The 144,179-nt window shown below is 41.1% G+C and overlaps 5 protein-coding genes and 1 long non-coding RNA gene across 8 annotated transcripts in view; 3 read left to right on the forward strand and 3 right to left on the reverse strand.

The window, feature by feature from the left end:
- The first annotated feature begins 2,606 nt into the window (after nucleotides 1–2,606).
- LOC134209330 (uncharacterized) lies at nucleotides 2,607–23,654 on the forward strand. 3 transcript variants are annotated; one of them, XM_062685332.1, is made up of 4 exons: nucleotides 2,607–3,033; nucleotides 3,097–4,078; nucleotides 22,235–22,554; nucleotides 22,618–23,654. In XM_062685332.1, the coding sequence occupies exons 1-4, from the start codon at nucleotides 2,967–2,969 to the stop codon at nucleotides 23,412–23,414; spliced, it is 2,166 nt and encodes a 721-aa protein (XP_062541316.1). In that variant the 5' UTR covers nucleotides 2,607–2,966; the 3' UTR covers nucleotides 23,415–23,654. The 3 variants fall into 3 exon arrangements, with proteins under 3 accessions (XP_062541316.1, XP_062541303.1, XP_062541309.1); XM_062685319.1 differs by having other exon boundaries at nucleotides 2,608–3,045; XM_062685325.1 differs by having other exon boundaries at nucleotides 2,609–3,045; nucleotides 22,247–22,554.
- An 8,324-nt stretch (nucleotides 23,655–31,978) lies between these two features.
- Nucleotides 31,979–33,004, forward strand: LOC134209348 (uncharacterized). The gene is made up of 3 exons (XR_009978750.1): nucleotides 31,979–32,661; nucleotides 32,728–32,874; nucleotides 32,945–33,004. It is a non-coding gene; the product is annotated as an uncharacterized LOC134209348 (long non-coding RNA).
- Nucleotides 33,005–34,990: 1,986 nt separating this feature from the next.
- LOC134206848 (uncharacterized protein K02A2.6-like) lies at nucleotides 34,991–39,291 on the reverse strand. Its single transcript, XM_062682580.1, has 4 exons — nucleotides 38,752–39,291; nucleotides 36,944–38,417; nucleotides 35,587–36,896; nucleotides 34,991–35,203 (listed from the first exon to the last, which is right to left on the reverse strand). Exons 1-4 carry the CDS (start codon nucleotides 39,289–39,291, stop codon nucleotides 34,991–34,993), a joined length of 3,537 nt encoding a protein of 1,178 aa, XP_062538564.1.
- Nucleotides 35,141–43,138, forward strand: LOC134209354 (uncharacterized). Its single transcript, XM_062685342.1, has 2 exons — nucleotides 35,141–35,169; nucleotides 41,073–43,138. The coding sequence occupies exon 2, from the start codon at nucleotides 41,662–41,664 to the stop codon at nucleotides 42,562–42,564; it is 903 nt and encodes a 300-aa protein (XP_062541326.1). The 5' UTR covers nucleotides 35,141–35,169; nucleotides 41,073–41,661; the 3' UTR covers nucleotides 42,565–43,138.
- A 7,791-nt stretch (nucleotides 43,139–50,929) lies between these two features.
- On the reverse strand, nucleotides 50,930–55,448 carry LOC134205623 (myrosinase 1-like). Its single transcript, XM_062681039.1, has 3 exons — nucleotides 55,054–55,448; nucleotides 53,913–54,997; nucleotides 50,930–51,137 (listed from the first exon to the last, which is right to left on the reverse strand). The coding sequence occupies exons 1-3, from the start codon at nucleotides 55,444–55,446 to the stop codon at nucleotides 51,026–51,028; spliced, it is 1,590 nt and encodes a 529-aa protein (XP_062537023.1). The 5' UTR covers nucleotides 55,447–55,448; the 3' UTR covers nucleotides 50,930–51,025.
- Nucleotides 55,449–87,899: 32,451 nt separating this feature from the next.
- The window catches only part of LOC134206849 (uncharacterized), a 724,314-nt gene continuing 668,034 nt past the window's right edge, over nucleotides 87,900–144,179 (reverse strand). The window contains exons 18-22 of the mRNA XM_062682581.1: nucleotides 131,635–131,784; nucleotides 114,456–114,520; nucleotides 99,992–100,736; nucleotides 99,522–99,923; nucleotides 87,900–89,608 (exon numbers count right to left, since the gene is read on the reverse strand). Of these exons, the coding sequence (XP_062538565.1) occupies nucleotides 89,173–89,608; nucleotides 99,522–99,923; nucleotides 99,992–100,736; nucleotides 114,456–114,520; nucleotides 131,635–131,784 (1,798 nt within the window). The 3' untranslated portion in view covers nucleotides 87,900–89,172. The remainder of the gene's footprint in view (nucleotides 89,609–99,521; nucleotides 99,924–99,991; nucleotides 100,737–114,455; nucleotides 114,521–131,634; nucleotides 131,785–144,179) is intronic.

Raw genomic sequence — 144,179 nt, forward strand, 5'->3', positions numbered from 1 at the left:
AAGTGCTGTGGAAAAAATCCACGTCTGTATTCACGTAAATATGATGGGAAGATTATTTTGGGTGTAGAATGTGTAAACCGAACAGTGCTGAGAAGATTTTTGAATATTTTCTGGTTTTGATGCTTGAATGTTTTCTTGAGCCTGGTAAGCTCAACCCATGATAGCGAACCGAAATCAGTTCTTGTTTTTCGTCGAATGCTAGAATGTGTAAACCGAACAGTGCTGAGAAGATTTTTGAATATTTTCTGGTTTTGATGCTTGAATGTTTTCTTGAGCCTGGTAAGCTCAACCCATGATAGCGAACCGAAATCAGTTCTTGTTTTTCGTCGAATGCTAGAATGTGTAAACAGAACAGTGCTGAGAAGATTTTTGAATATTTTCTGGTTTTAATGCTTGAATGTTTTGTTGAGCCTGGTAAGCTCAACCCATGATAGCGAACCGAAATCAGTTCTTGTTTTTCGTCGAATGCTAGAATGTGTAAACCGAACAGTGCTGATAAGATTTATGAATATTTTCTGGTTTTGAATTTTGATGCTTGAATGTTTTCCTGAGCCTGGTAAGCTCAACCCATGACAGCGAACCGAAATCAGTTATTGTTATTAATCGAAGTTAGACCACAGAGAAACAGACGTCTCACTTAGAACAAAATGGAATTAAAATCATCGTCACGGAAACATTATCGCCCAATGCTAAATGCACTGTGATTGGACAATCGGAAACCAGATGGCGGTAGTGTGCAAACGTCAAACACAAGCTAAATCGATGGAAGCGCCATCGGTGGCCGATTGACCACCTACAAAAAATTGAATCTTCCGTTGAAAAGGTGAACGATGGAACATGTGTTGAGTGAGACGTCTGTTTCTCTGTGGTTAGACTGTGTAAACCGAATAGTGCTGAGAAGATTTTTGAATATTTTCTGATTTTTTTTTTGGAGCTTGATATGCTCAACCCATGACAGCTATTGTTTTTAATCGACAGCTAGAGTGTGTAAAATAAGAAATACGGAAATTTTTTTTAAATATTTTCGGTATTGATGCTTGGATGATTTCGTAACAGTGATAATAAGCCATAAAACGGAATCAGATATTGTTATCCATATACTGAGCTTTTTGAATATTTCTCGGTTTTGAAGATATTACAAGAGTAGAGGAGAAGGAGAATGTAGAGTATAATAATAATGAGGAAACTAACTAAAAATCATTGTGTGTATTATACTTAAAACTAGTCAGTTTTCCGAGAGCGTGTAGGGCTTTTGACAGTTGGATCCTTGTAATCGTCAGTCTGATAAAAGAAGTGAAGAAAAGAGGAATGCATTTTGGCCGCGCTCACCGTATTAATTCCGCTGGAGATTCCGGGATGGAATCTAAAGCGGAATTCACGACAGCAGAGTCATATTTTCTACCCGCGTTCGCGTTTCTCTTATTCAGGCCTCTAGTGCGAACATACACTGAAAAAAAAATCCGTGGTAGAAACTACTATTTCGTAGACTACTCTGTTTTCAAAACAACCATGGAATTTCAGTAAATTTTACCATGGTTTCAGACAAATTCACCACTGTTTCAGTTCAAGTGACAACATTCCGCAAGGGCCTCAGTTGATTTTTACTGCGCGCATGGTAAAATCAAACGGGTTTGTTTTCTGCTGAAAATGGTAGTTTCGACTGCGATATTTTTTTGCGTGTAGTATTAATGAGGCAGGATTAATGCGTCCAATTCGAGAATCTTGGTATCCTGGGTGCTGCGGATGCGGTGCTGCGCTCAAGCGAGTAGAGGGATATTTTGAAATCACTACCATAAACAAAATTGTATTGCAGTTACTTGGCTGTCAAACATTTCCCGATCTTCGAATTTCTCTTTCCATGCTGCATGAGGGCGCACAAATGCTCTAGACTCTAAATAACTTTACGATTGTTTACATACATTCCTGTTCCAATCAGCTGCTAAATATCGTAAAATTTAGAAACGAGTGCTTTTTATTTGCATTCGTACTAATATTCCACTCGAAATATAATGTGAAAATATTGTATTCTTTGTAATACAAAACTCAAACAAAGTTTATTTTTATTTTTTCCCCAAATAATAACAATACTTCTCAATATTAGATCAGAAACGAACATAACCACAATAGGGCACTGCACGGAAACATCTCTTTTTCTTTCGTTCCTTATAAATTTTGACGTTTACTGGCCTTGTTGTTTTCTAATTTCTTTGCAGCGAGGAAGAGACAAAGCAGTCCGTGCAGTGCCCTATCTTCAATGTTTGGCTCCGGCACAATAGAAAAGTTTGGCTTCAGTTTGACAACCAAATCGATTCTATTCGCACCACCCAGTTGGTATCCAGCTTTTTATGCACGGTAATGGCGGCTCCGTGGGCTTAAAAGTGTATTCGTCCCTGTTCTTCTTTGACATCTGGCTTGGGTTTGACATTCCGTTTTCCTCCTGTTCTATAGGTTGAGGGGAGAGGGCAATCGAATTGTCAAACCCAAGCCAGAAGTACAGGGACGGATACACTTTTAAGCCCACAGAGCGCGAAAATCTGGAGACCGGCGGAGTGAAAAACGTATGAAACGTTTGGCCTGACCCCCTCCCTCCCCTACAGCGTTACGTAATTCGTGAACCGCCGAATAAAGCAATGTTCACAAAATGAGTTACGCCCAAATCGTAAATCGGTCTCGAATTTTCAGTGTATTTTTTTTAGTGTGCGTGCTTTTGTAAAGCTTTCGGAGCAATTTTATTCCTACCACTCCCCAAGATCACTGCAGTATCGATGCATGGAAAAAGCTTTTCGTCTTCCGTTCGTTCTGGAACTCCTCCATTTTAATTTCCTCCATCGGTCTACAATCACGCTCTCTTGCGTTAAATTATTCTGCTTCCGGTTAATGTAGTCGTTCCTAGTACTCCTGTTTTTAATAGATGTAAATTAGAGAAAAAGTAGTTAAGTGTTTTCAGAATCTTGTGTAACTCAAAAATGAAAAATCACGAGAATTGTTCGGAGCCATCGGATGATAAGAATGGCGGATTGGTGTTGCTTCCGGGTACTAGTTGGGGTAAGTTGAATTTCGGAATTTGAAATTAATATTAATTCCACCGGTTTTCAGCCAATGAAATGGAGCGCAGCATAACTGAAACCTCGGGTCAAGAAGAAAAACAGAACTCCATTACTTCATGTTTCGGCAGTGCCGTGGAAGATCAGGATGGACATTCCAATGATGGGGACAAGTCAGTGTCAAAATTCTACCGCAGCGATTATCCAGTTACGCAGATAAACGGTTGTCGGCAGTATGGGCCACCGAAAAACTGGGTTGGCCCCACGCCTGGCTTCGGTTGCGAAATATATGTCAGACGAATTCCGCCGGAATTCACAGAGGCCAATTTGGTGCCACTTTTCGAACGATTTGGGAAAATTTATGAAATGCGCCTAATGATGGATTACAGCAACAATAATCGCAGGTATTGTTTTGTGCGTTATACAAACGAGGAGGATGCGAAGGTGGCCATCGAAGTCCTGAATCACCATTTTGTGCAGGAGAATCAAACACTGGAAGCGCAGAAGTCATTCGAAAAGTGTCGATTGTTTGTCGGCAATCTGCCGAAAGAAATTGATCGTAAAACAATTGAAGTTGCTTTCCGGTCGCTTTTCCCGGAAATGACCCGCTTCGTCATGCACAACCGTATCACCGATGGGGAGATGAATCGAGGGTTCGCTTTCATGGATTTTGCAAATCACGCCGCAGCATTGCGCGCTAAAAAGCAAACTACGCCCGGCTGCATGCGCATGTGGGAACGAGATATTAAGATCGTTTGGGCCAACCCACAGCAATCTTTGGACCATTCCAGAGTGGACGATGTGAAAATCATATTTGTCAGGAATATTGATCAGAGGGTGACGACGTCAGACCTGTACAATTTGTTTGTTCGGATGGTACCCCGACAGGATATAATCAACATTACTAGAGTACGTGAGTTTGCGTTTGTCGAATTTGCGCTGCGGCAGCAAGCAGAAATGGTGATGCATGTGGCCCAGGGGTATGTGCTGCATAAGTTCGCGCTGGACATTGAATGGGCCATGCCACCACTAAGGTAAGTTTTTGCTTTCGGTGCAACTTTCTATTGGTCCTTTCGGCTGGTAAACACAAACATGAGCGCAAAATGAACATGAATTGCGTAGTTACACAAACTCCCATATTTATTTTTTTGATGGTTGGTGCTGAAGTTGGTACTTTGGTCGTTCGTGTGTAATATTGTTGGTCAAACCGTTGTATGGTTTGGAAGTCGGGACTTCCGAACCCAACTTTCTTTATCAGTCAAGCAGAACTACCGTGCTGTGCCCTTATTCCAATCAGCGTCTAATTCCAAGACAAAATGATGAATAATAAAGATTTTTTGTCTAAAAACAACAGAAAAATATCCTTGTAATTTTCTATGGTTATGTATGCATGAAATGAAATGAAAACCAGCGTCATTTTTAGCGATTAATAGTGAAAATTTAAACAAAATTTGTTGGTCGTCACTACGAGCGCCATTTTGACTGTTTTCATTAACCCATTTGCTAAGAACGTCTGTCATCATATTTAAGCATTTTTAAGTGGAAATTTGCCCTGGATTTCAAACACAGCAGCATAACAAGACAAAACAGGCAACATTATAGCATATTACCAAATTGTAGCCTGTATTTTCCCGATAGAAAATGCTGAAAAGCGAAAAATATCTTGACCGGAATAAGGGTACATCTAAATCTACTCGTTCCTTATTCCGTTCATTGGGTTTAGAGGATGGATTCCGAAAATTCCGTGTTTGAGAATACAATCTGTGAGCAAGAAAAGGTACATCGTACATGAAGCCATATGAATGGTGAACATTTTAAATTCTATCCCGCAAGCAGGCAGACCGAAAGGAATTCCGTTAAGGTCACTCCTGACGGAATCCAAGTTCAAAAGTGCTCGCGTTTTCGGGGGCACACCACTCGATACGGAAGCAACGCGCAACTGTCATTTTTATTATTTCACGCATGCTGCGACGCAGCAAAGCTAAATCAACAAAAATGACAGTTGTGCACCGCCTCTGAATCGAGTGGTGTGCCCCCGAAAACGCGAGCACTTTTAAACTTGAATTCCGTCAGGAGTGACCTTAAGGACTCTACTCGAGACCTTTTTCAACTCGTGCCGGGAAAATACAGTTTTTTCAGGTAATGATTTAATGATGATTTATAAAGTGAATGCTGGACAATGTTAAGAAAGGGTTTCCGGAGAATACGGACAGTTTTAAACAGCACAATCCGTTCTTGTTTAAAAGCTTTATCCGGAAATTTCTTGGCGAATTTCTATTAAAAAACACTGCCCTCTCTGAGCTGCAAATAAGGTTATGTTTTACCGAAATCCGTTAATTCTTCGTAGAAGTAGGGTTATCCGGTACTTTAAAGTACCGAAACTTTAAAGAATATTCAAATTGAACGAAACAGTGATACAAACAATTCCAAACAAACAGAGACATTGTTTTGGAAGATTCAGATCAGAATTAAAGGCCTAGTATCCAGGCTCTAGTCAAAACGTAACAATCCCGCACTACCAGAGGCGCGGCCACGTCCCGATACGTGGGTAGGACAAAACGTCGAAAATACATTTTCTAGACCCAAATAATATTTGGGAACATTAAAACTTGAATTTACAAACATAAAGAAAAATGAAGGCGAAGCTGTCCATGTTCCAACTATTACTGGAGTATCAAATGTACAAAATACCTTTAGGGAATTTCATGAACTTTCCGCAGATCCTTAGATAAATTATGAGAGTCCCTTTGGATATTAAATGTTTTTAATCAGTACTATTTAAGGGGTTCTCAGAAAACTCAAGAATAATGTTACCCCGAATTTTAGACGTATTTCTTTGTAACTTATAAGATTGCATGCAAACGAAATATATTTGTGATTCCTATAGAATTCAATAAACTTTTAGAAGTTTCCAGAATTGTTTTTCTCATAACACATGTGGCTTGCTACCACATGTCCGAATGTGCTATAATCAGATTATCAACGATTGTTTGATTCACCTGCCTTCGGTCAATGTTTATAAATGAACCGTTTGTTTGAGAAACTGCATATGTAACATTTTTGGCCAAAATGAGATTTTTATATATTCTGAATCCTCGTCCAAAAATACGTATTCTGGCAACAAACACGAAAAAACATTTTTTGTTCAGGAATGTATGAAATTTTTTCGAAAGATTCGGTGCCAATTTGTTCAAAAACAGTTTTTTGTTGTGTTCTAGAAATTGTGTAAAATGGACTTATGCAGTTTCTCAAACAAATGATTCAAATATATTTTGGCTTTAAATCCCACCCAAAAAAACTCAATAGACGGGCCGAAACGTCGGGCAATGCGAAAATAAACCCGTTTGAATACAACAGACTGAAAAAGCCAAAATATATCAATAAACACCCCAGTCGGACTGTAATCAATATTTATAAAATTTCAGAAATTTTCTGTGCCTTCCTGAGCTTGAAGAAATAATAACGCACTTCCAAAAAAAATGAATAATTTTGTGGAAGATTAGAAAATATTTAAAACTTCAAGACTTCTTGGAAAATCTCTATACATAATTAAGCACTTTTTGATGAGGAAGAATTCCTCGTGGATACTGAGGAGTCTTTTCGAAAAATATGGCTTCTTTATAACCCCGGAAACCTCCACGGTTGCCAGTTTCAAATCTCTGATTAACTTTGAAATATTTGAAGGATTTTTTTTTATATCCAGAAATTTAAACAGTATGGATAGTATTAAATCCTTCAGTTGTCCATATGGTATGTTCTTACCATAATCATGGGTAGGATAATGCTTTAACTGTCCTAGCCAGGTATTTTCATGCGTAGGACATGTCCTACCTGTCCCACACACTCCCGGCGCCACTGCGCACTACATACTACCGAAATTTATTATTATGCAATTAATTAACATGTTGATAGTAATTCCCAATATATTATCAATTTCTTATTTGTATAATTTGACAAATTCTTTAGTTTTTTTTCCTAAATAAGGTACCAGTCAAAACGATTAATGCAAGAGATGGCGTTTTTTCAATGGTAGTAAAATCGAAATTTTATCACTATGAGACTACTAATCAGTGCAAACTAAGTGCAGGAGATAATGTTTTCACCTCATACTTCATTCCTTTTCACTACTTTCGTCTAAAACACCACCATTTTCCATTAATTTGCAAAATACTTGATTTGCCCATACATTTTATCGATTTCCAACTACCATTCTTCCATGAGCTCATGGTGTAAATGAATCGCCTGCTTTGAGCGTGCTTACAACGGCACACCTAGTGTGTTAACTTTCTAAAATCAGTATGGCGAAAGGCATCTAAGGTTCGATTTCTCAAAATTAAGCACCTTAATCGAAAAAATATTTGGTAGGCGTAGTAGCGGACACCATCCTTCATAACCGGTACCAAATAGTTTTTCATGAAAAGTTCCTAATTTTGAGAAAACCCGCGTTAGATGTCTTTCGCCATACAAATTTCTGGCGGTTAACTCTTGCTGGCTATTTGCGCATATACGATAGCGCCTGGATGTGGAAGCGGCGGGTAGAAAATCAGCCACTGCCAATAATTCATTGTGAAAATCTCAGAACATAGAGTAGCAGGCTTAACAACACAGATAGAAACGCCGGTATCGCCACTCAGTGACGAGTACCGTAAACATGGTGCACGGAAGGTTGTTGTCTACACTTTTTACGGCTGCTGCACCCTGGAAGTAAATGTCATCGAAGTAAACAGTCGGTCCCTTATTCATGCCACAAATTTTTACGTACTTCTTGTCAACTGCCAGAATTTGCCAAAACTTGACATCTACATTGTGGGAGAAACAAAAACTAATCTTATTGGATTACTCATATGAGCAAAAATTCCTCACTCGTGAGTGAGCAAAACCACGTTTGCTCACTGTGAGTACTCACAGGTCGTGAGTAACTCACGCGTGAGTACTCACGGAAAAAATGAGAAATGAGTGAGAATTTTTACTCATATGAGTGAGTTTCTCAACACTGATCAAAACTACGTTGAGGATAAAGTGTAAAACTCCGATAAGGTATTTTATCTGCCCTTTTCTGTGGTACCTAATGCAACTGGGCAGCTAGCAACAATGTTCATGTTGAATATATCTCGAATGGTACGTGAAACAAACGAAAAAAGTAAACTTGGCTATACTAGGGAAATATCATTCATTGTATTTTAAATTTGGAAGGAAATTACATTTTAAGCTTTTTATTTGCAATATTATAATAAATGAAAAGATGAATTTATGAGAAAAATGATGCCTGGTATTAGCATCTCCAAGAAATTAAATGTTTTTCGGGTGATTGGAATTAGGAACACGAATGAACGGAATTAGGAACAATGCCATTTCAGATGATTGGAATTAGGACCACATAATTGGTCAATTTTGTTTTCACTAGTGGAGCCTAAGTTTATGAATGCATCCCAACATATTTTATTTTCAATTGTATATAGAAAATAACACTATGTAGCGAAATTGCAGCTGCAAAACGGCTATTTTTAGAGCTTTTAGACATAGTGCATTGTCTTAGGTGAACGGAATAAGGGCACAGCACGGTAATTCAGAAATTTCAATTTGAATCTCATCCAAAGATATGTCATCACTGGGAAGACCTTTCAAGACGACTTTTAACAATCGCTCAGTTTTGTCGTCGTATGTGAAGAATTCATGGCGCTTCTCAGTTAAATACTGAAGAAGACGTTTGCGGTCGTCAAAGGATCCCGGCAAAACGCGGCAGTCACCCTTCCTAGCAATCTGAAATGAAACCTTGATCCCCTGAAGGTTACTCAAAATCTCATTCCGGAAGCCAGAAAACTCGGCAACAGATACCACAATTGGCGGAATCCTTTGCTTTTTCGCATGAATCGAATCACCTGGGCTAGAGGTAGATTCGATTTGCTCAATTTCATCATTAATCAAATCGAACTGATTGCTCAGTTCGATTGGAGAAGAATTATTTCCGATATTAGAGTTAGAAGGAATATCTGAAGTTTCCTGCTTCCTTATATTTTTTCCGCGCTTGGGCAGGACGGTCTTGAAACCTTGTTTCTTTGAAGGAAGTGGAGAATTCAGAGACTCCCCCTTCCGCTTGTTTTTATTTATGCTCATTGCTAAGCGTGGAGACGTGACCTTCTAAGAGGTTTTTTCCCAGAACGGTGTCCCTGCAGGATTACCACCGCTTGTCAAAATTTTACTTCCGCAAACGGGCCCAACGTAAAACGAAGGCACGGGTCCTTGCAAAGATCGTAACGGGATCAGTAGGTACAAATAGCGCTGAGAAGCACTGTTGAAATTTAAATAGCTTCGGGTAGTATTAAAAACTTCCTTCCGCAAAGAGAGAAAATAGAACCGCACAGCACGAAAGCACGATGCGCTCTGATTCGAATGGGGAATAATTTTTATTTTCCAAGTACATATAGAGCTGTGGTACGCAAGGCTAAGTAGCAGATGTCCCTTGCCTTTCTCCGGATAATCTATCATCGCATTTTTTTTTGCTCTACTTTTTTTTATTCCAGCATTTTGAAATAAGTTTCCTTCCGCGCGCACAATTACGAACGGGAAGTAGGGTATTCAATAGAGTGGCCCAGCCTAGTATGGGGAGAAAAAAAAGTCGTCGGATTTTACGGCACCCCCAGGATTTTGCCTTTAGGTAAGAAAATCATTTTCTGAAAATTTCAGTCTGATCGGTTATTGCATAAGCTGGCGCAATTGATTTGAAGTTAATATGGGGGTTTCAGCCGAAATATATGAGAATATACACCTCTGTTACTATTTCGTACAGGAAACTGGATGAAAGCACCCGATTGAGCCCAGATTTGCAGGAAATGAAGTTAACGTGCCCATGAACAATTCGACATAAAATTCTACTATTCTAAATAAACTTTAAATCAGTTTTTGGCTGATTTATTGGAGTTGGGTTGAGCACTTTGAAATTCATTAATTGCCATGAAAACATACGCATGCAATCAAAGGTGCCTGCGATGCGTGATTTCGCGCGCACTGAAACATAAGTAACTGCACGCGCGCCACAACACATATCGCAGCTACGTTCGATTACATGCGCTTGTTTTCAAGGTAGGGGAAAGTGGGGCAAGATGGCCACCCTAAGCGACAACCCTTGTAAAATAGTGACACTCTTTCAAAATCTGCTGATTTGTCCATGAAACACCTTCATGATGACCCTTCTTAGACATAAGTATCAATATACACTGACTAATGACGTTTCAGTATCTTATAAATTTGTTTTAAAAAAGATGTTTTTATGATGCATATATTTACCATATGGGGTGATATGACCACCCCCTCGGGGCAAGACGAGCAAGGCCTAAAAATTATATAACAAAAAATGCTAAATTTATTTAGAACAGGGGGCTCTTTTCCTGCACTTCTATGGATTATGTACAAATGATTTTCCGCTTGAAAATGTCAAATTCCATGTTGATTTGTTGACCACTGGCTCTACGACAATATCAAAATTTGCCAAAAGCTGATTTTTACGATTAAAACTATATTCGTTATTCTAAATCATCTCTGATTCAGGCAGAAACTCTTGATCATTTTTAAAATGCATTTGAGGGTTAGGCGACTCTTAATCCTGAAGATGACCTTGTTTCTAATACAGTTGGCAATACCGCCCCAAGCCGACATATATACAAAGATTTATATCCTATCGAGCATTATGATTGTGAATCTTCTCAAATTATTATTATAGATAGGCTATAATTATATAAATGCCTTGGTAAATATCAATTTGTGCTAAAAAATCAGTAATTTAGGCTTCAATCCTTAAATAATGTAACGACAAAATTATAAGAAAAATCGAATTTCAACTAAACCATCTTCAAATCAATATTACAAGAACAAGTGAGGTTGTTAAAGCGCGTTTTTCAGTTGTATAGCCCTTTTACATTATTGTTAATCATTCCTCGTAATAATAATGTGAATATAATGCTCACTTAAGTCACACTTAACGTTGGCCGTCTTACCCCATATGGCGATCTTACCCCACTTTCCCCTAATCAATGAATTTCAAAGTGCTCAACCAAACTCCAAATATATCTGCTAAAAACTAATTTAAAGTTTATTTAATCATAGTAGAATTTTATGTAGAATTGTTCATTGGCATGTTAACTTCATTTCCTGCAAATATGGGCCCAATCGGGCTATTCCATCCAATTCCCTGTACGAAATAGTAACAGAGGTGTATTTTCCCATATATTTCGGCTGAAACCCCCATATTAACTTCAAATTAATGAATCAGATACAGTGGTTGATTTCCTACCCGCCGCTGCCGTACCCAGGCGCTAACGTATATGTAAAAATAGCCGGCAAGAGTTAACCACCTGAAGTTTGTATGGCGAAAGACATCTAACGCGGGGTTTCTCAACAGTAGGAACTTTTCACGAAAAACTATTTGGTACCAGTTGTGTAGGAAGGTATCCGCTACTACGCCTACCAAATATTTTTGCGATTAAGGTGCTTATTTTCGATATATTAAACATTAGATGCCTTTCGCCATACTGATTTTCAAAAGTTAACTCCTAGTGTGTCGCTGTAAGCACGCTCAAAGCAGGCGATTCATTGCGCCAGCTTATGCAATGACCAGGCTGAAATTTTCAGAGAATGATTTTCTTACCCAAAGGCAAAATCCTGCCCCGTAGAATCGGACGACTTTTTGTATCCTGGGCCAGTCTAGTATCCAATCATGATTTGAACTAGTGAAAAGCGTATTATGGTTTGAACCATTTTGAAATCAGTAGAAATTACCATCTCATTGGCAGGAAATGAACCTAAAACAGTATGAATGGCATATTTAGGTATACAGGAAGTGATAAAGTTTATTTAAACATTCGTACATACTGTTTAAGTAATAAAATAAAGCGATTTAAAAACGTCCTGAATTTGCGCTAAATTCCCCCCACCATTGGCATAATTTCAAAAAGCTCGTAAAGGACGCATTTTATGACACAGGATTAAGATCAATTTATCAAAAGAATGCTATTTTTATCTGTAATCGATTGACATCATCATACAATTGAGAAACAGTTTTAAATAGTTAAAATAGTAACATTTATACAAGGTAAAAACTGATCATGGTTTGAACTAAATTCGTACCATGGTTTGAACTTGTAAATGCAGTCATGTTCTGCTGCTGTCCGCTAGGAGCGCTGCATGCGCCTAGCTGGAGCATTTTGTTTACATTTCCAATATGAAAAATCGCAAATTTCATATCGATAATTTAGACGATTTTCACACGTTTCGAGTTACTAATCTAATGCGAGAAGATGAATAGTAAAACAAATTTGCTTTTCTATAGATTTTCTCAGCGTTTCATGCATGTGATTAGTATTATATTTAGGAGCTGCTGGCTGCTGCAGTAGTTCAAACCATGGTACGATTTTAGTTCAAACCATGAACAGTGTAGTTCAAACCATGGTACGAATCAAAGTTATGTAATTACAGTCCCATCCCGATTTTGGCAACATTTTCTCCCGATTTTGGCAACAACCCCGAAATTTTGTTTTATTACTTTTTAGAGCTAAAACCTTTTTATTAATATGAAACAGGATAAACAAAACCAAAAGTGAATGTCATTAAGGTTTATATGCGTATTATGGGCTCTGTACGAATAGTGGGCACTTCACTGAAATAATGAACCACCACTCGTATTACCGCTCATTGCAAACAATTTCCATTGAAATTTTTCTGCTCCTTATATTCACCTTTTCCATGTCCCTTTTCACACTACCCTAATCCAACCAGCCCACCGTAGGATGTCGTATTTTTTGGTATTTTAACTAATTTTGTCGTCGAAAAGCTGACTGTACATAGTACAACACCTATTAAGCGAAGCCGGCTGTTTAAATCATAATGCAACCGATGCTGCATGAGTGATCCAGGAGCAAGCAAGGCCCAGTAGGTTTAGAGTGAAATCAGGAGTGATTCAGTTTCATTCCAAATTTTCGACCACTATTCTAGTTTGAATCTGGAGCAAAATAGTACAAACTCGCTGGTTTCCCCAGCAGTGTTTCATTCATGTTTTTCAATTTTTTTATTAAACAAAATTTTTATGTTGCTGCCAAGAAAGGCGCCGTAACGATTGTATGTCATACCCAGAAACCCATTGCCCAGAAAGTGATTCCCCAGAAATTAATTCCCCTGAATGCACTATTCCCCAGAAAGCCATTCCCCAGAATACCACAATCCCCAGAAAGACATTTCCCAGAATGCCCCCATCCCCCGAAAGACATTCTCCAGCATACCATACCCCAGAATGCACCATTTTCTAGATTTGACTAAATACCACTAAAAAAAGTTCGTATTAATACTAAATATATACTAAATACTCGTTTGACATAATGCCGTTTGGCATAAGTCCGTTTGGTATAAGTGCGTTTGGCATAATGACATTCGGCATAAAGACCATTTGACATAACGATCGTTTGACAAGAAAAATAGTCATAATGATTTTAGGGACATTTAGCATAACGACCATTTGGTATAATGACAATTTGGCATACAAATTGAAAAATTCATAAAAACTCTAGGATTTCTTCCAATCAAATGCGTGCATGCTTCCTCGTTATAAGGAGAAATCGTGAGCTTTAAAAGATGGAATCATCAGGTCATTTATCTTATTCCGTTTGTATGCGTAGAAAAGAAATCATATCAAATCGACTTTTGCGATCTTTAAAAAAATGGATCATCTAGTCTTCTGCCTTCTTTCGGAAAAGGCGTACTTTTGAAGCGGTCATTTACTCTTTTGCCCTTTTCAGGGCAAATGCATGCTTTTAAAGAAGTCATCTACTCTTTTGCCTTTTTTAGGGTAAATGCATACTTTTAAAGAAGGAGTAATCTACTCTTTTGCTTCATCCCGGGCAAATGCGTACTTTTAGAGAAGGAGTCATCTACTATTTGACATATTCCGGGCGAATGTATACTTTTAAAGAAGGAGTTATCTACTCTTTTGCATTATCCCGGGCAAATGCGTACTTTTAAAAAATGAGTCATTTACTCTTTTGCCTATTTCCGGGCAAATGCATACTTTTGAAGAAGTAATTATCTACTCGTTTGCCTTTTTTTCCGGGCAAACGCATACTTTTAAAGAAGGAGTCATCTACTTCTAAGAATGGAAATCATATATTCTTATGACCCATTGCATTTGATACTTTTTTCAACGATTATGCCAAATGTTCATTATGCCAAATGACCTCGAGGTACCCAACAAATTATGTCAAACGGCCTTTAGACATTTAAGTCGTTATGCCAAACGGTTTTATGCCATATGGTCTTCCCCCAATATGAACAATGAACATAATGAATTATCTGCTCCTTCGTATTATATGTGAACCTTAACAAACAAATCAAATGGGCTCCATTTCGGGCAAATGCGTGCTTCAAAAGAATACAGCATATGTCGTTTTGCCTTATTCCGGGCAAATGCGTGCTTCAATATAAGTATTTTTGAATAGAAATATAGTATCTGGTATTTATAATTTATAGAAATGACAGCGAAAGACATAGTTTTTTAGACTGATACTTTTTTCTGGGGAACGGATCATTCTGGGTTTTTGGTTTCTGGGGAATGGGTCATTCTGGGGATTTCTTTTCGGGGAAATAGTACATTCTGGGGAATATCATTCTAGAGAATTGGTCGTTCTGGTAAATGGAATTCTGGGAAATACCATTCTGGGGAACTGATTCTGGGGATTGGTATTCTGGGCATTGACCTATAACCGCCGTAACTGCAAAGTGAATTGATCCGTAGATGAAATGACGCGTTCATACACCAAAACAATTGAAAAATATGTAAATCTCGTGATTTATTCGTGGTTCAAATCTGCAGAAAATAGAACCAAGCGTTATACCAGTTTTATTTTTTTGACAGTTGACTAGTATAAAAAATGAATCTGGAACAGCTGCTGGGAAAATTTATGTTTCAGATTCATATTCAAACTGACAGCCCCGAACGATTTGAATCACTGCTGATTTTACTTTTAATTGCTAGTGATTAGCACATTCGATTTTCTAAATTCGCTATATAGCCATCAAGTAGTTTTGGTCATTATGTGCCTCTTTTCTGATACCAGTCGAGAAACTGTCATTTTATAATTTTTTCCGTCTTTCTGCTGCATCCCCGTATAGATAATAAGCAACAATTTTATTTCAAAGCGTCTTATTGTTTAAAATTGACGCGAATTTGTCTAGCGATTAATATCAGAACACTGTTGGCTTTTCCAGTTTCATGATGTGTCAATTGCATAACGAGCCTTTTGCATGTTTGCCAACAGTTCAACAGTAATGGTAAGAGTGTGGTAACATGTAACCGTAAGGCTCCCGAGAAGGCATTGAACAAATCAGATCATGAGAAAAAATCGTGTTAATCTAAACCATCTTGATGCTTTGCGCGGGCAAGTTATGAGGTTCCTAAGATCTTTGAAATTGGACGTCCGATGATTCACCGTTTAATGATCTTCAACGATCACCTTTGGAAGCCTATTGAGTGAAGCAAATCACTTGGTAACACAACAATAAACGTCGTTACGGTGCGCTGATAGTAGAAGCCATTCAAGCATTCTAAAGATGAAGACCTCTATGAGTCTGGAACTCTAGCACATTGAATGTGAGGCGTTGATACTTTCTCTCGACTATCTTATCACTTTGTAAGAAGAGCGAATAAAGCAGAACGCATGATGTGGTTTGATAGTTTGGTTTCATGGTATTAGAGCAAACGAATGCAAAATCGTAGCTCACATGGATACCTCACCACGGCTTGGCTTGTTAGACGGCGTACATTGTTTATCACATGAACGATCGCCCCTACTCGTTGTTTGGCATCCATCTGAGCGAGGCAGTTCACTCATTGGCTATGGATGCTACGATTGGAATAGATCAATCATAGATCAGAAGTGGAGTACCTCCTGTGAAGTTCACATGAGATCACTGGTGTAATTCTAGCTGCTTCAATAGGCGAGTGATGCGTCACATGTGGTTTTATTAATATTTATTCAGCCTAAGGCCGTAGTGGCCTCTGCGGTGCATAACAGTCGTCTCCGTCCACTGCTGTACGTTACCAGTCACGCAGTCTACGTAAGGGTCCGTAAATCGTCATCCACCTGATCAATCCACCTTGATCGCTCCACACCTCGCCTTATTGTGCCTGTCGGATCGTTGTAGAGAACCATTTTTACTCTAAGTGCGCGTTGGTCCTCCACACGGTCCTCGGTACGGCAGTGAACTCTATTCGATCGGAGTGTTTTTTTTGGAGTCCAAAGTACGTACGCTTTTCTGTCACGTTACGTCTCCGAATTTGTCTGCTGGTATCGTTATCGGAGGTCAAGTGAGCACAAGTACATGAATTCTTAAATCACCTTGGTTTCGTCGCCACTGATACAAGCTCGTGGTGAATGGCGGTTTTCTCTCTTGAGCCTACTTCATCTTCAACGTGTTAATGACCAGTCCAAACTGCTTTGCTACCCTCTTCAGTCTGATGTAGGATTCTTCCATCTTTTCAAAGTTATAATAATGAAAGTAGTGCGTGGAGAACTGGAGTGCGATGACCTGCAGCGAGCACCAGTTTATCCGTAGCTTGACTGCTGTCGAGTGTCATGCCGCAAATGGCCTTTCAGCTTCCAATTGGCTACACTGTCACTCGTAGTTCGAGTTGCACGTTGAAGAAGCATCAAATAATAACGGTTGATCGATGGAAAATAGCTTAATAGGAATTCTTATTTTTTAGTCTATACAGCTTAATTGAGGTAACATAGAAAGGAACAAGACTTTATTGTTCTTGGTTCTTGTATTTGGTTTTTGATTCTTGCCAAAGTTACTTTCGATTTTTTTATTCTTCTCTCTTCTTCTTTCTAGTTTTTCTTTTTTTATTCTTCCTTCTTTCTTCCTATTTCCTTCTCCCTTTTTTCTTCTTCTTTTTTATTCCATTCTTCCTTTCCTTCTTTCTTCTTCAACTCTTCCTAATTCCTTCTTTCTATTTCTTTCTTCCTTCTTCGTTCTACCTTCTTTCTTCTTAGTTCTTCCTCCATAGTTCTTCCTTCCTCAATCCTCCTTTCTTGTTCCTATTCCCTTCTTCCTTCTTCTGCCTTCTTTGTTCTTTGTTCCAACTTCTTCTTTCTTCTTCCTTTATTTATCTTTGTTGTTCTTCTTCCTTCTTTCCTTTTGCTTTCTTATTTCTTCCTTTTCCTTGTTTTTTCTTCTTTTTTCTTTCTTGCATTTCCCTGTTTTTTCTTCCTTTCTGTCTTCTTTCTTCTACCTTCATCCTTGTCCTAGTTTCTTCTTCCTATTTCTTTATTCTTTTTTCTCTATTCTCCCTTTATTCTACCTTCTTTCTTCTTATTTCTTCCTTCTTTCAACCTTTTTTACTGTTCCTAGATTCGTCCTTTCTACTTCTTTCTTTTTTTCTTTCTTCCTTGTCCCTTGTTGAAGAAGATGAAGATTCTTCATTCTTTCGTCTTATTTCCTTTTTTCCTTCATTTACCTTTTTTCCCTTCTTCCTTCTTCTTTCTTTTACTTTCTTCCTTTTATTTTTATCTTCATTCTTGTTCCTTCTTCCTTCTTTCTTCTTCATTCTTCCATTTTTATCCTTCCTTCTTTTGTCTTGCTTCTTCCTATTTTCATCTTGCTTCATCATTATTCCTTCTTCCATCTTTATCTTAATTTTCCCTTCTTCCCTCTTCAATGTTCTTTCTTCAATTTTTCATCTTTTTTTCCTTCACCCTTCTTCCGTCTTCCTCCTTCTTTTTTCTTTCTTCCTTCTTCTCTGTGCAATTTTTATTCTTTATTCTTTATTTATGCTCGATGATCACTTTTTCTCGGATTAAAAATCCCGCTAGATTCGACTACACGCTTTTGAATACCAGCATAGAACGTCTGAGTCATGTCACGTACAAAATGCATATTTCATACGTTGTAGGTAAGGCTTCCAAAACCCTGGGCTTCATCTTTCGGATGGGTAAAGAATTTTCTGACATTTACTATCTAAAGTCGACATTTACTGTCTAAAGTCTTTGTATTGCTCACTGGTGCGGTCGATACTGGAGTATTGCTCCGCCGTTTGGAATCCCAATTATACGAACGGTGCCGAACGAATTGAGTCCGTGCAACGACGCTTCCTACGATTTGCTCTGCGTAGACTACCGTGGAGAGATCCATTACGCCTGCCAAGTTATGAAAGCCGCTGTCGGCTTATCGATCTGGAGCCGCTAAGAGAACGCCGTAACACCACTCGAGCTGTGCTTGTTGCAGACGTTTTGCAAGGCCGAATAGATTGTAGTGATATTTTGGAACAGATTAATATTAATGTACAGCCGAGAACACTTCGCAATAACGCTATGTTAAGAATGCCATTTCGTCGGAATAACTACAGTATGAACGGTAGTATTGAAGGATTACAGCGTATATTCAACAGGGATTCTACAATATTCGACTTCAACCTGCCTCGTCAGACGCTGCGTCGAAGATTCAAAGAATTTTTCACATCGCAATAGATAGCTGTTTTAGTGTTTGTGTCCATTTTTTCTAAGCTTTTGACGATATGTATACTTATTTTTTTTATTACCATCATTAGGACATAAGTAGTCTGTTGATGTAGGCCTTAAATAAATAAATAAATAAACACTGTGATAGTTTATTCTTTATTTCTTATTCCTTATTTCTTATTCCTTATTTCTTATTCTTTATTCTTTAGTTTTTATTCTTGATTTTCTATTTTATTTTTTTTTCATTTTTTATTCTTTATTCATCATTCATTCATTTTTCTTTATTCATCATTCATTTATTTTTCTTTATTCATTATTCATTCATTATTCTTTATTCACTATCCAACCACTCAACATAGTTGTACAACAAATCGTATGGTTGGGAATAATTCCATCCCCTCAATTTCAGCCTTTCGATACATTTCAGCTTTCTGGTACTTTCAGCCTTTTGAGACTTTCAGCCTTTCGGGATTTCAGCCTTTTGAGTTCAGCCTTATGAGCATTCAGCCTTATGTGTTTCAGCCTTTCGTAGGACACCCCGCAGATTCTGCTAATCCGAACCTATGCAAACATTTCTTGAAACAGCCATGTTCAGACAACAAATGTGTGAGGTGGAATTTGATCTGACCAGTCTTCAAAAAATCTCACTCTAGGAGCTGCTGGGATTCAAAAAATGAGATCGAAACAAATCTTATTCCCACAATTGATCCCAATCCTGGCAAGCATTGCTTTTCTATAAATCACAAGGGATGATTGAATCCTGGGATTCAATCCTTGTCCTCTAGCCTTATCTGTGGGAAATCTAGTCTTCCGAGTGATTTGAATGTCATAGTTGTTCACTTGTTCTACCTATGGCCTTGTAAAAAGTAAGTTTGATAGTTTTCTTCCACTTCATCTAACATTCATTAACTTAAAATTTTGTTTTCCCTTTCATAATAAGGACAAGCCGCATCCACGTGCTCCCAAATATTTAAGGTATTAGCCCTGGTCTGATACTTACAGTGTTATAACTCATTTTGTGCTGTACAATTTTTAGACCAAATTCTACGGTTATTGGTTTGAGCCTTATACAGAACAATCACTAATCTCCAGCTAGTCAAAAGCTAGCCATCAAGCGAGTGCGGTTCTCAAAACAGTAATGTCGTGGAACAGTTTGGTTACATTTCCCTGCACCAAAAAACAGCTGGAAGCATCAACAACAAGACCCCATTTTTTAAAATACTCTGAAATCTGTCCCATTGCTATTCCTCATGATTTCATAATATCAAATAAATTAAATTTAATAAAAAATCTAAATATACGAATAAAGCCGAAACGTTTGTTCTATTTCATATATTCTGTGTTCTTTAATAATCAGATTGCCAGTCCTTTGCTGGTTCACTTGAGCGTTTTCTATTATTGAGACAAATGAAAGACTTTCTAGACTTTGTGATACTTCAAGTCGGTTTGGCTTTAACTTGTAACGAGCCAATAGTAGCTCGAATAAATCCATCCAATCAAGATTCAAAATTATATCGTCATCAACAGCGAATCAGTAACATCACCGGCAAAATTAAATTGTAGCCAATCAGATTTGTTTGCTAGGTACAAATCATTCTGGTCCCCGCGCAAAAGTATAAAAGTAGGGACCCAACACCAACACGTGCAAAAGCATCAGTATCGCTATATTCGTTGGACAGTAAAATCAAAAACCAAAAAGCAGAGAGAGATTCCCAATCCTATCCCAACCACTACCAGCGAACCGAGGAGCAAAGCCCCAACGAGGAAGCCCTGTCGTGCCAGACAATCGTACCCACGACTGCGTGACGCACGAGGTACCTGGTTGCCGGTACTCACGCTCAAGAGTACGCGGCCGCATTACGCTATTCCAATCGATTGCCGGTCCTGCCGGTTGGACCGTATCTGTCCCGGCCTTTGTTCAAAGGTGCGCGGGTTATCATCACAGTGGATTTGGCAGCTCCAGTGGTTCTGCGGTAAACCAATCGCAATTATCATTGCGCGGAATAATCAAAAGGCATTTCTGAATGGAAATAGAATAATTTTCAGAAAGAGTTAATTTTCACGTCCTGTCTTTTGATAGGTCTCCTCTGCATGTGAATAAGTCCAACAAATTTCATTGTTACAACACAGTAATTAGTTGTAATTAGTGTTTGTGATTATCAGTCCAACCGACGTAAGCAGTGAATTGATAATAGTTGTTATCATTGAGTGATCGCTCCTTTTTACAACAGCACCAACAACGGTGGTCGGTTTGTCGGAGCTTCGTGCTGCCTCCAACCAACAGGCGTTCCCAACCAGTGACCCAGCAGCTACGTGGGAATTGGTGTGGCTTTGGCCGAAGAGTAATAAGTGTGCACACTTCAGTAATGATGCTATTTTTTGTAATTGCGCGTGAGTAAGATAAGAAGAACATTAGGGTAAGTCAAAAATTCCCGATACGGCCGTTTTTTGAAGACTTAGTAAAACTGTATCAAAATGGATTTGATTGGTATTTTTTTAGTAAATAGTTTTAAAATGAGTGAGATATTTGTCTTTGAATTTTGATTGATTTCCTATTAATTGCTGTGCGATTCCACGACTAGCCGCAGAGCTAAAACCGGGCAACCATTAGAGAAAGTGAGGTTTTGCATCAGGTTTCGGCCTGATTGGCGCTAAAGCAAAACTTTTGGCAACGGAATCAATCTAGATTCGTGTCGTTGGATATTTTGTTGTCCCTAATTTGTGGTCCACCAAGTGAAAACGTTACAAACTTAGGTAACTTTATCTGAATAAAACGACATTTTTGCTATACCTTATGTAAATCTGCTTTTACTGCCATCAAAAGAAAAGCTGGTTTGGCTATTGGTTGAACCCTTCGTGGGATCCGTTTAGGTTTATCGATATCAAAATCTTCTTTATCTGTTTTCGATCTGTTGAATCTATCTTTTCCAATGTATTGTTTGGTCCACATAAATGGTGATACCTATTTAAATGTTGGAAGTTAAAACCTTAGATTGGCGAATTTCTGTAGATCTATAACCAAATTCAACGCAGCCTTTTTAAATTATTATTGAAATGTTGATTAGAACAAGCGAATGCAATTGTGCTGTTGATCAGGCGTTATCAAATTTTATCCAGAGATTAAAGGATGAGAAGCACTTAGATTGACAGGTACACAAACGCAGAGATTGAATCCCTATGATTAAATCCCAGAATAAATCTTGCATGCTGAGATTTATAAAAGTTGAGATTTGTAAAAATCCCAAAAATAAGGATGAAATCAATGCATGCTGTTTTAAATCTGAGAGTAGAATGATGCTCTTGAAACACTGGATCTGACCATTGACCAACTATTGACCAACACGATACGTCATATAACTATCTATGTACTTACAAAACTGTCTCTAAAATCCGAGAGCTCTGCTCATTTTTGTGTTTTCCCTACGATACTAAAATATAAATAATGTACACCCAGTTTTTTTTTCACGTTTTGGTTTTAGTCGTTTAAGACTTTCAGCGTCAATGAAACAATGAGTTAACCCCACGAAAAAAATCACAAAAAATCAGAGAAAATTCAGGGGGTATTTAAAGTTCAAGGGTAATCAACAAAAATATGAATTCCAACCGCGTAAAAAAACCTGGGTGTATTTCAATTGTTAGCTGCTATATTCCGCAATAATCTTTGAAGCATCTGACGCGCCAAATAACTCTTAGACCTACCCACAGAAATACATTCCACAACATGAAGAACTACGATTTCGACTCGCTGCTGCGACTAAAGTGTGTCGCTAATGAATGGGATCCACCGATCATAATCTATGGGCGAGTTTTCTCGTTCTGTGCCCTGCAGTACGTAGCTGTCCTCATTCGGCGCCACAAACAAGTGCACGTGTACTTCCTCGAGATGCATATCACTGGACTTGCCGACATACAAAGTCGAGTGTGCGAGGCAATCGTAACCTTGATTCTGGAGAAAGGAGTACTGCCTGAACCATATTTAATTTTGAAAATTAGGCACGATGCCATGAGGCTGGGTAAAGTTAAAGCAATATAAACATGAGGTCCTAGACGAATATATTTTTTTTTCTATATTTCAGTTGGTTCGGTTTCTTCACTTTCACGGCCGACTCTCAACTTGGCACAAGAAGTAAACGATTCGCTTGAGCTGTTCTGGACCGAGATAGTAGTTCTCTGTGAGGCGGCCAATGAATTCGTAAAATATTCTTTCGACGATCTCTTCGCCTTGTATCAACAAGAAATTATGACTGGTTTCTCTTTCCCGTATTTGGATACTATTCAACTTAGTGATCGCCTCATCGGTTGCCTCTGTCAAACGTTCCGTTGTCGATCGTCGTTCAACAGAAAACTGGACTGTCGTGAAATTATCTTCGTCTTGTGCGACCAGTACTCCATGACGAATTACTGCTTCTCTAAAAAGAACGACTGCAATGCGGAACAGATTTCTAAAATGGAAAATGTTGGTACTGCTGCTTTCAAATATAAAATACTTACCATGCTGCCGAACCGTATCGTACAAGCAAGCCGTGGTCAAGAGCCTAAGATCAACGCAGTCTACTTCGGATTAAATGCGTATGCGTTGGAAGCGGAGTACAGCATTAACAAATATGTACCACGTACGTTATTCCAAGGAAATCCACTAACGTTGAATCCGAACATTCCACCACCACCACCAATGCCAGGAACCATGCAACAGATGATGCCTTGCATGTTTAACCCGGTTCCCGTACCTCAGGTATTCAACGGTGACGTGGACCATTTATCACAAGCACTACAGCAACTCGGAATTAATTGCCCTTCCCTAGCGACGCATGCCTATTACGGACCGGCAACCATTCCACAGCCGCCGCTATTTGAGTCAGCACACTATTGGTGAAGAGCAACACGTGATGGTAACAAGTTTTTTTTATTGTTTTTTACTGATATTTTGGATGAACTTTTTTACTTTTGAAAAGTGTTTTTGATTAGGTTTAAGTGCATTGTCATCACTGATTTTATTTGATTCAAATGATTGTTGTTGTTAAAAAGTTTTAATCTAACTTTGACTTGAAATGACGTTTCATAACCATACATGTTTCTTAAATTTTAATTCCAATAAAAATTATTCTTTCAAATATATTTTTTGGGTAGAAAATCATTTTAAAAGCTGAAAGAGGAAAGAGAGGGACGAATTAGTGCTATTCTATAATTTTGGGCGGTGGTTGCTTCCTAGAAGTTATGCCTACCTCCGTACTACTCATAATCTTTAGTATTATGGGTCGTCCGTGCAAACTCAAACTTCGGACGCTTAAGCACTTTCTGATATACAATCATCCTGTTTACTCACATTTTACATCACACCGTTTAAATCACCATTGCAATCACTAAGTATAGTATTCATCTTTGAACTATGTATTTAATATGTGCAAGATATTGCGCAGAATGTTTGAAATTTATGAAAATGTCCGGCTGCTGTTTGATTCAAACCTCGGACACCGGTGGGGTTGAATTCAAATTTCGGACACAGAGATTCAAACTTCGGACACCTGATTACACAGTACCGGGAAGAATAATTGAAAACAATTCTCACTGCACAGCTCAGACTGTCTTTTAATCATTTCGTCGCATTGTTTTAATATGTCTCATTAGAATGTAACTATACTAAAACAAGCTAAAACTATTAGTCCTTCCGATCTAGCTTGACGAAACATTTCGATGAAATATTTCAGAAAATTTTCCATACGAATTGAAGCGTCCGAAGTTTGAGTGTGTCCGAAATTTAATTATCCACGGTACATAAATAATGTGGGGGCCATACGTGGAATGAAATAACCTTTGAAAGAAATTAGTGCCCAGTAAACAGGTATCCGCCGGGGGAGGCCAAACGAATCAACGAAAAATATATATTAATTTGATTGAATCGTTTTATTTTATTTTTATTTTTATATTTTAATCCACGAACTTGGCTTTTGAATTCTTGCTTAATATAATATCCTAAACTTATAATAATGGTTGTTTTCGCGGAAAACCATTTCGCAGTCTGTATCATTTGGCGGTAATCTGTTTCGCGGTTTATACAATTTGGCGGTATTCCGTTGTGCGGTAAATATAATTTCACGGTACTCTGTTCCGCGATATTCAAGCTTAGCTTATCTTATTAGCTTTTTTTGTATTAAGAGTTCGCCATTTTTTCTACCAACTCTTAATTTCCTCTTATTTATATTGCCGTTTCTTTCATTGTGTTTCCCTTTCAAGTATTTTTCTCTGTTTTTACGCATTATTTTATGTTATTTCCAAAAGACATATACAGTATTGTCAATATGATAATTAGATGTGTGAACTTTGTCATCCCTGTCCACGGATGATGAGATCGACGGTGGTTCGAAAAAATATTTGGATGCAAAACATATTTGCAAATGCGACTATTGTAAAGAAGGCGAAACAATACACTTTGCCTTATACCGGGCAAATGCGAACATTTAAAGTGGGCAAAACAACAGACTTCACATAATGGGAAGATCCATAAAGTACGTCACGCAAAAATCGGCGATTCTCAACCCCCCTCCTCCTTTCGTTACAGTTTTTGTATCAAAATTTTAAAATTTTTGTAAGAGTCGTCACGCTGCTCGGAACCCCCCCTCCCCCCTAGGAGCGTGACGTACTTTGTGGATGGCCTCTTAAACGAATTCGAGAAGGATCCAGTGGTAGAGTGCGCTGCGAGAATTTGGGAGAAAAGTCGTCAGAAGCGATTATTTACATTCAAAATCAAATTTTCTCCATAAAATTAACTTCACTTTTTGGTATATTGTCACATGTTTTCCACTGGCAATGGCTTCTATCATATGCAAGCACCCACCGGATGGTATCTCATCCCAAAGAGAACAAAATTTTCTTCCAGTTTGCGACTATTTCAGCTTTCATAAGGGCCCATTCACAAGTTACATAACGCTTTAAGGGGTGGGAGGGTGTCTGTCCGAGCGTTACGGCCCATACAAACTTTATAACCCGTCCCATACAAAACACTTTACGATGGGGTGGGAGGGGGTTGAAAATGATCTATTTTAGCGTTATGTAATTTGTGAATAAACCCTAAATGGTTGGATTAACCAGAAAACGCGAAAATCGTACTCCCTCCGTATACTGCCAATGCACTTTTTTGGCCAACGACACTTTTTTCGTGGTTCTTGTGACGACCACCAGATGTCGAAATGTTCGATGAGCTTTACTCAAATTCGCCTATACCGGGCAAATGCGAACATTTAAAGAAGGCAGTACATGATATTTCGCCTAATACCGGCTAACATTTAATGAAGATACATTTTGCCTTATGAATAAATTTTAGTCATTCCATCTCCTGAGTTCTATCAAATAAATAGACAAACATAGAGTTTTATCATATAATATAGTGTATCTTGATGACAGGGACTATGTCCAAGGGCTTGACGATCCCTCCCCAGGCCATCTGCGAGTTGTGGCGCCTGCCTAGGATGTGGTGGGGTTTGGCAGTGGGCCCTGTTAAACCTCTATAAAAAGCTGCATGTATCTGCAAGTAGGCTCCGCCAAAGCGACCGTGTGCCGCTCAAAGCGCACAAGCCCAAGTCCTGGTGTTAGGTGGGACGCTAAACAGCCCTGACACGACGGCCCTCCGACGAGACAGGAGGTTTGCGCAGGCCCAATAAGCCGCCTTTAAAAACAACTATTACGAACGACATAGAAGATAATATGACTCGATACAATCGGCAACGATCTAGGCGACGAATAAAGGATCACGATTGGAAGCTTGGAACATGGAACTGCAAGTCGCTAGGCTTCGCAGGTTGCGATAGGATAATCTACGATGAATTACATCCCCGCAACTTCGATGTCGTAGCGCTGCAGGAAATCTGCTGGACAGGACAGAAAGTGTGGAAAAGCGGGCAACGAGCGGCTACCTTCTACCAAAGCTGTGGCACCACCAACGAGCTGGGAACCGGCTTCATAGTGCTGGGAAAGATGCGCCAACGCGTGATTGGGTGGCAGCCAATCAATGCAAGGATGTGCAAGCTGAGGATAAAAGGCCGTTTCTTCAACTATAGCATCATCAACGTGCACTGCCCACACGAAGGTAGATCCGACGACGAGAAAGAAGCGTTCTATGCGCAGCTGGAGCAGACATACGATGGATGCCCACCGCGGGACGTCAAAATCGTCATCGGTGACATGAACGCTCAGGTAGGAAGGGAGGAAATGTATAGACCGGTCATCGGACCGGATAGTCTGCATACCGTATCGAACGACAACGGCCAACGATGCATAAACTTTGCAGCCTCCCGCGGAATGGTAGTCCGAAGCACTTTCTTCCCCCGTAAGAAATCCACAAGGCCATATGGAAATCACCTAATCAAGTAACGGAAAACCAAATCGACCACGTTCTAATCGACGGTAAATTCTTCTCCGACATCACGAACGTACGCACCTACCGCAGTGCGAATATTGAATCCGACCACTACCTCGTCGCAGTATGTCTGCGCTCAAAACTCTCGACGGTGATCAACACGCGTCGGAGTCGTCCGCCGCGGCTCAACATTGGGCGGCTACAAGACGGTAGACTAGCCCAAGACTACGCGCAGCAGCTGGAAGTGGCACTCCCAACGGAAGAGCAGCTAGGCACAGCATCTCTTGAAGATGGCTGGAGAGATATTCGATCCGCCATTGAAGCACCGCAACCGCTGCACTAGGCACGGTGGCTCCGGATCAGAGAAACGACTGGTATGACGGCGAATGTGAGCAGTTAGTTGAGGAGAAGAATGCAGCATGGGCGAGATTGCTGCAACACCGCACGAGGGCGAACGAGGCACGATACAAACGGGCGCGGAACAGACAAAACTCGATTTTCTGGAGGAAAAAGCGCCAGCAGGAAGATCGAGACCGTGAAGAGACGGAGGAACTGTACCGCGCTAATAACGCACGAAAGTTCTATGAGAAGTCGAACCGTTCACGTAAGGGCCACGTGCCACAGCCCGATATGTGTAAGGACATAAACGGGAACCTTCTTACGAACGAGCGTGAGGTGACCCAAAGGTGGCGGCAGCACTACGAAGAGCACCTGAATGGCGATATGGCAGACAACGGTGGCGGTATGGTAATGAACCTAGGAGCACGCGCGCAGGACATGCGACTTCCGGCTCCGAATCTCCAGGAAATCCAGGAGGAGATCGGCCGGCTGAAAAACAACAAAGCCCCTGGAGTTGACCAACTACCAGGAGAGCTGTTTAAACACGGTGGTGAAGCACTGGCTACAGCGCTGCACTGGGTGATTACCAAGGTTTGGGAGGATGAGGTTCTGCCGCAGGAGTGGATGGAAGGTGTCTACAAAAAGGGCGATAAGCTGGATTGTAGCAACTACCGCGCAATCACATTGCTGAACGCCGCCTATAAGGTACTCTCCCAAATTTTATGCCGTCGACTAACACCAATTGCAAGAGAGTTCGTGGGGCAGTACCAGGCGGGATTTATGGGTGAACGCTCTACCACAGACCAGGTGTTCGCCATACGTCAGGTATTGCAGAAATGCCGCGAATACAACGTGCCCACACATCATCTATTTATCGACTTCAAAGCCGCATATGATACAATCGATCGGGACCAGCTATGGCAGCTAATGCACGAAAACGGATTTCCGGATAAACTGATACGGTTGATCAAGGCGACGATGGATCGGGTGATGTGCGTAGTTCGAGTTTCAGGGTCCCTCGAGTCCCTTCGAAACGCGTAGAGAGTTATGGCAAGGTGATGGTCTTTCGTGTCTGCTATTCAACATCGCTTTGGAGGGAGTAATACGAAGTGCAGGGATTGACACGAGTGGTACGATTTTCACGAAGTCCGTCCAGTTATTTGGTTTCGCCGACGACATTGATATCATGGCACGTAACTTTGAGAGGATGGAGGAAGCCTACATCAGACTGAAAAGCGAAGCTAAACAGATTGGACTAGTCATCAACACGTCGAAGATGAAGTACATGATAGGAAGAGGCTCAAGAGAGGTCAATGTGAGCCACCCACCACGAGTTTCTATCGGTGGTGACGAAATCGAGGTGGTTGAAGAATTCGTGTACTTGGGCTCACTGGTGACCGCTGATAACGATACCAGCAGAGAAATTCGAAGACGCATAGTGGCTGGAAATCGTACGTACTTTGGACTCCGCAAGACGCCCCGATCGAATAGAGTTCGCCGCCGTACCAAACTGACTATCTACAAAAGGCTTATAAGACCGGTAGTTCCAACCAACGCGCACTGGGAGTTTTCGAAAGGAAAGTGTTGCGTACCATCTATGGTGGGTTGCAGATGGCGGACGGTACGTGGAGGAGGCGAATGAACTACGAGTTGCATCAGCTGTTGGGAGAACCATCCATCGTTCACACCGCGAAAATCGGAAGACTGCGGTGGGCCGGGCACGTAGCCAGAATGTCGGACAGTAATCCGGTGAAAATGGTTCTCGACAACGATCCGACGGGAACAAGAAGGCGAGGTGCACAGCGGGCAAGGTGGATCGATCAGGTGGAGGACGACTTGCGGACCCTCCGCAGACTGCGTGGTTGGCGAAGTGCAGCCATGAACCGAGCTGAATGGAGAAGTCTTTTATGTGCAGCACAGGCCACTCCGGCCTTAGTCTGATGATAAATAAAAAAAATCTTGATGACAAAGTTCACACATGTAATTTTCATGTTGACAATAATTTATATGTTTTTTTTTTAAATAGCATGAAATAGTTCGTAAAAAAAAGAAAAATGCATGAAAGGGAAACGCATTTAAAGAAACGGCCATATGAAGAAGAGGAAATGAATCGCCTACTTTGAGCGTGCTTACAGCGGCACACTAGGAGTTAACTTTCTGATATTAGTATGGCGAAAGGCATCTAAGGTTCGATTTCTCAAAATCCAGCTCCTTCATCAAAAAAATATTTGGATGGCGTAGTAGCGGACACCTTCCCACACAACTGGTACCAAATAGTTTTTCGTGAAAAGGTGCTACTTTTGAGAAATCCCGCCTTAGATGCCTTTCGCCATACACGCTAACCTGGAGCTACCCAGAATTATGTCAAAGTGACCCAAAATCAGCAAAACCGTGGTTACTCTAATTTGGGTTAGGGTATCTAAACTCAAATCTGGGTAACAGTACAAGCGAAAAAATCTGGGTATCCGGTACCCAGCTCTTTTCGCTCCAGAATATTGTTATTGTATAAAAATGTTTGAAAAAATACAGTTTCCCCCACCGTATATCATTTGCCGGCTGTGCCGACAATACTCCGCCTTGATAAATTAAACCATTCTTACCTTATTTTTGCTGCATACAACGAAAAATTCCAACATTTTCTCCGGAACGCAACGTCGGCGCCATGTTGCTGTATCCGAAAATGTTTAAGTCCCCATTTACCCAGATTTCGGGTTCGTCTGACTCAGATCCATTTTGTTGACATACTCAGATTATGACAACCGCTAATATCGAAAAAATCCGAGTAGAATCGACCCGGCCACTTGGTTGTTTCAGATTAGCGTGTACAAATTTCTGGCGGTTAACTCATGCTGGCTACTTTGCGCATATACTTTAGAGCTTGGATGTGGCAGCGGCGGGTAGAAAATCAGCCACTGCCAATAATTCATTAAGAGTTGGTAGAAAAAAATGGCGTACACCGCGAAATGTCGGACAACCCATATTTTTATATTGTGAAACATACATAAAAATGATGTCTAATTGTAATTTATAATTCTTAAATATCTAAACGGAAGCGTTTGAAACTTGAAGCTCCACGCCCCCAATATGCGTAAAGTTAGAGGTGCCGGCAGGGCCCAGTACGAGTCTTTACCAACCTTATACACCCAGGTTTTTTTTACACGGTTGGATTTCATTAATTTCTCAGTTAACCTGAACTTTCACAGTTTTTTAAATACCCCCTGAATTTTCTTTGATTTTTTGTGAATTTTTTCGTGGGGTTAACTCATTGCTTCATTGACGCTGAAGGTCTTAAACGACCAAAACCAAACGGTGTAAAAACCTGGGTGTACAGAAATAAGAAAGACTGCGGAAGCTAACGATCATCCACTGTTTAGCGCTTAGGTGTAGTTACAGTTGTCTTAATAATTATTATATTATTCGTAGTAAAAGCATTAGCAGTAGTAGTATTACTAGTAAGTAGTAGCAAAGTGCTAAGTAGTTACACTGCCTCTATTCGCATATTAATATCAGGTTGATTTTCTAGCGTTGAGATTTTCATATTCATTATGCAATAATAATAAACGCAATAATAAACAAAATTTCACAATCTCTTAACTGAAGATAACAGTCTTCATATTTATATCACCATAGAAGGTGATAACGTAGATATACCATAGGTAACCTTTCGTAGATTGGTATTAGATGAACAGAATGGAAGCAGTGAAATAACAGTAGACGCAACATAATTTGCTAATAATATAGAACTGAGCTGAATAACCTAACTACCACCGAAAAGTGAATCCTATAACTGATTCATAACTAATCATTAGTACATTATAGATAATAACAGTTAGTTTGGAGTAGCTTATTATAGTCTTAGACTACCTCAAAAAAGGAATGACAATAAAATAGACTAAATGTACGATCAGTTTCCACTTTTTTCAAGACATAATTTACATTGAGTTTGATAGTCATGAAATCAAAAAATCATGAAAAACCAATAACTTAGGCAAACAAAGTTGATGGAGCCGGACCCAAGTACCATCACTTAAAATATATTAGACTGTCCCATTTTGTACTAGGGTATCTGTTCCTATATCAATAACAATAAGGCAATGCGCATATGAAATGCATTGATTTCTCACCCAATAATCAAGAAACGGGTGAATAATTATGCTCGGCTCATGTAATTTTTAATAGAAAACAATTTGGTAACTTCAAAAATGAAATTTTCATCACATTATAGACGTATTTAGCTAAAAAACATCATTACCGCCATGCACCTATTTCAATAACATTCAAAAATAGTTAATCCTATGCCTGTACCTATATCAATAATACTGTTTCCAACATAAAATACGCACACTATTACATGTATGTATACGTAACGATATGAATGCAGTGATGCGGAATTCTTCAATGTTTTGTATTTGAGTTGAAATATAATTAAAAAAATGCTGTTTTTGTTGCAGTTTTCCATCTTATCAGTTCAATTTTGTGTTTGTCATAATTTATCTTTTCGATATAATTTATTTTACAAACATAAGAGTTGAATTTCACAATGAAAGTTCATTCAAGCATTTTTAAATAAAAATGTTGGTCGGCAACCCTTGCAGATACTGCCAGCCATGTAAACAGTTTGGAATACGGACAAGGATAATTGAGACGTTGTTCGAAAAAAAAATTATAACAAACTATAGGAAATCGCGTTGGTTTTTAAAATATAATTATATTCATAGTGAAAATGTGATGTGCTTTTAGGGCCGATGTCCACGTAGCGGTTTTGAACTTGCGTGCACGCGGCGTCCACGCATTTGCGGCAGGAAGTACCCAACATCACATAGAATCATGCACACGCACTTGCGTTAACGCGGCGTCGACTCGCGTCTCATTTGCGGCGAAAGTTACCGCAAAGTCACCGCTTTTCCCCACAGGAACGCAGCGTGCACGCGAGTAGTTTTTGACATTTCTCTATTCTTTTTCTTTCCAACAAGATTTCTAATGGGAAAATCTGCAGAAAGAATCTGTCAGAGCGAAATCAAAACAAACAAAAATACTTCGCAAATCAGTTCATTTTGGTTTCGCAAATTAGTTTGCAAATAACAAAACGTTTCAAATCTAACTTTTTTAAATAATAGTGCTAGTAATAGTTCGGAGCAGCAAATGTTTCTTTCGCTCCTATGTTAATACCAGCCGTGATCAACACACCTTTGGAAAGAAGTGACAAGCAAACATCCCAGGCTGGCGAATAGTGTTAAAGTCAACCGAAATATGTGTGCGATAGTGACGTTGATTGTACCAACTTTATCAGAATAAATTGATTTCCGAACAGACAGCGATGTGACAGTTTTTGACTGAATGACGGAGCAGACGAAATTCAACCAACAAAGTGTATTCCGCGGAACCCTACACCAAGGCAGGCGATACCAGTTCCATGGGAAGAATAATAAATGTAAGTTCGATACCGAGATTCCTATATGTTAGCTTTTCTATTGCTGATAGATAAACATGTTTTTAGGAATGTTGACGGAAGGATGTCGTCAAACAATGTGGATTGCGATTGCAAAAAGAAACGGGACCACATGATGAGATGGTGGCGAGCCACAGTAAGACTCCGGGATCTGTGCGACTCTTCTAGTGTTGTGGGGCAACGCTATTGCGGTCGGTCCGTGTTACAGTGGAGTGAAAATCGGCTGCAGTATCTGACCAAAATGTTTATTGAATTTTTATTCCAGAACAAAATAATGATTCGTCCCTATCTAGCCGATATATTAAATGATTAAAGAATCGTACCCATAGACAACATATGATGGATTCAAGATAAGAACAATTAAATGTCTGGATCCACAATTATTCAAGATTAATCTAACCCAATGAAGTAATAAATTTAAGTTGGAAATAAAGAATAAAGAACATTATGAAATTATAACAATAATTATTTATTATAATTGTAGAAAATACATTGGGATAAAGCAAAGCAATGCCAAATGTTTGCCTCTCTGTATTGAAAACGTGTTTTCGGATTGTGTGGCATGATTTCAATTTCACAGCTCTGCAATTAATTTCGGAAGTTCGAACTTTTCATCTTAGAAGTAGATAATGGGTGACTTTTGAATCGACAGTGAATTGATTTTTCTACTCTCTACTAGATAGTATCAATGGAACTTTTTATTTTGGGAAAATACTGAGTTACTTGCTCTAGTCTGCCATCATATATGTAGGTAAAAGCTAATGACATGTTTTTAATAGCATTACCCATTGATTCTTGTTCGGGGGCAATGAGCTTCATACAAATCAAAATCAAACTTTTAAATTTGTAATTCTTTACATATTTCACGTTTGATGTCTTTATGTGAATCGATAACTCGATTCATATTGGAACAGAATGGAAAATGACAAACTGACAACAGCTGGCAGGCGGATGACATTTGGCGTGACAGATTGGTTTGACGTTAGAAGTTTTGCGGCAAATTACCGCTTGTCGTGTGCATTCATAGCCTGATTCAACGCCGAGTAACGCTGCGTCAACGCAACTTGAAAAACCGCTACGTGGACATCGGCCCTTATGTGCTGTGAAGTGAATTTTGAAGGGATAGAATTGTTTTAGCCCGAAATTGAGTGGAAAACAACGGCGTGAAAACAGATGAATCTGCTAGTAGCAATCGAGCAGTGCATCAAACCATCAGTTCAAAGGTAGGAAAATGCAAATAAAAGTGCTTTCTAATTTTATCTTTTAATAATTTGATTCTTGTGAATTAAAACATTGCTCAAACAAAATCTTGAATAATATTCCAAACATTCAAGAATGTGTTCCATCCATTATTGTGTACATACGATGTGAGAAATTGTAAATAAATTGATTTTTTATTTGGTTAATCGACGGTTAGGATTAATATACGGGCTGTTATTAATATGGGAACAGATACCCTATAATCCCCCCAACTAAATCGTCTCATCGCTGCTCTCGTCAGCAGTGAGAGAGTGCAAAGGCACTGCAGCCACTGTCCACTGTTGGTGGACTATTCGTAAGAATAGCACAAAGCGAATGTGCACAAATTGTACCTATCAATCAGTTCAAAATAACAAACGCATTCAAACGGACGTACGGTCGATCTCAGTGTCGTTATTCCCTCTATCACACATCACGGTCAAGGGAAATTAATTTATTTAAATTGCTCTCTTCGCGGTGGAAATTTTGGTGGTATTCTGTAACGAGTACATCAGTCGGACCTTAGTGAAAAGGTGGACGAGCTTCTTGGGGCCTACTTTTGAAGAACCAGTGCGTTTTCCTGGACACAAAGGGCTTGTGGCGACCCAAGCCCCTGGTCAGTACTCCCGCGTGTGTTTTATACCGGACTTAGTGCTTTTCGGTGGCTGCTAAGGCAGCGAAGAAAGTCCTTCGAAATCAGGCATAGTTCGCGCTCGAACATTTTTTGGTCCTTCGAGACGGATCGAAGGCCAAACCGCGGTCGGAAAGTGCTATAAAGTGCCGGTGAAAGAACAAAGTGCTGACCAGACGCGGTGGTCAATTGTGTGGCCATTGTACATTGGCATAAAAGCGCCATCGCGCTCGGAGGTTGCTACCAAGGCGGGTACACCTCGATAGTGTGTGGAGAGAAACAAATAAACGATCGCAGTGAAAGTGATATTGCGCGCGCTCGATAGCAACACGTTGTTGGCTAATTGATGAGCCCGTAATCAAAGCGATCGATCAGTGGGCGAAGAAAATTTGTGTGTTTCGTGGAAGAACTTCTCCGCTTGAGAGAGTGTCAAGGCGGACACTACTCTGTTGGGTGCAGGAGAAGACATTTTGTGACCATCTTGGGTTCATCTGCGGTCATCAAGCAGGTGGTTGAACCCCCAATTGCCGTCGTCATCGAAGCCATTTTCGACGCTGGTATATCGTCCTGTTCGATCAAAGCTGTTTGCCGGTGTGTGGTGAAGCTAATATCACTACTAGGTGTACACTTGCGGACAGGGGAATGTTCCAGGTTCTTCGGATCACGTTTAAAATTAAACACAAGATATTTCGCTTGTTTAGCACTGCACTTTATTCCCACGTCTTTACACGGCAATGGTTAGAACACTTCTCCCCCAATTGATGCCTTCTCCAGTATTCGTACCTAAAGCCTTCTCTCCCTCTCTCTTGTTTCAAATATCATCTCGCTTCTACCATTTACTTCCTCTCATAATCAGGGGTGTACCCATGACTTATATAGCAAACTCTACATCCCTTCCCTTTTCCAGAAAAAACATACGTCACCCGTTGAATCCACCCAAATTACACTGTTTATCTGAACCTTTCTGGAAGTTTTTTTGTTCTAGTTGGTCGTTTTGATGCTTCTTCAGGTTCGTCAGTCTCCATATCCTCCAGTACTCGTTTATCATTTTCCTTTAGATCTTTGTTTCCCTCTAGGCTCAAAGGTCTTTGTTGCAATGACTCCGCTGTATCGTTGTTTGTTGAAGGCCACTTCCTTAAATGAGTAACGGATCGACGGTACATTACTCCATCCCCATTGACGACAACGGTGTCGTTTCCGTTTTTCTTCACGACGGTGAATTTCTCTAAACGAAACTTTGGCTCTAGCTTACCGGTTTCATAATTTTTGAGCATCACGAAATCGCCAACGTTGATTTCTGAGGGTTTTGCATGTCTTTTCTCATCCACGTAAATCTTTCCTTGAAGTTTCTTGATTGCATCCTTTTCTCGAACATCTTCATTTCGATTACAATTTGCATCCGTTCTGAAACTTGGTATTAAATCCTTTACCGGTCGCCCAGTCATTAATTCCATAGGAGGTTGGTCCGTAATAGAATGAGGACTAGTGTTGTACATGTAAACGTAATCTTTTATAGCTTTGCGCCAATCGCTATTCGTTGCCTTCGCAATGCGGAGAACCCTGAGAATACCTTGGTTTTGTCTCTCAACTAAACCATTCATCTGTGGCCAGTAGGGAATTGTACGAATCAGTCTAATGTTTTTACTTCGGCAATAATCAGCGAACTGTTGTCCGGCAAATGGTGGTCCATTGTCAGTCCTTATGGTTTCAGGATAAGTTTGCTCGTTAAAAATCGTTTCTAAGGCTTCAATAGTTTTTTCTGCGGCAGTACCTTTCATTTCGACAACTTTAAGGTATCGACTAAAGTAATCAACAACGACCAAAAACGTAGCGCAATCCTTCGCCGAGAAAAAATCAATGGCAATTTCTTGCCATGCTCTATCCGGGATATCTTTTCGCAGCATCGGTTCTGGGGGATGTTGTTTGCTAACAGCTGCACAGCCTGCGCATTCTTGAACCATGTTTCCGACATCGTTATCCATACATGGCCACCAAACACGCTCTCTTAATCGTCTCCGCATCGAAACAACTCCAGGGTGTCCTCTGTGTTCGATCTCCAGTGCCCTACGTCTTAATGTAGCTGGAAGCACGATTCTTTCGCCACGGACCAGAATCTTTTCTCGCACACCTAGCTCTTTGTCAAAAGCTTGGTATCGAACCAGATCTTGAGGCCAGCTTCCGGATTCCAGTGCTTTTATTACTGACTGAAGAATCAAATCGTGTCTTGTCTCAGTCCTAATTTCGTCCAGCGTGATTGCAATTGGTCCATCACCGACTGCCAAAAGAAAATGCTCTGATTCCTCGTCAAAAGCCGCGTCAGATTGATTACATAGCCTTGAAAGAACATCTGAAATGTTTTGGAACCCTGGGATGTGCTTTATAACAAAGTTGTACGGCTGTAGTCGCAATGCCCAGCCTTCCGCTCTTGAACATGCTCTTCTCCCATCACGATACTTCCCACCATAAATGTATTCCAATGTCTTGTGGTCCGTGAAATGGTGAACCGTAGACCGAACAAATACAGATAAAATTTCTCTACCGCCCAAACGACTGCCAAGGGTTCCCTCTGTGTTTGGGGATAAACTCTCTCTGTAGCAGTCAACCCTTTTGAGGCGAACGATATAATTCTTGGGACGTTTAACTTATCTCTTTGAACCAGTACCGATCCAAGTCCAACCGATGAAACGTCGACGTACAGTTCAGTGATGTCTTTCGGGTCATAGAATCCTAGCTTACGCACGTTTGAAGACAGTTCGGTCCGCAAGTCATCAAAAGCGTTTTGCTGGCGTTCACCAAATTCCTGGACGTCACCACGAACAAACTGCCGCAACGGCTCGGATCGTGTAGACAGATTTGGGATGAAATGAGCGACAAAGTTGACAAGACCCAAAAAACTCCTAACCTCTTCTTTCGATTCGGGCTGACGGAAATTTCTGATAGCGATGATTTTTTCTTCTGAAGGACTAATGCCTGTAGAACTTACTTTGAACCCCAAAATATCTAACTGCTGAACACCTATCACACACTTGCTTTGATTCAATCTGGCATTGTTCTGCTTAAGTACTAACAAAACTTCTTGTAGTCTACTGTCATGTTCCTCTTGGTTCTTTCCAGATACAACAATATCATCAATATAAACTATGACACCTTCAATTCCAGACAACATTTCCGTCATAATGCGCTGAAAAATTTCCGGCGCGCAATTAATGCCAAACATTAATCTTTTGAATTGCATCAATCCTCTGCTCGACATGAAAGTGGTAATTCCACGCGACTCCGGATGTAGTTCAACATGATGAAAACCAGACATTATATCCAACCTTGAAAAGACTGTAGATCCTCTGAGTTTGTTTAAAAATGTTTCGATCACCGGCAATGGGTAATGCTCCCGTTGAATTGCCTCGTTCGGATACTTCATGTTTATGCACAGACGTACATCATCATTTCCTTTTGGAACAATCACCATTGGCGAGATCCACTCAGCAGGTCCATCCACTGGCTCGATGATATCGTTTTGAAGCATTTCCAAAATCTTCGCATCGACTTTTTCCTCCATCGGTCCAGGTATTCTGAGATATGCGATCTTCCTAGGGAGGACGTTTTTATCGATCGAGAGTTTCAGAATAATGTTCGGGAACTTTGGAAACGGATCTTTAGTCAGCGCAATATGCTGCACATCAAGGCCCACTTTAAGAACTTTTAATTCCTCAGCTGTCCTCTTACTTAACAAACAGCGACTAGCCCCTTCAATAACGAAGAACTCTGCGTAACACTTCGGTTTCGACAGGTTTACAGATATCCATGCTTCAAATATTACCAAGACGTTGAGAGGCGTATCGCTGGCATAAGCCTTGAACTGCCGATCGCACTGAAATTTTCGCTTGTAAATGCTTGCTTTATTTGTATTGAGCATGCTCCAGACCCAGTAACTGTATTAATAGCAGCTCCGGAATCGATAAGAAATTCCACTGCAAATTCACCAATCTTACAGCTTATTACTCCGCTATCAGATGTCTGTTCAGTTACCTGGTAAACAAATAGCCCAAATAAATAACATATATTTTTATTTATTATTATTATTTTCGTTAATATTGTTGTAACATTTCATCAACATTCGATTAAAACAAAACAGTTCATATTAAACAACTTAGTATGTGAATTTTCAAACGAAGTTCATTAACACACCAAAATAATCATTTTACCTTCGAAATATCCTCGACAACAGGGCGACGGGGAAGTTCCTCTTTCCACTCATTTTCTTGTAGCGAATTTGCTTCTTCGTTTACTCGTTCATTTGGACGCTTCCAAACATAACGTGTTTTCGGCGGTGGCGGGCGTGGTAGGTTGCACATTCTTGCATAGTGGCCAACCTTTGTACATCGGTTGCATCGAGCATTTCTTGCCGAGCATTCTCGCGCTCCATCGTCATGGTTGAACGACCCACAACGATTACATTTTGCAACAAATCGTCGACTTGAGCTGCGCGATGAATCTCTTTCTGGAATACTGCGACGAAACTCGAACTTCGATGGCTGACGAATCATTCCAATACCCTTCGATCCACCGTTCCACTCCGGCTTGATTGCTGCAACAGCGATTCTTGCCTCATCTTCTCTGAACGCTCTGCTTTTCTCCTTTTGCTTCACAAGCACCTCTCGGTTAATCGCGTAGTTGGTTAAGTCGTTCAAGTCCATCACGTTTTCTAACCCTTTGTCCCGGACCTTCTCATCGCGAGCACCCATGGTTATTTGTTGCAAGATTTCTTTCTCTTCTCGATCTTTGAAATCACAACGCGCTGCTTGGACACGAAGTTTCAAAACAAATTGATTGAATGACTCATCAATGGATTGTTTTATCGATCGGAACAACTCAAGTTCAACCTGATCGTTTCGTTTACCAACAAAGAATTTATTTAGACGTTTGATTGCATTGTCGTACTCCGGAATCTCCACCGGATGATACGGAACCTTTACCGGTTCAGGGTAGATTTCACCCGGGACCGCTGCAAGATTATAAAAAATGCGTTGCAAACCTCGACCACCCAGAGTATAAGGAGTAAAACCAATTTCTCATGTTGCGTTTCAACATTTCTTAATTCCATCAAAAGGCCAAAGGCCCTGAACCATTCTTCCCACTCCTTTTGCAAGTTTTGTGCATCGACTGCGTCGTTGAAAGGTTCAAGTGGCCACATCATTTTATCCATTGTGCTCATCTGAAACAATGATCAGATTGGTCCACAATTATTTACTAACATATTCCACATGATAACATTCGATTTTTTTAGATGATTATGATTTTAAACTTTAAATTATCGCCATTTTGTATTTTATTCGTTTCTTTGAACATATCCCATAGCAGCTATCAATTGTGTAGAATTCATCCCTGAAATTACCCTTTCAACAAGAGCCAAATCATCGATTCAATCCATCTTTTTCCCTCAAAGCTCTGCAGTAATCATTATCATTACTGGTCTAGCATTCACACCAATGCGCTTCGAATGGACTCGCATCTTACCTTATGTTTGTTCTACAGCATCTACTGCTGGCCCACATCACGTTTCCATCTTTTTCACCCACTGCAGTAAACATCATTATGACTGGTCTAGCATTCACACTAATGAGCTCTAGATGGACTCGTATCCCACCTCTCTTTTGCTCTACAGCTTTGATCACTGGTCTAGCATCGCGATGTTGCCATTTTTCACACTCTGTTATGCAGTAATCATCATCATGTCTGTTCTAGCATTCACACTGATGCGCTTCATTGGACTCGCATCGTACCTCACTTTTGCTCTACAGCATTTATTGCTGGCCTAGCGTCTCTATCTTTCCACATAGTGCTCTGCAGTTTCACAACGACTGGTCTAGCTTTCACACTCTGACTGATGCGCTTCAAATGGACTCGCATTTCTCACTTTTGTACTACAGCATCTGCCATTGAACCAGTATTATGCCGTTTATATTCCTTTTCTGTAGAATTGAACTTTCACTTAGCAGCACTTTTCACACTCAACCAAGCAACTTCATAACAAAACCAGGAAAATGAATTTCTGATGATTTCGATGCATGTTTTACCAGCAAAACACTATTCATAATTCCATAATTGCCCTTGAATTCCCCTCTAACATTGTTATAGTTTCTAATCCGCCATTTTCTTCCTCATTTCGGCTCTTGTTGAAAGTATAGGATGAAAGATAAAAATCACAAAAAAAGTGACTCACCTTTTTTAGATGCTACCGGCTGCGCCAATTTGTACACTTGCGGACAGGGGAATGTTCCAGGTTCTTCGGATCACGTTTAAAATTAAACACAAGATATTTCGCTTGTTTAGCACTGCACTTTATTCCCACGTCTTTACACGGCAATGGTTAGAACACTTCTCCCCCAATTGATGCCTTCTCCAGTATTCGTACCTAAAGCCTTCTCTCCCTCTCTCTTGTTTCAAATATCATCTCGCTTCTACCATTTACTTCCTCTCATAATCAGGGGTGTACCCATGACTTATATAGCAAACTCTACACTAGGATTGGAGCGACCATCTGCAACAACAACCCGGTGAGTCAGTTCCAGTTATATGCATGTGGCTTGTGGTAGCAATTAAATTGAAAGATAATTCCAACCAAATTGAATTAAACTTCATTTGGTTGATGAAAGTTGGGTGACTTTTTTCGATTTGTCCTTCTGGGAGATTCATAGTGGTCGGAAGATTCCGTTAGGGGACGGACTTCCATGGTTGACTGAAACACCATTCTGATGGGCTGTCGCTGGCACCGCATCCAGTCAACACAATTGTATTCCTAGGATCTGCAACCTTTCTAAGAAAGATGATCCTTTTTTTTCCTTGTTGGGTATTTTAATCACTGCGACCATTTGTTAGATCTATTGTGATAAGGTGATAAAGATGATCCGTTAGAAGCTACGCTTCAGAAGTTCTGGGAAATCGAGGACATCTCTGACGGACCATCACTATCCGTTGAATAAGATCGTTGTGAGAAGCACTACGTAGCTACTACCACCCGTGATCCTTCTGGAAGGTATATCGTCAGTCTTCCTCGAACCGTCAATCCCGATTTTGTCCTAGGAAGCTCAAGGGATATCGCAGATCGCCGTCTTATGAGTGTCGAGCGGCGTCTCGGACGTGATCCTGCCACCAAGGACGCATACTATTGTTTTATGGACGAATACCTCCAGTTAGGGCATATGAAGAAGTTTGTCGATCCGGTAGACGACGATCAACCGCACTGCTACATACCGCACCACGCCGTTTTCAAAGAGTCAAGCACGTCTACAAAGGTTAGGGTCGTTTTCGATGCGTCGTGCAAGACATCCTCCGGATATTCATTAAACGACACACTCTTGGTTGGACCTGTCGTTCAGGAGGATCTGCTCTCCATCGTGCTCTGTTTTCGCTGCGTCGCTATTGTCACCGACGTGGAGAAAATGTATTGGCAGATGCTCCACTCTCCGGAAGACCGCAAATTCCTACGGATTCGCTTCCGGATTAACTCCAATGACCCTATTTCCACTTACGAGCTGCAGACGGTAACTTACGGTACCGCGTCTGCTCCGTACCTTGCAACCAGGACTCTGCAGCAGATTGCACGCGACAATGGGCACCAGTTTCCAGCTGCAGTAGATCCAGTCATTTACGATTTCTACGTTGACGATTTCCTTTCGGGTACTGATGACGTAGAATCTGCAATTGAAGTGAGGCAACAAGTGACGTCGATGCTGAAAACTGCAGGCTTCCCAATCAAGAAATGGGCATCGAATGTTCCGCATGTTCTACATGGTGTTCCATCGGAAGATTTAGCTGTTCAACCGCTGCATGAACTTCAGGACGAGCAGGCCGTTTCGACTCTGGGTCTCATGTGGGCGCCGAGAACCGACGCACTACGGTTCAAAGTCCAGCTACCTCCACCGACCATAGTCCTGACAAAGCGAAAAATGACGTCTTACATCGCGGTCCTACAATTGTGGTGGCCAAACTATTCATGCAGGGTTTATGGGCACTGAAGCAGAATGGAGTGGCCTGTGAGTGGGATACAGCACTCCCAACCAAGCTACAGGAGGAGTGGAAGGCGTTTCATAACACTCTACATTTACTGAGCGAAGTTCGTGTCCCACGATTTGGTTTGCTTCCAAACGCCGTCAATCTCCAACTCCACTTCTTCGCCGAGGCACAATCTGGTTATCACTCGATTAAGATGGGTGCTTGGTGGCCTTGTGTCACTGCTTCTGCCTCATAAGCAGGAGATTAAGGGTTTGATCCCTGGCCCTTTCCAATTTCCTATTAGATAATTTCGTTAATCATATAACTCAATCTCTTTGCAAATCAAATTCTCATTGCTAGCAAGTATGATTCTAAATATAGAATTGTTATAAAAAGCTGCCTGTTACTTAGTAGCAGTAAATAAAATGTAAAAATAGATTGGTATTCATTTGTACCCGCATACGAATGCTATATACGGTCGCTATGCTCGTGCAGGCCTCATACAAGTAAGAATGTGTGAGGTTAATGTGCGGGTAGCGATGGTGTGGTAGACGTGTGCGTGGTATTAGAATCCAATAGCATTCAAATTCTAATTGTAAAAAATGATAGAATTCACTTTAATACTTTCTCATTACTCTAGTACTTCTAATTCTCATTCATATATTCCTATCCCATAGATCGCATCACTTACCAAAGTGAATCCAGATAATATATCCCTTCATACTAACACAATATCCTATCCTAAGACTATCGTGGAGATGCAGAGGTATACTCGGTCTCTAGTAGCAACGAGAGTTGAACTAATAATCCTTCCTTCCCTTGATGACCGTAAGGACGTGGCCGGCGCCGTAATTGACTTAGTAAAATGCATTGAATTTCCGAAATTTGCACATTGAGAATGATAGCTAAACCCAAGCTCCATTCAATTGGTTCCCTGTGCAATTTCGCAAGTTCTAGTCAATCACGGAGTAGCAACTACGAATTGTACGGTTATCCTGCTCATGCTCATGAGGCACAATCTGGTTATCACTCGATTAAGATCACTGGCCGAATCTCATTCCCACCGACGAAGAAGCAGAGACTATCACCGAAGATCGCAATGTGTCACACGTTACGATGAGCGTCATACAGAACGAGTTCCATGACAATCTGTTTGTACGTTACTCCAGTTTCTCCAAGCTTCGTCGCGTTACTGCGTTCTGTTTACGATACCTGCAATCCTTGCGAGCACGCGCAGTACTGCGCCGAACGGACGCAGTTACCACCAACTCAGTATTCGCAACGATACCGTTTCTCCAGTCTCCACCGACGAATTGCAACGTGCTGAACTTCATCTGTGTCGGCTAGCTCAACAACAGTCGTTTCCTGCAGAGCGGTGAACCAGGCATCAAATCATCCACCATGAAGTGGCTGAAGCCATACATCGACGAAGATCGCATTATTCGCGTCGGTGGCCGGCTGCGGAACGCCACACTCTCCGATCTCCGACGCCACACTCACCTATCGAGCGGTGAACCAGGCATCAAATCATCCACCATGAAGTGGCTGAAGCCATACATCGACGAAGATCGCATTATTCGCGTCGGTGGCCGGCTGCGGAACGCCACACTCTCCGATTACGTCAAGCATCCTATCGTACTCTCTGCCAAACACCCGCTGTCGACTCTGCTGGCTAGTTTCTTTCACTTGATGCTACTGCACGCAGGGCCGCAACTCCTGCTAGCCACACTGCGCCAGAAGTTTTGGATTCTTGGCGGCAGAAATTTGTCCAAATCCGTTTTCCACCATTGCCACACTTGCTTTCGTAGCAAGCCCACACTAGTCCAGCAGAGCACAGCAGATCTTCCGGCATCGCGAGTCTCACCAAGTCGTCCATTCTCCGTCTGTGGAGTCGACTACTGTGGAGTGGACCGTTCCTGTTGAAAGCAACCGTCCGCAATCGTGCTCCAACCAAGGCTTACGTGGCAATTTTCGTTTGCTTCGCCATGAGAGCCGTCCACATCGAGCTTGTTAGCGACCTCACTACAGCTGCTTTCCTGGCAGCCCTCCGTTGTGTGGTTGCTCGAAGAGGAAGAATCGCCGAGCTGCACTCGGACAATGCGACAAGGTTCAAGGGTGCGTCACACGCACTAAACCGCATATTCCGGATGCTGAAGGTGGACAACAACGATCGGGATCGGATCTTCAATTGGTGTGCGGAGAACGAGATTCGGTTCATTCCGCCACGTGCCCGGACTTTGGCGGGCTTTGGGAGGCTGTCGTCAAGTCAGCAAAGAAGCACCTCCTGAAAATAGTAGGCAACACAAACATTGCCTACGAACAGATGTTGACTCTACTGGCACAGGTCGAAATGTGCCTTAATTCCCGTCCGCTGACTCCGATGCCGAGTGAACCGTCCGATCTGAAGGTCCTAACTCCAGGACACTTCCTCGTCGGGGCCAACCTTCAAGCGGTACCCGATGCTGATTTGCGTAGAATTCCTGACAACCGTCTGGAAGCTTACGACGTGGTCCAGAAGCATCTCCAGAACATCTGGGCCCGCTGGTACCCGGAGTACCTTCAACAGCTGCAGTCACGGGCAACGAAAGGCTGCAATCCCCCGGTCACCGTTGAGGTGGGCCGCATCGTCGTCGTGAAGGAAGACAACATCCCTCCCGCCACTCGGGCGTATTATGAAGCTGCATCCGGGCAAGGACGGGGTCGTCCGCGTCGTAATTCTGCGCACTGTCCCAGGAAAGGACATCGTTCGTGCCGTATCCAAGATCGCTCTACTGCCGTCATCGGATCCCAGCATCTGAAACCGTCGTTCCAGGTAAAGCAACCCGCAAGGGAGAACTTGCTCGAAGCGCACCTGCGCTTAGCACAGGTAATTGCAGTTCCATTCATTTCAAGCCAAGTCGTTCGATCTACCTGGTTTTCTTTTTTGTTCCCGGTCAACTGCGAGGATCTACGGCGAAGCGATCACTGAACTGATGTCTTCAACAACCACAATCATCCAAAACTACATATGAATTCGTCCAACGCTGTATTGTTGGAACCCCTACGTGTTCCAAGGTGGCCGGAATGTTGGAGCCGGACCCAAGTACCATCACTTAAAATATATTAGACTGTCCCATTTTGTACTATAATCCCCCCAACTAAATCGTCTCATTGCTGCTCTCGTCAGCAGTGAGAGAGTGCAAAGGCACTGCAGCCACTGTCCACTGTCGGTGGACTATTCGTAAGAATAGCACAAAGCAAAAAAACTACTTCGGTCGATTTTGAGCGCGTACAATGACAATAGATGCCCAAATAGTTTGTATGCCAACATAATTTGACTACATAATTTGACTCTAACAAGAAAATGACAGAAATGACTTTAATCGATTACGATGTTAGTTAGCATGAGACCTCTCTGGCTACTTATGAACGTAATTTCCCCTGATTCAGTTGCAACAGCGTTTTCTTGGACGGCTGGCAAACTACTTTGAATGGAATTATGCAACGGTATCATCAAAAGCCTGGTGCAGAGGTTTCTACTCTATTCAGAGTCCTGCCAGTGAACCTTCATAAAAATAAAACAAGGAAGGAATAAAGATTAACTTCACAATTTCCTATTTCTACTTCTCTCATTTCATTTCTCACTTCTTACTCCTCACATGAGAAGGAGCACTTCATACTTTACACCTTTTCACTTCTCGCTTCTCACATCCCACTATTTTTTTCACTTTTTGCTTCTCACTTGGCATTTCTAACTTCAAACTTATCATTTATCACTTTTCACTTCCCATTTTTTACATCTCAATTCTCTTTCTACTTCTCACTTCTTTATTCTTATGCGATGTGAGAAATTTCTCATACTTTACTTCTTGAGGTAAACTGCATATAATGCACACACACGCATGCTCAAGTCGATTTAGTGTTTTTGGGCTATTTTCAATTTTGGAAAAAATCTAACAAGAGATATAAACGTCGAAAACTATCGCAACAACCTCTATACGAAAGCTTTTGGTGTGCTCTACAAGTATTGTGAACATTGCTATTCGTTCCGTTCACGTTTTGTCCATGTAAAAGTGATTTTCAAGCTTTTAAGTGCATATAAATACTGTTTCCTCCAAAAGTCGTTGTTCTAAAAATTTCTTGAATTTATGACAAATGATTGCTAATTTATTATATTATTATTCCTCTTTTTTCCCTGAAAATTTTAGTAATATAATTGTCGATGTGCGATTTACCGTTAAATTCTTAAAAATCAGAAGCTGAACATTTCTCACAAATTTGCACGTTAGGATTTCTTTAAGCAAGTTGTTCGAACAAAACATAAATCAAATCATATGATATTTGATGCTTACAACAAACGACTTTAAAATTTTGTTAATTTCACCATACGTCTGCATGCTTTTAACATTGAGTGCAGCGTAGTAACAAGTGAAATCGAAGCTTCTTTGTTTGAACAACTTGTTTGGAGAAATCTCAGCGTGCAAATTTATGACAAATGTTTAGCTTCTGATTTTTTAGAATTTAACGGTAAATCGCACATTGACAATTATATTACTTAAATTTTCAGGGAAAAAAGAAGAATAATAATATAATAAATTAGCAATTATTTGTCATAAATTAAAGAAATTTGTAGAACAACGACTTTTGGAGGAAACAGTATTTATGTGCACTTAAAAGCTTGAAAATCACTTTTACATGGACAAAACGTGAACGGAACGAATAGCAATGTTCACAAGACTTGTAGAGCACACCAAAAGCTTCCGTATAGAGGTTGTTGCGATAGTTTTCGACGTTTGTATCTCTTGTTAGAGTTTTTCGGAAGTTGGAAATAGCCCAAAAACACTAAATCGTCGAGAGCCACATCGAAATTTTGTCCGAGGTAGTTGAAAATTGGGCAGGAGAGGTATTTTAGCATAAGAATTGTGATTCTGGGCTGACCGGTTGAATTTTCGATACTTTTTGAAAACATGAAGAGGTCTAATGCACACTACTCACTTTTCACCACTCTCAATCCTAGGATTTTTTCAACTTTTCGGTCAAACGGCCCTACATCCAATAGGGGGATTTTTAGCAATTTAGAAGATGAATCGCAGAATTGGCTGGACACGTTGGTCGTATGTCGGAAGAACGCCAAGCGAAGTAATATTCAGTAGAGAACCCGCATAGGCTTCGCTCAAACGATGGCTTTTTGCAGTAGAAGAGGACCTGAGGGCGCTGAACGTTCAGGGCGACTGGAAGCGATTGGCCAGGATCGAGTTCAGTGGAAGAGGATACTCCATTCGGCGTAGGTTCATCGAGGAGCTGTAGCCCATCAAGTATCAAGTAAGTACTAATGCTATTGCTTGATCATGACTTTCAACTACCGGAAAAAGTTTTTACTCATATTTTACTTCAATGGATTTCCAACAATTTTTTTTTTCTAAATTGATCATTGATGTGAAAAGAAAATATTTTGAGCACTTAAATAATTGTGTGACATCAAAAACGATTGAGGATGTGAACCATTCCACCAATTCGGTTAACTTTTAATTAAAATTTGACACTTCGATGGTTATTTTCCCATCGTGGTTAAAATTTTACTTCGAAGCCGACTCATTTGAGTTTTGACAGATTGATAGTTATTCGGAACGAAATGGATTTGGCGCCAATTTTCTCGCGAACAAAGTTTAACTATTGAACTGTCAAATCTAACCATGCTCCGGAGCAGGGTTATTTTTAACCACGGCGAAATAACCATCGGACTGTCAAATTTTAACTAAAAGTTAAACGAATCGGTGGAATGGTCCATAGCCTTAGAAGTTTCAAATGAAGCCAAAATCTGCAAATGGCAAGTGGGACAATCTGAACAATTTAACCCTTAAAAAAATGCAAAAACGACAATAATTCTACAATGTGAGTGCTATATATAAAAACCCTTCTAGTTCTAGTCTAGGTGTTATATTTTAAAACGCTTCTAGTTTGAAAAATATTAAACCAATTCAGGCCCTCTATTAGAAACACACCCTTCTAAGAACAAACAGATTATTTTCGAAATAATGCAAAAGAAAATCCAAAGTAACAGAAGTGAAAAGGATATTAATTGATTATTGTTCCAACTATGTCCATAACTGGTGCTATGGCCAAGACCGGTACACCTACCCTTTTTTTAACGATGGTAACGGAAATCTGCAACCAGACACCTGGGAGGCGAACCCAGGTAGTGTGGGGATGGGATTACCTCTTGTAGCCTACGCTCCATCGTCGTGAATGATTAGTTATAGAATGATCACATTTTTGAATGATATGCTTGAATGAGAAACTATAGAATGATAAATAATCATGGATCAAAGTTGCTGTTGACTAGAATCGAATCAACTGGTACGTCACCATAGCCAAGGAGGTAGTAGATTCAGCGCCATAAATTAGATTAAAAAAATATTAGTGAAAGCTCGCGAGGACGGGTCCATTTGTTATCTTTGAGAAAGTTGGAAAAAGATTCACGATCAAAACCGAAACTGAGCGAGCATCCAACTTAAGTGACACTACCAAGCTATTGCTGTTCCAGAGAAAGCATTCCTTTTTTTGGCTCAATTTATAAACTACCGCAGTTGTCATTTCATGCTTTTTCTTTGTCGTTTTGCATGGCATACTATGATGACAACACCGAATATCTGATTTTTGTTTCAGTGTTTCACAGATTTTCAAGCCTGCGGAAGAACTTTACGGAATCCGTAAAATGGAAAAATTTCAAAAGATCCGCAATATTTCGAAGATGATCGCGGGAAATAGAACTTCCGTTTAGTTCGGCCGAGATCGCATTCCCTAATCTGAGGGTCAAGGTTACATCTCACTCTCGTTCGAGCTGCAGATTAGTGTAGAAGTGTCGCGAGCTTGTCCGAGTCGAATATCCTTTGAATGTGAGTCGAAGTGAACAAAAGTTATCTTAGGAATAGGGCTGTACAGTTGGCGTTTAAGAAAAAGAAACAGGTAAAATGCTTAACCTGCTTATCAAGACATTTGTGAATGTGCTATACCAATAGCCTTGCTATCTACGCTTTCCTGCTGTTCGACGCGTAGAGTATGGCTTTCTGCAGCCACCGGAAGACGGCGGCCCGCCAACGCGCCGCTATTCCATCGCAGTGGTCGTCAATAGCCACAGCGCGGCCAGAGTCAGCCAAAGGCCCCATCGTGAAAGTCTCTATCCACGTGAGACCACGACTAAACCGGCATCTAGTCCCTCCCTACCGCGCAAGGTACCAGGAGCGTAGACATCACAGCAGCACATCGTCAAATTACTGCAGCTAATCGGTGAGTCGCCTATTCCAATCATTCTTTTGTGGAGTGGCTCTTATGCCGCTCCTACTTTAGCTACGGGCAGACTCACTCATCCTCTTCGTCCTGTCGTGGCAGACAGGGTGGTCAGTGGAAGGGGCGGGCCACGCAGAATTTCTGCAACCCCATCCACGACTGTCTGCCCCGACAACTCGACAAGTGCTACTGCCTAGGCAGTCCAATCACTTCATGAGGGCATTAATGCCCTACTTCCACTCGCTTCCCTGCCAATCAGGGACTCTCCTCGCGCACCGCGTGCGCACCACTCCGGGTATGTGGGTACCACCCACTGCCAGCAATTATTACCATCCGAGGGTTACTTGTGTGCACGCTCATACATTCCGTCCCTTTCGCTTGCACCACTTGTGCACCACTCCTCTGACATTTTTGTTTCCACTCTGTGCACCTTCTGTGCATCGTTTGGGCGTGGGACACCCGGCAAGTCACGCGTGTACAACACTCGCCTACCCGGGCTTTGATACTGTCGACAGGGCGAAAAACCAGTTACCTTACAGGAGGTACCCTCCTGTTGACATTTCGATGTTAAGATAGTCCTCAATCAGTGTGGTGGTCACCCCGTCCTGCAACGGAGTGGAGTTACCTTACACGTCTCCAATTTCTGAGGTGCCGCAGAAACATCAATCCCCCGTGCTCACCCATCCCTCACTCTGTGGGGTATTGCGAGTAATACCACCAGCTCCCATTCGCTTGCACCGCATGTGCATCACTTGGGGGTGTGTGGGTACCACCCACTGCCACCCGCTTGCCGCTGAAGCAGCCCTCACTATGTGGAACCTCCGTGAATGACCTAATTGTTTCTTGCTAATTGTTTCACCCCTCAGGTCATTCATCCCGTCGGCACGGGTCCCTGACACCGTTAGGGGTTAGGGATGCCATATTGTCAGCTTCAGTGTTATACCGAGCCTGACGATATGGCCGAATTTTCACCGTTACGCACTACTTCCGAGTATTCATATCCCAACATAACGGGAAACACCTACCCTTTGTATCACTTAGAAAGTGGCTACCAGTCTAGTTACCGCTGAGCTAAGGAAGGCCCCGTACAGTACTACATATATTTTTGACGAAAAGTTTGAGTTTTATTTTATTTTAATAGCATGCTGCAATGAATTTATTGTGGAGCTGAGACTATATTTAAAAATTGAAGATTGAAAATGTTATTCATTCATACATTTAAGGAATTTCTCTTGTTTTGATAACGGATTGCAGTAATTTGGAAGAAAGTTTTGGTGTTCTCTCCCGGTTTGGGCTGGAAAAGTTTACGTGATATAAACCAAATTTTTCGCTGAAACGAAACAAATCAGGGTAGAAAATTAAGTTTGGAATTGAGACTAGACTGATTTTTTTGTAATGGCTGCTTAGCAGAGTTTTAGAACGTTATGTTTGATGTACTTGTAGCTCAATGTTCTTTCTGAAACTTTGTCTAACAGTGCATTGACTGAAGTCTAATATCTACAGGGTGAAAGAAGCGTAATAGCGCTTCAATATACAAAATATTCATAAGTATTTAGCTGTCGATATTCTTGATGAAAATCATAAAAGGATTTTTTGCCTTTCTTTTATAACAGAGTTGTATCGAAATAAGTCTTAACTATTCTCTTCAAAACGAACTTGTTATAATTAATTGCATATTATTCAGCAACTCGGTCGTATGACAATCATTTTTTGTTAAATAGCTTGGCTGTGCATATGCACAGCACATGTTTCGAAACGGACAAATTAATATGAAATTTGCTTTAAAGAATCCACGTGTCTTAGAGGGTCTCTAACCTTCAACCTCCTACTCTCTAGATAGGCGTGATAACCCCTACACAACCACTTGAAGGTCACGTTTGCGGAAAAGCCATCAGAATCCGAGTACCAACCTCCACCGCGGTTAGCTCTCTTTTTGCAAATTGAATATCTTTCGGATGCTTGATTTGCCTAATCACCCCGTCACCAAAGAAATGGAGCGATGCTTCAAATGCATGGCGTTTGGCCCCATATGCAAAACTGCAAAAATTTAGAAGGAAGGGCACGTTACTAGGGACTACACAAAGCAACCGAGATGCCTGTTCTGCAAAACGGAACGACCCTACGACGAGTGCCCTGCATACAAGAAAGCAAAGGAGGGCCAGAATTAATAGAGATCATCCGAATAAACCTCAATCATTGTGACGCCGCACTGCAACTGTTATAGCAGTCGACAACAGAAGCAATGTGCGACGTGGCAATTTTTTCAACCGAAGCCCGGCAATTTGTAACCTGCCAAATTGCTTACATTAGAAATTTTCCTAAATTTACTATACATAATTAATTATTCATAAAATTCTACTTACTGTTTACATAAACTATTACCTACTATTGCTTTAATTTATGAAAACTAAAACTGAACTTAAAAGTAATGGATTTAGAATCGAATTAAACTACAAAAAAGAAACCTAAAATAAAAATTGGAAACATCCCTGAATCCATCTAATCCCTTTCGAACATACACCGTACGTCGCCTATGCGCGACCCCCTGAAAGCCACAGTTGTTTGCAACTGTCATCTCCATCGGCCCAGCCACCGAAGGCGCCGAAACGATGGATCGAAAAAAAAACAGACAAAACTGTTTGTCATCGGACGAACCAAGGCTCTTCCACGTTAACCGCCAAAGAAATCACCTCGTAGTCCGCGTAATTTAAAGTTCTTTTTCTTTTGGCCCTACAGGGACCGCCGTAAAAAGTTTTCCCGTGCTCGAAGCACAAATTGTGCTAGTTGTGATTAGGGCAAGTGAGCTGTGCATCGAAAGAAGAAAAACCGGTGAGCCACTTGTATTCGCCTGGCCCGGTTAGTGATTTGGATGAGAAGCCATCTTTTCGACACGTGGAACATCGGATAAAAAGCAAGATAAAAAGCCACTTTGACAGCCGTCGGAAGCCGCCAGAACGCCCCGTGTGCGAAACCTGTTTGTCGGACGGAGTACCAACAAGCGTGTGATTGTGTTGAGTGAACGGAGCAAGAATACCCCACCGTCGCAACAACCGTTGCAGAAGGAAGTCAAGCCTTCGTCGGAGATTAGATCTGGGCCTACCGACCTCCACTACTGGAAACCACCAGGGCTTAATGCTGCCGAACCGAGGCTAAGCTGTCACAAATTCCTGGAACGCCGAATCGACGAAGCGATGGACGGTCGTATCACCAATCATCGGCAACTCTCCATCCTGCCGGAGCCTATCTGGCCACCATACACCTCGTCGAAGCAGTAACGGTATGTGATGTAATCCTTCCTTTATCCTTCCTCTTTATGAGAATGAAATCATTGAATCCATGACCTGAATACAAAATGTAAATGTGCATTTCCATTCCACCATCTTAACTATTGTTCGGTTCACCTTGTTTTTGTATTAGGGAAGTCTTTCCGCTCATCCGCCCAATTTCTCCCGAAGAGCTAGCGATAATACGACCCTGAGGTCACTAAAGGGCAGACGAAAGTCCCCAGCAAAAAGTTTCTCTAACAAATTATCGGAGGCGATGGTATGATAGAAGCATAGAAGTGTGACTTCATTTCTCTGTTCTGTCTTTTTCGACAGGGGCCAAGTATTAGTTGAAATGAAAGGATGTCGGATGGGTTCAAAAGGCTTGAAGAAAATGGTAAATCGATCCAAAAAGGTTGGTGTCTTGGCTACATGCAAGAAAAGCAGGTGAAATTATTTGGGTTTTGGGAGTAATACTCATCCGGTTCACGCGTTCGCATTATATGTAAATTCTAGTGATGAATAATGTATAAACGAATGTGACTTATTATTATGTTGACCTTGTATGATTGTAAACCTATTCTATCTCACGGAAAAGGCATCATCACCACCAGGTGGATTAATTTGGGGTTTTTACTGACCCTAGACTAACCCGACACAGAGACCTGACTAAGTACATCTGTGGCAAAGAAAGTGTGAGCTGGGTCTTTCGACATCCAGTACCACCAAAACCAAAATGCATAACATACTTATGCTTAACGTCGCACGCTTTACATTCAGTGCAATAGGAAAAAGCTAATAAACCAATTATTATAATGAAATAAAATTATAAAAAATAATACCTATATCCACGCAGCCATTCAAAATTGTCGATTATACTCCATACAGTGAATCCAACCACTTGACATTTATCCTCCAGTAATGCATCAAGGAGTGCATTCAAGTGTTGCTTGTAATACTCCACTCGGTCATCATCGTTCAACTGACCATCATCTGAATAACCATTCTCGGTGATAAGCACAGGCGGATCGTTGTATTCCTGCTTGAACCAGTTTAGTATTCCTCGCAACCCTTCCGGTACAACATACAGCCAAGTGGATTTGGCACGTATCCAGGATGGATCTACGCTGTACACTAAGCCAGCATCCTTATCCACAGAAGGTGGAGTATCGACATCGTATTCGTTTTTATCAAATGTCACCAGTCGACTGGTGTAGTAATTGTATCCGAAAAAGTCCGCCGTTCCACGAACATATGAAGTCATCTCTTCCGAAAACTCCGGCAGCCGTGACATAGAACGCCCTTCACGTAGGCTATGATCACCAATATCGCTTATCATGATAGGTGGATAACCACCCGTTTCACTGAATAAAGGATGTGCAAACCAACCTATTTGAAACTGAAGTGCTCGGTCTACAGCATTCAGGTCTGTTACATTATCTGTTGGATAAAAATATCTTCCACTGAGCGTCATTCCAATTTTACCATGTTGATCTTGACGATAGTTATCGTCGTAGAGGTGATAGACGGCGGCATGACTGAGAAGCACGTGGTGAGCGCAAAGATATTCTCCAACACCTGGCGCGTGCACCATCGGACCGTCAGTACCGTAGCCGTAGCCTTCTACGCAGAAATCGTATGGTTCGTTGTGTGTGATCCAATACCGGACACGATCGCCAAAATTTTTAAACAAAACGTCAGCGTAGATTTTGAAATACTCGACAAACAGTGGCGAGGCCAAGCCACCCAAGTTTTGAACATACTGAGGAATATCGTAATGAACCATTGTAACCAAGGGTTCGATGCGTGCTGCCCACAAGGCATTTATCAATTTGTTGTAATAATCTAATCCTGCCCGATTCAGCGAAGAGAGATCACCATCCGGTAGTATCCTGGACCAGGAGATCGAAAATCGGTAGTAATCAAACTAGAACAAACATATTTGTTAAAATATGGCATACAGTATTCGACCTTTATACTCACCCCAACCTCCTTCAGGGCAGCTATATCTTCTTGATAGCGATTATAGGAATCACACGCAACATCTCCGGTGGCTCGATTGACTACTGCCTCTGGATGGTTGTGCGTTAGCGTGTCCCATACGGACGGGCCTTTGCCGTCTATATTCCAAGCCCCTTCGATTTGATAGGCTGCTGTGGCTGCCCCGAAAGCAAAATTTTCCGGAAACTTTTTTTCCGCAAGTTCATTATCATCAATTTTATTACTGCTTGACCAACGATCAAATGGAGTTGTAATTAAAATCGGTGAGTGCGAACCACTTATTGATCGAACTAATATGTTCCAAAACCAAAAATAAACGATCGCTAGTTTCATTACGGTGAACTGTGTTCGTTCAAATGTATAACGAGACTGCATCTGTAGGATTTATGTTCGGTTGACCTTTAGTGTGTTGATAAGCTCGTCTTTAAGGCAAGCAATTGATAATTTGTGTACTGTGGTGCATTCATAGTGGAATGCTCTTTGTAGCTTTTGTATGGTCTGAGACTGAGAACAAGAAAAGGTGGAAATGATGGAACTGAATTTGGATAGGTCGTAAAAATATAGAAAGTAATCGAAAGCAAAACATACAAGGTAAGTTTCGTACATTTTGTTTCGATTAGACAACATCAAGTAATTTTTGGGTCGAAGGAGAATCTTTTTTCGTAGTTGAAGGTGAGAAACATTTTTCACTAGCTTCATTTGTCTGGTTGGAACGCACCTGGGAGATAAACGGAAATCGTTGTTACTTGATGAAATTCTATTTTCGTATCATCATTTTTATCCCTCACTCGCTTTTCGCAAGAATTTTTGGGAGGCCATAAAAACTGTATGACGGGAATGGGATTCGAACCTAGAACACCAACAAAAATGGCGTTGGGATGCGGTCACTCTAGCCATAGCACCACATCAACTGCATATAAGAGTTAGATTGTTTGTTTCATAGAGGCTAATCCTTTTTTAATGGCTCCAAAAGGATGATAGAATCGAGTTACGCCTTCTTGTACCTGCCGGGTGTGAAGCGAACACCATCTTTGCAGGGTTGCTGTCCGGCAACATGTCCTGCTTGCAACATGCCCTGCCCATCGTACCCTTCCGGCTTTAGCTACCTTCTAGATGCAGGGTTCACCATAGAGCTGGTGGGTTCGTGATTCATTCTTCGCCGCCACACACCGTCTGCTTGCACACCGCCAAAGGTGGTCCTAAGCAACCGTCTCTCGAATACTCCGAGTGCTTGCAGGTCCTCCTCGAGCATGGCCCAAGTTTCATTTCCGTAGAGGACTACCGGTCTTATGAGCGTTTTGACACATTTGATGCGGGTGTGAATCTTTTTTGACCGCAGTTTCTTCTGGATCCCGTAGTGGGCCCGACTTCCACAGATGATGCGCTTTCGTATATCACGACTAACATTATTATCAGCCGTTAGCAAGGATCCAAGGTAGATGAATTCATCGACCACCTCGAAAGTATCCCCATCTGTCGTAACACTGCTTCCCCGGCGGGCCCTGTCGCGCTCGGTTCCGCTCTCTAGTATGTACTTTGTCTTCGATGCATTCATACCCAGTCAATTTTTTTACTTCACTGGATCTGTTAAAAATCGTACCCCGGCTGTCAGTGCAGGCCGGCCCAACCATTTCAAGCCACGGGCCAGTTTTCAGATTGATCACTTGCTTGCGGGCCAGGAAATATTTGGTACATATTTTTTATACATTTCCAAAATAACCACAGTAAAATACGTTTTGTTTTCAGAATGGCATTTAGTTGAACAAAGTGGCTAAAAAAATTTAAAGAGAAACTCAACACGATGTTGAAGCGTTTGAGCAATCTTTGTTTTTTGTTTGTAACAGGACATGGAATTGTTGGCTTCTTTCGAAGACCTATAGGACATGATTAAAATTAAATATTTGTAACGGCGTAATAACCAGCAGTTATTAATAAATGAAAAGAATTTTTCTTATACGCCGCGGGCCACAAAAAAATAAAGCCAAGGGCCGCATCCGGCCTGCGGGCCGTACGTTGGGCAGCTCTGTTCTAGTGCAATATTGTACAACAGGCACGAAAGTCCATCACCGGCACGATTCGAACGAACTGGAATGTTTACCTGAAACCCCCACACAGTTCACCGTTGCTTTGATCAGTCTGGTAAGCTTGCCAGGGAAGCTGTTCTCGTCCATAATTTTCCATAGCTCTTCGCGGTCAATACTGTCGTATGTCGCCTTGAATTGGTAAACAGATGGTGCGTTGGGACCTGATAATCACGGCATTTTTGTATGATTTGCCGTATAGTAAAGATCTGGTCCGTTGTCGAGCGGCCGTCAACGAAGCCGGCTTGATAACTTCCCACGAACTCATTCACTATTGGTGACAAACGACGGAAAGTGATATGGAATATCTCTTTGAAGGCGGCATTAAGAATGGCGATCGCTCGTAAGTTCTCATACGAGATTGATGATTACGTGGATTACGATGGGATTGATGATTACGTGGCATTCAACGAAATTGTTGTCCGAATCATAGATGTTGTTCAGTTCCGGGAATGTTCTGTTTTCAAACACCCCGAAAGCTCTCTGTTAAGCTTTCTTTAAAGTACAAGGACATATAAAGCCAAAGGATTAATTAGGGATCGAGTTTCGTCTTCGTTCGCAGACTACAAGACTTCAGCTGATTACGAAGTTAGTGATAAGCTAAGCGGATCGGACCAGTCATCAGCGTCACGTGTTGCGCCGGAATCATGCAGGGATGCCATGGTAGGTACCCATTTATAGTTTGAGTATAGGTTAAGATCATTTCGAACCTAAGGCCTTAACATTCGCTTTACCAGATAAGAATAGACCCTGAAACGTTGCGTGCTCCAGTTATCCTGAGGGAAACTTCGGCATAGTTCAGCATCTTCCAGGTCACATCCTGCGATCTCGTAGTATGCCGTGGCATGGTGCCAACGTGGTACGCGCGAACGCACATACACCGCGCCTGTAATCCCGCATAAGTTTCAAGTTATGTTTTCTGCTTGATTTGGGAATATGGTGCTGGAAAAAATGACTACGCGTACACTACATAACCTCCTGTGATATGGATGTCCACAGTGTACAGTTCAATAGATGAACATAGACATTCAAAAATGTGTACATCGTGCTGCACTGCCTATGATCGCATATTTGTAACAATCGACAAAAGTAGGCATGGGGGAAATGGAACGATGAAGATTGTGATATGAATAAGTATGGAAATCTCAATGATTTTCTAAAAATTCCCAAAAATTACCCAAACATTTTATCCAATTGGAATCTTCGATAGAGAGATTTCCACTACTTGGTATTGGAATGCAAAATAATTTCGAATATTTTTATACACAGCACATGGCGTACCGGCAATAAAGTTTTCTAGTGTTACGGGTATGCGGTCACTTTGCTTAATGTTACATAACAACTTGGTAGTTTTTTCGAGTTTGTGGGAACAAACTTTCTTATTTCACCTGGTCAACTGGAAGAACTAGTAATTTGGAGATAATTCATGAGCATATTACAAAATCGACAAAAATGCAAATGTTACAAATATGCGATCATGGGCAGTGCAGTCAGGGTTGTAAATATTCGGCAGCACTGGATGAAGGTGATGTTTTTTTATATTTTTTTTTTATTTTCTTCCTGCTTTAAAATCAACCTCACATTCCCGGAGAGGCAGAAAAGTAAACAACAGAACTCACATCACCCACTGCGCCGCGAAGATGAAATTTACCACAGCAAAATGTACACATTCACCCAGCAAATTGAAAAAAATCACCACGCGTTTAAATGGGCCACTCACAGTCATGCGGTAAAGCGCGAACTGAGCAGCCTGTCAGAGCGACTTGGGAGTGGCTGAATGCGAAATTGAACGGTCGGTGTTGGAAATGATTTTTCGGCTGCACTCAGTCGCAATCACCACGGCGGCGATGAAGGCGACTGCAGATTATACTGAGATCCATGTTTTTCACTGCATTGACTGTGAAATATTCCTACCCTGGCTGCAGTATTTAGCTGCATCATTGATCCACGGGTCGAGAGATCTCCTGCCTAGGGTTTGGCGCATTCGCAACAGCATTAGTACAGTAAAACACACTCTTCGTTACAGGGGTGTGGACACACTACACTCTGAGACCGCCTACGTGCGCCGTAGGTATCGGTTTTCGTATGTCGGGAATGGATGGATGGATCGACAAGGAACCGACTCGCAGCAGACAGTTGGGGCAGCAGCTGCAGCAGGCACCAAAAGAAGGTTAGGGCGCACAACAGGGTAAAACAGTGGCTTGGGATTGACCGACGGTCTGTTTTGGCTCGCCGTACGTATTCGTTCTCTCACTCGCTCTTTTATCATTCTTGTATGGACTGATCAGGCAGCAGCACAGTTATTTATTTATTGTTATCCATCAACAGGTAGCCCCAATGATGTGTGTAATAACATAAAACGAAAACAGAGATACAAATCAGGTCAGCAAATAAAAGTAAAACAAAATATAAATAAAGCAAAAATTACAATCAATAATGTACATTCATCTTCAGTGCTGTTGAAGTCAAAGAACGATGCCACTATATTGACGTTGTAAGCCAGTAACTCATCCTTGCAGGCCATAAATAGAATGTTCATAGAGACAACTGAAGCATTATGTTGTTGCGAAGCGTGCGTTGGTGAACGTCGCTCCAGGATGGCTTCACAATAGATTCGACCGAGCAGCGTGTCAGTAATCGTCATTGCACTTGCTGTATCTCTTCTGGTGCGGAGCAGCACGAGATCTATTAAACGACATCTGCTTTCGTAGCTCGGCAACTGGAACGGATTCATCCAAGGAAGCTCCCGAAGCGCGAAACGAAGGAAGCGGCGCTGGAAGAATTTTAATATTTCAGAGCAATTGTTATAGGCCGGGCTCCAAAGTGTCCAAACTGTTGCACAATATTCCAGTGTAGAGCGACGAGGTCACAATACAGAGACTTCAGACAATACACATCGGTAAAATTTTTCGCTGTTCTGAAAAAAAAAACTCAACGATATAAGAGACGTGCTGGTTGAATGCTAATTGCGAGTCTAAAAAAACTTCCAGATCCTTTACTTGATTCACGCGCCCGATTGTCGTACCGTGCATGTTGTAGGCGAATGCGATCGTTTGCCTTTTTCGTGGAAAGGTTTTGACGGAACACTTGATAGGACTCAGTTTCAAGCGGTTTAACAGGCACCAACTGGCAAAGAGATCTAGCTGCACTTGCAGATAGTAGCGGCCGGCGATTGAGTGGATCAAAAGGAAGATTTTAAGGTCGTCTGCGTACGATAACCGTGATTCAATGCGCATTGTTGAAGTAGAGTAGAAAAATCAGTGGAGCTAGATGACTTCCTTGTGGTATACTGGATGTTGCATAGAAGCAATCAGACCTAAAGTCTCAAATCGCCACCATCAACTGTGGATCGGACAGGTACGATTGGAACCAGCGAAGAAGGTTGCCACAAATTCCAAATCTGTCGAGTTTTGCGATCACGATGACATGGTCTATCTTATCAAATGTGGCAGATAGGTCGGTGTAAATGTAACCTTTGGGTTCCAGGTTTACCTTGCTGGCTCCTCCATCAATCCAAATAAAATTTCCTTTCCCAAAAAAAAAAATGAAACAAAACAAAAGAAAAAGAAATACAAAAAATCCACTAACATAATAATGGGACAGTGATGATACACAGTGGCTTGATGTGTAATCTAAACTCTTTCCCACTTTCAGCGGTCACACTGTTTAGATAACCACGGTCAAAATGCAGGTAATGACAACCGCTGGGCTAAACATGAAATATCCCTGCGGTAGTTCAAGTATCCTCCACTAGGGGAAACCCGAGTCAGCAAGAAGCAACTGTCAAACTTCGGTAACGATTTTTGATAGTTTCGTCTCCTGCACCAACCATCGAGACTTTTAAAAGGCTGATCCTTTCCAGGATCAGGCCTCTGTTGAAAGTGTAATTTGAAAGCAAAAGAAATAAGCTGTTAAAAATACAATAGATTTAATTCTCCAATTCATACCAATTGTGGGAATTGATTTGCTTCAGAAGAAAGGTCCACAAAGCGGGCCTTTTTTCTTTTGGTTTTTCCTCAGAACTGCCAAGACGACTGAAAGGCGGCAAGTGAGAGCAGTGAAATCGGGGTTGAGAAGCCACATTCCGTCGTCGAAAGCCGCGGCTATTCCCCCTGCTAGTTTACCATCCCACCGTCTCGCCGTCAGTAGCTGGTCGGAAAAAGTGCCCTCAGTCTCCATTACTGGCAAGCCACCACCAGCGCGATACCCCGGAGAGATTCCGCCGTAGTGCGGTAGTGCCAACTGATAGAAACCGTCGGGAAACCTGCTATCGTCGCCGACGCCGCTGGGAAGCGTGGAGGACGCCTATTCCCACGCCCATCCAAGAAAGTGCTTCAAGCCGCCGATCCCCATCACCGCCTAGACACCGCATCGGTCCGTCGCAAACGCCGCCGGTAAACGTGGAGGTCGCCAATTCCCACAACCGGCCAAGATAGTGCGCCGATCCTTATCATCGCTAAGACACCACATCATCAATCCGTCGCAGACGCCGCCGGGAAACGTGGATGACGCCAATTCCCACAACCGGCCAAAGATAGTGCTCCGAGCCGCCGATCGACATCAGTCGGCAACTGGATGAGAAGCATGTCCCCCCACCAACCAGCCCGCACCAAGCATCAAATGAACACGCAAGTACCATTGTAACCACCATATAATAAATTATAAAATGTAAGCTAAATTCGTCTTAGTAGCTATTTTTTTTAAAGAAGCATAGCCCTGGTGATTTGCCTTTCCACTTCTTTATCGTTTTCGCCTTCGTTTCGGGTTCCAACGGAACAAATAAATTTGTGCTTTCGGATTTCCTTCAATCGAAACCTTTTCCAAAGTTCAATGGTTTGTGGAGTGTGTTGGTTCAGGTAAGATCTGAGAAAGGTATATTTGACGTTTTTGCCTCGTTTTCAAAGACTGGGATACAACAGGTGAACCGTTGAGGGTTCAAGCTCATTAGCGACCCTGTGATTGGTACTAATTCCCCATTCCGTGAGCTGGCAAGTTACATAAATGACATCTGTCTGAACTCGTTCAATCATGCTATCAGTGGTCAACGATGTCAGGCACAAACAGCTGGTGGTCGTTGAACGTCCAGCAGTAAAACCGTGTTGATTTCAGGAGAGATGTTGTTTGCTGTGCGAGAGCAATGGTTCCATCATAAACAGCTCAAAGAGCTTCGACAACGTACTCAGCGAAGTTATGCCTCGGTAATTGTTAACGTCATGCTCCCTGCCTTTTTTTGTGCACGGGATAAAGACATATCTCCAAAAACGTTTTGGGTGAGAGCGTAGCCTACGCTGAATATCTTCCTCGGTACCTTGCAAAACTAACACCAGGCAGCTCGTTTAGATTATTTCAGTTTGCGTAACGAAGTTGTTTTCCAGGGACAGTCGTAAGTCAAAATGTTTGAGAAAATTCGCGCTGCAGTTTCGACATCCTCTTGTTCCAAAATACTCTCCCAATCTAATGAAGACAATAACTCGTTAATACTTCGATTATCGGCTCTTGAGAAATTGTAAGAAATATATACTCCTGAAGCATTGCAATGCAATGGGGAAATCCGATTCCAAAGGTGGAAAAAATTGATAACTTTCTTCACGAACAACTTACAGAAGAGATCAAGAGCTTATTCGAAAGAGAATTTTGCAAAGAATTCAGTGAGTGCTGTTTCATGGACGTGGAACGCTTCTGTATGTAGTTATCAAGCTCGTTTTGCCCTAATGCCCCATATATCGCGAGTTTCCAAACTATTTGTCATTTTATCTTCAAGACATTGTTCTAAAATTGTGTTTATCTCTTCACTGTGGATCCATAGAAGGGCACTAAATATATTTTGTTGGTCAAAGTTGGAAATTTAAGGGATTTTGGGGTCAAATAAGCATCAAAGTGCATTTTATGTGCAATTTTCATGTATTTCGTAAAAAATAGTAATATTTATAGATAAGTGTTGATATTATTGTCTCAAAGTGTTGAACAGATATTTACAAATATTTGCCGAATAAAAATTAATGAAATAAATCGTTTCACAAATGTTTTATTTAGTTATTTATTGAGTAAAAAACGACTTTTAAAAACTTTTGAATAGCACCGATGCCAAACATTTCCAAACCATACCCGATAGCACAACTAGACAAGAATAGTCAAATGTTATGAGTCTTGATGTGATTATAGATAGGAGGTGATGGGAGATACTCTTTTTTCTTACCTTTTTGCCCAAATTCCCCTATGAAATAATATAGCTCAATGATTCTGAGCAAGGAAATGATGTAGTAATGTTAATTTAATTCATATTTTCCAATGATATAATGAAAATAACAAATAATCATATAATTCATTAAAAATATTGAATTATAGGGGATTTAGGGGTCATACAGCTAATTTAATGTAATTTTTTATTCAAAATAGTATAACATTTTTCACGGACGACGCACATAGAAGATTAAGGGCTTATTCGAAAGGGAGTTTTCCAAGAAATTCAGTGAGAGATGTTTTATAGACGTGAGACACTTCTGTATGTAGTTATTAAGCTAGTTGTGCCCCAATGCTATACATCACAGTTTATTATATTTTTAGTGCTTTTATCTCCCAAGTATTGTACTAAAGATGTGTTCTCCTCTTCATTATAGATCCATAGAAAAGCACTATACATGCTTTGTTGGTAAAAGTTGAAAATTTAAAGGATTTTGGGGTCAAATAAGTATTAAATTGCACTTAACGTGAATTTTTCATGTAGTCTGTAAAAATTAATAAAAATATTATTATTCTCCCAAAATGTTCTACAAACATTGATAAATGTTTGCGAAACAATTACTAATGAAATAATCATTTCGCAAGTGTTTTGTTTTGTGATTTATTGGGTAAAACCCGATTTTTTAATGCTTTTGAAAAGTGCCGATGCCAATCGTTCCCAAACCATACCCGTTTTCACAACTAGATACGAGTAAATATAGGGGAACAGGTGGTAAAATGAACACGTTAAGGACTTGCGTTGAATTCAATAATAAAACGAGGATAATTTGCAAAGTTTACCACTTGTTTCAGCAATTTAACTCATATTCTTATTGCACTGAACAATTTTTTCGCTAAACAACATTGTTTTATATAGTTTTTCATCGAAATAGAAAACATCGAAATTTCGTATGTACAAAAATAGTGCGGGTAAAATGAACACTGCCTGGTGGTAAAATGAACATCGCTTCTAAAACCCTTTTGAAACATTTAATTTTCTTTTTTTATCTCTGGCACTGTATATATAACTAGTTAAGATTATGAGTGCCTTTTGAAAAACCTGGTATAACTTTTGAAAAACGCTTAATTATCAATATAATAAAAAGAAGAAAAAAAAGTATTGAAATATCCGATATTTTTAAATTAAATTTACATATTCAAAGTTTTAACTTGGTTATTTGATATGGTTTGTTTCTTGAACTTCCGCTTCACAATTGCACAACTTTTATCATAAATTTGTGAAAGTTTGATACAAGTGTTCATTTTACCCCCATACGTACCTTGTGATAAATAACTCTTTCTCTAACTATGCAAACCAATAATTTTACTATTTACCCCTCATAAAGATATTTTTAAATTAAATTTACATATTCAATGTTTTAACTTGGTTATTTGATATGGTTTGTTTCTTGAACTTCCGCTTCACAATTGCACAACTTTTATCATGAATTTGTGAAAGTTTGATACAAGTGTACATTTTACCCCATACGTACCTTGTGATAAATAACTCTTTCTCTAACTATGCAAACCAATAATTTTACTATTTACCCTGCAACATCTTTGTGAAGGTTGTCCTCTTTGCCGCTGTGGTTAGAAAAGGTTTGAATCAATGTTATTATGAATTTATTAAGAATTAAAGCTTGGGGAAAAATGGTTAAAAATTACATCAGACCCTATTTTCACGGCCTCGTTTGATATTTTGGATAGTAAAAGCTATTCGTTCGGTCTCAAAACCAAAATATTAGCTCAGGTACCTTATTTTATTTCGAGGAAAAGGTCTGCATGATCAACATACGCCTAAATAGTGTTTTAACATAAAAATAGCCACCTGTTCATTTTACCACCCTGTTCATTTTACCACCTCTTCCCCTATTAGTCGATGTGATAATAGATCGGAATAAATAGGAAATATTCTTTTCTCATAAAGTTTCACCCAAATTCCCCTTATGAAATAATATAGCTCAATGATTCTGGGTTAAGAAATGATGGAGTAACATTGATTCAATTATAATTTGTCAATGATACTATAAAAATAACAAATATTCGTAGATTGCATTGAAAAATAAATCCAAGGGTATAGGGCTCAGAAACTTTTTTTTTAATACATAATTAATGAATTTTTTCACTTATTTGTCCCAAAATGTCTTAAAAAACCATTTTTAATGTAATATATGTATATTTTTTTATGGTATCCATTTCTGTTAAAAAAAAATTATGACGATAATAGGGTAAAATGCCCAATAGTGGACCCCCTAGTAGCGAAATTTTGCTCTTTTTGTCATAAGGAGTAGAAATTTTCAACATATTAATGCTGCTTGACATCTAATACCAAGTTCTGCATCTCCTCTTCACGATACATACATAAAACACTCAAATACACGACGTTATTCGTTGAAATTAACATTTTAAAGTATGACTGAATTCGCCCTATAGTAGACCCCCTGAGGGTCCATAATAGGAATCTGCTTCCCTATAGTCGACACTTCATTTGATTTTTATGTTCCGTTTCGGGACGTTCTTCTTCCCTATTATGGACCCCCCAAAATATTCTTATAATGGACACTCTCGTGTTTATTTTTTATAGAATTGTAAAAAATCATTTAATTTTACTTCATATAGCATTTCCAATGCATGTAATCAAATCATAGGACTGTAAAGGGGCTGTCCATAAACCACGTAGACTCTTGAAGGGGGGGGGGAGGGGTTTCGAAAAAGTCTACGATAGTCTACGAAGGGGGACGGGGGGGTATACCAAAAGTCTACGTAGACTTTTTTATTTTATTTATTAATTTTTTTGAACCATACTATAGGAGTTCACTAGTTTGATTTTTTATGATTTTCCGTTTTTTTCGCTTTTTTTACTGAAGTAAAAGTCTGAACTACGGCTAAAAACTATCATGAATTTCACCAGGAAGTTCTTCTGTGTTGAGCAGAAAAATTCTCCAAAAAATTTCATAAAAACTTTCGAAAATTTTTCAATATCCTCACTTGGATTTTAATGCAGATTCTACTAGAATTTCTTTTGATTTTCGGCAGGAACTTCTTTGCAAACTATGGAAATTATGTCGTACTTCTACGGATTTTTTTTTAATTTACAAAGGAAACATGTTTAAAACACTTCAAACTTCCATTTTCTTCCGCTATATTCACTTATGTATCATCAGATACGTATTTCGTTTTCGAAATACGAAATACATATCTGATGATACATAAGTGAATATAGCGGAAGTAAATGGAAGTTTGAAGTATTTTAACCTTGTAACATTTTCCCCTAAGACGCTCAATATTAATTATTTCAAAGGAAACATTTTGAAATATCCCAGAAAAAGTCTTTGGAATGCCCAAAAGATATTCTTTGGAACTTGTAAAGGCAATTTTCCGAAATTTCCGCGAGAAACCCTTCAGAATATTCACTGGAGATTTTCTGTGAAGTCCCCGAATTTTCGCGAAGAATTCTTTGGACATATAACCAAAATTATTCGAAACGCCTGTGGAACATTCTTCGTAAATTTCTTCGGCAGTTATAATGCAAATTTTTTGGAATTATTGATGGAAAATTTTCGGAATTTCTAAATAAATTTTTGAAAACTTCTACGAGAAAATTATTTGAATTTCCCACCAAAAAGTTTCCACACCACAACAAAAAATTTGCAATTTTTGTAAAAAAAAGCCTTTTTAGTTTTCATGAAAATTTATTCGATTTTTTTACGAGAAGTTCGCAAAAATTTCAACTGAAAATTCTACAGAAATTATTCAGAAATTTCTATGGAATGCTCATAAGATTTGTTTAAATTTCTTAAAGAAATTGTTCCAAATCTGCAAGAGAAATTTAAAAATACCGTAGGAAACTATTCTAAATTTCCACGGTAAATATTTCGGAATGTCCGTTTTAACTTAAAATTCAGTAGCGTCCCGTAACCTTACTTTTTACCTGTGCACTGACCCAAAAAAATAAAATTATGGTATTTTGACAGCTCAAATGGGAAATAAAATTATCAGACTCGTTTAAACTAATCAAAATCTAGTTATTGTATGCATTTCCGCACACCTATTCCTTAAATTTAAACCCAGTGCACAGGTAGATTGAGGGACGCCACTGTTAATATTACCTCGGGAAAAATTCCTAATATTCACGGAACATTACTCGGGGTTTTTAACGGGGAAACTTTTGGAATTTAGAAAAAAAATCACGGAATTTCAACAGATGATTTATTCAGCTTATCAATTCAGTTATCAATTAAGAAATTTTATGAAATTTCCACGCAAAACTTATTGGAATGTAGAATTGACATTCTCGTTATTTCAACTCGATTTTTTTCCAAATTCTAAAAATTCTTCGGTTTTCACAGTTTTGAACCGGCATTGAGAATTATAGGTCAAATTCGCGACAGATTTTATCAGTGGTGCGCCAATGCAAAAGTGTCACACCTCTAGGAGAAATTGAATTGAACAGTAATTAAATTAATTGGTTTTGAGATTTGATTTCAAGAGTTATGGACAGAGGATTAAATTTGATTTCGTTTCAATTTGATTTTTGTTTTGTTGGATTTTGTTCAGTTTGATTTTATTATGTTTGAAATTGGAATTTTGTTGTAATCACTTGTCATAAGACGAGTTTATACAATCCCATTGAATTCCACCACTTAATTGTATCTTGACAGATACGTATTTCGACCTCAACAGTAAGGCCGTCTTCAGTGTCTCGTACTTGACTCGACTTGAGTCACTGAAGTACGAGACACTGAAGACGGCCTTACTGTTGAGGTCGAAATACGTATCTGTCAAGATACAATTAAGTGGTGGAATTCAATGGGATTGTATAAACTCGTCTTATGACAAGTGAAGACATTCCACTAAAAAGCTCAAAATAATTTTGTTGTAATGTTTACATGGAAATTAAAGAATTAAATAGCTGAATTGCTTAAAAGGTGGTTGATTTCCATATTTTTCCAATCACATATGAGGTTTTGTAAAATTTGGAAAAGTCCACGTAGACTTCAAGGGGTGGGGGGAGGGGTTTCGGAAAAGTCTACGAAAGTCTACTAGGGGGGACGGGGGGGTTTGAAAAAGTGGAATTTCGGTCTACGTGGTTTGTGGACAGCCCCAAAGTAGGTTCTCCCGATGGAATTTCATAGGAAAATGTTTACATTGTGCAGTAATAATGCAAAAATGGCTGGAGGGTCCACTATTGGTTGGGGGTCCACTATTGGGCACTTTACCCTATAAACTATAATCTGAAAATATCTGAATAATCAATAGGATGTTGATTTCGCCAAAATTGATCATATGTAGAGCTACATCAATGCTTACAAGTTTTAAAATAACCGTATATTAACCCTAAATGATTATTCGACATAATATAGTGCAAATGATTTCTTGGGTATTATTATTTTTTACAGAATACATGAAAAATTCACATAGATGCAGTTTGATGATTATTTGACCCCGAAATCCCTTAAAATTCCAACTTTTTCCAACAAAATATGTATAGTGCTATGTATGGATCTACAATGAAGAGCAAAACAGAATTTCAGTGTAATTTTCAAAAGATAAAAGTACCAAAATATGAATTATTTTGATGTATGGGACATTGTGCCAAAACCAGCTCAATAACAACATACAGAAGTATCTCATGTCTATAAATTATCGCTCACTGAATTTCTTGGAAAATTCGCTTTTGGATAAGCCCTTAACCTTATCTGTGAGTCGCTCGTGAGAAAAGTTATCCTATTTTGTATAAAAAATTACATTAAATGAGCTGTATGGCCCCTAAATCCCCTATAATTCAATATTTTTAATGAATTATATGATTAATTGTTATTTTCATTATATCATTGGAAAATATGAATTAAATTAACATTACTACATCATTTCCTTGCTCAGAATCATTGAGCTATATTATTTCATAGGGGAATTAGGGCAAAAAGGTAAGAAAAAAGAGTATCTCCCATCGCCTCCTATCTATAATCACATCAAGACTCCTAACATTTGACTATTCTTGTCTAGTTGTGCTATCGGGTATGGTTTGGAAATGTTTGGCATCGGTGCTATTCAAAAGTTTTTAAAAATCGTTTTTTACTCAATAAATAACCAAATAAAACATTTGTGAAACGATTTATTTCATTAATTTTTATTCGGCAAACATTTGTCAATATCTGTTCAACACTTTGAGACAATAATATCAACACTTATCTGTAAATATTACTATTTTTACGGAATACATGAAAATTGCACATAAAATGCACTTTGATGCCTATTTGACCCCAAAATCCCTTAAATTTCCAACTTTTACCAACAAAATATACTTAGTGCCCTTCTGTGGATCCACAGTGAAGAGATAAACACAATTTTAGAACAATGTCTTAAAGATAAAATGAGAAATAGTTTGGAAACTCGCGATATATGGGGCATTAGGGCAAAACGAGCTTGATAACTACATACAGAAGCGTTCCACGTCCATGAAACATCACTCACTGAATTCTTTGCAAAATTCTCTTTCGAATAAGCTCTTGATCTCTGCTGTTAGTTGTTCGTGAGGAAAGTTATCAATTTTTTCCACCTTTGGAATCGGATTTCCCCATTGTGCATTGAAATCATGCGCCGCATTATGAGCAATCCTCACACTTACAGCATGGGAGGGTGATGAGCAACCGATTTTACCGAAGGAGCAGGAGTCTGAACTACGGACGGACCATGATCTTGATCACTGGCAAAACATAGATCCAAAATACGGTTGTTTTCGTTGACGACAGAATTCATTTGCAATAAAGTGGCGGAACTGAAGCTGTCGAGTAGAGTATTCGCACCAGCATGGAAAGTGCTATGTTCAGTGTCCGGGAATAAGAAACCTACGAGTGAAGATTTCCAAGAGATTTGCGGCACATTGAAGTCCCCTGATCCACTGAGTTATGATCCTTCCATAGGTTCACCTACGGAAACCATCTTACGACTAGTTCGGCCATTTTCTGTGATTCAAAATTAATCCCGAGGGACTAGCAAATGTTCACCTTCAAAAACCTCGCTAAATAATCCATCGATAGGTCCTACGAGCGGTTTATACAAAGGCAGGAACGTAATCAACGCTAGATAATAACTTACTGGTTATTCCAGGTTTTTATCATACTTGATAGGAAGAAGCTCAAAAGAAGACAACGTTAGCCACCCACCACGACGAAATCGAGGTGGGGAATAAGTTTGTATAGTAGATACTAATAGAGAATTCAGAGACTCATCGTGACAGAAATCGCACGTTCTTTGAACTTTGCAAGACATTCCGATTGAATAGAGTCGTACTAAACTAAACTGACTATCTTGAAAACGCTTTTAAGACTGGTAGTCCTCTACGGTTGTGCAAGGGTGGCTCAAATTAGTATGGGAAAAACTTTTTTTTTCCCTCTTATTAAGTTCTATTTGATGCCCAGATGCTCTGAACAAAATTTCAGCTAAATCGATCAACGTTTGGGCGGTGCTAAACTTGTTGAAAGTTTATATGCAAAAATGTATGCAGAATAGGGTGGCTCAATTTAGTATGGGAAAAACTTTGTTCAATTTTTTTGATGGGCCGGTTGGGCGGTTCTATTTGATGCCCTGATGCTCTGGACAAAATTTCAGCCAAATCGGTCAACGTTTGGGCGGTGCTAAACTCGTTGGAAGTTTATATGGAAAATTGTATGCAGAAACATCCAAAAACAATAAATTGCAGCTGGACTACACAACTTACGATGTAGAACTATGATACTCATTCAGATCTTGAAGAATTTAATACAGAATGTTATGCAGAAAACCGCGAGAAGATTAGAGTTTGCCCGGCTAAGTTATTAGCATTTCTTTGAAGTGGGGTTTGAGCAAATTTCGTTTCTTTTACCTTTGAAAAGAAATAAATTCACCCCTACAACACTCCAGTAAAATGCTAATATCTTTGCCTAATAAACTCTAATCTTCTCGCGATTTTCAGCATAACATTCTGTATAAAATTCTACTGAAAGAGTATCATGGTTCTTGATCGTAAATTGTGCCGCCCAACTGCAAAGCACTGTTTTTTGGATGTTTTTGCATACATTTTTCATATAAACTTTCAACGAGTTTAGCACCGCCCAATCGTGGACCGATTTGGCTGAAATTTTGTCCAGAGCATCAGGGCATCAAATATATCCTAATAAGAGGGCGGCCCATCAGAAAATTTGAAAAGGTGTTTTTTGAGCCACCCTATTGTGCAGGTTGTATCAGGTCGCTACCTGTTTAAACAAGTTTCCGTAGCTTGTAACGATTACGTACGAGATTTAGAACTTTCGTTTATTATCTGTATCATTATCAATTTATAGCAAATTATGCATACCCTGGCTGTCATCAATGTGTCGAAATAAAGAAAACTCGCAGCAATCCCTGTACATTTTCTCATTTGTTAGTAACTTATAAACTTTATTTCCTATCATAAAATTAGTTCAACAAAAATCATTTTCACGTTTCCATCATTTGATTTTCCACTTTGTACAGCAACGAAAGAGTGAACACATTAATCCACTTACATCTCGCATGAAAATACTGCTGACGTTTGTTTTTTTTTACTATAGAGTGTGTTTAAGTGCAGCTCAGAGCTTCGTTTCGTGGGCGATTTTCTTCCCAATCGCCCATGAATTGTTTCAATTTGGAAAAGTACTACTTATTTCTTTTATCTACGTATAAAATTAAACAAATATCCGATTCCCGCTCTGAGGCTACATTTATTTATCGTGCGCGCAGCATTTTCTCATGCACGGATTTGGATTATCAATAAAACACTTTCATTATGTGTAGTCGCAGTTCTTTTATCTGGTAGAAACTGATTTCACGTTTCTCTAGTTTTGCTAACAATACTGCATTTTCAGTTCCAGCATATTTGCATCATTTTTTTCAGTTTTATTAAAAAAGTGTTTTCACGTATTTTCTTTTCGCTTTGCTCTTTATTTGTTCTAATTTTTGTTTGTTTCACATTACCATAAACTTTAGAATTGCTTGATAACAGAACTATTTTGTTTACCATTTTTTATTTGTGTGTCTGTGTCAGTATGCGTGTTGAAATGCAGTGTTTTTGTGAAAGGATTGCTATTTGAGAAAAACGTATCGAAAAAAATATATATCCTTACATAATGTTATCCTTGTATGGGAGCTGTGTTTGTTCTTGTGTGTGTCTGTATATTGTGTTTATTTTGATTCTTTTCATGAATTCGTTTACTCTGATTCTGCCGATTTTTCTCATTATCTTTAGCTAACGTTTATCGCCTTCGATCGCTCCCTCACTTGTTCTCTTCTGCTCTCAATTATTTAAAATCTATTAATTTGATTTATTTAACTATTTTCCATTTTTTAAATAAATACCGTTTTCTGGATTCCTTCCTTTGTTTCAATATAAAACGATTAAATATTCATTTTACCACTTTTCACATTTTATTTATTTTGCTTTATTCTTTTTTTTCATTTCGGAACATCTTCTCTGTGAATTTTCTCCTATGCCTTAATGCGTCATATGTTTTAAAAACATGTGTTTTGTTTAGAAATTTTTGCCACTGAATATTTACATTCGATCGATATATTGTTTTCGGTATTCGTTCCCCATTTGATTATCAACATTTTTTTTGACGTCGACAACGACCGTAGGGAATTAAGGGATTGGCTCAGGCTGCGGATCGACTATTATCTAATAATATTTCACTGCATAACGAGAGTCGTTCCCCGTTTCGATAAGAAGTCGGAAGGGGCCATTTAATATTTAATACCGAAGGTTGTTCTGTGTTCACTTTGATAACGCTCAATTTATTTAATTCGCTAATGTTATTTCTCCTTTTTGTTTACAGTAAATCGTTTTGTCTGCTCATGTAGTTTTGTTTTTATTTTGTTTTTTTTTATTCGATTTTTATACAAATATTTCAACTTACACTAAATCCGTTTACTAACTTGTATCATTAATGCTGTGTTGCGTGTTGTATTCCTTTTTCCCTTTAGTTTCACTTGTTTGTAAATATATACAACTATTTTAGAATGACGTTCACGATTTTTCTTACATATTACTTAACATTAGGTGTTTCACTTACGTGTGTATGTATCGTTTGTATTTAGTTTTTTCATAGTTTTCACAATACTCTTCTTTTCCACACGCGCGTTTTGCCTCTAACACACTTTAATGCTTTTGAAGTTATATCTAATTTTGAAGGCTATAACCTCTTGTGACAGTTTGGTAACAAATATCTTCTCAATTTCGTTTGTGTATGTTTTAAGTGTAAATTGTTTTTCGCAGATACATATTATGCTTGTGTGAGTTTATATTCCGAGGAGTTGAGTAACACAAAAATGATTTCCGCAAACAGACCCTAACAGATCGATGACTACCGACGCCCGTTTTGTTTTCATACTACATTTTGCCTGTGTTGTTGTTTCGCCTAGTTGTTTATATTCTATACTTAGTTTCTTATATCAATTTTAGAAAATGTTTCCGAAAAAGTCTACCGAATCAGTGTTTGTTCACCAGTTTTTATTTTGAAAGTTATACCATTGTTGCTAAATTTTTCCTCAATTTTCGTTAGTTTCTGTTTTCGTATAAAAATTGACTTTATTCCTATTTTACACATGTTACTTACGACATATGTCTTATTTCTTAAGACCGGAACGTCGCCATAAGTGTTTCTAATATTGAAAAAAAAAGTGAAATCAAAAAGGTATGAGTGTGTACATTTTATTAAATGTATGCCTGTGCTGCACGTATTTGTGATCCTCAATATCATTGATTTTTGTTTCAGTATAAAAATTACTATTCTTAAGACGAATAGTTGCAGTATGTATGGGTGAATGTGCATTAATGTGCGTCAACGAAATGTGCGAGTGAAAATGTGTTCCTACTTGGTTGTTGATTTTTTATGAAATTGAATATATTCTCATCTTACTTGTTGTTTCAGTTGGTATGTGAAATAAATAATGTGGGATGTATTGGAACCCCTAAATGGCAACGTATGAAAACGTGTGAAATTGTAAAAATAATACTGGCATCACTTGAACTTCAGCTGGTCTCTTATGCTATGTTTAGACAAGGCAAGTGAATTGAACAAGTCGCTTGAATTGAACGTTTAAACACTTTCATTCAACTCACTTGAACCACAGATAACAGACATTGAAGCTAGAACAAATTTTATTGAAAATCCTGTGTAAACTTTTGAATTGATATACGTTGGCCCACTACTGCCATCTACTCAACTGATTGCGGCAGTACATAAGGATGCAGCTGAATTACAACCGTCGAACGCAGCTAATGCATTTGACAGCCGCAATCGGGCTGAGTTTTCAATAACAATGATTCTTGCGCCATCTCCAATCGATTGCCAAACGCGGTCCCAATTTAAAATACATTTGAATTAACGGTTGCGGATGTTTACACACGTATGGGATGCTAGCCTCAACATCTGTTATCTGTGCTTGAACTGAGTTGCTCAATTCACTTCTCCTGTCTAATGCTACGTTTAGTCGAGGCAAGTGAATTGAGCAAGTCGCTTGAATCGAACGCGAACTGAACGTGTAAACACCTTAATTCAATTCACTTGAACAAAAAGAAAGTTGAACATGTTCAACTTTTGGCAAGTCAATTGAATTCAACTGAGTTGTTCAATTCACTTGCCCTGTCAAAACGTAGCATAAGCGTAGAATTACGGATAGAAAATGTAATGCTACGTTTTGACAGGGCAAGTGAATTGAACAACTCAGTTGAATTCAATTGACTTGCCAAAAGTTGAACATGTTCAACTTTCTTTTCATTCAAGTGAAATGAATTAAGGTGTTTACACGTTCCATTCGCGTCCGATTCAAGCGACTTACTCAATTCACTTGCCTTGTCTAAACGTAGCATAAACATGTTGAAGTGGAACCACTTTTGACGGTTACATTAGAAACAAGATGGCGTCTCCGTCTATTTCTAGTATTTCTAGGAGGTATATTTCTCAGTTCTTTGGGTGTCTCGAAAAAATATTGCTTATTAAAAAAATATGGAAGGGTGAAGTACTGTCAGAGGGACGCGGGGAGAATAGGCTTGGCTATTAAGATGGTTGCGGATATAGACAGATATAGACTGTTTCCCAATTTTAGGACTTTTTGAAATTCCAATCATTCTTAGGAACACAAAAGAATCAAATATACACACCAAAATTTCATTTTTCGTTCCAGCAAAACAGTTTGCTGGTTTTAAACCAGCAATAGATTTGTTTGCTGAAATCCAGCAATCGTTTGAATGATTTACTGAAAATCAACAAAAGTCAAGTTTTTGCTGGAAATCCAGCAAAAGTGGTAATCTGTCAAATTGAAGTCAAGTGTCAGATTTATAAATCCATAACAAAATTCAAGATTCATAAAAAATAATTGCAAGAGATTAAAACTAGTTAGACTTCTTTATTTTCACGATGCTCGAGATTCATATTTGATTTCATTCATGTGAATTTGCAATCTAGCTTGGTTGAATGGCTGAATTTTTTCTCCAACATTGGCATTCAGACCAACTCAATATATAACCCTCGTACATTTCAAGCTAATACAAAGTTGAATATTAATCCCAAACTGTTCTATCAATTTCAATTGCCTGCAATATTAATTCCCATACATGAACTACCGTCATACAGTTTTATTGAGCGAAATAAAAATCAAATCAAATTGCGCGGAGTTCCGCATATGGTTTCATTGCGTTTGCAAACAGGGAGGGATGTGATTTGTTTTGCATTGAGATTAAAAGCTTGTCCAGGCCGTTTTATATTTTTATCAATTTCATGTACCATGATTCACCTGGCAGTACATCGTTTGGATTATGGCTCTTTTAAATAGACGATTCCAATGATCGAAATGATTACAAATTCTTCAATAGTTTTAAGCATTTGGTTGGAACTAGTGCTCTACGCTATTCCAATAAAAAGTGCTATTAGCAAAGGATTTATCATTTTCTTTATTCTATATTAATGTGAATTCTAAAAAAAGTTAATCTCAAAGCAAGAATATTCACACAAATGTATTGGTTTTGCCTTCCCACGAACTTAGTGCAAGTAGAGATGTCGCAAATTAATCGATTACTTCGATTAATTTTGAATCGATTACTTCCCAACGATAAATCGATTAAATAAACGACAAGAATCGATAGTTAAGCCCACCTTACACCTCGGGAATTTGATCCGCGGATTTTTTCCCCATGTGTTTTTGCATATGCGATGTTTTCGGGATTTGAGCACGGAAAATAAAAATCCCGGTCCCATTTAAAATGCACGGGAACCAAAATCCGGCGCAAAATCTTCCTTAGGTGTAAGGCAGCCTTAAAGGCTTCTTACACCTCGGGAAAAATTTCCGCCGGATTTTAGTGTCCGTGTATTTTAAGGCCACCCTACACCTCAGGAATTTGGTCCGCGGTTTTTCCCCCATTTATTTTTACATATCCGATGTTTTCAGGATTTGGGCACGGAAACTAAAAATCCCGGTCCCATTCATAATATACGGGGCCCAAAATCCGGCGGAAAATTTTCCCAAGGTGTAAGGCAGCCTTTAAAGGCTACTTTACACCTCGGGAAAATTTTCCGCCGGATTTTGATCCCCGTGCATTTCAAATGGGGCCGGGATTTTGATTTTCCGTGCCCAAATCCCGAAAACATCGCATATGCAAAAATGCATGGAGAAAAAATCCGCGGACCAAATTCCCGAGGTGTGAGGCTGCCTTAAATAGGGCCGGGATTTTGATTTTTCGTGCTCAAATCCCGAAAACATCGCATATGCAAAAACACATGGGGAATCCGCGGACCAAATTCCCGCACAGAAAAAAATAATGAAAAATAAACAGCGCGTAAAACTTGACATGCGGAAATTTAAGCTATTATACGCTGAAATGGCCCTCTTCCTAACAATATTGCTTACAACTTGTATGCAATATCGACGATTCAAGTCAAATATTGTATACATTTAGGCTACTTCTCGTGTGGAAGTACGCTAATAATGACGTTCCATTTATGTGCATGATTTTCAGCGTAAATTTCAGTGGATTTTTCTATCTGTGCGAGGTGTAAGGTGGCCTTTATCGATTAGTTACTAATCGATTAATCGGGATTTTACGACAACGCTTAGATGTCGATTACTTCGATTAATCGATTCATCGTTGTGATCAGAGTGTAAAATAATCGAAAATTTTTGGTGACGTGCACCTCTCTTCACTTGTCAGCTCACTTCCAGACACATTCATAGTCGGCTCTGGACTGTCAATATTCGATTGAATATTAGTCATTGAATATTTATGTACGTTCTACAAATTGATAAATTATCTGAAATCTGAACAAGTTTTAAATGAGTAAAGTAGTTTATCACATAGAACTGAATCCGATTTTCATCCACGAGGCACTTTCAAAGGTAAACATCAATAAAAACAATGCTAATTATGTTTTTTCCTGCACACAGTAAGCACATTCAGTGACAGCCGAATGAATGAGTTGGTGAAGTAGTCGTCTGACTATGTCATTCTATGTTTTGAATAATCATGCGATGTTTGTCAAAATTCGGACTGAAATTGCTTCATGAAGATGAATATTGTATGCTCTGTTTGTGATAATCGATTAATTCCAAGACCAATAGTGCTATACATATTCCAATCGACGAATGGTGGTGATATCTGTCAGTGTGTGAAAGTGTGTCCGTAGAAAACTTGCTTATTTTTAGGCCTTTTTTATCGTTTCGCTCGCAACAAGTTGCATTCAATCGGCGAATAGCTAGTATTTGAGAAAGACGCATTTCGAGCCAATTCGAAATTAAAATGTTAGCACTACCTTCTCAGATTTCAATAAAAATGCTTGGACTTGTAGAAGTTCATATAGACTGCCTTTGGAGAAGGGCCAGTTTTTTAATAGTTTCTTTTTACAAAAGGACAAAATTGAACAAAAAAGTATTGCAGGTTATATGACTCGCAAATTAGTCAAATTTTCTAATAAATAGAATATATCAAATTTCTTTACCAGTTATTAGCTTATGCCTACGGGCTTCCATCTGTATGCAAATATCACCACTTTGTTCAATTGAGCAAAAGGATGGAACCAAAAACAAAATGGTGCCGACATCCAACCACCTTACTCTAGTTCTGCTTTGTGAAGGTGAATAAATTACAAGCTTGTTAAATTTTAGTGCGCGTTCGAGAGTGTTTCTTCTAGCACGCAGAACAATCGCGTGAGCATCGCAATGTTTCGTTCTGCTTTGTGCGAGCCCGTAAATTAATAAGTCCGATCGTGTTTCTTCCAGCGCGCAGAACGATCGCGCGATCATCGACATATTTTGTTCTCTTGCTTTGTGCGGTCGGTAAATCAATTAATTAGTGCACGTTCGATTGTTTAACGTCAACCAAACTACACGCTACACCCGGTGAATCGTTTACGAAAACGAACCCTGGTACACTCCTTTCCCCATATATCCATCATTCCAGTGATTTCTCGTGGAAGTGCAGATGACTCGTCGGCTTTCATCAAAGCGAGTATCACGTCAACATTTTAATGTACCTGCATTCGGACACGGCCGGTTTCGTTATTGATTAATTTTGGATCACCAGTTTTTGAAAATTGAAAATGATGTTAGTTCCGAGCATCAACTGTTGGCACTTTATTTTCCTTTATTTTTCACTTTATTTCTCTGGTTATTAGGTTGCTAGCTTTCCCTTGTAATAATGGCAAAATGGAACTAATCCGATTCACGCAAATATTTATCTAGAAACATTGAAATGGGTGCTATATAAAAAAACAACTTGTTTCTATGAACCATCGCAACAGAAGGGGCCCTCCTTAGCCGTGCGGTAAGATGCGCGGCTACAAAGCAAGACCATGCTGAGGGTGGCTGGGTTCTATTCCCGGTGCCGGTCTAGGCAATTTTCGAATTGGAAATTGATTCAACTTCCCTGGGCATAAAAGTATCATCGTGTTAGCCTCATGATATATGAATGCAAAAATGGTAACTTGGCTTAGAAACCTCGCAGTTAATAACTGTGGAAGTGCTTAATGAACACTAAGCTGCGAGGCGGCTCTGTCCCAGTGTGGGGATGTAATGCCAATAAGAAGAAGAAGAAGAAGATCACAACAGAACAAATGTCTCTTCTCAATTTGAACGGTTTATTATTGCCCAAAGAAGGTCTATTAGCTCTTTTTTTGCAAATCGAATATCTTTCTGATGCTCGGATTCTGATGGAGCTAACCACGGTGGAGGTTGGTACTCAGATTCTGATGGCTTTTCCGCAAACGTGACCTTTTACCGATTCAATACGGATTTTTTTTCGTCGTATTTCAACATAAATTTTGGACATACTGCTTCAAAAACGGATGCAAACCATAAAAAAGTTGAAATATGGGGTTCAGAACTTGATTAGCTACATAAACAACAAAGCGTTTTATGGGGCCTCAATTCAAATATGAATTTGGCAATGGTACTTGGGACATAATAAAACTGTTTTTATCAACTCCAAACTATTCTTGAGTTCAGATTTCGGAGGTCTTCAAGACCAACAGAGTGATTGATAGGTTCCTGAGCTTGTGTGTTAGTTGTAGAAACCCCATGGTACATCATTACATAAGTATTTAAAAAATTCAACACTCCTAGAATAGCTATGATACTCCAAACCATTCTTGAATTTAGATATTGAAGGTCTACAACACCAATAGAGTGATTCATACGGTCCTGAGCTTGTGTGTTAGTTGGAGCATTCCCATGGGACATCATTACACCAGTATATACAAATCATAACATTCCCAGAGTTCCTGCGGTACTCCAAATCATGCTTGAGTTCAGATATTGGAGATCTTTGAGACCAACGAGTGATTCAAAGGGTCTTGAGCTTGTGTTGGAGCAACCCCACGGGACATCATTACACCAGTATACACAAATCACAACATTCTCAGAGTTCCTGCGGTACTCCAAATCATTCTTGAGTTCAGATATTGGAGGTCTACAAGACCAACAGAGTGATTCATAGGTTTCCGAGCTTGTGTGTTAGTTGGTGAAGCCCCACGGGACATCATTACACCAGTATATACACAATACAATTTTTCCAGAATATTTACGGTACTCCAAACCATTCTTGAATTCAGATCTTGGGGGTCTATAAGACCAACAGATTGATTCAACGGCTACTTAGCTTATGTATCAGTTGCAAAAACCCCATGAGACATCATTACACCAGTATATGAAAATTATAACATTCCCAGAATATCTACGGTACTCCAAAGCATTTATGAGTTCATATATTGGAGGTTCAGGTTCCCGAGCTTGTATGTTAGTTTGAGATGCCCTATAGGACATTATTACACCAGTATATACAAATCATAAAGATTCCCAGAATATCTACGGTAGCAGTGGCGTAGCCACGGGGAAGAAGGGGGGTTTTGGCCATAAACCCCCCAGAGACAAAATCAAAATGTTTAGAAGAATTTTTTTTGAGCCCTCTCAAATAAAAGAAATGTTCAGAACCACCCCCCCCCTCCACACCAATTTTCTGGCTACGCCACTACGATACCAAAAATCCCGCTTAACTTTTCAAAAGGACCTAAGAAACATTTTTTTCATGAATTAATTTGAATACTGCAATCAATAGCTTTCATGTTGTTCTGTTAATTGCGCTATTCAAGTTAATTCATGCAAAAAATGTTACTTAGGTCCTTTTGAAAAGTTTAACGAGAAATGAGCTATTCCAACTCATAAAAATAGTTGAGACATCGAAGATTTTCATGTTGATCATTTTGAATATTAGGATCTGTACTCAAGGACAGTTTGGAGTTTCGTAGATATTAAACGAACTCTGTAGTGTGTCTGTAATGGTGTATAGAAGTCTCATGGAGCTATTCCAATTTTTTGTAAGGCTTTATTAAGGTGTTTTTTTAATTCTAGATTAAGTTCAACACCGTATTCCAACCCATAAAACTAGTAGAGACATCGAGGATCTTCATGTTGATCCATTTGAATATTAAGATCTGTACTCAAGGATAGTTTGGAGAGTCGTAGATGTCGAGCGAAGTATGCAGTGTGTCTGTAATGGTGTTATGAAGTACCGTGGAGCTATTCCAGCTCATAAAAATAGTGGGGACATCAAAGATCTTCTTGTTGATCCATTTGAATATTAGGATCTGAGCTCAAAGACAGTTTGGAGTGTCGTAGAAGTTCAACGAATTCTGTAATGTGTCAATGGTGTAACTAAGTCCCGTGGAGCTATTCCAACTCAATAAAATATTTGAGACATCGAAGATCTTGTTGATCGTTTTGAATATCGTTTTGAGTATTAAGATCTGTACTCAAGGACAGCTTGGAGTGTCGTAGATATTGAACGAATTCTGTGGTGCGTCTGTAATGGTGTTACGAGGTATCTTGGAGCTATTCCAACTCATAAAACTAGTGAGGACATCAAAGATCTTCACGAACACGACTTTTTTAGGCATGCGCGAAGAATCAAAGAATAAAAAATATCAACTTAAGTGCGTCAATGTTTTCGCAGTGATCTGATTTTTCTTTGTTCAGATGTGTGCTTTTGAAGTTATTAGACTAATTTGGAATTGGATTTTCTGTTTGGTTTCACCCTAATGTCAATAGCGAGCCTGTACAAAATTGAGTCAACGGTTCCATCAGCCTCAACTTGGAAGACCTATGGAACAAGTATTTTTCAAATTGAAATAAAATAGGACGTGTGACACCTCAAACATAAGGATTTTACAAAGCAATGAGATGGATTCTTTTTGTGGCTTCTTCTCACTATGGCCGCGATCCGAAGAACCTATTTTTGGGGCCCGATCCCGCCGAACAAACCATCCTGCGTGCTGATGTGAAGCGTGCAACCCCGTTGGTTGCACGATGACGAAAGAGGCAAAGTCATGGCCTGCTATTTACTGATCAATGATGACCACGGATCCGTTATACGGAACATATTTGCGTATCTGTCATCAATGCACACTGAAAGTGGATTAGGGGCCGTACACATATTACGTAAGCACTTATGGGGGGAGGGGGAGTGTCGATCAATATCTTACGCTCCATATAAATAAAAATTCATTTATATAAAAAAAATCTTACATGGGGGGAGGGGGGGTCGAAAACCCCAGAAAAATTGCTTACGTAATAAGTGTACGACCCCTTATCCAGTTTATAATATATCTCATCCTCACATTCCCCTTCTTCTCTCATTAAAAAGGATAATCATAAACTCGCCGCATCGTTGATGACGAGCCTACGACATATGCAGCGTACACACCAGTCAAGCTGTTTGACGAACATTGACTCCACTCCTAAGAAAACGCTTCGTTTGCTGCTTTGTTTGAACGTGTGTGAAGTTGTTCGAACAACCATTTGTCAGTTGGCGACTCGGTTGGAAAAAAATAAAATGGTTTGATTTTGGTTTGAGTTTTCGGGGGTGGAGTCAAGGTTCGCCGAACATGTTTGAGCATTTGTAGTGACGTTGCACAAACCCCCATACATTTTTTGATGGTTGGGTTTCGAAGTTGGTGCTTCGGTCGTTCGTGTGTGATATTGTTGGTCGAATAAATTGATTGTTCGTGCTGCTGTTGGTAAAACTTGATGGATGTTTGAATAAACGAGAGGTGGAGTCAATGTTCGTCAAACTGCTTGACTGGTGTGTACGCTGCATAATGGAACGTACACACGGTCAAGCAGTTTGACCAACATTGACTCCACCTCTCGTTTATTCAAACATCCATCCAGTTTTACCAACAGCAGCACGAACAATCAATTTATTCGACCAACAATATCACACGCGAACGACCGAAGCACCAACTTCGAAACCCAACCATCAAAAAATGTATGGGGGTTTGTGCAACGTCACTACAAATGCTCAAACATGTTCGGCGAACCTTGACTTCACCCCCGACAACTCAAACCAAAATCAAACCATTTAATTTTTTTCCAACCGAGCCGCCAACTGACAAATGGTTGTTCGAACAACTTCACACACGTTCAAACAAAGCGGCAACCGAAGCATTTTCTTGGGGGTGGAGTCAATGTTCGTCAAACTGCTTGACTGGTGTGTACGCTGCATAACAGCACAAGTCGAAATAAAAATTAGAGTCGAATCATTCAATTTGGCGCCGATGAGATGAGAAAATAAAATTATTCAATCCAGCGCATTCGACATCATAAGTCGAAACCAATAAATCGCCTGCTTTGAGCGTGCTTACAGCGGCACACTAGGAGTTAACTTTCTGAAATCAGTATGGCGAAAGGCATCTAAGGTTCGATTTCTCAAAATTAAGCACTTTCATCAAAAAAATATTTGGTAGGCATGGTAGCGGACACCTTCCTACATAACCGGTACCAAATAGTTTTTCATGAAAAGTTTCTTATTTTGAGAAAACCCGCGTTAGATGACTTTCGCCATACAAATTTCTGGCGGTTAACTCTTGCTGGCTATTTTGCGCATATACTATAGCGCCTGGATGTGACAGCGGTGGGTAGAAAATCAGCCACTGCCAATAATTCATTAAAAACAATTCATTCCGGTAGTCTTCCAGAGCGCGTTCGACATCACAAGTCGAAACTGACGAATAAAAATCATCCAGAGCGCCTTCGATGTCACAAGTTGAAACCGAAGAAAAATGTCCCAATGTCCCAATCACTTCCCACTTGCTTACTCATTGTAGGAAACTTACAAAACAATAATTTCCGATCATGAACAATTTGGCAGGATTGTCACAGGCCTCACACGAAACAGGTCGTGTCAATTTCGCTATTTTTGGTAGGTTATCCGGATCGCGGTCAATATGATTGGATTGATTTCGAGTAGTCAAGAATCTATAAAATCACAGTATATAACATTGTTTCGTTAAATCGTAAAGCTTGAGGTATCACACGAAGGTTTAGTCATCAACGTAAACAAAACCAAATCGTTGGATGTAAACACGGTGACTCCTTCCAGTTTCACAGTAACCGTGCAACCAGTGGAGAATGTTGAAAGCTTCCAATATCTTGGTCTTGGTAGCCAAATGGCGTCAGACGGCGGTACCAAGATCGACATAGGCGCAAGCAAGGGCTGCCTTTGCGAGTTTAAGAAATATCTGGAAAAACAGGCAGATAAGTGAACGCACCAAAATACGAATTTTCAACTCTAACGTGAAATCCGTGCTGTTTTTTTTCCAATTTCGTTTATTTGGTAGGCTCAGGCGTGTATAACACTTTACGGAGCCATGGTTCTTTGGGATATGTACAATCAATATCATTTTTTTATGAAGTTAATAAGAGAAGGGAAATCTGTGCTGTTATACGCTAGTGAAACATGGTGTGTGTCAGTGGAGAACACTCAACGGCTGCAGGTGTTCATCAACAGATGCCTGCGGTATATAATTCGGGCCTGGTGGTCTCACAACTGGATCTCAAACAACGAGCTTCATCGTCGTTGTCACCAGAGGCCGATAGCAACAGAAATTCGGGATCGAAGTGGGGTTGGGTCGGCCACACTCTATGTAGGGGTGGAAACGAAACCGGAAACAAACATTAAACTGGAACCAGCGGGACATCGCAGCAGAGGCAGACTCAAAAAAAAAAAAAGAAGTCGACTGAAATCTAACCTGGCAACAGGTTAAAGCGGTAGCTGGGCAACGCTCAGGATGGAGATCTTTCAAGTCCGCCCTTTGCACCACCGGAGGTGTACAGTATTCATAAGTAAGTATCACACGAATTTTGGAAAATTTTGTTTCGTAGGACCTGCGGATGGTGGCCGATATGACCATGTGGTCTTGGAACCGTAAAAAAGCAATATCATTCCCATTATTGCTTTGTGAAATCATGAAGTTTGAGGTTTTTGCTCAATTCCGAAGGTTCTCCGATTTGTCGACGATAAGGCCAGACTGGATTCAAGTGGCGCAAGGGAAGTAGAAATATCATTCCGGATTGAAAATATCATATCCAGTATTGGTTTGTAAAATCATGAAGTTTGAGGTGTTACACGACCTATGTTGACTCATTTTAAGACATGGCCGTTCCGTAGAGCCGGCATGGACCGATTGAGCCAAAGTTGCTCAAATATGCTAAACATTTCATTCCTATCATTGTGAAATTATGAAGTTTGGCAAAACATATTTTGATTCAATTTGAAAATGACAAATCCGTAGGTGCCCCGGATTGTGGCCAGATTAAATCCATGTGGCCCGGAGACGTCAACATATAATTTCCAGCATTAGTAGTTTGAGGTGTCACATGATGTATTTTGACTCGATTTGGGAAATGGCCAATCCGTAGGTCACCCGGATTGTCTTCGATGTGGCTGGATTGAACCCAAGTTACCCAGGAAGTTTAAACATATTATTCCTAGCATTGCTTCGTGAAAAGAAATGCATTATGAAATCATGGAGTTTGTGATGTTACACGAACAAATGGCCATTCCTTAGGTTCTCCGGATTGCGGCCGATGTGACCGAATTTAAACCTAAAAATTTCATTTTCAGCATTGGCAGCATACAATCATGGAGTTTGAGGTGACTTAAATTTGACAACGGTCAAGAAATTTCGCTTAACTTTTCAAAAGGTCCTAAGTAACATCTTTTTCATGAATTTGTTTGAGTACTGCAATCAAAGGCTTTCATATTGGTCTGTTGATTGCAATATTCAAATTAATTTAAGACAAAATTTTCGAAACGACTTATCTGCTTTTGTAAACAAAGATTCAAACGACGATTTGACGAATCTGATTGATTTCCAACGCAAATCAACATCATCAACAGGTAGCGGAAACATTCACCTACCTATTGATGGTGTTAGGTGTTAATTTGCGTGGGAGAGCTATTAGATTCGTCAAATCGTCGTTTGAATATTTGTTTACAAAAGCAGATAAGACGTTTTAAAAATTTTGTCTTGAATTCATGGAAAAAATGTTAGCGTTTGAAAAGTTATGCGAGTAATGTAGTTTTAATTTTTGAAATGCTCTTAAAACAGACGTCACGTGCGTCGCAGCATGCGTGGAATAATCAAAATGACAGTTGTGCGTGGCATTTGTTTTGAATGGGGTGCTCTTGAAAACGCGATTGCATTTAATTGGATTACGGGAGGCTTGTCCTTAAACCTAAAGCTCTCCATAGTTAGCGCACTGGCGCGACAGCTATCTGTATTTTTTATCAGATGAGAGATTTAGTGTCTAAAAGCTATCATAAAGGCTATCATCATGAGGTCAAAATACGTATCTGTAAAGATACAATCAAGTGGTGGAATTAAATGGGATAGTACTAACTCGTTTTATGATAGAGAAGACATTCTACTAAAAAACTGAAATTGATTGTCTGTTTCATATTAGACGATAAAAGAGAGGCACAATGCTGTAACTATACTTACAGGTCAAGAAAACAAGCCTAAACAGCCTGGCACAAATGCAAATACAGATTAGGCCGAATGTAAAAACAGCCGATGTAACCAAGTTCAGTATCGGATCTGTCACATGGAAAAGCCAGTATTGTATTTCGAATTGAAAGCCGAACAGAGCTCTGGCGACAATCGATTTTTTCCCATTTCCGGATATCTCAAATGCATCGCTAGTAGTGCGTGCGCATCTAATCGTAGCCATGCGTGCGTGCTATCATGCGCACTACTCTCCCGTTGCAGTTGCGCCATCCGGAAGCGGGACAAACTTATATTGTCGCTTAAGGTCACTCCTGACGGAATCCAAGTTTAAAAGTGCTCGCGTTTTCTGGGGCACACCACTCGATACGTAAGCAACGCACAACTGCCATTCTTATTATTTCACGCATGCTGCGACGCAGCAAAGCTAAATCAACAAAAATTACAGTTGTGCGCCGCCTCTGAATCGAGTGGTGAGTCCCCGAAAACGCGAGCACTTTTAAACTTGGATTCCGTCAGGAGTGACCTTAAGCTCACTTCGGTTCTCAATTGGAATGTTATGTAGCGTACGCACTGGTCAAGCAGTTTGACCAACATTGACTCCACCTCTCGTTTAGTCAAGCTTCCACCATGTTCTACCAACAACGGCGCGAACACTCAATTTATTCGACCAACAATATCATACACGAACGACCGAAGCTCCAATTTAAGGCTCAAATTACCGTCATCCAGTCATTGACGAGAAAGACAACCACTTGCTTGTACCAGCCCCCAGTAAGAAAACCACCCACTGAGGAGAAAAAGCAGTCTCCAGCTGGATGGGGGAAGTATTTTTGTTTCAAAACTACATCATTCAATAGCTAAGTCATAATTATATCCGGTGGATGCTTCATTTGGTTGTATTTCGCTTTAGTTTAAAAAAAACTGTCTTTTGCAACATTTTTTCCCAAGAGGGGAAATTGACGATTTACTCTCACGTTCTCTTATATATGAGAGAGCGTGAGAGTAAATCGTAGATTTCCCCTGTTGGGAAATTTTTTTGCAAAAGGCAGTTTTTTTGAAAACTAAAGCGAAATACAGTCAAATGAAACATCCACCGGATATAATTATGTCTTAGCTATCTTTGAAACAAAAATACTTCCTCCATCCAGCTGGAGACTGCTTTTTCTCCTCGGTGGGTGGTTTTCTTACTGGGGGTGGTACAAGCACGTGGCTGTCTTTCTCGTCAATGACTGGATGACGGTAATTTGAACCTTAAACCAACCATCAAAAAACAACAATGAAGCAACGAGCAACTGTCATCTTTTTATTCCACGCTTGCTGCGATGCAGGAAAGCTAGAATAAAAAGATGACAGTTCTTCGTTGCTTCTTTGTTGCGATTGGTGCTTACGAAAATGAGCGATGAAAATTATTTGGATTCTGGACAGTTTCCCCTTAAACTCACTGAAAATATTTTCGAAATTTTCTTCCTTATTTCGAAACGGACAATCAATCGAAGTAACATGAGAATATATTAAACTATGGTTGTTAGTATATAGTATTATGTGCATGTAATTGATTGGTAATGTGTGTGCTTCGTGTGTGGATTCTGCGATTGGGATCTATCGCATGGTCTACCAACGGGCCTGATCCTACCTACCAGGTCTGCGTAAATTAGCTTTGAAAATTTTCATTTCTCCTGCTTCTCGGAACTGGATCCTTCCCATTTCCTCGGACTCGGGGCAAGGACATTTAATTTGCATATCCTATACGCTCACGCGGTTTGTGTTATCATAATATAATACTGGCAACTCATCGACCTGTTTTATGCCTTGTATTTGTGTGTGTTCGTCTATTTTTTGCTGTTCGCTTCGGCTCCTGCTGTTGGCTGAAGTTGCTACTGAAACGAGAGGACACACAATTGTGGGTGGATAGACACCTGGGTGGATGATGATTTGGAAAGCATGAAAGGTGCTGACGATATATTTAGCAGGGGAAGTGGGGGATGATAATGGTGAACACTTTGTTACTCATATTGTTCTCACTGGTTATTTCAACATTATTTTTCCGTTTTTCTATAGGATTCTCTGCTTCCACGCGCTGCTGTTCTCGTCTTGCATTTCTAAACTCACTCACTCGAGTCCGCGCATTCGGTTTGCTTTGGAATTATTTATGGAAAGTGTTTTTCTGTTTATTATCCCTATTATGGTTCATTTACAGCTATTTTCACTGAAAACGATTCCCTCTCTTCATGGAAAGAATAGTTCTAGGATGTGAATGGGTTTGCGTTTGCTATACTGAATGTTTACTCTGTCCTGTTAAATTCGTCTCGATGGTGATGATGTTGATAATACGTTAAATTTTCCGTTTTAGCAGCGGTTATTCGGTTGTTTGCTGTTCTGGTTTTTGTTGCGATCTGGAAGATCTAGTAGTTGATTTGGCTTTTGTCAATGTAGGGATTCAATCTCTGCCGGCATTAAATCCCGTTTAGCTACTATCAGTGTTTATATTCGGGATAGCGACCTGTATTCTCCATTATATGATTTCCGTCTGGTCCTTGGCCTTGCATAATGGGTCCACGTCTCGACGGCGGTACCACGCTTCCAGAGCTCTCGGTCTCGGTGGAGGGTGGTGAAGGATAGTAGTCTCTGCTGTTCACCAGCTGATGACTCAAACTGGTGATATTGTGACAACTGCCCATTGCTGGTACTCCATTGACGTTGCTGGTGGTGGTGATGGTGGTGGAATTGTTGTCGTGAAGCAACTGCTGTTGCTGATGCGATGGATGTTGTTGAATATGGCCGTGCATGGTACTGGCTGATGATGGACCTTGCGCGTGGGACGAATCCGATCCTTGCTCCATTACCACCACGGAAACCACGTCCTCACTCGCCCATCGGGCTAACTGTTGTTGAGCTTGAAATAAGTCATCACTAAAACAGTGATAGGCAGCAGGGCAATTTCGTAGTTTATACCAAAACAAACAAAGAAAGAAACAAATGGTTGAAAAAACTTTCTTTTGGTCTTTCAGGTCAACTAACCAAATCAAGAGTAATCAATGGGGAAGGGATCGGACGCGGGAACTGAGCCGCGTGAGCGGCCAGTCTTCTCGCTTCTCAGACGGGAGTGAGACAGGTGCTCGGCATGGGTGCGTTGCGAGTGGTTTTGTGAGAGTCGGGTGCTCCAGTGTTTTTAAAACATTCCAAAAAAGAACATAGAAAACTCATAAAGACCAGAAGAAATTCTACTTAAAGAAAATCATACAAGCATTTCAAACACTACGGGCAATTACGGATGGGGTGATTGCGGTGGCGGTTAACAAACTGTGGCTTTGTACAGGTGCGCATCGGGTCAGGATTCTACCTAGATCCTCCGTAGGAATTGTTCTGGATGCCTTAGATGCAATATGGTTTATTTATGATGTATGATGTTTTGTACATTCTTTGTTTAGTAAATAATTATTCTGAATTACTCAACATATTTGCACTTTGTGAAATTTGATTGCAACTGCTCTTAACAATCTTACTAAGTGATGTACAATTATTCAAAAATCATCCTATTTCAAAACTTAAACTATAATATTGAGAATAATACGGGTCATTTTTTATACAACTGGAATGTTTGAACAACAAATGTATTCAAAATACGAAAAATAAATTCTCTGACAACCTTTTTAACTATGTTTTTATCCAATTTCCCAATACCAAGGACGTATTATTACCCGCGATAATGAAAAATAGTTTTGATATTCCAAACATGTAAATTATACAATTCGATCATAAATTCAATTAGAAATTTGAAAAGAGAAATGCGGTTTTCTGTGAAATATATTTGTAAAATATTTTGTATGTTGTATGCCGAATTCTACTTAACATTATACTCTCTCTTTAGAGATGAGCCAGCCTACGGCGACAAGAATCTCAAATTAAAATAATAATAATAATATGAACAAAACGATAATAATTGTCTCTCTCAAACAAGAGGGTTATATTAAAATATCATTGCAAGAAAATTACTCATGGTAGAGTTTCTTACAACTGAAAACGGATATTTTCCAAATATTCGGTGGACCAGGTGAAATATATGATGGGAATCAAACCAATGCTACCAAAACACGTAAAGGTGCATAGATTATTAACGCCGTTAACTGCACAACTACCGTAAACAAAGGGGAAGAAGGCGAGACTTGACCCCCTCTATTTTCCCTTAAACCAAGGTAGTTTTGTTCTAGTGTACTTTTTAGCACGAATCTAAACGGGCTTGGTAGTCGTATGGCTACTGCTTCTGCCTCATATGCAGGAGCTCGTGGGTTCAATCCCAGGCTCGTTCCATTCTCATACTTTGTATCTTTCTCTATATTTCTCATGTCATAGCAATCGCTAGAACTGGAAATGGGCTTCTACACCATTTCCGTTTCTCTATCCTAAACCTTCAAATTGACTATTCTAGCAATAACTGCTAGCAGCAGTTATTAGAACGAAAAAAAAAGTTCGTTTCCTACATTCAATTGGAAGTTGCATCAATTGCTTTCCCCTATCTATATCACATGGCAACTCGTTAACCAAGAAGAACCTTTGCCCCTCAAACCAAACCCAAAAAATCCAATAAATTCCGCATGAACTCGTGGCAAGTGCAGAGGTATATTTCAGTTGGTGAGTGATCGCATCATCATTTTCTCCCCTTCCCTACATTGACTTGCATTCTGACGTAGCAGGCGCCAGTATGACCTAACAAAAGTCCCAAGCAAACAGCTGTTGGTTCTCTGTGCAAGAACAGCTGATCTTGTCATAATGGAATTGCAACTATGGGCAATCCTCTAGACAAATGCTCATTTATGTAGTGATTCATTTGTTTGATTAGCAACCTTACTAATGTTACAGGACAGTATTTTTTTGACCCTCTTAGAGATCTTTCGCTACATGTTAAAAAAAATCATAGTTAAAAGCCATGAATAGGGTTAGAGCTGTGTTTTCGACAGGACTCATATTCAGGACCACCTAGCAAAATTTGGCATTGATATCACAAAACAAGTAAATCAGGGAACATTCAAATTTTATCCTTAAAAGAAACTATCCACAAGGTATGTTCCACATTTGTTTCTTATATAATATAGCATTTGTTGCTACTAATTTTAAAATATGTTCATGCATTTTCTGATTAGTGCCGAATTAGACCAAAACCATGGCGACATTGTAAAATTAAAGTTAACTTTCAAAAACTGTAGTATTGTAGGTGTTTCTGTGCTTAGATTTGAAACATGTGAATTCTGTTGTTGACTTATTAATACCTACTGTTTCGTATCACAAGAAAAAAATGCAAGTTTAAAAATAGTATTCACAAGAAAAAATTTCAAGTTTAAATATAGTAGTAACCAGTTATGGGAAAACTCGCTCACACACGATTGCAAAATGAATGCTACACAACCCAACAGCGAATCAACAAACGATTCATACCTACTGAGATATCGAGAGATGAGAAAGAACCGATGTATAGTGAGTGCAGCAGAAAACGAATCTATACCATTTCGTCGAATGACATTTGGTCGAAAGACATTACATCGAATGGACGTTTGGTCGAAGGGACATTTAATCGAAAATGATTTTTTAATCCATTAGAGACGCATGACATTTGGTCGAAAGGACACTACGTCGAATGGACATTTAGTCGGAATAAGATTTTAAAATGAAGAATCTGCGTACATTTGGTCGAATGACGTTTGTTCAAAAGCGGATTTTCGAATTAAAGTTTTTAGTACATTTAGTCTAATGATGTTCCGTCGAATGCCTATTTAAAAATAGAACTTTAGTCAATAACAATTAAAAAATGAATGATTTATATAAACAATATTGTCCAAAGAATGATGGGTTCATAAAAAGAATAAATAATACGAAAACGATGAATATTCCGAGAATACTCCTGACTGGATATAGACTTTGATGAATCCCTCTAACCGACTACGATGAATCAACAAACTTAGTTTTTATTTCTGCAGCTCGGCAAAAATCCAGCAAAATAAAAAACTGATATTTCATGGCGTTTGTTAGCTGATTTTCGGATTCTCAGCAATTTTTACAGAAATCTCGGCAAAAAACATGTTTGCTGGGGCACGGCTGTGCGAATCTCGGTAAAAGTTAAACATTTTGCTGAGATCCCGGTAAAAAATTGTATTCCACCTGGTGAAAAGAAATTCAGTCTAATGATGCTTCTACGAATTACGTTTGGAATTTTATTCTGAACTAATTATTGTATAAATATTAAGTGAAAGAAAGAATTTCAATGAAAAGAATAAGAAAACCATTTCCATTCGATTAAACGTCCTTTCGACGAAATGTCATTTGACCAAATGTCATTAGACTAAATGTTCCAAAGCCGACTACGATGAAGTATTGACAAAATAACATTGCTATCATTGGTTTTTGGCCATGTGCAGAAAAATAGATCAGAGGATATTTCACCATCAGTATCTAAGATACTGAAGTTTCTGTTAGCTGGGTTAGTTAGATGAAAAATCCTCATTGGCATCCGTACTCGTTTCTACAGCTGTTGATTATACTACCGCACGTCCACTGAATTCCTCTAATCAGTTTATCAATGTATCTTGTAAACTATTTTTTCAAATTTAACCAAAAATCTGTTGGCGAATTATCCATTACCTATTACCGACTAAACACATTCAACATTCGACTAAATGTCCTTTGGACTAAATGTCCTTTCGACTTCATGTCCTTTCGACTAAATGTCCAATTGACTAAATTTCCATTCGACTAAATGTCCCTTCGACCAAATGTACTTTCGACTAAATGTCACTCGACTAAACGTCATTCGACGAAATGTCATTCGACGAACTGTCCCAAAGCCGCAGAAAACACTAAGTTGGACTCAGAAGATTGATTCAATTTAGACTCAATGATTCGTTTTGCGGCCTGAATCTTTCTGCCGAATCCTCACTCACCACTCATTTGCGATTTCGTTTGCATTTGGTTCGTTTGCGAACCGAATGTAAACAAATACTCGGCTATGCATTATTTGCTATCTGCGGGAAAGATTCGGTGATGAATGTTGTCTGTTTATTTTTGGCTTGATTCGTTACTAACTGACGGACTAACTGCCAAACGGCAGACAATCGAAATTAAAAAAATGGAAGGGCTCATGTACAGTTGCCTAATTTACGATTGTGTGTAAAGGTGAGTGAAAGAACAGCACTAAATGATCCGATTTTTCCCATACCTGGTAGTAACCCCGTATTTGATCCAAAGAGAGTGAAAGCCAAAATCTCAAACGTCGCCACCATAGCTGAATCAATTAAGATAATAATCGAGGTGAATCCCCAACGAATCCACAACATTATGCGTGAATATATTTACATGAGTGGCTTTCTGCAAACGTGACCTTTAAGTGGTCTTGTTGTGTAGCGGACACACGCCTATCTAAAGAGGAGGTTGAGGGTTCGACTCCCTCCAGGACACATGGATTCTTTTTCGCAAATTTCATATCAATTTCCCCATTTTGAAACATGTGCTGTACATATGCCCGCTGGGCTTTTGGCATAGATAAGGCGATTTACGATTTAAAATGTTCAAAGAATCCGGCTCCGTGGTGTAATTACGATTTGGCTAAGGTGCCTAGGATGTGGTGGGGTTCGACAGTGGGCTCTGCTGAACTTCTATAAAAAAAACTGCATGTGTCCGCAAGCAGGCCCTACCAAAGCGACCGTGTGCCGCTCAAAGCGCACTAGCCTAGTCCTGGTGTTGGGTGGAAATTTAAACAATTATGACCCGACTGATCGAGCGTCTGTTCACCAAGGAGGTGCGGCTCCAACAGCGTCTGTTCTGGCATTCCCCGGAATCTATACCTAAGATGGCAGCCCCATCCCGGTGGATAGGTGGATGGATCAACAACCTACTTGTCCCGAAGTATCAATTTGTTCGAGAATTCGATAATGAAAGAATTCGGAATGATTTTACGGCAACGACTCTTAGCGCGAAACAACGGACACGAATATGAACATGTAACGTTTCAGCCCTAGCCCAGCAGGGTAAATTGGCACAACTTGCCAATGAAGCACGCCCCATGAAGCTTGAGATCCTGGGACTGAGTTAAGTCCGTTGGCCAAACTTTGGAGAACACAGAAAGCCGTCGGGACAAGTTCTGCTATACTCTGGCTAGCGAGGTGCGCACTCCCCGGCATCGCAGAGTTGGCTTTCCAGGCATAATCTGCGCTTTATAAGTGGGAACCTATAAGTGAAAGGATAATCGTTGCCAGGTTTAGAACACACGGGTCCGAAACCTTCCTTTTATCCAATGTTATGCGCCAACCGATGCTGCCGATCTGCAAGACAAAGAGAACATCTACAGCCAACTCAATGCCGTCGTAGATAGAATTCCGAAGGGTGATATCAGGATATCAACTCGAACCAGGAGCGCATTATGGGACGCCATGGTCTCGGAGAAATGAGCGTAAACGGAGAGCTGTTCGCAGTATTCTGTGGTAATAATGACATGGTCTTTGGGGGATCGCTCTTCCCTCATCGACCGGTTCACAAGGACACGTAGGTCTACCGTGACGGGTTTACATAAAATCGAATCCACCACATCTGCATAAGCCGAAAATGGAAACGGAGCATTCTTGATACGTACGGAATAAACGAAGTGCCGATAGCTGATCATCACCTCCTCATCAGCGAAATACGCCTGCGCATTGCGCTGATTCGTCGGCAGGAGGGAAGAGTTGGACGACGGTTCAACACACGACTACTGTAAGATGCCACGATGAAACGGTCCTTCGTTGAAGAACTGGAGACGCGAGCTGCAGATATACCGGAAGGTGACTGCGTGGAAGACCAGTGGACCGCCATCAAGAATGACTTCATCGCCACCAGCGAGAATAATCTGGGCGAACTGCGCACCCAGAGGAAACAATGGATCACCGATAAGACCTGGAGGAAGATAGAGGAGCGAAGAGAAGCCAAAGCCGCGATTAGAGCGATCAAAAACCAGAGGATGCAAAGTCTTAGTCCATCAACGATACTTGGTTCTGAAGAGGGAAGTAAAACGCTCATGTCGACGGGACATGAGCCTGGATCTCTTGCCGACGAAAGAGAGAGAGAGCCGCAGCAACCGGGGACATTCGCCTCCTCTACGATATCTCACGACGCTCAAGTGGGGTGGAGATGAATGCAACGATGCCTGTGAAAGACGCGAATGGTTAGCTATTGACCGACCCAACTGACCAGCTGAAACGCTGGTTCGTGCACTTCGAACAACTTTTTCAAGTGTCAGCCAGGCCACGGATCCGACGTATAACACGCGTCAATACCGAAGCTCCATCACTGCTAGAGATTCAAACAGCCATCCAAAGCATCGAATAAAGCCCCAGAGGTCGATCGCATATCAGGCGAGATGCTAACCCCATGACATCCCCTCAACTACTGCGTCGACTGAATACAAGGTATCTTAGTGAAGGTGCCCAAAAGGGTGACCTGACTGTATGCGATAACTGACGAGGTATTATGTTGCTATGTACCGTTCTCAAAGTTCTATGCAAAGTTATCCTAGCCCGGATTCAGGAGAAGATCGATGCGACTCTCCAGCAAGCAAGAAGCAGCAAGAACTCCAAGATTCTCTTTACTTGGTAGTCATTGACTACGAAAAAGTTTTCGACCGTCTCAATCACGAGAATATGTGGTGCGCCCTGAGACGCAAAGGGGAGGAACATGTATTTGATCACCGTTACTGTTCTTCATCGCAATCGACGAGATTCTGGAAGGTGTGATTGAGAGTGAAGCAAATTGCGGCTATGGCCGATAACCAAGCAGCACCTAAACTACTTCGAAGTGGCTGATGACGTTGCACTCCTCGATCAACGGCGCGCACTCGAATATGCAGAGTAAGCTCAACGATCTCGCCTAGCGCTCCTCTTTGGCAGGTTTAGTCATCAATGGAAGTAAACACGGCGACTTCTTCCAATTTTTTAGTAGCCGCGCAATCAGTGGAGAATGTTGAAAGCTTCCAATATCTTGGTAGCCAAATGGCGTCAGATGGCGCACGGATCAAGAAAGCAAAGGCTGCCTTAGCGAGTTTAAGAAATATCTGGAAAACAGGCAGATAAGTAAACGCACCAAAATCCGGAATTCTCAACTCTAACATGAAATCTGTGTTGTAATATGCTAGCGAAACATGGTGTGTATCAGTGGAGAACACTCAAGGGATGCAGGTGTTTATCAACAGATGCCTGCGGTACATAATTCGTGCCGAGTGACCTCACAACTGGATCTGAAACAACGAGTTCCATCGTCGTTGCACTAGAGGCCGATAGCAAAAGAAGTTTGAGAATGGAAGTGGGGCTGGGTCGGTTACAGTTTACATAGGGCGGAAGCGAAATCTGTAAACAGACCATTAGGCAAACCACGTCGAAGCCTCAATAAAGAAATGAAAAAAGTCGACCGAAATCTAACCTGGTTAAAGCGATAGCTGGACATCGCTCAGGATGGAGATCTTTCAAAACGGCCCTTTACACCAACGGAGGTGTACAGTACCCATAAGTAAGTAAGTTTCTCATTCGTTGTGAGGTACTTAACGCATTGGTAATTGAATACTTCGGAAACCTGCTTCCCACAGTTCCGATGTAGTTTTTGATACACCATGGAACAGGAGATTCATGAAATATCCGATTCCCATCGGGGGTCTTCAGTAGCCTTATGAGCAAAGGCGTAGGATTGCCTATTGCGAAACAGATTGAAAGCGAGTTATGCATTCAACTGACATCACAATCCGTATGAAATCGTCTTCACAAGAAAGGTTTCAAGGGCAGAGTAGCACCTAGGAAGCTATAAATATAAAAAAAAGATTTAATGAGCGCAGAACCGCATTTCATGGACCCGTAATGACAGGAATTAAGTGATTCGATCGGACGGGACGAAAGTAATGCTATTTGGGTCTGTTGGTATAACAAGGAAATGGCGGCGAGACGATGAAAGTTTGAAAAAGGACTGTTTGTGGCCTACAGTCAAGCATGGCAGTGGTGAGTTACTTTACCAATATTGATTTTTCAACCAACTGAGCATGAATTGGATTTTTTTTCTGCGGGTAGAGTCATGGTGTGGGAATTTATGGCTGTATTCGGCGTTGGGAAACTTGTGTTCATCGTTGGAATCATGACCAATGATGTTTATTTGGCAATTTTGAAGCGAAAACTACCAGCGTCTGCACAAAAGCTAAAGTTGGGGCCCAGGTATTCGTTTTAAAAAGATGGAGATCTGAACCATACCTCAATGCTGGTTTCGCAGTGGCTCAAGGAAAAGCTTACCAATGTTATGGAGTGGTCAGCACAATCTTCCGACCTTAATCTTTGGTAAACTTTGATAATTGAGGTCAAGGAGCACAAACCAACAAGCATCCAGCAATTGCGGCTGGTAATCTCATCTGAATTTGACAAAATCATCCAGGAAACATCTGCTGCGTTTGTTGACTCGATGCCACGACGATGTTGAGCAGTGAGCTTAATGAACACTAAGCTGCGAGGCAGCAATGTTTTTGTAATATTGGGGAAAAACCTGCAATAGGGATGTTGGTCAATGCTTGAAAAAGGAATGCTGTCCAAATAGATTTGCTTACTCGTTTACTAACTTACAACAGAAAGAACCAAGAAAAGGAAAATCACTAATTCCAATAGAAGGGCCATCATTTCTCTTTTACATTTGCGTAAATAAATATCCTTAAAAATTAACGCATATACATATTGAATATGTAAATAAATAATATATACGTTACTATCTTCGTATGTCTTTCAACTTTGTATGCTATTTAAAACAACAGACATAATTAAAGTAAAGCAGATATCAGTTTTTTGTCTCTTTTTTTGCCTTCGTTGAAGTGTCTTGATGTATTAGTTATCTGAATATTTCGTATCCTACCTATGTATCCAAATTCTAAATAGTCCTGAGTGAAGATTACAACATAAAATGGACTGATTTAAAGGGTATTCCATACTGTAGATACAAAAAGGCTTATCGTAGCGGATCTTCTGGATAGTGACCTAACTAAACGTGATGGGAATCATAAGAGTTTTCGTACCGGAAACACTAAATCAGATAATCATCGTGTTCTCCTTAAGGATAGCTTGAACGGGTGACAAAGTCTACGATGGTGTCTTCAACAGTGTGTTATTTACATAAAAGATCCGAAAGTTCTACGCAAGAGCTCGTTTGTATGGGGGGGCATGGTTTGTCTACGTTCCAAACTGGGTACTACAATTGTAGAGAGAAGATCATATCAAACTTTCCGGAGGGATAACGTTAATGTTTTGCGTTAACTTACTAGCCGTCGGATGAACCCGTCCCGTCCAGTTCGCGAATGTCCAAGGATCTAGTGTTGACGAATTCTCGTCGTCGACGGCTGGGGACACCGCCGGTGCCGCCGCCGCCGCCACCGCTGATGATGCTTCCGCTGCCTCCGCCGCCGCCACCGCTGCTGCCACCGCCATCGCAATCACGCTTTTTATGGCGATATTTACACAGTTCGGATGATAGTGATGAAGCATGGGAACTAAAATGCAATGGTCCGGAAAAAGCTGGATTGTTTTACACATGTGTGCATTTGGGTTTGATGTTGTTTGATTGGTTTCTCAGAGTAAGGGAGTGGAGATTTGTTTGAATAAAAAGCGTACACTATGGCGAAGGTAAGATTAATATTGGTTAAGGTTAGTGCAGGATGAGAAGGTTGCTATCGTGGTACATGTGTATGCATAATACGAAGCGGTTTGCAGGCAGCCACTATCACCATTTTACGCTAGGTGCTGTTGTTTTGGTCTTGTTTTGGCTTTGATTGTTTTAGGTTAGAGACACATACCTTTCGCTATCGTTGGTATCGCGCTGGTCGCTCAGGGCGTTTCTATCGTGTGGGTGCGGATGCACCGGGTGGGGATCGGCACTTTCGTAGATTCCTTCTTCATCCTGATGCAGATGCGTATGGGACGAATGATGCGACGAATGGCCTGCATGTGACGAGTGGCCGTGGGCATGGCCGTGGTGTGTGTGATGGCTAAAGGAGTGAGGTGAATGGGGTTGGTGGGCGGGATGACGGCTGGTAGAATGTCGGTAACGTCCGGTACCGCTACTTCCAGGTCCTCCTCCACCGCCACCTCCATAAGAAAACCGGGATTCGTCATCCGATCGCGGTGGACGACAGCGACTACTGTAGGGCGGCAGTATCGTGGCAGTTTTCTGTGATTGAGCTAGTTGTTGGTTTGAGCTGGAATCATTAAAGAAGAAGTTAGTGTATGGAGAGATTTGTTTATAGGAAGCCAATATATCAGTTACCCATGCGATGATTCACTACAAGGCGCTGAACTATCTACTCTATAGTGACGATCGATTTCTGTTTCAGAAACTCGAGTGTCTTCGGAGCCATTAGGACTCATATGTCGTGATGAGTGTTGCTCCAGCTGTCGTATTAGGTCTTCTAGATTTCGGATACGTAACGGCCCAACAGAGGGCGTGTCGTCTTCGTCTTGGGTGTGCTGCTGCTGTCGATGATGCTGTATCAGCGTAGAGGTGGCTGTCGTGTCGCTCAGCAGTGGATGAGGCACGCAGACGTTCTCTTTGGAGCCGGTGCGGGAACTGCTGCCTCGTTGGTACTCGCGCTCCGTCGGGTAGACGCTCGGCGCGTTCTGCATCTGCATGTTGGTTACACAATCCGTGAGGGTTTTCCGCAGGAGCTCCTCACTGAAGCTACCGGATGGTGTGTTGGCACTACTTCGTGGTACCTGGGCTGCCGACCGGCGCAATGCTTCGAGGATATCCTCGTGGTAACCGTTGACAAACTTCATGCCATCCGGTACGGGGCCCACGACTGCTGCGCCCGCCTGGCCACCTGATGGAGGAATAGTGGAGTCTTGCTGAGCTATCAATTCGAGATTATCGGACTGTGTATCGTCGGGCCATTTTTCTTTATTGCTATCGACCAACACTAGACCGAATCCGTGTTTTTTGAGTATGCCCTTTTCTGGAAGTTTCGAGGTATTGTTGGGGGGTAGATCGATGAACGATACTGTCTCTTCTTCGCCTTTTTTTGGATTTTGTGTATGTGAGCGTGTGGTTCACAACGCACACAGGCGGTTGGTTTATTCGAAGGGAGAACCGACCAAAAACGGGAAAAAGAAGAGAGAAAAAACCAAATTTCGGTTCGAGTTTCAGTTGTTCAACCGGACAAGCAAAATTTGTTGTTTTGGTTATAGAAATGCTAGCAATTGTTCTTAACATTACACGTTTTGCTGGTGGAGGTGGTGGTGGTTAAAATTAGTCAAAAGGGAACGAGATTAAATAATTTGAGCTTGATAATCCGGGGCTCTATGTAGTGGAGTTGGGTAGTGGTGCCGGGATACAAATTGAGTTCTTGTTCCAATAGTAAGTGTAGCGGAGGAGTTATTTACAAAGCTTTGCGCCTCTTTTTGAGATTTTCTTCAGCTTCGATGCAGTAATCTATCATCTACCTACACCCCCTAGAGTGTGGTTTTCTGTGAGATTCCGATGGATTGCGTTCGGGGATGGTTCGTTCTATAGAGCATCGCGAAAGCCTATTTTCAATTATATTCGATAAGATTGCACTGGGTTTGATTTATTCATATTATTTTTTATTACTTGGAAAAACTAATATCAACATAATTTTGCTATCTAGCTATTTGGCTATCAAAGGAAAACCTATCTTACGTACTGCTCCGGACAAATTTATAACTGATATAAAATTGAAGGCTCGGGTATCAAGTTGTAGAGTCAATGTGGGTAAGCCCTAGCCTAGTGGTGGCTTGAGCTGGATGGCTCAACGATTGGCGCTCAAGAGCATGGGAATTTGTTTACTCGGAGTACGCTAGATCCACCGCCGGGAACTAGTTGAGTAGATCGCGGCGTGCGAACGCACTGCCTTCTGGTCGTCGGGCACCATTTAACCATAATCGTTGGATCGACCTCGACACTCAACCGGTCACCCGTCGTCGGTTGCGGGGGAACTTCCTGTCGAAGTAGTATTGCTCCAGCGCTGGGGGCTATCCGAGTAGCTGCGATTGAGGCGGGATATGAATGGCTCGACGGGGTAGAGGATTCCAAAAGGAGCGGACAGAAAAACAAAGGGCTTAAGAAATTGTTCACACAGGGGAATTAAACGGCTTAAAGGAAATAACGCTAGTCAGAACAGAGAAGGCACAAAGTTCACCAACTTGAGAAAGGTGATAACGAAATCTCTCAATTTCATCGGGAGCACATGCAATAATGTGCCAATAATGTGCTGAATCACCTCGAATTCGGCATCGTAGCGCTGCAGGAGGTGTGTTGGAAGGTAACCATATCGTCTACCAGAACTGCGGGCTAGGAACAGCTTTCATAGTAAGGAGATGCGTTATTGGGTGGTGACCGATCAATGAGAGAATGTGCAGGTCGAGGATAAAAGACCGGTTACTCAGCTTTTGCTTAAGCAACGTTCACAGTCCACAATTGATGATGATAAGGATGCATCATATGAGATTTGAACACTCAGGTTAGCCAGGAGGAAATGTTTAGACCGACTATTACGGGCAGTTTGGCGCCCACTGGCTGACAAACAAAAGAATAGTAGATTTCGTCACATTCTAGAATATGACCAATCGCAGCACCTACTGCCACCATCCTTTACTATCTGGTGATGGTTAAACTGCACCCAGAACTATCCGTCGTCGACGATCATTAAGGCGACTATTTTAGTAGGATTCGACGGCAGCACAATAGCAATGAATAGTCCTTCATATTCATTAGAAGTAGGAGCAGCATGTGTGGCGGCGAACCTCTTCGTGAGGAGGGGCTTGATGAGGTCTCCACCCATAGTGTGGAGAGTGGAATAGCGGAGGTTTGCACACGCACCCACTCAGGATGCGGATCGATGTTCACGAGCGCTCGGAACAACCTCATTAGATCGTTTTAGTGCTCTGACAGGCTATTCGAGTCGCAAGACAAGAACAATAAGCGTTCATCGTGCGGTTGACTGGAAACGAAAAGGCCGGCAAAGGTGTACAGACCGAGGCCTTCTTCTTCCTTGGAGCGGCAACAAGGAACGGACTGCGCCAAACCTGAAACGTCTCAGGCAGCAGTCCGCGGATGAGTTGCTGGTGATGTGAATCGCAAAGTCTAACAACGCTTGATTGTAAAGGCCAAACATAGCTTGGACGGTGCGGAGCGCGGTGCAGTGGAGTTCGAGAGACTTCAATCCAAGCCAGCCTTTTCCACAGCGGACCGAAAATTCCTGGCAGCTGGTCGATTGAGCGAAGCGTAAGTCGAACGTATCCTGTCCTGCAAAGAAACTAAAGGAAAATGACGAGGCCTCGTTGAGTGAAACCGACAATGAAAGGTACTGAAGTCGATGCGAAGGTCGAAAGACTTTCGGGGACGAGGACGTGCGAAACGTCAGACGCACCAAGGCCGGGGAACTGACCTCAGTGCTGAAACGCGACGCACAATCGAGTGGACTTATAAATAGCTGGCTCAGTAGATTTTGGATAACGGCGTTGAGGTGAGGTCGTTGGGTGTTGAAGTAACCCTCCAGTGCAAGTCACTGGAAGAGGATGCAGGCGACATCAGCTAGGCCGTCAGTTCGCAGTGTTGTGCAGAAGTCTAGCAGACTTCTCTATACCTAAGAGGTGCACCCTTTGGCATGCTAGCAGCGTGCTTCAGGTTACCGGTTGTGGACCAGTCGAGAATCGACGTCTCCTTCCTGGTCGACCCGTACAACGTCCCTGCCGATAAGGGAAACTGGGTAGCGAATGGATCTAGGATGGTGGCTATTTGCGCAACGTGCCGGTACCCGGTCCAAGAAGTTGTACGGTCATTCGCTGAGGGTGTAGCGATAGCTAAGATCAATGGTGTGTTCTACCACGGTGACCAATAGCAGATGATCGACAGGTTATTGTCCGACCCAGGGCTTGTAGAGGATCTTGGAAAGCTATTTCCTGAACTGAGTACTACTATACGAGACAGATATCGGTTAGATAAGCGTTCCCATTACCACAGAAATTCCGCAAGGATCCATCCTGGGCCCAGTACTATGGAACTTTATGTATGACGAGGCTGTGAGACTCAAGCTTCCTCTCGGTGTTAAGATCGTCGACTTTGCCGATGGTGTAATGCTGAAGGTTTACGGGGAGTAAATTTGTAAGGGTGAACTGACCGCGGCTTACGCGATCATTACTGTGGCAGACTGGATGAGCGCTAAAGGTCTTGAGCTTGCTCATCATAAGACGGAGGTGGTTGACGTTAACAACCCTCAGTCGGCACAACATGCGATGATTCATGTTGGTGACTACGCGATAATATCAAAGCCTGAACCTTTAGATCCTTGGGGTCGTAATAGACGACAAGCTGACCTTGGCAGCCATGTCGAAATGCCTACTTTAGTTGCTTTTGCGGCACTATTAAATAGTTGAATATGATGTTCAATAGCTCCAGTAGACGTAGGCTACTGACTGGCATGGCTGTATCTATCCTCAGATACGGTGGCCCCTCCTGGGGAAGTGCGCTCAGTTTAAACTGTTACTTGTAATAGCTAGAGAGCACGTACCGTTTGATGTGTCTCAGGATGATATATGCCTGCCACATGGTATCACGGAATGCATCCTGGTCAATCGGGAAGATAAGGAGTGCTTCGAAATGCGTCTTACCAGAGGAGCCCGCAAGGCCCAGAGCTCGGTTGCCAGATAGCAGCGGGATTGGGATAACTCCTTGAAAGGTAGGTGAACCCACCAGCGGCTATCAATCATTTCTAGTTGGATGGGCAGACCCTATGGGGAAGATCACTTCTATCTGACACACTTCCTGTCAGGCCATGGCTGCTTATAGGTTCGGACATACGGAATCACCTGTCCGCCCTGACTACCCAGACTTAGACGAAACCACAGAGTACATACTGTTTGAATGTCCTTGCTTCGTCGTTGAAAGGAGAGCGGTGCTAGACGTTTGTTGTCAGGTCACATCCCCGGATAACCTTATCCAGAGGATGTGCGGTGGGCTGCGAAATGGTGAGTTGACGTCTGGGAAGGAGCGATCTACACAGCTCTGGTCCTCACAAGTTCCAATCTCACGCTTTCACGGGTCTTCCGATGACAATCGACCGCCAGCTAAGGGTTTTGTACTTAACTTATAGTGAAGGCTGGGCACTGTTGTGCTTCTGACATCAGCTAGAGTGAGGGGGTGCGACCAAGGGGACCATCGTCCCTAACCCCTAATCCCAAGGCCCTAAGCGACCCGTGCCGAGGGGATGCATGGCCAGGGGGAATAATGAGCTAGGCCTTTAGCGGAGCCTGTGGGGTACCTGGGCACCCTCCACAGTAATTGTCCCTTACCGCGTCATGCTGGGCTCTGGCGCGGTGGACCTCCTTTCCCGAGCAACTCGTGGGACCAAAATGGAAAACCAAGTCAATTCTTCAATTAGTGGTAGTAGTGTTGGCGACAACCCCTTCGCAAGAGGTGGGTTGTTCAGGTCTCCGCCTAGGAGGTCAGAGGCAATAGTCGGCAGCTCGGTGCGCAGCGTCAGCGTGGGTCACTTAACCTTCTCCCCGGCTACGCCGGTAGTGGTTATGGACGGCCCATGGCTTGTGAGGGCGATGAACCGCAAACGCGATGGGCTTTCAGCCTTCGATGTGGCGACGGAACAGCTGAACGCCATCATCGACTTTGCGTCATCGAAGCATAATATCAGTAAGGACCTCAAGGGGTGCTTGCTGAAACTTTGAAAGTCCATGTTGAACGCCAAGCTGGAGAGGGCGGTCGGGACGGCCAAGTGCAAACCAGTGAAATCCGTGGAGTCGAGATCTACCCAGACTGAGGCCCAAGGATTCGCGGACTCGGGCAAGGTCGAATCGACCGAGGGCGTGACCGAGGGGATGAGCTCCGTGGGGGCCGCTCCAAAACGCGAAGGGTTACTACCACAAACAAGGGTAGTGGGGCTGGGAAGCTGAACCCCTGCCAGGCACCTCCAAAACCGGGGGAGGAAGGACCTGGAAAGGTTCGTCCACCCAGGAAAGACGGTAGTAAGGGGTTAGTTCAGGCTGAGAGCTTTCAGCCGCACCAGACCAGGGAAATAGAGGGGGATGACGCCTCCTGGATTTTGGTCAACAACAAGAGGAAACCGAAGACGTCAAGGGCCGAAAAGAAGGCCCAGGCGAATGAGGGTAGCAAGAAGTCTAGGGTAGGCGCCAATCGCTCTAAGGGCGATGCCCTAGTCATCAAGACGGACGAAGTTAAGGTCACTCCTGACAGAATCCAGGTTTCAAAGTGCTCGCGTTTTCGGGGGCACACCACTCGATGCGGGCAGCAGGGACTATGTCCAAGGGCTTGACGATCCCTCCCCAGGCCATCTGCGAGTTGTGGGGCTTGCCTAGGATGTAGTGGGGTTTGACAGTGGGCCCTGTTAAACCTCTATAAAAAGCTGCATGTATCCGCAAGTAGGCCCCACCAAAGCGACCGTGTGCCGCTCAAAGCGCACAAGCCCAAGTCCTGGTGTTAGGTGGGACGCTAAACAGCCCTGACACGACGGCCCTCCGACGAGACAGGAGGTTTGCGCAGGCCCAATAAGCCGCCTAGAAAACCAATCATTACGAACAATATAAGAGATAATGCGACTCGATATAATCGGCAAAGACCTAGGCGACGAATACAGGATCACGATTGGAAGCTTGGAACATGGAATTGCAAGTCGCTAGGTTTCGCAGGTTGCGACAGGATGATCTACGATGAATTACATCCCCGCAACTTCGACGTCGTGGCGCTGCAGGAGATTTGCTGGACAGGACAGAAAGTGTGGAAAAGCGGGCATCGAGCGGCTACCTTCTACCAAAGCTGTGGCACCACCAACGAGCTGGGAACCGGCTTCATAGTGCTGGGTAAGATGCGCCAACGCGTGATTGGGTGGCAGCCAATCAACGCAAGGATGTGCAAGCTGAGGATTAAAGGCCGTTTCTTCAACTATAGCATCATCAACGTGCACTGCCCACACGAAGGGAGACCCGACGACGAGAAAGAAGCGTTCTACGCACAGCTGGAGCAGACATACGATGGATGCCCACTGCGGGACGTTAAAATCGTCATCGGTGACATAAACGCACAGGTAGGAAGGGAGGAAATGTATAGACCGGTCATCGGACCGGATAGTCTGCACACCGTATCGAATGACAACGGCCAACGATGCATAAACTTCGCAGCCTCCCGCGGAATGGTAGTCCGAAGCACCTTCTTTCCCCGCAAAAATATCCACAAGGCCACATGGAGATCACCTAACCAAGAAACGGAAAACCAAATCGATCACGTTCTAATCGACGGTAAATTCTTCTCCGACATCACGAATGTCCGCACTTACCGCAGTGCGAATATTGAATCCGACCACTACCTCGTTGCAGTATGCCTGCGCTCAAAACTCTCGACGGTGTACAACACGCGTCGAAGTCGGACGCCGCGGCTTAACATTGGGCGGCTACAAGACGGTAGACTAGCCCAAGAATACGCGCAGCAGCTGGAAGTGGCACTTCCAACGGAAGAGCAGCTAGGCGCAGCGTCTCTTGAAGATGGCTGGAGAGATATTCGATCCGCCATTGGTAGCACCGCAACCGCTGCACTAGGCACGGTGCCCCCGGATCAGAGAAACGACTGGTATGACGGCGAATGTGAGCAGTTAGTGGAAGAGAAGAATGCAGCATGGGCGAGATTGCTGCAACATCGCACGAGGGCGAACGAGGCACGATATAAACAGGCGCGGAACAGACAAAACTCGATTTTCCGGAGGAAAAAGCGCCAGCAGGAAGATCGAGACCGTGAAGAAACGGAGCAACTGTACCGCGCTAATAGCACACGAAAGTTCTATGAGAAGTTAAACCGTTCACGTAAGGGCCACGTGCCACAGCCTGATAAGGTAAGGACATAAACGGGAACCTTCTTACGAACGAGCGTGAGGTGATCCAAAGGTGGCGGCAGCACTACGAAGAACACCTGAATGGCGATGTGGCAGACGAAGATGGCGGTATGGTGATGGACCTGGGAGAACGCGCGCAGGACATAATTCTACCGGCTCCGGATCTCCAGGAAATCCAGGAGGAGATTGGCCGGCTGAAGAACAACAAAGCCCTGGGGTTGACCAACTACCAGGAGAGCTATTTAAACACGGTGGTGAGGCACTGGCTAGAGCGCTGCACTGGGTCATTACCAAGATTTGGGAGGAGGAAGTTTTGCCGCAGGAGTGGATGGAAGGTGTCGTGTGTCCCATCTACAAAAAGGGCGATAAGCTGGATTGTAGCAACTACCGCGCAATCACATTGCTGAACGCCGCCTACAAGGTACTCTCCCAAATTTTATGCCGTCGACTAGCACCAACTGCAAGGGAGTTCGTGGGGCAGTACCAGGCGGGTTTTATGGGCGAACGCTCCACCACGGACCAGGTGCTCGCCATTCGCCAAGTACTGCAGAAATGCCGCGAATACAACGTGCCCACACATCATCTATTCATCGACTTCAAAGCCGCATATGATACAATCGATCGGGACCAGCTATGGCAGCTAATGCACGAACACGGTTTTCCAAATAAACTGACACGGTTGATCAAAGCGACGATGGATCGGGTGATGTGCGTAGTTCGAGTTTCAGGGGCATTCTCGAGTCCCTTCGAAACCCGCAGAGGGTTACGGCAAGGTGATGGTCTTTCGTGTTTGCTATTCAACATCGCTTTGGAAGGGGTAATACGAAGAGCAGGGATTAACACGAGTGGTACAATTTTCAATAAGTCCGTCCAGCTATTTGGTTTCGCCGACGACATAGATATTATGGCACGTAGCTTTGAGAAGATGGAGGAAGCCTACATCAGACTGAAGAGGGAAGCTAAGCGGATCGGACTAGTCATCAACACGTCGAAGACGAAGTACATGATAGGCAGAGGTTCAAGAGAAGACAATGTGAGCTACCCACCGCGAGTTTGCATCGGTGGTGACGAAATCGAGGTGGTAGAAGAATTTGTGTACTTGGGCTCACTGGTGACTGCCGAAAATGACACCAGCAGAGAAATTCGGAGACGCATAGTGGCTGGAAATCGTACGTACTTTGACTCCGCAAGACGCTCCGATCGAATAGAGTTCGCCGCCGTACCAAACTGACAATCTACAAAACGCTAATTAGACCGGTAGTCCTTTACGGACACGAGACCTGGACGATGCTCGTGGAGGACCAACGCGCACTTGGAGTTTTCGAAAGGAAAGTGCTGCGTACCATCTATGGTGGGGTGCAGATGGCGGACGGTACGTGGAGGAGGCGAATGAACCACGAATTGCATCAGCTGTTGGGAGAACCATCCATCGTTCACACCGCGAAAATCGGACGACTGCGATGGGCCGGGCACGTAGCCAGAATGTCGGACAGTAACCCGGTGAAAATGGTTCTCGACAACGATCCGACGGGCACAAGAAGGCGAGGTGCGCAGCGGGCAAGGTGGATCGATCAGGTGGAAGATGACTTGCGGACCCTCCGTAGACTGCGTGGTTGGCGACGTGTAGCCATGGACCGAGCCGAATGGAGAAGACTCTTATATACCGCACAGGCCACTTCGGCCTTAGTCTGAATAAATAATAATAACCACTCGATACGGAGGCGTCGGACAACTGTCATTTTTATTTCTTCACGCATGCTGCGACACAGCAAAGCTAAATCAACAAAAATGATAATTGTGCACCGCCTCCGTATCGAGTGGTGTACCCCCGAAAACGCGAGCACTTTGAAACTTAGATTCCGTCAGGAGTGACTTTAAGTACTCAGACGTCTTGAAGGCGATGAGGAGTGACATCAAGCTCGGTAAACTCGGCGCCGACGTACGTCGAATAAGACGTACCCGGACGGGCGAGATGATCCTCGAGCTGAAGCGAGGCGTCTTGCAAAGGGCGCCGCCTTCCAGAAGTTGGCGGAGGAAGTCCTAGGCGAGACGGTCAAGGTGAGGGTACTCACGACGGAGTTGAATCTAAGGGTTAAAGACCTGGACGAGATTACCGAAGTCGAAGAGTTCGTCACGGCACTGCGGCGACAGTGTGAAGTGTAGACGCCCACCGCAGCCGTTCGGCTACGGAAAGGTCCGGCAGGGACGCAGGTAGCATTGTTTCGGCTATCTACAGCGGACGCCTCCAAGGTAGTCAAGTTAGGGAGCATCAAGGTGGGATGGTCGGTCCCTAGCAGGAGCGACGACCTCGATAACAGAATTTGGTATGATTTAGCCTTGCATAAGAGGTAAAATAGCAAAAAATAATACCAAAAACTTATTTGCAGAATACTTGAGGCATACCATGCTTAAGTATTTCAATACCAAAAGAATAATAATTGGCTATGCATTTGGTATTGAAAATCAATTTAATAACCGAGTTTGTTATGACTTAAGTATTCTGCATATTAGTTTTTGGTATTATTCCTTTGGTATTTTACCTCTTATGCAGGGCTAGTTCATAACAGAGTATGGTATCAATAACAGAATTAAGTATTATTGATCCAATTTCTCCTGCTCGGGGTATGCCCTGTGGGCATATACGAGCAACCCGAAGCTTGCTTCAAGTGCCTGGAACTGGGGCACAAGCAATGGGACTTCAAAGGCCCTGACAGAAGCAAGCTCTGCCGACACTGCGATTTGGAGGGACATAAGGCACAATGCTGCACGAACCGTCCCAATTGTTTGATTTGTTCCAGCAAAGCTTCGAATAGCAAGCACCCCATGGGGGTTCGAAGTGCCCGGCGTTTAAACGTGCTGCAAAATCACAGTTCAGGTAAGATGGACACATAGGTTGACACCGGAGATAGGCACGTTGGTCAAGAGAGTCCATGGGGAAATCACTTTCCATCTGACCCAGGTCCTTACAGGCCATGGATGCTTCAGACAGTATCTACACCGGTTCGGGCACTCGGCCTCGCCCGAGTGCCCGGTGTGCGCAGGTTTAGAGGAAACGGCGGAACACGTGTTGTTCGTGTGCCCACGTTTTCGCACAATGCGTGGCCACATGCTTGCCACATGAGGTCTGGACACTACCCCGGAGAACCTAGTTCGGAGGATGTGTAAAGATGAAGTTGGCTGGAACGCCGTTTTATCGGCTATCGTCCAAATCGTCTCGGAGCTACACAGAAGGTGGCGCGTGGACTCGATGAATGGCTAGTTCAGGCGCAAATAAGAGGTGGTCCAAGGGTTCGGAGTCGGCTTCATGGGTCATACCGGTGCCCTGTGGTCGAACTCGATCCTTTTATCGAACAAGTGGCCGCGCGAAGAACAACATGGTATCGTCGCCTTCGCGGCATCAGTTAACCGGGCGGGTTCTGAGCCCGAGGACGGAAAGGGGTCCTCGTCAAGGCTGGGGCAGGCATAGGCACCGCGTCGGCAAGTCCCTCTATGTATTGGCGAATAGGCCCTATCGCAGAGAGGTCAATTTGGGGTGCACGCGGCATAATCATTCTTAATACCAGCCGTGCTGAGAAAGCAGGTGCGAAGTTGACCCTTCCCACCTTCCGAGGACATAGGGCGTGGTAAGGCCACCTGGAAAGCCGGCAACGCGCTGGCACGATACCATGCCCAAGTAACATTTTGAGTTTTATAACGCCCTTGAAGACCATAATTTACTCTTCAAGATTGTTATAAAACCAGCATAAAACCAAAATGTTACTAGGGTGGTGTTCTTCTAAAAAAGCGAGTCACGATGTTCGGTGCTGCAAGGACACGCAGCTAACCTCGAGGGTGCGTTGTGCACTGGCCCCCCTTTGAAGCATTACTTTCTGGTTGTACCGAAGGGACTATGGGCTTGGCGGCAATAAAAACGGTTTAGCGGGTCGGGGATGTAGTCTTGCCTCCCTCGTTTGCTGTTGGAGGTGGTACCTACCCCGCATTTCCTGGACAACCCAGGAAGACTGTTGAGCAGATTCCCCCTCCATTGCTTAGGAAGAAAAAAAAGAGGATGTGCGGTGGAGAAATAAAATAAAGTTTCGGCTGCAACCATTCAGCATCTAGCATCTAGCGTGCCGAGCAGCAGTTGGCAAGCATTAACTAACTAGTGATTGGTTAGTAAGAGCGGAAAGGAAGAGATGCCGGAAGGTGGTGTCAGGGAGCTTGAAAGGTTACTGCCAGGGTTGGTTTAACGGGTCGGTGTTCCAACCCCGTTCACCTATTATAGGTGTCTGTGCGAATTCCCGTCCTATTGTAAAAAGTTAAGGCAGCCAATAATGACGCAGTAAAGAACAACGTCGAGTATGGAAGTCGACGGAATGATTGGTTAGATGAAGAATGGATTCTGGATTCTGCACGATAAGGACGCAGCATGGGGCGATTGCGTGGAAGGCTATAGGCGGAAACGGAGACGGCAAACTCGTCTCTTTCAGGAGAAGAAACGCTGTCTGGAAGAAGGAGAATGCAATGAGATGGAGCAGCTGTTCCGTTCTCAAGAAACACTAGAAGCTGCCAGAGATTCGTTTCGCAAGCTGAGATGTCTTGATGGACGAACGTGCAGGGATTGATAGAAGGAGGAAGCACTTCGAGGAACATTTAAATGGCAATGTGGGCCATGGCAACAGAGGAGACGACTCATTAGTTCAACGGACGATGGAAACCAACCAACCTAGCTTCCTAAGGATGCCATACAACAGCTCAAGAACAATAAAGCAGCTGGTAAGGATGGAATCGTAGCTGAACACGTCAAAATTATGGACGAGAATAGCTTTCGCGAAAAGCTTACAGGACTGAGGAAAACAACGACGGATTGTGTGAAGCTCTCCGCCGGACACTACGTCAAGGTGATGAACTTCCGTGCCTGTTGTTCAATATTGCGCTAGAAGGTGTCGTGCAGAGAGCCGGTTGAAACTGCCGGGCACGATTTTCAACCGATCCAGTCAAACATTTGAAAAAGTTGCAGATCTATACACCCGCTTGAAACTTGAGGCAACTAAAATAGGACTAGTGGTGAACATTGCGATGACAAAGTGCTAGTGGGCGGAACCGGGAGAAATAGGTCCTACCTGGGAACAAGTGTTACGATAGAAGAAGATACTTTCACGGTAGTCGAGAGATTCGTCTAATCGAACAGCTTTCATGTTTTGTTGAAGGTCTTCAGAGGTAATCAAAAATAAAACGGAACAAGGGAGGATATTCAATTGGCTGAAATCGTAAATCCAATTGGGTCATTAAGGTGAGGCTCCTTGAGTTACGTGGCAATTTTTGTTTTCGCTATTAAATTATTAGACTTGTTTTGATTAGCTTACACCTATTGAAATGTCAATGAGCTTCCTAAAGAAAGCAGCTTGAAGTTCAACGCAAATATATTTTATATTACAGGAGTTGGGCTCATCAAATACATGACAAAGTTGTACAATTACACACTAGTAATCAAACCTTCGATACCAATACTTATATTACCATCAACATATCGAGCTTCGAACATATCCGAGTAATCCGAGCTGTCTGTAATGTGTATAGTGAACGCGTAAACCAATGTTTTTATTCACACATTTGTTTTAAAAATCTAACTACTAACAGTACGATTGTGGTCGGAGCACCGGGAGAGATTTTAATAGATTTTCAAGTTTCATTCGACATAGTCATTGGAGGGGAAAACAACAAAGCTGTAATACGCGAGGAGAAGTGGATGAACGCTGTCATCAGAGGAAAAGTAGAATCACTGAAATTTAACACGGCAAGGTATAGCCAATGGAATTGAAAATAATTTTAAAAATTACAAACAGAGATTTTTTTGAAAATGATTTATTAGGCGGAATTAGAAATTCAATTAAGGTGAGTTACGGCGGCGTCCAAAAATGGCAGCCACAATGGCCGTGCTATCTCTCACCTCGCGTTTTTGCTCGCACAAATGTGAATATTTAGGCGGTTAGCACATCTGGAAACCATTTTTTCATGTATGCTGCAAGTGAGCAAAAGTGAAAAACTACTTTTTGCTTTTGTCTGTCGTTTACTTTTCAAGTTATGTGCCCTCAAAAGTGCTATGTAGATTTGAAATTGGGCTCCAACGCGATTCACCTTAAGATTAAAAGTAGTACCATCTCCGGAATCATTTCAAGAAAAAACTTCATTGTCATTAACAATCAAATTAATATATGTATAATGTATATAATAAAAATTCTAACCTCATGCTATAAATTATTTATAAATAAATTTTATTTTGAAATTTTGAAAATTATTTTAAAAGCTGCATTCCATACCTTGCTGTGAAATTTTTTTTCATGATTCTACTTTTTCTTTTGATGACAGAATTCATTCTTCTCTTAGCGTATTGTTAAACACTACGTATACCTAAAACAACTTTACCATGTCGATACGCGGCAGATAAAACGAAATGAAATCAGTGCAAACTTATCTAATTATAATTTCTTACTTGCATTGGGCTTAGAAAGTTGGATTTTAGATTTTCGTTCGAGAATTAGAGTACGGGCAATACGGTAAGCTTGAAACGATTGAATCAACAGGATATTTTTTTTTGCAGAAAAAGCAAACTGGGATATGCGGGATCACTATTACAAACATGTGGCAAAATAAGGGCTTCCTGTACTACCGAGAGGGTGGTCCATTTCCGGACGAAACGTACGGGCTTTGAGTTCTCAGACAGAGGTGGTGAAGTTATGGTGGATAACAATGAAATAAGTGATCAAACAAATTGTTGTGAAGGTATGAAAACTTGCTTCAACGAACTGCGTGGATGCATGATGATAACAATGCATAGTGTGGCTATATTGCGGAACTAAAACTGAGAACTCCATCACTACTTACCGGAATGGGCAGCGTCTTCTTCGCTACCAGAGGCTCCCGTTAGCCTACGTATCGATTTATGATCCCTTGGAAAGGCGTTACAGGTTGGGTAGAAAAAAAGAAGGGAATGGCATTAGTGGTTATCGAATGTAACGATCGAGAACGTTTGATGAAGAGTGCTTCGGATAAAATTACGCTTCTCCATGGAAATGAGAGATTTTATTTGCCAGCAAATAACGAGAAATAACCATGCGGTTCCACGGAGAGGCGATTTATCCGGAGCGCTTCCATTCTCCTTTGGTCTTATGTGGTAAACATTTTCCTTATGCGCAAACATCACTATCTTAAAAATTAAAGAAAAAGCTCTGCTCTAATAATCACTCCTGGTGTTGAATCACATCGGGGTTCAAGCCAGTCAGTGCGTGAACGCAACAATCGATATTCGTTTTTTGGTCGCTATCTGATACTTGGTTGAATGATTTTGTTGATATGCATGTAAATTCGTATGGAATAGACACTCTTGGTGGATGGGGGGTGGCACGCACTCTTATCTGATTAACTGTGCTACTAGTTGCTCCTAAGCACTTCTTTTGGTTTTCGTTCTCGTAACTCATCTAGGGTACAAAATTCATTCCTGTCTCTTGGCAGTCACCGAAAAATCAAAATGGAAAAAGAACAACGTAAATGTAGAACGCACTATGCTTGGCATAAAAGGATAATACAAATACATACGGTATCATAAATTGGAAGTAAAGCTACAATAGTAATAATGTTCGAAGAGCGAGTAAATGGCGGAGGTATTCGGAGATGGCAATATTTATAGTTCTGGTATGTATGTTCTGATTCTGGGATGTGGGCGGTTAATGCGTACGAAATCTAGAGAGCTAACATTTTCAACTACTTTGAAAACTGATTTCAGGCTTGAATTGTTTTCACAGCAAACAAATTGTAGTGGTTGTTGACGACTGTATGTGTGAGAGAGAGTGAGGTGAAAGGAATTAGCGGGTGTTTTTTGCGAGGGAGTGTCAAAATTGGAAGGACCCAATTTGAACGTAAATAAAATAAGAGGGCATGCAATTTAATTTGGATGATTATTGTAATTGAATGAGTAATGAATTCTTGGATCAATGTTGATTTTTTTAATTTATTGACACTAATTACTAAATGGTCGAATGTCGTATTTTATTAATGAAACGAAGCGATGTAAGACTACATGAAATATCATTTAAATTTGCATCATTCTTCATGTACATGTAGTAATAACCGCTTATACGATAATCTTAGTTTCTTCAATAAACTTTTTCTCTCATTGCTTCAAGTCGTCCAGTGTCGAGTTGTCGAGTGGAAGTGCACTGAATTGCGTTCAAATGCATTCAAATATGAACTATTTAATTCTTTGGTTTCATATCAAAGTGGATGGCGGTGACAAATTCAAACCACTGAACAAATGAGAATCATTTTTCTACATACACGTGGGGTCAACCAGTTTTGCGGGTAGCTTTGCCAATCTTTCGCACCGCTTATCATTACGAATGATTAATCACATTGAGCTTGAAGCATGGTATTTACCTCAACATAATGTATAGTAAGAGGATTTTGGCAAGCGACGTACTTAGTATGGGTTTTCAAGATAAAAATTGACTGCGTGCATTCCTTTCCTTTAAGCCTTTTGTGCAAACTTCTTGCTTATAGCAAATGGCTTTTAGTCGTCTCCCAATTTAGTGCTCCAGGTGTATTTCTATAGCTGAGAGTTTCCGTATATTGTATATTTGTAGAAATTGCCAGACCGATCGGACTGGGAATCAAACACACTGCCCCCGAGCTAATTGTATCTTTCTTACTGGCGAAACTTGTAAAAAGGTCTCAGCTTTTCACGACACAATTACCCAATCTGCCGCCCGGAGGCGCCTCTGGTTAAGCTCAGTTACGCGTCAACCACGTCAGTACCGAGATTACCAGAGGAGACGGTATTGTTTTTATTTCCTAGTCCGAACAGTTTGAGTTGCATATTGTTCGGGGGTACAATTATGACCAAGCGGACGAAGATTAATGAGAGGATTGGGCAATTTATGCTTTCAAATTTATGAGGAAAAAACACAAGGCAAATTAATGATCCGGTTGATTCCTTTTGTTGATTAGGCGTTATTAGGGATTTTAATTTATTTGGGCTTTGGTCTTAGGCCTATGATTTGTTAACAAAAAATGCTGGATGAAATATGTCGCGCCACTGATTGATGTGATTTATGGTTTCGTTGTCTGGTTTCCATGAACTATTGAGTGTTTCCGCAATTTCTAATAGATTTGGGCGGGTGTTCCAGCGTTGCGGATATACCCTTTTTATTTCGTAAGTTCTTACGTCTCAATCTGTTCGCTATTCCAACCATCTGGAACTCACCTTGATTCTCAACGTATCTCAATATTTTCCATATTTTCCTTTACCTAGCAATTCAAATTGATTCATATGTATGATAACTCTACGAAATATGATTCTTTGGAAAAAAATTAGATTGTTTACGTTCCAATGCTCTTTCCAACGATAGTTGATGGGCATTAGGGTGTCAAAAAAAAAATCGATGTTCAAAAAGTCATGGTGCTCAACCCTGAAATGAAAGATATACCTGTCTGGATAATTTTTGTAGAACAAACCGAATTTCTAAAAAATCGTTTAGAGGTCGCGCCAGATCGATTTTTGAAAAATGAGCCTTTTTTAGGTAAAAAATCAAATATTGGGTCCTTTCACAATTTTTTTCAGGGTCACCCATTCGATTTATATTTTTTTATTTTTCTGTGGATCTTTGCCCATATTCTCCATGAATTAGTTTTTCGTATTATGCGTTTTTACAGTCTGCAGAACTTTTTAAATATCGAAAAATACACATTTTTTGACGAACTACTCCTACCAAATCCTGTAATTAAGGTAACCAACTCCATCGGAAAGAAAAGCTATGTTAACTAGAAAATATGCCCATCTATTTGCTTTTGAATTGTTTTTAATTAAAATTAAAATATTGGTGCAATATTGATGAAATTATAACATGTAAAGAAAAAGTATCGAATTTGTACACTTTTTGACTATTTACTAAAACTGCAATATCTCAGCCCCAGAACAACATTTCGTGGATATCTTTTTATGAAAACACTCGTTATAAATAGCTCTTTGTAGTATGTATTTTTTTCCGAACGAGAAAAATTATTTTTTGTGTTAGGATGAAGTAACTTCGAAAATTCGTCAAAAAAATGTGTATTTTTCGATATTTAAAAAGTTCTGCAGACTGTAAAAACGCATAATACAAAAAACTAATTCATGGAGAATATGGGCAAAGATCCACAGAAAAATAAAAAAATATAAAAAGAATGGGCGACCCTGAAAAAAATTGTGAAAGGACCCAATATTTGATTTTTTACCTAAAAAAGGCTCATTTTTCAAAAATCGATCTGGCGCGACCTCTAAACGATTTTTTAGAAATTCGGTTTGTTCTACAAAAATTATCCAGGCAGGTATATCTTTCATTTCAGGGCTGAGCACCATGATTTTTCGAACATTGATTTTTTTTTGGACACCCTAATGGGCATACGCAAGCAAAATCAAATGTAGAAACGGTTCAACGAAATACGTGTTTTTCGATTTAGAATTGTATGAATGCACAAAATTCCTTAAACACTCGTAAGTTAATTAAACATCAGCCCTATGTAAAATGAGACATCACTGCCCATGATTTCATAGTTGACGTTACAACCATTGCACTTCCGCATGCATTTCAAAAGTTAAAGTTTGATTCATCACTCAACAGACTTTTATTGCCATTTCTGGATTCTTCAACCTATAAGAGATTGAGCAAACAGGGGCCGGCAGATCAAGCTTCTTCGCTGGCCGACCATAACATGATGACCATAACATCCGACCATAACAGTTCGTCTCCTAATTGGTCGGCGTTCTTCCAAGCGCCAACAAAAATTCACCGAATTATTCGCACAAAATAACATGTAGCGGTGCTAATTATTAACAAACCGTATCGAACATCTTCCGAATCGATAATAATCGACGATTTTCTTCATCAAAAAAGCTTATGAATAGATATGAATTATGCTTTGTGTTCTTTTTACAAGCGACGTATTACAAGAAAGTAAACAAAAATCCGCTTGGTGCGGTTCAGCAGTTTGTTTTAATTAATTAAATATGGTTTATAAATGGTTTTGTATGCGGACCATGACTGTAAGGACAATTTTTCAAGACAGTCTGTAAGTAAAATACATTTTTCAAAATCCATGAAATTTTCTTTTATAAATTGGATAATGGATCGTATCCGCAGCTCTTGACAAGAGGATTCTTAGTTTCTTGTGAAGAGGCTTTCGATTCTATTGCATGGCGGCTTTTGAGCCACTTAAAAGAAGGCTATTGATAGAAGAATTCCGAGCTTCTTGAAGGGAGGCTCCCGAGGCTCTTGAAAGGAGGCTTTCGAGCCTCTTAAAAAGAGCCCGAACTTTAAAAAAAAGGTTTCTGTTCCTCTTAAAAGGAGGCTTCTGAGCCTCTTGAAAGCAGCTTCTGAATCTCTTAAACATATGCTTCCGCAACTATTGATAAGAGGATTTTGAGCATCTTGAATGGTGACTTTTGAGCTACTTAAAAGGAGGCTTCCTTTGCATCTTTAAAGAATGCTTCTGAACCTCTTGATAGTATGCTATCAACCCTCTTGGAAGAAGCCGAGCTTCCTTCCTAGCTTTTTGAAAAAAAGGGCTGTCTGCCCTCTTAAAAGGAGGCTTCCGAGCCTCTTAAAAGCAGGCGTCCGGGCCTATTTAAAGGATGCTTTTGAGCATCTTGAAAATAGGCTTCCGAGTCTCTTGTAAATAGGCTTCCGAGTCTCTTGAAAAAAGACTTCCGAGTCTCTTGAAAGGAGGCTTCCAAGCCTCTTTAAATGAGGCTCACAAGCTTCTTTAAATGAGGCTCCCGAGCCTCTTGAAATGAGGCTTCCAAGCCTCTTGAAAGGAGGCTTCCGAGCCTCTTGAAAGGAGGCTTCCGAGCCTCTTGAAAGGAGGCTTCCGAGCCTCTTGAAAGGAGGCTTCCGAGCCTCTTGAAAGGAGGCTTCCGAGCCTCTTGAAAGAAGGCTTCCTGGGCCTCCTGAAAGGAGGCTTCCGGGCCTCTTGAAAGGAGGCTTGAGCCTTTGAAAGGAGGCTTGAGCCTCTTGAAAGTAGGCTTCCAGGCCTCTTGAAAGTAGGCTTCCGAGCCTCTTGAAAGGAGGCTTCCAGGCCTCTTAAAGGAGGCGTCCGAGCCTCTTGAAAGGAGGCTTCCGATCCTCTTGAAAGGAGGGTTCGAGGGCTCTTTGAAGGAGGCATCCAGGCCTCTTGAAAGGAGGCTTCCGAGCCTCTTGAAAGGAGGCTTCCGAGCCTCTTGAAAGGAGGCTTCCGAGCCTCTTGAAAGGAGGCTTCCGAGCCTTTTAAAAAGGAGGCTTCCGAGCCTCTTTAAATGAGGCTCACGAGCTTCTTTAAATGAGGCTCCCGAGCCTCTTGAAAGGAGGCTTCCAAGCCTCTTGAAAGGAGGCTTCCAAGCCTCTTGAAAGGAGGCTTCCAAGCCTCTTGAAAGGGGGCTTCCAAGCCTCTTGAAAGGAGGATTCCGAGCCTCTTGAAAGGAGGATTCCGAGCCTCTTGAAAGGAGGCTTTCAAGCCTCTTTAAATGAGGCTCACGAGCTTCTTTAAATGAGGCTCCCGAGCCTCTTGAAATGAGGCTTCCAAGCCTCTTGAAAGGAGGCTTCCAAGCCTCTTTAAATGAGGCTCACGAGCTTCTTTAAATGAGGCTCCCGAGCCTCTTGAAATGAGGCTTCCAAGCCTCTTGAAAGGAGGCTTCCAAGCCTCTTGAAAGGAGGCTTCCAAGCCTCTTGAAAGGAGGATTCCGAGCCTCTTGAAAGGAGGCTTCCGAGCCTCTTGAAAGGAGGCTTCCGAGCCTCTTGAAAGGAGGCTTCCGAGCCTCTTGAAAGGAGGCTTCCAAGCCTCGTGAAGGGGGCTTCCAAGCCTCTTGAAAGGAGACTTCCAAGCCTCTTGAAAGGAGACTTCCAAGCCTCTTGAAAGGAGGCTTCCAAGCCTCTTGAAAGAGGGCTTATGAGCCTCTTGAAAGGAGGCTTCCGGGCCTCTTGAAAGGAGGCTTCCGGGCCTCTTGAAACGAGGCTTCCGGGCCTCTTGAAAGGAGGCTTCCGAGATTCTTGAAAGGAGGCTTCCGAGATTCTTGAAGAGAGGCACCCAGCTTCTTGAAAAAAGGCTTCCCAGCTTCTCGAAAGAAGGCTTCCGAGCCTCTTAAAAGGAGGCTTCCGGGCCTTTTAGAAGAAGGCTTCCGAGCCCCTTAAAAGAAGGCTTCCGAGCCCCTTAAAGGAAGTTTCCGGACCTCTTGGAAGGAGGCTTCCGAGCCTCTTGAAAGGAGGCTTCCGAGCCTCTTGAAAGAAGGCTTCCAAGCCTCTTGAAAGGAGGCTTCCAAGCCTCTTGAAAGGAGGCTTCCAAGCCTCTTGAAAGGAGGCTTCCAAGCCGCTTGAAAGAGGGTGTTTGAGCATCAAATAGACAAGTTCATCGATGCACCTCACGGCGAAATATGCGGCTGGTCGGTGTGCGTAGCCACCCATCTCCTAAGAGAAGGTTTTTCTGAGTAACGATGCCATTACAAAAGAGAAGAGTCTTCTACTAGCCATTGAACGGTTCGGACAGGGTCCAAATTACCGAGGAATTGAATCCAAAATATATGTGTAGTGTTTAAGTAAAATAAATGTAGTTTCTGTTAAATCAAGTGTTGTTTAATAAGTCAATGTAGTGCGATGTGTAATGTGCTGTGGACCTTAAGTAAATAAATATGTAAATGTGTAAAAGACGTGTTGAATTTGGACCAAAAGCCCGAGGAAACCAACCCAAAGCCCACGAATAGAATCCCAATCGGCCGCCCAAGATTGTGTTTACCTCAGCCCCAGGATCCCCTTTGGAAAACGAGCCAAATTATACAGTCCACTTCGGAGGTAGAGGACCAGCTCCCAAACAGAGGGCTTATGAGCCTCTTGAAACCCTCTGGAAAAGAGGCTTCCGAACCTCTTCAAAGGAGGCTTCCGAGCCTTTTGAAAGAAGCCTTCCGAACCATTTGAATATAGCTTTCGAGCCGCTTGAAAGTAAACTTTTGAAAAAATCCTTCCGAGCCTCTTGTAGGGAGGCTTCCTAGATTTTTGAAAAAAGGCTTCCGAACCTCTTGAAAGGATCCTGCCGAGCTTTTCGAAAAAAAGGCTTTAGATTCTAGATTTTAGTTCAAAAGCATGTTTCTAACATATTATTCAACATTTTGTTTAGATCAGGTAGATTGCATTGAAGATTTTTTAAATTTGCTTATTCGTCCGTTTGATCTTTTGTTCCGCAGCCCTTCATACGCTGTTCTAGTTGAGGAAAGCTGGGTTCAATTAGCTTTGATTTACTGATCGCCATGCATATTATGTACAAGACAAAGTTTTGAAATAAAAAAATCACAATAATCAAAACTTTATCAATAAGCTCCGATTGGAATTGTAATACGTCCGCCATTATGCATTTTCATCCGAGGTACCCCCTAGGACCAGCGAAGGTACCCCCAGGGGTACATGTACCCCAGGTTGAGAACCGCTGCGCTACAGCAAAAAAAAACCGTATCCCGACATAAAAGAAGTTTGTTAGTTGACTTTCGGCAATTTTTTTTGCTGATTTTCAGCAACTTTGACAGTAATCTCAGCAAAAAACATGTTTGCTGGGGCACGGCTATGCGATTCTTGGTAAAAGTTTAACAAATTGCAGGGAAAAAAAATAAATCTGTAGAATATAAGATAAATTCGAAAGAATTTCGTCGCGAAATAGGAGATTTCCAATAATAAATAATCCCAATAAATAATTCCACAAAAAAACGGGAAAATAAGAACAATTTCACGGGCATCAAATGCAATAAAATACAGTCACGCCGAATTACGCAGTAGGCGCCGGCTAAAATGTCTTTCGGCGTAACGCCAAGAAACCAGCATTTGAGACTGCCCCAGGATGCCCCGGAATGCTGCCAGATGGACCAAATGCCTTTAGAATCAAGTGCCAGGGAACCAGCATTCCTGTGTGTCTCGGAATGTGGCCAGATGGACCAAATTCCTTCAGAACATATTCCTATGAACTTCTTTTGCAATATTATGAAGTTTGACACGTCGCAAGCCAGTTTTTAGAACTTATCAAAAAGTGGCCACTTCCTCCAGAGAATCAGCACTCCTGGGTGTCGCGGAATGTGACCAGATGCCTTCAGAAAACCATTATATGAACTTCTTTTGTAAAATCATGAAGCTGACTTGTGTCATTAATTTTTGCTGGCTGGGCATAAAACTTTTATAAAATAATTAAATGAAGTTTATAAAATAATGAAATAAAATTCAGGAACAGAAAAGGTTACCTCAACTAGGGTTAAGGCAGGTATTTTCGTATTTTCGTCATAGCCTCGAGGACAAATAAAAGAGAAACACTTTTCTGCCAAACTCATCCGTATCAAATCGTAAGCTCAGGAGAAACGTTCTGCTATAGTGGAGTTTAAGCAAATGAACGTTGCCTTTGTTGGTTTTAGCCCTTACGACGATGGACGAGTCCCTACACTCAAACAGGTAACATCCAGCATACAATCAAGTCGGCAGTTTTTGTTACATATTTGACTGGGCTAATAAATAGGACATCTGTGTATGAACTCCAGCAAGTGCGAGTACGGTGTCGAAATTGAACTTTATATTGGCACATTGATGCTTGATTAGAAATCTCAAAATATGAATATCATTTTACATTTTGAAGTCTTCTTCCTATTGGCATTACATCACCCACTGGACATTGCCGCCTCGCTGTGTGTTCATTCAGCACTTCCACAGTTATTAGGTTTATAAGCCAAGTTACCATTTTTGCATTCGTATATCATGAGGCTAACACGATGATACTTTTATGCCCAGGTAAGTCGAGACAATTTCTAAACCGAAAATTGCCTGAACCGTCACCGGGAATCGAACCCAGACACCCTCAGCATGGTGTTGCCGCGCATTTTACCGCTAGGCTAAGGAGGGCCCCAATATTTTGAAGTTAGATTTCTTAAAAGCATACACCTGTTTAGTTCATACTCTAACATAATCATCATTTGTTGGCGCAAATAAGCTACAATTCAAAATTTTCATTTCAGCCCCAGTGGATTTTTTTATATCTTTATTAAGGAGACTTTCAGCCCTAGACTGGCTCGTCTCCGGCAGTGGATATTTATTTTTTACGCTTGAGCTTGAATATAAATTAACTAAATAGGGTCCTCCAAGGTCTTCTGGAGCCGGCTACAAAGTGGCGAGTTGACTTGAAAGGAAGAACAAAAATATCATATTTGCAAAGTCCTTTGAAATTCCTCCCATTTATGGCTGCTAACCTAGATCCCCAGGGTCTGCCGGAACCGGCTACAAAGTGGACAGAAGACTTGAAAGGAGGACCAAAAATATCATATTTGCAATGGCAATTGAAATTCATGAAGTTTTATACTGATCCCATTTATGGCTGCTAACCCGGGTCCCCCAGGGTCTTCCGGAACCGGCTACAAAGTGGCCAGTTGACTTGGAAGGAAGACCAAAAATGCCATATTCGCAATGCCATTTGAAATTCATGAAGTTTGATACCCATATTGCCTGAATCAGAATGGTTCTATTTTTGGCCACTTCCCCCGGCGGCTTCATCCGTAATCAATCGGTTGGCACAATCCGACCTTCCGAAGCCCCCCTCAGCTCTAATACATGATGCCTGGAAATAGTGACAATCATTTGGTGTGAAATTGAGGAAAATTATCTCGTTTCATTCGACAAATCTCATTGTCCCAAAAAAAAATGGCCAATTTGACCGCATTTGACCCAGTGACCCCCGGGATAACTCCGGCCACAGGGACATTTCCGAATGTTCCCGGAAACTAGAAACCTGTACGAATCATATGCTGAAAAAATCAAGCAAATCCGTCAAGTATTCGATGAGCAGTGGCCTTTTTAATATGAATTTTTTCACTTGGGCCTATACGGGTTAAGGAGACTTTCAGCCCTAGACTGGCTCGTCTCCGGCAGTGGATTTTTTTTACGCTTGAATACAAATTGACCAAATAGAAAATTGATATTCAAGCGTAAAAAATAAATATCCACACAATATTGAGTATCAGATTTCAAATTTTATTTGAAAGTTTGACAGCAAGCTGGAAGATATTCGTGCCTGCATTTCACTTTTATACATACAGATGTAAGAATTAAACGATAAACAGTATCGTTCTTGTAAGCTCCTGGTTCCGGAGACGATTGTTTTTTGTTATATTTTTTGCCACACAATCGAGGGAAACCTGATAAGTGTTAACGTTTTCTTTCTCTGGAATGTCAACATGAGGCCGCCTATGATCGAGCGGACTGTTTTGAAATCTGTTTGACTTAAAGCCAAGGGGAATGTCACACCTTGTAACGAATTTTTCCTACCCTGCAAATCTCCCATCTTTACCATTCATAAAGATACAACCTAAGCTTTCAGTAAGTTTGTGCTGCCACCTTTCCTAAGCTAGGGAAACTCTGATAGCTCATAATTCGCGTAGTTGTGTTGACCCGCATAATGAAAAACGACATACCATGCAGTCAAAATTACATATGCGTTATAAGATATATTGTCACTATTCACTTCATTGTTAGCATACAATTTTAAGCTGGATTCACCATACCAGCCCTACATCAACACTTACTGTTAATACATAACATGCTGTCGATGTGTAATTATATAGTTCTTCAATTGTACATCTACCAACTGATGTATGGTACATCGAAAATTTTGTTCGAAAAAACGACCGGATTTAAATGTTAATTATACTTAACCGCCTATTACTCATATGGTCGTTCGGTCGTTTACCATCTGAGCTACTGTTGATATAGTATATGAGACTGTCCATTTATAGTTAACTACTATTAGTGAGACCATCGCTACAATCACACTTATTCTCTTCAATTATAATAGATGCGGTCTACGTATGGTTCATGATTATGCGGGGAGTTCCACTCGTGTCGGTTCATCTATCTGATCTCGATCACCTATTTCGTCGCAGTTCGATTGTACTCGAGCACATCGGAGTGTATGATGCATCGAATGCCTTATTTAAATTAAAAAAAAACGAAACTTTTTGTTCTAGGAAAACCGAGTAATTTTCCATTGCGGTTATTGAAAATCGCTATACTGCAGATATTGTTTGTTAGAACAATTATCCTGTTGGTCGGATTAGTTCGCCATTTGAGTGGAAATAACTTTCTGAAGTGGACGTGTTACGCAAACTTTAAAAAACCAAGCGACGCCAAGTCAATTCTATTGTATTCTAAAAGCAGTTTGTAAAAACAGGCTAAGACCTAAATTATTAGTAAGTTTTTGATTCGTTTGACCATAAACCGAAACTAATTAAAGCTTTTGAATACATTTAGCCGGATTTGATAAAAATTGTCATTCCATTAAAGTGCACCATTGTAGAAATAAGTACAAGTTAGGACCAGGTAAGCAACTTTACCACATGTAGTGATCAATATCAGCTAAAGGTAATTCACGTTGATTAGCCTACTCAACGTGGGGTGTTTGGTCGGGCCGGACCGTCGGTCGGCCATCGTACGTATTGGTGCTCATCACGAGTAGTTCTCTCGGACCGGTAGCTGTAAAGTGCCTATTGCGCCCTTTTGACAAGCTCAAGCTGTCTTTTTGTATTATCGACAATCTTGCCACGCTGCTCATATCAGATGCCACGTGATCGACGGCCACATACCGAGGCCCGGCAAGCTTAACGTTCGCGCGTACCTGCTCGATTGTGCTGTCGACATTTCGACGACCGAGTTCACTCGCTGCATAGCCCAGTATATTGGTAAAAGTCCACTCACCTTAAAATTCCACCCATTACGCCCAACGAATCGTGCGATGAACTCGAATTTGGAAGGCCACTATACAAATTCAAATTTAAACGGGCGATCGTTTCAACCTGATGATTTAATCTGCTGGACAGGGCAAAAAGTGTGGAAAAGCGGGCATCGAGCGGCTACCTTCTACCAAAGCTGTGGCACCACCAACGAGCTGGGAACCGGCTTCATAGCTGGGAAAGATGCGCCAACGCGTGAATGGGTGGCATCCAATCAACGCAAGGATGTGCAAGCTGATGATAAAAGGCCGTTTCTTCAACTATAGCATCATCAACGTGCACTGCCCACACGAAGGGAGATCCGACGACGAGAAAGAAGCGTTCTATGCGCAGCTGGAGCAGACATATGATGGATGCCCACTGCAGGACGTCAAAATCGTCATCTGCGACATGAACGCTCAGGGAGCAGGGAGGAAATGTATAGAATCGAACCGGATAGTCTGCATACCGTATCGAACGACAACGGCCAACGATGCATAAACTTTGCAGTCTCCCGCGGAATGGCGGTCCGAAGCACTTTCTTTCCCCGCAAGAATATCCACAAGGCCACATGGAATTCACCTAATCAAGAAATGGGAAACCAAATCGAACACGCTCTAATCGACGGTAAATTCTTCTCCGACATCACGAACGTCCGCACTTACCGCAGTGCGAATATTGAATCCGACCACTACCTCGTTGCAGTATGTATGCGCTCAAAACGCTCGACGGTGTACAACACGCGTCGGAGTAGTCCACCGCGGCTAAACATTGGACGGCTCCACGACGGTAGACTAGCCCAAGACTACGCGCAGCAGCTGGAAGTGGCACTCCCAACGGAAGAGCAGCTAGGCGCAGCATCTCTTGAACATGGCTGGAGAGATATTCGATCCGCCATTGGAAGCACCGCAACTGCTGTATGACGGCGAATGCGAGCAGTTAGTTGAGGAGAAGAATGCAGCATGGGCGAGATTTTTGCAACACCGCCCGAGGGCGAACGAGGCACGATACAAACGGGCGCGAAACAGACAAAACTCATTTTTTCGGAGGAAAATGCGCCAGCAGGAAGATCGAGACCGTGAAGAGACGGAGGAACTGTACCGCACTAATTACGCACGAAAGTTCTACGAAAGTTAAATCGTTCACCGTTCAGGGCCACGTGCCACAGCACGATATGTGTGAGAACATAAACGGGAACCTTCTTACAAGCGAGAGTAAGCTGATCCAAAGGTGGCAGCAGCACTACGAAGAGCACCTGAATGGCGATATGGCAGACAATGGTGGCGGTATGGTAATGAACCTAGGAGCATGCGCGCAGGACATGCGACTTCCGGCTCCGAATCTCCAGTAAATCTAGGAGGATATCGGCCGGCTGAAAAACAACAAAGCTTCTGGAGTTGACCTAGGTTTGGGAGGATGAGGTTCAGCCGCAGGAGTGGATGGAAGGTGTCGTGTGTTCCATCTACAGAAAGGGCGATAAGCTGGATTGTAGCAACTACCGCGCAATCACATTGCTGAACGCCGCCTACAAGGTACTCTCCCAAATGTTATGCCGCCGACTAACACGAATTACAAGAGAGTTCGTGGGGCAGTACCAGGCGGGATTTATGGGTGAACGCTCTACCACAGATTAGGGGTTCGCCGTACGTCAGGTATTGAAGAAATGCTGCGAATACAACGTGCCCACACATCCTATATTTATCGACTTTAAAGTCGCATACGATACAATCGATCGGGAGCAGCTATGGTAGCTGTACGAAAACGGATTTTTGGATAAACTGATACGGTTCATCAAGGCGACGATGGATCGGGTGATGTGCGTAGTTCGAGTTTCAGGGGCATTCTCGAGTCCCTTCGAAACGCGCAAAGGTTTACGGCAAGGTGATGGTCTTTCGTGTCTGCTATTCAGCATGGCTCTGAAGGGAGTAATACGAAGAGCAGGGATGGACACGAGTGGTACGATTTTCACGAAGTCCGTCCAGTTATTTGGCTTCGCCGACGACATTGACATCATGGCACGTAACTTTGAAAAAAGAAGGAAGCCTACATCAAACTGAAAAGCGAAGCTAAATGGAGTGGACTAGTCACCAACATGTCGAAGACGAAGTACATGATAGGAAGAGGCTCAAGAGAGGTCAATGTAAACCACCCACCACGAGTTTCCATCGGTGGTGACGAAATTGAGGTGGACGAAGAATTCGTGTACTTGGGCTCATTGGTGACCGCCGATAGCGATACCAGCAGAGAAATTCTGAAGCGCATCATGGCAAGAAATCGTACGTACTTTGGACTCCGCCAAACGCTCCGATCGAATAGAGTTCGCCGCCGTACCAAACTGACTATCTACAAAACGCTTATTAGATCGGTAGTCCTCTACGGACACGAGACCTGGACGATGCTCGTGGTGGACCAACGTGCACTGGGAGTTTTCTAAAGGAAAGTGCTGTGTACCATCTATGGTGGGGTGAAGATGACGGACGGGACGTGGAGGAGGCGAATGAACGACGAGTTGAATCAGCTGTCGGAAGACTGCGGAAGATCCGGTGAAAATGGTTCTCGACAACGGTCCGACGGGAACAAGAAGGCAAGGTGCACAGCGGGCAAGGTGGATCGATCAAGTGGAGGACGATTTGCGGACCCTCCGCAGACCTCGTGGTTGGCGTCGTGCAGCCATGGACCTGACTTCTATGCACTGCACAGGCCACTCCGGCCTTAGTTTGGTAATAAATAAAAAATCAATTTCGTCATCGTGAAATCGACAAATTAAAAATCTGCCCGACTAGAGTAAAGTAACAGATTTGTAACAAACTGTGTTATTTAGTTTCGCCTATTCTATTATAAACCAGGTCCCATTAGTAAGGGAGAGTGTCTCCAGTTGGAGGCCTAGTTGCGTTTTTCTCTCAATAATATGTTGAACAATTTGACCTATTACATAATTTGCAATCAGGTGGGTCAGAACAAATTACACATTCGAAGATCATTGTCCAAATTTCAGCTCAGCCAACCAACGTTGCAACGTCAAGAAATAGATTTACTAGCTTCGTGGACATTTGGAAAGCCTACTAAATAACCGCAGTCATAAATGTCACCTTGTCAATGGTGAACAGATTGAACGATTGGTTTCCCGTATCATAAATCACACAATTTACGAGTCACGCTCTGCTTAACTATTTTGTGCAACGTCCGATTGAAAAGAAAATTAGTTTGTCCCCCAATCGGCATATTATCGAGGAAGATCCCCTAAAAATGTGCAAAAATCTTTACTACGATATTCTAGTAGCCATCTGCTTCAATGTTCTACATTAATGGAAATAGATTTATTATGCTAAATCAATGTTATCTTAGTAGAATGTAATGTAAACATTTTTTCATGTCCCTCTTTTCATTTCTTTAGATCTATTGTGATATACTAACCATTTAATATTTGCCATTTCGAGATAATTTAGTACTGTGATAAGTGACTTTCAACACATGATTCTAGGTATTATCCGAAAAAAATGTGACGCATGTAAAAAATGCTTAGGTGGTGCATTATGGATAAAGGATGCAATGAGGATAAAGATCTTATTTCAAATGACTGTAAGATTCCCTACTATTCGAAGCGATAGTCAAACGGAATAGATTAATTTATATTTTGCCTTGTGATTAATGTATAATATATTCTTGTATTTAAACTTCATATTCAACTAGCAATTCATAGTTGAGTAGAATTTTTATATTCAATATATCTAGACCAACATTTAAAAAGGGTGTTACAGCCAAAATTTATTCCTTCTGATTCTTTGTCCTCATATATAGCTTTATATGCAGACGAAGAATCAGAAGAAATAAATTTTGGTTGTTACGCCCTTTTCAAATGTTAGTCTAGATATTATATGTACGTTCATCGTCGATGCAGATTGGTAATTGGAATCACTGTTGGATAATATTTATCACATATTTATCGTTGATACAAACCGGAGAACACGCTGAATGACCACTCACCAAGATGGTTGTTAATGTTGCAATTATAGACAGCATTGGCTTCACCACATTCCCCCCTTGCTTAAAATACATTTTTAATTTTTTCTATGGAATATGTTGATGTTTATGAAAATATTTTTTTTGTTGGGAAAATGCAGAACAATGGATGAGTGAATGAGATTTTGTGAAGATTTTTTTTGTTGTTTTCGGTTTCGGAAGCTGTTGCAATTGGACAAAAAGGAATCAGAAAGCATGCAAAGAATTGGTTAGGGAATTCATGTGTTATGCAAAATTGGTGTGTGTGTGTGTTAGTGTCTGTGTGTGTGAAAATATACTCATTGCATGTGTTGTTTCTTGTGTTTGGAAAGTTTGCTAATGGTTAAAACATCACAATTTGCCTGAATGTCTGAATGTTTTAAAGCTCTCCTCTCGGTTGAGTGTCATCTGATATTTTCCGTCCAACGAACACAACTAATTACACTGGTTATCTGTTGGGATTTACAATGATGTAAAAAAAAAATGAGTAAGGAAAGAATCATACATTCTGAAATTTCATCGCGTTTTCTTTTTTCCGTACGATCCGTTGGCGTGCGCGTCCACAGACAACTATGACAACGAACAGATACAATCAATGGCAATCGATGGCAGTTATCCCAGAAGGGCCCTGAGCCAGGACATCAAAGGATTGAGTATATAGCTTTTTTTCTGTTACAATGTCCCACGATATAGATTCAGCGTGGTAGGTAACTAGGCAGCGATTGTCAATCTGGTTTTGGTTTGATGTCTGTTCCTGGTACGGTCACCGATGAAACGAGCGTTTCAGCTTGTATGAAGCATTTGATTTTTTATCGTTTAGTAGAGATTGCAGTAGCAAATCAGTGATTCATTTGTTTTTCCCTCTGGGGAACGACCGTTGCCCATTGCACTGATTGGATGAGTTATCATTACGAAATGTGATCATTCGTTCCAATGTCTGAAGGGGTTATGAGCTCGTTGCTTGGGTGGATTTATAATTTGAGTTGTGTAAACAACATTTTCAATAGATGTATGTAACAGTAGATTAGTTTCAGGGAAAAGTATTGATATTTTTAAATATTAGATACGCTTTGTTATTTATAATAGACTTCTTCACATATCACGCGACTAACTTTTGCTCAAAAATATTGTAGATCTTTTTTATACATTGTTCAAACTCATCGACCTAACATCTATCGCCAAGAGTCGTTTGAGTTGCACTTATCTAAACCTACACCGCCGTCACAATATATCGTTCCACTGACCCACTTCCCGTGTCGAGCGCTCACCATCGAGCCAACTTACCTATGGTGCATCTGGTTGCTGTACATCAGCTTATTTGGATCGTCTGGCGAAATATCTTCCTGGGAGTGGTGGTTAGCATTATTGGTGACGTACTTGGCCATCGGTTTCTTCACGTACGGCGGGTCGTACTTAAGGCGAGTAGTTTTCTTTCTGCCCTCGGCCACGGTTTTCAGTTTTTTTAATGGTTTCATTTCGTTTGGTTTTTGTTTGTTAAGAAATGGCAACATCCACAGTGAGTGGAGCGCATCCAGATGGCCGGACGAAGGATGGAAAACACACAAACATTCGATCAATTCGATGAAGAAAAATGAAGTCTCTTGGTGAGGCAACGTTTTTTTTATGTTTTAAAAAGCACGAGCAATTGTTGCTCGCTGATTTACGAAACTAATCAGATATATTAGTTTATATTTACTAAAGTTTATAAGTTAATAAGATACATATTATTGTTAATGAAACCAAAAAAAGACATATTGGTAAATAGCAAATAAGTAGTTTTATTATTCTTTTTCCTATTTAGAATGTCAGCCCCTAATCAGTAGAGAAAATTTCGTGTGGCAGTCAGAACGAAATGTCGTATCCAATTAGCTATTGCTGAAGTAGTTTGTTCTTGTTTGCTCTTGCGATTTATCGACTTCGACGGCTTTGTTTTTCTCATTTTCTATATTTAATCGTTCTTTAGTGACATTCAGACAATTCAAGTTTGTAATTTTTTTTGTTGGTATAACTACTTCTATCAGGAGCATGAGCAAAATTGCAATCGCCTAAGCAGCGCAAGCATTAGAGTACTCATTGTATGAACAAAATCGAAGAAACAATTCTATAGCAAAAAGCGAAAGTCATGCACGATGCTATTAATAGAAGACAAAATACATTCGGAACATTCATTATGCAATTATAAAAGGGAATAACAAAAGATATTCAGCAAGATACAAAACCTGAAGACGATAAGAAGGAAATAAACGAATGCAAAAGAGATAAAGGAAGCGGGTTTTCCAACACTAGCAATAACATAGTTTTGTAAAGTCTGGAAAAATATACTGAATAAGATTGAGTCCTTTTCGTTACATATTTACAGTGGGTGTGGTTTAAAAGTTTTTGTACTTTTTTTCTTAAACATGTACCTACGATAGTAGAAAGTAGTTTAGTTCACAAAAATACTCACAGCAATTAAACAAAAGTGATATAATAAATGTATATAATGTATATGTATGACAAATTTTAGAAATATATATTTTTATTTGTTTGGTTCTGTTCGAGAAACGTACTTTTTATTATTTTTCACATTTGAATCGATGAAAAAAAAAACAAATATTACGTCAACAATATACCGAAAGGAACGGAAAACAATATATTAACTAAAAGAAAGGGTGCATAGATGATAACCAAGTTGGTGTGTGAGGGTGATTTGACAAGAAGGAAACGAGCCATCGTTGGCGTTGGCGCAAAACGGTAGAAAAACAAGGCCTGGAAAGCTTGGGGATCATTGATTGATCTTTGGGTGCGTTTTCTTCCTTTGCCGGAAACACTGATCAGAAGCGACATGGTTCGGAATTTTGGAGTGCATGAAAATAGCTTAGATAGACATCGAATGCTCATGCAAATGGATCGATTTCTGGTTGGTTTTGAAAAGATACTGTGGGTACAGTTTGAAACAGGGATGTGACAGTGGGGTGGGGGGCTTTTGAGGACATTGATTTGGAAGGATCAACGTTAGTTTTTTTTCAATTGTCGGAGGGGATGTAGTGATGCCGAATTGGCAGTAGCAAAAGTCGAAACTTCGAAAAATCGTGAGTGGGAGTTCGAAACAGTGAGAAAGACAGCGAGAGCGGAATTGTAGCACGCATACTTGAAAAAATGTTGCCGTGGAGATCTTCTGCTTTATTTTATTTACTATAGAAATAAAGATCTTGAATTTTCGTGATAGTAATATGCATGGCAATGACAACATTTTCCAAGTATGCAGGGATACAGTAAGAGAAAGCATTTGCATCTCATCGGAATCAATTACCGAATTTGGTTTGTTCAAAGAGACTAATGTACGTGATGAATGTTAGTTTTAACTCAAAACAAAACACGATTAATCAATCGAGATATAGTTTCTGTTTCTCAGCCTATGGTAAGAGTGACAAGATAGAATTATTGAAAAACAAAAGAAAAAAGAGATCCAAATCTAGTGATAAGCTTCGAAAAATACTGTTAAAAATGTGAATTAATTGGAAATAAAGCTCAAAATATTCTCTTGATTGAACTGAAAGTCAGAGAATCGATTCTGGAGTATGTTTTTTTTTGTTCTCGTTTCGACTTGGAACGTGATATTCAGACGTGATCGAATTGGAACTCGGTTGTTGGTGTCATTGTGGTGTTTGGTTTGGTTTTTGGTTGCTTTGAATAATAATGTTGTGTTTTGTCTGTCATTTTGGAATATTTTTTTTATGGATTATTGCATGCCACTTTAAAGCTCGAAACTGCTTCAAAGGATGCCAAATAAAAGAGATTTGAATGATGTACTGAATAAATATTAGAGACAGGCTTATAGTTTACTTGCAAGGAAGACTCATATCATTCAACCAACTTTTACTTGGCATCTTAAACATGTATTATACATCGGTAGCTCATTTTTCTACTTTATTTTACAATAATGGACAAACTTATTACCAATACTTGTTGCACTGATACTGTAGAGATATGAGTAGCATTTGAACGGTGAAGAATCAACAGTAGAAAGTACGAGGACAGACTAGTACAACCCTAGACAAAAAGATGTAACACGTCTTGAATATTTTATTTCATCAACATACAATAATTCGCAACAATGCTTGTGAATTCAACATTTAAAACAATGTTGATAGCCACATATGAAGTGCTACATCTTTCTATCTATGGTGAACCTATTCAACTATCTTGTTATGCATGTAGTTTGGGAGGACAATCCATTAAAAGAGATAGTACGGTGAAATGCAAAAGGCAATGTTCGAGTTTTAGAGTGAAAATTTTGTGGCTTTATCGTCTTCAGTTAGTTTTCTTTAGTTTATATTCTGTTAATGTTGACGTTTGACTACTTTAAGTTGTTGATTGGTTTGTTTTCTTGATCACTGCGGTTAGCATATTGTTTAATTAATTTACTATATTTTTGCATTGTGTTCTTTTCGTTATTGTTGACAGTAGTTGTAATAGTAATTGTTATAGTAGTTTGTACTGTTGTAGTAGTTGTTGTTTGTAAGTTAGTAGTAATTAAAAGTAAGGAAGTCAAAAAAGTATAAGAAAAATCGGAAGGAAAAAAACGAAGAAAATCACTAACCTTAGGCACAAGGAGAAGTTATTATGTACTACAACTGACCTGTAGCACAAAGCCATCAGAGCAAACGTTACAAAAACACCCCCAACAACCGACATTAATACACCGACTAGAAACACCGTGTTAGAGCCGTGGTAGTTTGCTGTTGATTTTTTTTTGGTTTTATAAATATGTTCAAGTTTAAAGTGAAGAAATGCAGAACGTTTTTGTTTTGGTTTCGAGGCGGATAAGTCGGTTGGCGCACGATCCATTTGTTTGTTTGATTAGTGAACAGTGGACCATTGTTTTGTTTTGCGTTTGATCAAGGTTTTATTTTCATGTTCGGTTCAACGGTCGGTCGAACAGCGAGAAGAGAAAGGGAGAGAAGAAGAAGAGAGAAAATTGGTTTTATAATCAACGGCACTGAAATGGTTTGGAGGTGAGATTTTTCCGCTAGGGTGAGTTGAACTGTTTTATCTATTGGTTTGGGAAGGTGTACTTGGCACTACATTTGAAGGTTTGAATTTTGATGTGGAACTGAGAACTAACGATATGTTGCGCAAATTGAGTTCGTTTGAAATGAATTGCTACGAAAGAAAGGGGTGGAAGTTTGAACGTGGTTTTTATACGGTTTAGCATAATTCGGGCGTTGAATGGGTTACTACAAGGTACAATTGTGGCGCTACAATCGCTGGGATGTTGTTTAGGTCAATATTTTGTAAAATGTCATCCTTATGACAATGGTAATCATGTGAGAATATTTAAAACATGTTTTGATTACATTTTGCATTTTGGTGATAATGGAAATTGTCGATGCCACACTTTGCCGAAGCCCGATCGTGCTGGTTAGGAGAGAGAAAAAGAGAGACTTACGTTTCTTTTTATTTGATTAATTATTTTCTAATATTGTCTCCTTCGAATATAAACAAAAGAATTATCATGTCACATTGTAAAGGATCTGGTTATAAAGTAAATTAAATATGATTGTTTAAATATAAAGAAAGATATCGCTGTTTTTTTTCATTTTTCTTCGATAGGGCGATGAGAGTCATGGCTTCCGTCGAAGGAAAGTGGTTACCTCCAATACCTTTTCCAAATCAAAATCTTCCACATAATATATGTACATATTCACATCGGAGTTTTTCAAAACATTGGTAATTAAGACGTTGCTGTTTTACACATAATAAAAAAAAGATAATTACAACAATTTCCATTTATGGCCCAGGACCAAATTATGACCGAAGATGATTGCATTTAGGAAAACCAAACAAATATACAAGAAGTATCAACGAATGCTTTCTAATTGGATAAGGATCGGGTTATGTTAGGGTCGGGTAATGACGAAAATAGTGTATCGAATTATGCAAATCATGGTTAACTATGAGAATAGCTTAATCGTAGATTGTTAATATTTATAATAATCAAAGATAAACATTATTCCCATAATTCTGGACAAGCTATATAAATTACTTTAGGGAGGGGCGTGCCGCCTGTCCATCCTGAGTCTTTTTATGAATTACTAGTTTATTCGTGGACGCAGTAGCGCCCGTGGCAAGTGTTTAGATTCTTTTCTGCATTAAAAAACGTCAACGTCTGTTGTCTTTGATTTTTTTCATCAAATGCTGTGTCTGGTTGTCTAAGGTTGTCACTCACTGGTTTTGTTTTCTGCATCTGATAGTAAAAAAGAATTGAAGTGTCAAATATTTTATTTTTTGTGAGAATTTCCCTGCGTGCTGCGTCTGGTTGGCTAGTCTCCGGACAGACAAACAGGGCTATTATATTTATGATGATTGTTAAATAAGTGGAAAATGATCAGTCTGCTGTGCCGAAGATATGTGCATAATTTCATCCCAATTAAAGACGAGCATGTTAACATTTCGTTATTTATGTGTCATTCTGTGTGGAATGCGTCATATGGGAATTAAAATTTTCGAGCATTTCGAAGTACTTCTATCAAATGCCCCAATGGAGACGCATGGTACATTAAATGTGTTGAAAATGATTTTCGCCACACAATAAAAAAATATGTAGAAAGACCAAAAAGTGTTTTGTTTCCGCATTCACTACGAAAACAGATATCTTGGACGAAGAACACTGTTCAAGGCAAGCTATATTTTTTCGGATCTAAAGAGATCTACGATTTATGGATCAGAAATAAAAATTCCAATTCCAAGGCACCATTGTCCAGGATGAAAATTTACCAGGAGGTAGCATTTGGCACCATTTTTTTTCTACAAAAATCGGGTTATGAAGATGTTTTTAAAACAAAGGTTCTTATTTTTGTGCCATTGAAAACTAAAGTGGTCCTTTTTATAACAAAATTTTGAAAATATATTTATTTTCCGCAATATTGTTACAGGATTTTAGACCTAATAGTTATAACCTATTTTGAAGTATTTAAAGCAATTTTGCCTACCTTTTTTATTTTTTTTTTAGCAGAATAGCTGATAAAAATCGGAAACTCAATAAAAAACCTGAAAATATGTTTTTTTATTTGTAGCAAAATAATTGTACATAAGAAATTCTATATACCTGGCTCATTCGGCAACACCTAGCGCCATCACGGAGCCGTGATTCGTATTTAGTTTTAATTGATTTTAGATAATAATATTTTGTGATGAAAGGGAACGGTAGAAAGATATGACGAGCTCGGTGGTCTAGTGGCTACTGCTTCTGCCTTATAAGCAGGAGGTCGTGGGTTCAATTCTAGGCTCGCCCCTTTCCTACTTTGTATTCTATCTTAGTTCTTTCGCAATACAACGGAACGGTGACGGAAACGGAAAATTTGACAGTTAGCCTATATATTTTCTGTCAAATTTGCCGTTTCCGTTGCCGTTCCGTTGTATTGCGTTTGGGGCTTTATAGCCTTTCACACAATCCCAAAACCTCCCGTGGCACCTATGAGAGGTCGTAGAGTTCTCTGCATCTTTCTTAAGTAGGTGTCCAACTAACCATCCTTCCCCTTCTTCAGCATTCGCAAGGACGTGGCCAGGACAGATCTCGACTATTGGAGAGTGCATTGCTTCAATCTAAGAGATAGTGATTAGTCACAAATCAATATCTGTGGTAACGGATGAAAATGATGCTACTCTCATACAATAGTCTTGGCTTGTACCACCTACGAATTTGTGCGAATTGCTCAATGCTAATGCTAATGCTAAATGGAACGATAGAAAGATAGGAATGATTCTTTACACAGGGTCATATCTTTTGTTCAATAGATTGGAGAAACTTATTGATGTGTTTCAAATATTCAATGTTTCGGGATCCAAGTACGTCTCGAATAAATTGTCCTGTTGGCATTTTTGCCCTCGTCAGACCTCTTATCAGTACCGCCCTGTTCGCGGAATGGCGTTGTCTGGATATTTTTTGTAGAACAAACCGAATTTCTAAAAAATCGTTTAGAGGTCGCGCCAGATCGATTTTTGAAAAATGAGCTTTGTTTAGGTAAAAAATTAAATATTGGGTCCTTTCGCAATTTTTTTTGAGGGTCACCCATTCGTTTTATATTTTTCTGTGGATCTTTGCCCATATTCTCAATGAATTAGTTTTTGGTATTATGCGTTTTTACAGTCTGCAGAACTTTTTAAATATCGAGAAAACACATTTTTCTGACTAATTTTAAGTTATTAATTAAGTTATTTCATTCTCAAACAAAAATTTTTTTTTTCTCGTTCAGAAAAACTTACATACTACAAAAGCAAATAAATGGGAATATTTTCTAGATTAGATAGCTTTTCTTTCCGATGGAGTTGGTTATCTGAACTACAGGATTTGGTCGGAGTATATGGATGAAACCAGTTATAAAATGATCACACCCAACAGTTAATATGTAGCAATATACTTAAGTAATCAGGTTTACTATGATCTCTTTATTAGTTTTGATTCAATCATAGGATACTTTTCACAGTATACAAAAAACAAGGCAGGCTCAGCACGTATGTAAACATTCAGTTTGAACGTAAACGTGTGTCGTCATTACTATCTTCGCACAAGTTGAACTGAGACGATGCTCTACGGTCTCAGCATGCTTACTTTTGTGCTCTAACATGTGGCGTTAAAATATGCGTCACTCTTGACGTGTCACTTTTCTTACGAGCCTACCTTGTTGTCTGTATACCGTGATGCTTTTGATATGTCATATGACAGTCAAACAATTTTTTTAGTCGTATCAGTTCGACAGCTTTTCCATGAGTTCACTTGAGATATTGGAAAAGTAAAAACGGAATAAACGTTAAGTAAAAACGGAAAAATGACACTTCAAGAGTGACGCATATTTTAACGCCACATGTTCTAATACAGAGATTTGTACTCTTGTACAATGTTAGCAAGAGTTTTGGATGGGCTCCCCACCAAGTGCCTGTTATGGTTCTCAGAAAATTAACACGTTTTTGACATTTTTTCCAATAAGTATTCGATGTGACTTTTCCAGGTCATCTTAGGGTCAAACCATACACCTAGATATTTTGATTCGAAAACTAGTTTTATGTTTGTATCATAAAGCTGGATTTTTATATTGCAGAGAGATCGTTTTCGAGAGAATACCATTATTTCGGTTTTAGCAGTTGAAAAAGTGAAGCCCTTGGAACTTCCCCAGGATTCCAGATTGTTAATGGAACGCTGAGGCGAATTTTGCATAACTTTTCTATCACTACCAGCAACCCAGATGACACTATCGTCGGCGTATTGTATGAGGTAACACTCATCAACCATACACTCGTCGATGTCGTTTATGTATATATTAAACAAAAATGGGCTCAGACACGATCCTTGCGGTAGACCAAAATAGCTGTATCTGGATGTCTTCAAGATGTTATTTAGAAAAAAGTTCATTTCTTTTTTCGAGAGTAGGTTTAGCAAAAAGTTCGAGATGAGGGTTGGGATTCCCAGAGTATGTAATTTAGAACAAAGTTTCTCTATTGGTACCGAATCACATGCACCCGAAATATCGACAAAAGCTGCGGCTAACTCCTCTTTTCGGCTGAAGGCTATTTGGACGTTTAATGCTAAAAGAGCTAGACCATCGCGGTTTCCTCTACCACGCTGGAATCCGTATTGAGATACCGATAGAACTTCTTCCCTTTCTGCCCAAGTTTCTAAGCGATTCAGTATCATTTTCTCTAGTATCTTACGGGGGCACTGTAAAAGACATATTGGTCGATAAGATTCTTCGGAGGATGGATCTTTATAAGGTTTCAAAATACCGACGACTTTGACTTCTCGCCATTCCTCTGGACATACATACATTGTCAGTGATTAATTAAATAGATTGTTTGATTATTAAATAGATTGAGTAAAAATTGAGTAAAAAAATGAGTTTTTGTAGGACACTGAATTTCATACCATCCAACCCAGGGGAAGAATTTTGGGATGCACTCTAAGCAAATCAAATTCTACAATTGAGAATGGAGCAGCAATATCGAATTGTCGGATTCATTGTCAGCGATATACACATTGTCCGTTTCATCAATATCGGGGCATATTTTCTCGGCGAATCGAAAGTCCATTCTTCAGACTAACTTTCGACAGGGCTGGTACATGTGCTGCTATTCCGAAGCTTACGTGCAGTCGACCATAGAGTTGTTAATGCTGTGTCTTTATTCAAACTTCCAACAAACGATTTCCAATAATTTCTTTGTTCTTTTTTGTAATTCGTACAAATAAAGCTTCTAGACGTTTATACTCGATGTAGTCGTTCTTTGACCCGGATCTTCGGAATACTTTAAACATTCTGGACTTGCACGACAAAGCTTCACTGCATGCTTCGTCCCACTTCGTCCCATTGTAGGGGAACGTTTTGAAATACGAGTGGAAGGGATTGCTTTCGTTTGAGACTTGGATAGTGCGTCAACAATTCCGTGAGGAAATCTAGTGATCAATTCTAAAACCTTCCGTGAGAAGGCTTTCAAATCAACACGATTCGTCAAATCATACTGAAAGCTCTGCTCTTGTAGAACCTCCCCTGGCTTCGAATAAGTAATTAGAATTGGAAGATGATCGCTCCCAAATGGATCATTTATTGTCTTCCAAGAGCAATATAACGCAATCGTTGAAGAGCATAAGGAAAGGTCTAAGCAAGATGGGTTATTCGAAGAAGTGATTCGGGTGTGGGAACCATCGTTCAAGATGCTGAAGCGAAAATTGTCGATGATATCTAATAGTATTTTTGCTCTCCCGTCATCCCTTGACGAGCCCCAAGCAACTCCGTGGGCGTTAAAATCAGCAAGAGTTTAGAATTTGTCTCATTGCTTCTTCACTGAATCTACCGTTTGGAGGAACATATAACGAAGGAATCGAACAAGTGAAATTTTTTATCTTCAGTGTGCAGCCGACAACTTCTACGGCACCAGGATTAACTAGAGAAAGAGACTGGTATTCAATACCGTGGCGTATACCCACTAGAACGCAACCGAATGGCCGATCACGATCTTTGCGAAGAATATGGTAACCAGGAATATTTAAGAAGTGAGCATCATTATTTATTATTTATTCAGACTAAGGCCGAAGTGGCCTGTGCGGTATATAAGAGTCTTCTCCATTCGGCTCGGTCCATGGCTACACGTCGCCAACCACGCAGTCTACGGAGGGTCCGCAAGTCATCTTCCACCTGATCGATCCACCTTGCCCGCTGCGCACCTCGCCTTCTTGTGCCCGTCGGATCGTTGTCGAGAACCATTTTCACCGGGTTACTGTCCGACATTCTGGCTACGTGCCCGGCCCATCGCAGTCGTCCGATTTTCGCGGTGTGAACGATGGATGGTTCTCCCAACAGCTGATGCAATTCGTGGTTCATTCGCTTCCTCCACGTACCGTCTGCCATCTGCACCCCACCATAGATGGTACGCAGCACTTTCCTTTCGAAAACTCCGAGTGCGCGTTGGTCCTCCACGAGCATCGTCCAGGTCTCGTGTCCGTAGAGGACTACCGGTCTAATTAGCGTTTTGTAGATTGTCAGTTTGGTACGGCGGCGAACTCTATTCGATCGGAGCGTCTTGCGGAGTCCAAAGTACGTACGATTTCCAGCCACTATGCGTCTCCGAATTTCTCTGCTGGTGTCATTTTCGGCAGTCACCAGTGAGCCCAAGTACACAAATTCTTCTACCACCTCGATTTCGTCCCCACCGATGCAAACTCGCGGTGGGTGGCTCGCGGTGGAAGTGAGCATCAGTCAACCATGTTTCGGCTCGTAAGCCAGTTAGTCTTGGAATGATACTTCGAGGATTCCACTGAAGAATTGACAAACAGTGCCTAGGATTACTCTTGTCCATTTACTGAACGGAAAAGATCAACCAGTGGCGAAAGGAGGGGCAGAAGGGGCTTGAGCATTTCCCAGAGCTTCGACAGTAAGAGGGCAACAGATTCAATCGCTTTGCACAATGAAGAATTGATACCGAATAAGTTGCACAGCGATTTCAATGTTTTCACTAAATAATCATCAACTGTCTCTGTATGTTCTACTTTTTTGAAACCCGGGACATCTTTTGTGTGTGGTAACGGCGGAAATTGTTCGGAAGCCAATATCGCAGAGGATCGCTCCGATTTTTTGACCGAAATAGGTGTGCTACTTACGGTACCAGAATTAGCCTTTCGTTTTTTCGGAGGATTGTAGCTACAATGTGCTACACCCTCGAGATCAGTTACAACCACAGACTCCAACTTATTATCGAGAAGAGCAAATGGGTTTGCCGTTTAAATGGGATTATTTGTCATTTTCAATAGATCGACTCGAGTAGCATTGCTACGAGCCATCACTTTGTTTCTAACCTGTTTTTTTCGCAACGTGATAGGCTTTGCATGTGGTAACGGAATCGTGGACCCCTTTGCAAAGAATGCACGTGTTCTCGTTAAGATTCGTGATTATCACCACATTTGATGCATTTAATTTTGTTTGTACAAAACTTTTCCGTGTGACCGAACATGTTACATCGGGCGCAGAGCATGACTTTGAGAGTATAGATTCGAACAGGGATTAGAACTTTACTGATGCATGCAAAATCCGGAATCATGGTTCCCGCAAATGTGATTCTGAGGGCATTCGAGGGTATCCTGCGCCAAGCATGCTTAGCCTCTCGCAATCCAAAATCGACACTGAAGGAATTGCTCTGTTACGGAACCTTCCCTCTCCTTGACTCATTACCTCATTGGGGGTCAAAGCCTCGTCATAGATGACCCCATCTATTTCGACATCTGCACATGGAATATACGTACGGTACACTCCATCAAACCGTTGCATTTTAACCACTGCGTTTGCCTCCTCTCGTTTCGACAGGATGACTCTGACCTTGACCTATTTTTTTTTTACTTCTTTGATGGAGGAGAATTTACTGCAAAGTTCTGCTGAGATCAACAAAACTTTGTGGCGGCGTTGAAATTTTGCGGAAATATACCACGAAAGGGCCCTGAGAATCGACTGGGTATCCCCTGATTCTAGGAGATCGTTGCAGTTGTTCAGATTTGTCCGAATTACTGTCCTCATCTCCTTCCTCGTCCATTGCAACAATGGACGTGCAGAATCTAGCACACAATGGTAGGTACACACAGACTCGATAGTGAGCCATTCTATTCTATTGCGAACAAGGGATACTTAGCTTGCTACGGTGCTGCTCCAAATAATAGACTGCTAATAAATAAAAAATCCTTTCAAGAGGCTCGGAAGCCTCCTTTCAAGAGGCTCGGAAGCCTCCTTTCAAGAGGCTCGGAAGCCTCCTTTCAAGAGGCTCGGAAGCCTCCTTTCAAGAGGCTCAGGCCTCCTTTCAAGAGGCTCAGGCCTCCTTTCAAGAGGCTCAGGAAGCCTCCTTCAAGAGGCTCAGGCCTCCTTTCCAGAGGCCTCAGAAGCCTCCTTCAAGAGGCTCAGGAAGCCTCTTTCAAGAGGCCCGGAAGCCTCCTTCAAGAGGCTCAAGCCTCCTTTCAAGAGGCCTGGAAGCCTCCTTTCAAGAGGCTCGGAAGCCTCCTTTCAAGAGGCCTGGAAGCCTCCTTCAAGAGGCCTGGAAGCCCCTTCAAGAGGCTCGGAAGCCTCCTTTCAAGGGGCCTGAAGCCTCCTTCAAGAGGCTCAGAAGCCTCCTTCAAGAGGCCCGGAAGCCTCCTTCAAGAGGCCCGGAAGCCTCCTTCAAGAGGCTCAGAAGCCTCCTTTCAAGAGGGCTCAGAGCCTCCTTTCAAGAGGCTCAGCCTCCTTTCAAGAGGCCTCAGGAAGCCTCCTTTCAAGAGGCTCAGAAGCCTCCTTTCAAGAGGCTCGGAAGCCTCCTTTCAAGAGGCTCAGAAGCCTCCTTTCAAG

This window comes from Armigeres subalbatus, chromosome 1 (assembly GCF_024139115.2).
Source record: "Armigeres subalbatus isolate Guangzhou_Male chromosome 1, GZ_Asu_2, whole genome shotgun sequence".
Classification (NCBI taxonomy): domain Eukaryota; kingdom Metazoa; phylum Arthropoda; class Insecta; order Diptera; family Culicidae; genus Armigeres; species Armigeres subalbatus.

Bases quoted from the DNA above. Each gene is read 5' to 3' on its own strand.
- LOC134209330 (XM_062685319.1), top strand. From the start codon at position 2,967: ATGAAAAATCACGAGAATTGTTCGGAGCCATCGGATGATAAGAATGGC. The intron at 3,046-3,096 runs GTAAGTTGAATT...ACCGGTTTTCAG, and splicing joins GCTTCCGGGTACTAGTTGGG to CCAATGAAATGGAGCGCAGC. The intron at 22,555-22,617 runs GTAAAGTTAAAG...TCTATATTTCAG, and splicing joins GCACGATGCCATGAGGCTGG to TTGGTTCGGTTTCTTCACTT.
- LOC134206848 (XM_062682580.1), bottom strand. From the start codon at position 39,291: ATGGGTGCTCGCGATGAGAAGGTCCGGGACAAAGGGTTAGAAAACGTG. The intron at 38,418-38,751 runs GTAAAATGATTA...CGAAAATTTCAG, and splicing joins TTGTCGAGGATATTTCGAAG to TGCGATCGGCAGTTCAAGGC. The intron at 35,204-35,586 runs GTACTGGAGGAT...CGTGATCCGAAG, and splicing joins TAAAGGAAAATGATAAACGA to AACCTGGAACATTCCCCTGT.
- LOC134209354 (XM_062685342.1), top strand. From the start codon at position 41,662: ATGAGTGTCGAGCGGCGTCTCGGACGTGATCCTGCCACCAAGGACGCA.
- LOC134205623 (XM_062681039.1), bottom strand. From the start codon at position 55,446: ATGCAGTCTCGTTATACATTTGAACGAACACAGTTCACCGTAATGAAA. The intron at 54,998-55,053 runs GTGAGTATAAAG...TGTTTGTTCTAG, and splicing joins CTGCCCTGAAGGAGGTTGGG to TTTGATTACTACCGATTTTC. The intron at 51,138-53,912 runs GTATTATTTTTT...GTTTCGTTTCAG, and splicing joins GAATGGCTGCGTGGATATAG to CGAAAAATTTGGTTTATATC.